Raw genomic sequence first — 144,179 nt, 5'->3', positions numbered from 1 at the left:
ATTTATTTTTGACATTCTTTTCTTTTTTAAATTGAACTCCCAATTCTTTCTCTCCCTTTCCCTTCCATTTGTTCCCCAGCTACTGAGAAAGCAAGCAAAATAATATCAATTATATATGTGAAATCATAGAAAACATTTGCCAGTATGGCTTTTAAAAAATCTTTTAGTATTTTTAAATGACTTAAAATCTTTGGAGTACTAAACTGCTTTAATTTGTGATAATAACTCATCTTATATCACAACTTCCAAACAACAAGGTACTGCAGTAGATAGAACATTTGGCTCAGTCAGGAGACTCTGAGTTCAAATTCAGCTCAGACACTTATTAACTGTGTGACTCTGGGTAAATCATTTAACTTTTGTTTTGCCTCAGTTTCTTCAACTCTAAAATGGAGATAACTAGTACCTACCTTATGGGATTGTTTTGAGGATCAAATGAGATATTTATACAATATCTTATAATATGTACTGTGCCTTGAAATTAGTAGACCCTTTATGGTTTCTTCCTTTCCCACTTCCCAATTTATGAAATTGGGTTGTAATTATGGGCAGTTTTTTGATTCCTTTGTTTAGAAATGCAAAATAGTATAGTCCTTAGAAACAAAGTAATCACTTCCTTTAAAACTGAACATAAATCTTTACTTAATGCATTAAGCAAATGTAATTCTAGGGCTTATTATGGATATTGGCCCTATTTCTCTTGTCCTTTCGTACTGGGAGAATTGAATTGGATATTGGAAATAACTGCTATTCCAGGAATGGACATTACATACTAAAGTACTCTTACTTCCATTTAACTGTTTAAGGACATTGCTTCTAATATTGGATGAGGCAAAGTTTTTGTGCACCAAGTCTGCAATTTGATGATAGAAAGTGATTTTTATGGAGTAGCTCTTTGAATATACTATGTCATTAGGCTAACTTAATGACTAACTCTTTAATAATAAAGGATGAAAGATAATGGATCATTGAACCAAGTGTGTGCTTAGTAGCTGACATTTTATGACAATGAATGTGAAATTTCATTTACATGGTTTATAGACATGAATTCAATTTAAGTATAGTACCTTTCAAGTACTGACTTTATTATGTGGCAATTTCTCAAATCCCAAAAAGTTGTTAAAACCTTTGAACAAATCCTGATGTTACAATGAAGTACCTAACTTTTAAACATAATATAAGCTTTAGGGTTAGTCTCTGAACTCATTCATACTGGCAGTGCACAAAGGGTAGTTTCTACCTCTCCTTTTCAGGGTTCTAGGTTCATTAGCTCTTACCATGCTTGATTATCATGATTATCAATTGAGATCAATTAGTCATTTAGACAATTCACTTTTAGAAAAGGGTATTTAATAAGCATAGTTCATACAAAATTCACTTTTAGAAAGGAGTATTCACTAAGGTCATATAGCAAGAATAGCTAGCACAAAATATTCTTTGAAAAAAGTCTCTGACATATTCTCCTGCCAGTAAATATAGAATACAACATAAAATGGACTGAAGCTTGAAGTACGTGTAGTGAAGGGGTAACTCATAGCTCTTTGTTGTTAGAAACCCTTTTCTCTCCTTCATGAAATATTCATAGGATACTTTAGGTGTAGCATACTATAGCTTTTTTATTGAGCTCTTTGTAGAGTCCTGAAGTGGCTTTTCTTTAGTGTACTTAATGTTTATTTTTGGCTTTCAATGTAGACACTGTATCAGCTTTTGCAATTCTTGAGACATTGCTAAGATGGTGATAAAAAAAAAAATAGATACATCCTCTAGTCCTTTGAAGTTTGCAAATTCCTCCTCTGGACAAGGGAGTGAGGGAAGGAGAGTAAGACTAAAGGTAAGGCCGAGACTGGGTCTCTTCTCACTCATAAGCAATTCCTTCTTGGTGGCAACTAGAGCAATTCCAACCTTAATTGCTAAACACTCAAATCCCACATTCCATATTAACTTGCTTTTATATACACACTGAGGTGTAAAGTCCCTCAACCAATAGGAACAGATTTCATATTGGACCTAGTTGAAATGCCTTTGATTGAATCAGAAATTTCTATAGCTTGTTCACACATATAGCTAATTTTCATCTCTGATTCATCCAAATAAATTGTGTTGTATTTTATAAATGTATCTGGGCTAACAAAGATAGGGGATTGACTCAATTGACTTCGTCTTCCCTTACCTTTACATAAATATTCATAGAATCGCATTGTTGGAAGTGATCACAAAGTCCAACAAATGGTCTTTGTTTTTGCTTGAAGTCCTTCAGAAGTGCATTACTTCCCAAGGCAGCCAATTTTTGTACTGTGCTAATTGGAAAGAAATTTTTTTCTTGATAGAGTAACTAGAAGTTTATGTCCTCTGGCTGGTAAGAAATCTCCCTGTATTCTTTTTTTTTTTTTTTTTAATTTTGCTTTTTTTTTTTTTTTTTTTTTTAAAGCTTTTTATTTACAAAGCATATATGCATGGGTAATTTTTCAACATCGACCTTGCAAAACCTTTTGTTCCAAATTTTCTCCTCCAATATATGTATATACATTTATACAATTATTTTGCTGCACAAGAAACATCAGATCTAGAAGGAAGAAAAAAAAAAACTGAGAAAGAAAATCCAAGCAAATAATAACAGAAAGAGTGAGAATGCTATGTTGTGTTCCACACTATGATGTCCAATCAGAAATAATGGTCTTAACTAGTCCTTCTCCAATTAAATGGAGACAGTATGACCTTATTGCCCAGCAAAGTCCTTGCCTGAGTATGTGAATACACTCCTAGGTATGATAGAAATTTTGAGGTACTGAATCAAATTCTTTACAAAAGACACTTCATGTTACTACTGGGCTTATATCCCAAAGAGATTATAAAGAAGGGAAAGGGACCTGTATGTGCACGAATGTTTGTGGCAGCCCTTTTTGTAGTGGCTAGAAATTGGAAACTGAATGGATGTCCATCAGTTGGAGAATGGCTGAATAAATTGTGGTATATGAAAATTATGGAATATTACTGTTCTGTAAGAAATGACCAACAGGATGATTTCAGAAAGGCCTGGAGAGACTTACACGAACTGATGCTGAGTGAAATGAGCAGGACCAGGAGATCATTATATACTTCAACAACAATACTAGATGATGACCAGTTCTGATGGATCAGGCCATCCTCAGCAACGAGATCAACCAAATCATTTCTAATGGAGCAGTAATGAACTGAACTAGCTATTACCCAGAAAAAGAACTCTGGGAGATGACTAAAAACCATTACATTGAATTCCCAATCCCTATATTTATGCACACATGCATTTTTGATTTCCTTCACAAGCTAATTGTACAATAATTCAGAGTCTGATTCTTTTTGTACAGCAAAATAATGTTTTGGTCATGTATACTTATTGTGTATCTAAGTTATATTTTAATATATTTAACATCTACTGGTCATCCTGCCATCTAGGGGAGGGGGTGGGGGGGGTAAGAGGTGAAAAATTGGAACAAGAGGTTTGGCAATTGTTAATCCTGTAAAGTTACCCATGTATATATCCTGTAAATAAAAGGCTATTAAATAAAAAAAAAACAAAAGACACTTCAGATATTTTCATGAGAGAAAAAAAACAAAAGTAAAAATATTCTGGCAAATAAAAAATTGCCCTCAGTCTGACCTAGCTTTTTACCACTTCCTTAACTTTAGTAGAGAGCAAGAAGAAGGTAGAAGTTACTAGAAATCACATAGTTCTTACACAATCTATAAAGTCATATGACTTTTGACAATTTTAACATTTCATCTTGTCTAGTCACCAGAAATGAACATATGATTAGATTAACAATACTGCATATAAATTGTCATTCTCACTATAAATGAAACCAAAAAAATGGAAGACTGACTCCCAGATTTTTTTTTCTTTTGGTGGATTTCATCTTTGATTGCTAATGGTGATATCATGATATTGGATAATGATGGATTTTAGAGGGAGGATCATAGAACAATAGATCTATAGCTGGAAGAAACTTCAAAGGTGATAGTTCAACTCCTTCATTTTATAGATCAAAAAACTAGGACCTAGCTGCCACTTACTGCCTGTGTAATTTTTGTCAATGAATTTAACTTCCTCATCTTTAAAATGAGGGTGGAACTAGATCATTTTAAAATCTTAAAGTCCTTTGCAGCTCTACATTTATGATCTTATCCAAATATTATTTTTTTTTGTGTCCAGGTCATGTTTTTCTTTTTCTTTTTTCCTCTTCTCTTATACCTATAATAGCAATTGACATATTTATCATGCTTAAAGTTTGCAAAATACCTTACATATGTTACTTTGTTTGATTTTTTAAAAAATGAAAGTAAGTTTTTCATTTAAATATTTTTCCCTTCCTCTCACTTCCTTTCCCCTTTTCCCTTCCATGAAAAAGGAAAAAGAAAAAAACTCCTTGTGACAAGTATGCATAATCAAGAAAAATAATTCCCCATATTGGCCATGTCCAAATTATACCTCTCCCTAATTCCCTCCCTCCCCTTATCCCCTTCCTTACAATCAGTTATAGGTTATTACATGTGTAATCATGAAAAAATTTCCATATTAGTCATTTTGCACAAGAAGACTCAAATAAAAAAAAGAATGAAAGAAAGTGAAAAATAGCAGGCTGTAGCTGTATTCAGACAATATCAGTTCTTTCTCTGGAGATGGATAGTATGCTTCATTAGTCTTTTAGGATTATCTTGGATCATTATATTGTTACAAAATTGCTCATTTTTATAATGCTGATTTTATTGTATAAATTATTCTCCTGGTTCTTCATTTCTCTCTATATTAGTTTATACAAAGATTTTCCAGATTTTTTTTATCTTATTTGATTTTTGCAACAACCCTCTGAAGTAACTCCTACAGATATTATTATTCCCATTTTACAAATAAGGAAATTGAGACTCACAATTAGTTAACTGACATATCTGTAATCATACAACTGGTGTGTGTTAGAAATGAAATCTTTCCTGAGTATTCCTCTACTCAACCATACTACCACTATCTTAGGCATATGAACTATATATTAACATCAATATTTCTCATCTCTGCATGGGATCCTTTGTAGATGTGAAAACAAGGAAACTCCCAAATATCACTTAACTTATGCAAAGACTAGGACTTCTGTTATATCTTTTCTTTTATTCTACTCTTTTTCTCAGTGTTTCTGGTGTTCTATCTTGAAGTATTGTGATACACTTATTTTGGCAATGTAAGGATTCTTTGTTCCTTTTTAGTATTAACTCAATAGATGAATTTTAAAAACTTATTTATTAAGCATTTATCTATTTCCCTACATACTTCAAAGCACTGGGAATACAATAATCTGGTTCTCAATGAACCATGCTTTTTAATATGGGGAGACACAATATATAAGTGAGGGAGAGCTAATATAATGGGGATTTTTAAAATTTTCTTTTATTCCTCCTGCAATTTTTGGTTAACTGAAAGTCTCTCTTCTATTAATATTAACTTTATGTGACTTAGTTTATGGGATGTAAAAATTTACCTAAAGCTTTAAATATTCCTTAGATAAAAAGCTAGAAGAAGAATCTCAATTGTCCCTGACTCCTTGATGATATGTAAACCTTCCTCTTCAATCAATTTTTATGTGAATCCTCTAAATGTAATTTTATCTGTAAGCCAATATAGTTTACCTATGGAGTTTATTTGGCAAAATTTGTTTCTTAAGGAGATGTATGAGATTATGATTGTTTAACTAATTTTTTCAATGTTTATGGCATTGAAGTATTTATGCTATTATGAATTTGCCTTTTCTTTAACTTTTACGGCTAAAGAGAAATGCACAAGAGTACAATAGGTAAAATAATTATTTCTCAGTTAGTCTGATATAATTTTACCTATAGAATTTGCTTTTTAGAATCCCAACCTAATAGTTATTCAGGTTTTTTTCTGAGACCTGAACCTATGCTTGAGCTATGTTTTTACCTTTATAATTTCTACACTGCAATAAATGTGTGTGTGTGTGTGTGTGTGTGTGTGTGTGTATATATATACATATATATATATATATATATATATAATAGCAGTTATCTACCACATGAATTCAGAGAAGATATATTTTCCCCATAACATTGTTGTTATGAGTCATTTCAATCATGCTTGACTCTTTATAATCCTATTTGGGGTTTTCTTGGCAAAGATACTGAAATGGTTTGCCATTTCCTTCTCCAGCTCATTTTACAGATGAAGAATTGAAGCAAACAGGATCACACATCTAGTGTCTTGAGGCCAGATTTTAACTTCCTAATTTCAGGCACAACATTTTATCCACTGCATGATTTTAGAGAAAAGAATTTTGGTTTAAAATGAGGACCACAGAAATGGAAAATGGAACTATAGGGCAGTTGATTATCACATCTTTTCTGGAACTTTTGATGATACTAATTTAACAATCCTACCTAGAATAAAAGCTAAAAAATATTGGAGGATGGAGGATGGGTAGAGCAGGAATAGAGTATAAAGAATACACATGATAGTATGATAGATGACTAGAAATCTTAGATAGGCATAGAAAGTGTATGTGTTTGCACTCACTCACTTACTTCACTCAACCAGCAGGACAGACAGAATCCCAAAGCTGAATGGACAAACTTTCCCAGACATTATCTTTGGACATCTGATAATGAAGTACTTTTTCAGGTTGTAGCAGTGGCATCATAACAGGATAGATAGCAAAGTATTCAAAGTCAAAAATTAATCTGAGCTTTGTATCTAGGAACTTTTTTTTAATATCCTTTGGGTGTGTATTTGGCTTTGATAATAAAAATTCCCACTTATATGTTTATTATCTTTGGTACACTCTTTCGGTCACAAGATTTGTGCTAACTCACTTGATACAAAGCTTCCTATATCTCTTTTGGTTCCTTTTATTTGGCCTTTTCAATTCCTCTACACACTGGCATTTTTTCTTTTGTTTATTATCACAGTCTTCCAAAGTTTAGGTTTAATCTTCTCTATTTTTAAGCCACTCAACTTCCTATTTTAAAGATAGTACTGCTAAACTCCATTTCCTGAAGTAGATATAGTCTTGAGCTTTGATATGATCTCTTCCAGTTAAGCAAATGGATTGAAGAAATATTGAAGTTTTGGGGGCAAAAAGAGTTACTTGGCTAGCCATCGTTCTTCCATTACTCAGTATCTTTTCAGTATTTTAACATTTACTTGAAGAACTTGTTTAGAGAAATTTGATTGTGTGTGATAAGTGGTAAAAATACAAGTGTTTTAAAATTCTCTTCTAAAGCATTCTCTTTGTTGAACTTTCTTTCTTTCCCTTTCTTTCTTTCTTTTCTTTCTCTTCATTTCTTTCCTCCCTCTCTCCTTCCCTGCCTTCTTTCCTCCTTCTCTCCTTTCCTGCCTTCCTCCTTCTCCCTCCCTCCCTCCTTCTTTCTTTCCTTATCTTTCTTCTCTTTCCCTCCTTCCTTCCTTCCTTCATTTACTGCTTCAACATTCTTAGAGGCTTTTTTTTTCTTACTGGCTTAGTAGTTCTGTTTTTCAGATATCTACAATGATCAATGCTATCATTTCTCTGCTTTTTTGTTTGCTTTGAATACCCTCAGCACTTTAGTATAGCTATAAGCTTATATGTATGATTGTAGGCTCTCTAAGAGACAAGAGAAGAACTCAAGTTCCCATATTTTGTCAGAGTTGCAACAAGGAACAAAGACATATCCTGGTAGATAATTACATAAAGAGGAGGCAGAGATGGAGCCAAAATCATCAGGTAACAAAGGCATAGAGAAGAAAGAGACTAAGTCACAGAGAAGGACTGTCTGAGCTGTCAAAATACTTGGGGATACCTTGTTTCCCAGAGCTAAGGCCCAGCCAGAAGACTTGAGCCCTGAACTTTGCATAACAAGTCTTCTGTGCTCTGGATGATCTCACCCTCTGACAAAGTGTATTGCTTTGACCAGCATTGAGGGATTTATGATTTTAGACAAACAGCCAACATACTATAGCCTAGAGCTATTCATCATATCTCTTGATATTCTCACAATCCCTGTTTCTTATAATTGCTAAATGAACTGAACTAGGTACTGCACTCCTATTTCTGCTATGTCAACTCTGGTTCTGTATCTGCTGATCTATCACAAAGCTCAACCATCCTTAGACCTGAGAGACTGCTCCCATAGGACCCAAAAACTCCTGTATTCTCCCAAGAAATGGCAACCATGAGGAACTGCAGCTCAAGATCCAAGAATAATTGTGTTGTGGTCCAGCCCATTTGTGGATTTTTTGTGTATATATATCCTGCCTTTGCATCAGCACGTTAAGTATTTCTTCTCAGAAGGGAATTGAGGGGACTTCCACTTGCAAGAATTTTGTTCATCTTGGTATCAATTAAACTCCTATTTGATCTTTGACTCTCCTATCTCTGGCCTGCTATGTTTAGTTTCAGACATTCAAAGATTAGAGGGTGGTTCAGATCTGTTTTGACAAAGCCTTCCTCCTAATCCCAGGCCAGGTCTGTGAAAGAAAGTAGAAAGAGAGAAGGCAGAAGAACTGTGTGGCAGTATAGTAGCAGACATATCCAGACTGAAAAGGAAAGGCATTAGGCAGGGCCTCATTACCTCATCCAAAAGCTCAGAATCAGGAGAGGGGCTGACCCTGGTACAAAAGTTCCAATTCAATTCTCAGACTTGAAATATGAGTAAAAAGGGGAAAAAAAGCCAAGAAATGAGAAAAGAGTTAAGTACAAGTAGAGCTTCCACAAGAGGACTAAGGAAACATTTTTTCTGGGGGGGAAAAATGCCTTGGAAACAATGATCCCAAGAATGCAGGGAAGAAATAATGCAAAAGATTAATAATAAAATTGGAATGCTTGAGGAAAAATGGAAAGAGAGGAAAGAGAATAACTTGCTTAGAATTGGAAAATATGCCCCAATTATTGGACATCCTGAAAAATATAATGGAAAACACAGAATTCCATGATTTAATGAGAAAAAAAGAAATATTAGAGCAAACTAAAAAAAAAAAAAAAAAACCCTGAAAAATTCAAAGAATATCTATTATTAAAAAAACCCTTAATTTGTAAATTAAGTCAAGGCAAGACAATTTAGGCTAAAACCTTAGACTTCCTCAAAACCAGACCTCACTAAAAAAAAACCCTTATTTAACCATAGCTCAAGAAATCATTAAACTGCCGTATCTATTAAAATTGGGGAGAGGGAAGGAAGAAAAGAAAAAAAAAACCAGAAAAGAATTAGAGGGCAAAGTAAAAATACTAGATACATGAAAAGTTTTTGTGCAAAGTGAATGTAGTTAAAACTAGCGGGGAAAAGATTAACTGGGAAAACAAAAACTTTCTAGGAAATTTTTCTGATAAAAGCCTTATATCCAAGATATATAGGGAATTAATAGAAATATGTAAGAACAAGAGACTTTCTCAAAAATATATGAGGATATCTCATATCAAAAGGATTTTGAATTAGTTTTCAAAGAAAAGCAAGCTATCAACAACTACATGGAAAAATGCTTTAAAACATGAGTAATAAAAAAATATAACTTAAAGTAACTCTAAATTTCTATCATATAGTCATCAGTCTAACAAAGAGAAAACAAATTTTTTAAATGGCAGTGTTGGAGAGTCTGTGGAGGAAAGACATTATTGGTATGTGAAAAAGACATATTGGTATATGAAGTGGTCCAAACAATCTGAATTCAAATCTGGCCTTAGATGTTTACTGATTGTGTGATTTTAGACAAGTCACCTAACCTTTATTTGCCTCAGTTTCCTCAACTGTAAAATGAGAATAATAGTAATAGCACTTACCTTGCAGGATTGTTGTGAGGATAAAATGAGATAATATTTGTTTTTTTAAATTTTAGTGGTATTTTATTTTTCCAAATACATGCAGAGATAGTTTTCAACATTCACCTTTGCAAAACTTTGCATCCCAAATTTTTCTACCTCTCCCTCTCCTCCCGTTTCCTCCCTAGAACAGTGAACAATTGGTATAGGTTAAACAAGTGCAATTTTTCTAAACATATTTCCACATTCATCTTGCTGTGCAAAAAAAAAAAAAAAAAAAAAAAAAAAAGATCAAAAGGAAAAAAAAAAAACATGAGAAAGGTAAATAAACCCACAAGCAAATAACAACAACAAAGTGCTTTGATCCATCTTCAGTCTTTATAATTAACTTTTTGGATGTGGATGACACTTGCCATTGAGATAATATTTGTAAAAAAAAGTATTTAGCAGAGTGCCTGGCATATAAAAGATTTATATAAATATTTAATTCTTTCCCTTCCCATTCACATTTTCTCCCAACTCACTTTTTGTTGCATCAAAAAGTAGAAAGAAAGTGACTTGATAGCTTTTAGTTTTGGAATAGCTAAACAAATTATGGTAGGTGAATACTATGGAATATTATTGCTCCTACAAATTAGGATTTTTTAAATAATTGATATTCTTTGAATTTTTCAGGATTTTTTTTAGTTTGCTCTAATATTTCTTTTTTCTCATTAATATTACTTTCTTTATGTGGAATATTATGGATTAATAGGATTTATATGAATTGACGTAGAGTGAAATAAGCAGAACTAGAACAACAACTTATACAATGCCAAATAGGAAAACAATTGTAGAAAGCTTAAAAACTCTCATCAAAGGAATGGTCAAACATAACTCAAGGAGATTTAGGATGAATTATGCCTTCTGCCTCTTGGCAGAGAGTTGGTAATTAGAGAAGGGTAGAATGAGATTTATGTTTTCTGACACCATCAGTTTATTTTGCTTGACGACATTTATTTGTTACAATGGAGAACTTTTATCTAATTCGGATGAGAGAGACTGGTAGAGTTACTAATAGTTAGACCAAAAGAAAAGAAAGGAAAATTAATGAAACATTAAAAAAAAATGTAAAAAAACAGAAGGGAATTCAGAAGGGAAAATAGGCAAGCTGAGAAGTTTTGGAACTACTAAATTAAATTTGAAAAATAAAAAACTAAATTGTATGTAGTGGAGAGTCACAGTTCCATAAATAGTCCTCCTTTTCTGATCTTCTTTGCATATGGAAATATTCATTTTTTATGCTTGTCAAGTACATAACAAACAAACAAACAAAAAAGAAAATCTAAGAGACAGAATCCATCTCCTGAAAGTAACCTCAGAATGAAAACACTCATGAATGTGATAGCTAAAATCCAGAGCTTCCAGTTTGAAGAAAAATTATTACAAGCATCAGAAAAAAAAAAGGGTTCAAATACCAAGAGACTATTCTAAGGATCATATAAAAAGAGAAGATAATGAAGAAAAGAGCAGTACTAGTGTTAGTACTTTGTATTACATTTAATATATACTTTAAAAAATTCTTCATGTTAGAAATTCGGTTAATTTAAAATCTTCTTTTTCCAGTCTTTCTATGTTTATATCTATTAATGATTGTCAAGTATGTAATACAAAATAAAAATTTTAACTTTTTATTTTAATTTGTTTTTTTAGGTTATACATGTACATATTTCCATCTAAGTTATGTTGGAAGAGAAAAGTCAGAACAAAATCAGAATTACAAGGGGTAAAAAAAAAGATGAAAATAATATTCATTGATCCACATTCACTCTCCAGTCTCGGGATGTGGATGGAGTTTTCCATTCAAAGTTTATTGGGATTGCCTTGGACCACTGAATTGCTGAGAAGAACCAAATTTATCACAGATGATCATTATATAAACTTGCTATTTCTATGTGCAATATTTTTCTGGTTTTGCTTGCTTCACTCAGTATCAGTTCATGTAAATCAAAAAGAAATGTTTAAAAAATCTATCCTAAGCTTTGGAATGTTTAGATGGTATAACTCAAATTTCTGAGCAACAATTAAAAATAGACCGATACTTGGAAATTTCTGTTAATCAAATATACCCTTTCTTGTATATATGCTGCTTCTGAACATAACCTAGTCCTTACTTTGCTGGTTTTTCTCATTTCCTTTGTTTCCTTACTTTTTCATCTAGTATGTTTCGCTTGATATATAGAATTGGCATTCACCTTCGATCTCCTCCCACTTTAGTTCGTTCCTACTTTGATTACTTGCTCTGATGAATACTCTCAGTTTTCGTCTTTATCTGTAACCTTGACTTGTCCTTGTCCTAACCTCAGTTCCAGTCTTTGGCTCTTGATCTTCTCTTTCCCGTCACTCCTAGCTTGTTTAAATATTTGTCCCTTTTAATTAGTCAGTCATAACGCTGGTGTTCCTGCTTATTATAAGTGCCACTGCTATGGAAGAACAATTCTATACTGTACATTTTAGTCAAATGAGGAACAATCATTAACATACAAGAAATTCTGTTTGGAGAAAGCTTCAGATGAATAGAATTTAATTTTGCTAATCAGAATTTCCTTACTTTCCAAGTTATGTCCAACTTGCTTTACGTACTAATCCTGGAACAAAAGATGAAATTTCACAGCAAAGTAAAACAAAGATATAAAGGTTAAGTTGTGGATTTTGAATTACCAAACTGAACACTATTTTTGGTGTTGTTTGTTCTTTGTTCTCAAAGAAAACCTTGTCATCAGGAAGGTGATGTTATGACTTACAAATGAAGTGGATTTAAGTAGCTTCACTCTTTCCTCTGGAGCCATCTGGGTCCAGTGGCAAGATACAGATTAGGATGCTAGAGGTGGCCCTCCAACAAATAGAACAATAGCATTGCTAGTGGGGAAAGAGAAATTCATTCTTTCTTTAACTCATCCCTCAGAGATTCTTAACATGGTAGGCTCCATGAACTTAAAAAAATTGATAACTGTATCTTAATATAAGTGATTTCCTTGATAATCCTTGGTATTTTATTTTAAATATTTAGACACATTATTCTGCCCAAAGGGGCAATGACATGAGATACCTCTATTATTAATTAAATTATATTAAGTATATTAAATCATGATAATAAAAAAGATATTTCTATCTTTAATTTGGTCCTCATTAAAAAGGGAGGAGGGAAGTTAGAGCTTTTTTGTAATATCCTTAGGTACAGAAAGAGAAATTAAGAAAATATAGAAATAATATTCTTGGATTTGCAATCTTGGGGACTTTTGGAGACCATCCACCCTGACAGACCTCATACATGATCTACCCACTCAGCCTTGGTTCTGGAAATCCAGTTGTTGGGATTCTGTGTCCTCTCTTCTCCTATTGTTAATTCTCCTGCTAATTTTATTGACTCTTTCCCACTTTCCACTTTAACATTTTCTTTTTTCTAGTGCTCATTCAACTTTCCAGTGGCTTCTGCTGTTCACAAACTCTTAGTATTGGGGAGGTTAGTTGATTTTTTCTCCCTTTTCAAAAATAACTTTTAATTTTTTCAAATATATGTAAAAATAGTTAGTTTTCAATATTCACCTTTGCAAAATCTTGTTTTCCAAATTTTTCTTCCTTTCTTTCCACACCCCTTCCATTCATACACCATAACTTAGTCAGCCATTCTCATCTGACTGACAATCCCTCAATTTCCAGTTCTTTGCCACTATAAAAAGGACTACTACAAATATTTTTACACATGTGGATTCTTTTCCCTATTTTATGATTTCTTTGGGATACAGACCCAATAGAGACACTGTTGGATCAAAAGGTACGCACAGTTTGATAGAGAGGGACAAGTTTCTTAATAAGCATCTGGCCTGCCAATCACAGAATATGGTTGGAACTGTTTCTGCCATGTCAGCTAGACTAATTATTTCCCTAAAAGACAAAGAAGATATCCCCGAGATTTGATTGATTCAGGGTGCAAAGGTACAAACCATTGAAAGCGCTTCCTAGTTGCTTATAGCCTTGCCACCTAGGATAGAATAATTTCTCTAAAAGACAGGGCATCTGTCCCTAAGATTTGATTGATCCAAAGGTCAAAGCTTAAACCACTGTTGTAATGTTCCAGTTACCTAGGGCATTACAGGCTAGCCCATGAAGACGGGTCAGAGTCAGTGACCCTTAGATTTGGCAGAGGCCCCATTGTCATGCAAATCACCATACCTAAGAAATCTTGATGATCAGATTTTTTTTCCATATGGAAATTAAAGAATTACCATCTTGCTGAACCATCTGTGAGGAAATTCCTTTCTACACTGTAACTAAGCCAATATATTTTTGGTGACTGTTAGAGGGTCTGTATGTTTCATTTTGTTCCAATTCTGAACCTGAAGACTCAGGCCAACCTACTTACAAGGAAAAAGAGACTATGTGTTTACACACACACACACACACACACACACACACACATACACACACACATTTATATATAGATATAGATATATAAATAATACTTACTATCTATTTATCCATCAGTACTATGCCAGGGTAAGCTATTGAGAAGTGGGAATAAAATAAATCTACTTAGTCTCTGAGTATTCCTTAAACAATCAGTTATTTTATTTAATTACAGTTTTCCAAGCCTAGTTTGTCTCTCTAATCCCAGTCTCACTCCACTATCTTTGATTGCTCCTAATCCTGGAAAAGAATGTTATCACTTAACCTAGGAGTCTCTTGTTATTTTCTCAACTCACTTCCTATGCCCTAAATTGAGATCGACTCACTTGACCACTTAAGCTTATGGGTTCACAAACCACTTCATGTTGTATAGTCTTTCAGTCTTGCCTGAGTCTAGGTTTTCTGGCAAAGATACTGGAGTGGTTTGCCATTTTCTTCTCCAGAGTGTCTCCATTTTACAGATGAGTAACTGAGGCAAATAGTAGTTAAGTAATTTGCCCAGGATAACATAGCTAATAAATGTCTGAGGCTGGATTTGAATTCTGATCTTCAGATTCCATGCCCAATGTTTTACCCACTGTGCTACCTCATTTCCTAAAAACTACTATTAAAGGTGAAATCAGTCTGTTTTTGTACATTATTAACCTTGAGCTAAGAATACATTTTACATTTTTAGGTGCAATAAAACTTTATTTAAATTTAAATTTAAATTAAATGAGCTATTCTACAAACTTTGGTTTATTTTCCTTCAATCAGTATTAATCAATCAATATGCATTGATCTCATGAACAGTTTTGGGGTAGGTGTTTTCATATTCTTTATAGCCACAATATATTTCCCCTTCATCTAAGCAAAGGAAAAACAGGAAAATACAAATAGATACAATTGTATTTGTAAGGTGTATGTGTTCCTTATACTGGTTTTGAGTGTCTATGTGGATTTATCTAACTTTGTCTCATAGGGAGGCATGAATCTTCTTTGGAGTCTTTTCAGCCCTTCTCTAAGTCAGAATTGGATTGCTGACTGGAGGAAAACAAGAATTTTGGACCATGAATCTGATCCTCTCTGTTCTTGTCAGAAGACTAGGACCTCCCTTTCCCAAGATCTCACCAACTCTGCCCTCCCACAAGCATGAAGGCTTCTTCACCAACAAGAAGAGTTTTATGCAAATATTTAAGCTTGAGCATTGACTTACATATTTGATTCAATTCCCCAAACATTTAATAATGTTTACAGTAAATAGGTATTATTTTGTAGGCACTGTGGGAAATATAAAACGTAGATAAAGCAGTCTCAAACAATAATACCTTGAAAAAACAAAGGAATGAGTTCATCTATCACAGGGGTAAAAAGTAAGCTTACCTGAGAAGAAAAAAGGTCAGATTGTAGATTAAAAAGAGAAGAGATGATCTCTCTAAATGGTCTTTAAGGTCTCTTCCAGCTCTACCACTATGATTCAAATGATGGTTTTGGCAGTGGTCAAAGGGATTTAGCATAGCATAGGAGACAATGTTTGCCTAGAAGTTAGAAACTTTGCCCCTCTGGGTCTCAGTTTCCTCATCTGTTACAGCCATGAGGCTATGCTAAATACCCAAGATTCCTTCTGCTTCCTTTTTTCCTCTTTTTAAAAAATTCTACCAATCACATATAAAAATAATTTTTGATATATTTTTTAAAAATTTGAAACTCTGTAGTTTCTCTCCCCTCTCCCTCCTGTTTTTGGGAAGGGAAGCAATTTGATATAAGTCATACATATGCAGTCATGCTAGATTTATTTCCATGTTAGTCATGTTAAAGAAAACACAGACAAAAGAAAAGCTCCAAGAAAAATGAAGAAAAAGTATCTGTATTCAGACTCTATCAATTCTTTCTTCAGAGATGGATAATATTTTTTATTGCTAGTTCTTCAGAATTATCTTAAATCTTTGCATTGCTGATAATAACCAAGTTATTCATAGTTGATCATCAGACATTATTGCTGTTAAATATACAATGTTCATTTCACTTTGTATAAGCAAATGCCAGTCTTTTAACTTTTCATTTCTAATATTCTACATTTCTAAGTGTAGACCTGAGTGAATCCGGTCTTAGTGTCAGGAATTCACTAGAAAAAACTTTTCAACAGGTGTGTGTGAGATGACCAGAACTTAGACCTCTCAGTAGCTAGAAAATTGGGCAATATTGTGAAGTAAGAAATCATAGGTTTTGCTCATAGACTAATTCATATGAAATGAAGGTTAGGGTTGAGTCAAAGAACCATTCTGGAGTTCATTGCTTAAAGAGATGTGATCTACAATGAGGGGATTGTAGGAGGGATATTAATCTGATTTTTTCTTTCCTTCTTTAGATTACAGCATCTCATCCCTTTTTGGCTTGTCTAAAATAAGTTCTTTCATCACAAATCCATCCTTGAGTGATTTTTTTTAAAAATGGTATTCTGCTTCTATTCTTGGAAATATAAATATTCTACAGATTAGTTTTAAAAGCAGAGATAACCTCTGCCATTTTGAGCAGAAATATGAGCATGGGAGAAAAGGATAGAGGAATCTTAGCTAAGAACAAAAATTAAACCTAAGAAATATTTTTCTGCAGATTACTGATATAAAATTGTAGCTAGAATTCATTCCAGTAGAAATATTTATCACCAAAAGCTGGAGCTATGTGAATAACCTCTTAAATATCCATCTTGTAGGTCAAGGAGTTTGATTCTTTTTTTCATTAAAGATGTTCCTCTAGATTGTGCTTTTTATTCAAGTTCCTTCCACATACCTGAGATGAAATCAGAGCTCAGAATAATCATAGTTATCATTTTGCAAGGTCCTGTACATAACATTATTTCATTGGATCCCATCTTACAGATTAGAAAATTGAGGCTCAGGGATATTGGCCAAACAGCATGCAAATGTCAACTTTATTTGATTGACTTTATTAGCACAGCATTCATAATTGAAGGAGGTGATTTATATTGTATTCTGTCCTTGTCTACCTCTGAAGTACTGTGATAAATTCTGGAAACCACATTTTGGGAACAAGAGTAATAAATCAGAATATAGATGAAAGCATTCAGGATGTTCAAATAACTGGAAGCTATGGTATACATTTAACTTGTCTGAGTCATAAGTCTGTTTCAGGGTTTTGAGAAAACAGTTGCTGAGTTGTCTGACTCCTTGTTTTGAGATACCAATTGCTTATTTGCAAATGGCAGGTAACACATAGAACTTTGGAGTAAATACTGAACAAAGTAAGCTTCAATGTTTTATGCTTCAAAGTTTTATTTGCATAAGAAAAAAAAGAATCTTGTCAAATGAGCAAAGTTGGAGAACTTTCATCTAATTTAGGATAAAGGCTTCTACTTGTTCCTAAAAGACCATACCATTACCTCAGCTGAAAGCATCATATAGGACATATAAAAGTTACCATGAAAGCAAGGCCAGATGACCAGAAAAATACCCTAGCAGAGAGAGGAGTATTTGTGGCCCAGCAGATCAATCAGTTCAGCTGAATATCCTTGCCTGGCAAAGGGATCAGCAGAGTGTAGGTTAGTTCCCCTTAGCAGTGGAAGCACTTATTCAACATAGAAATTACACTCCCAAGGAATTTTCTAGTAAAAATTCCTGAAGCAAACAAAAAACAAACAAAAAAACAGTACTGAAGTTTATTGTACTAGCCACATATATTCTCTACACATTTTTAACTATTCTGAGACTTTATGTGTGTGCCCATTCTCTGTGCATTGGTGCAAGAATGTGACCCAGAGACATCATTGTTGGTGGAGTTGTGAACTGATTCAGCCATTCTGAAAAGCAATTTGGAAGTATGCCCAAAGGACTGCCAAAATGTGCACACCCTTTGATCCAAACATGTTTCTATTGGGCTTATATCCCAAAGAGATCTTAAAGGAAAGAAAGGAACTCACGTGTGCAAAAATGTTTATGGCAGTCTTTTTTGTAGTGGCAAGAAATTGAAAACTGAGTGGATATCCAGCAGTTGGAGAATTGCTGAATAAATTATGGTGTATGAATGCTGTGGAATATTTTTGTACTATAAGAAATGATCAGGAGGATGATTTTAGAGTGGCCTTGGGAGACTTACATGAACTGATGCTAAGTGAATGAGCAGAATCAGGAGATCATTGTACATGACAACAAGATTATACAATGATCCATTCTGATGGATATCACTCTCTTCAACAATGAGATGATTCAGACCAGTTCCAATAAACTTGTGATGAAGAGAGCTATCCACACTCAGAGAGAGGACTGGGACACTCAGTTGAGTGTGGACCACAACATAGAATTTTTATTCTTTTTATTGTTGGGTTTGCTTGCATTTTTTTCATTTTTTCCTTTTTGATCTGATTTTTCTTGTGCAGCAAAATAATTGTGGAAATATGTATGCCTATATTGTATTTAACATATATTACTACCATGTTTAACATATATTGGATTACTTGTCATCTAGGGGAGGTGGGGAGGGAAGGGAGAAAAAATTGGAATATAAGATTTTGCAAGGGTCAGTGTTGAAAAATTATCTGTGCATATGTTTTGAAAATAAAAATTTTTAATTAATAAAAAGAGAATGTGACCCAGATTTATGAGTTGAATGTCATATAAATACTGTGTTTGGCTGCTAGGTAGCACAGTAGATAGAATTCTAAACTTGGAGAAGGAATGCTTGAGTTCAAATCTAGCCTCAGACATTTACTAGCTGAACAAGTAATTCATTTAACCTATGTCTGCCTCAGTTTCCTCACCTACAAAATGGGGATAATAACAGTACCTACCTCACAGAGTTTTTGGTAGGATTAAATGAGATAATATTTATAAAGCACATAGTACAGAGCCTGACACATATTAGGCTCTTAATAAATGTTTTTTTTCCCCTTTCTTATTCCTCCACCACATTGTTCCTATTTTCAGTACTTCTTTTGGTTTGACTAATTTATTTTTTAAAGTCTTTTTTTAATTAAAGCTTTTTATATGCATAGGTATTTTTCAACATTGACCCTTGCAAAACTTTCTATTCCAAATTTTTCCCGCCTTCCCCCCATCCCCTCCTCTAGATGGCAGGTATTCCAATACATGTTAAATATGTTAAAATATATGTTAAATCAATATATAACATATTTAAAGTTATTTTTCATAAGAAAAATTGGATCTAGAAAAAAAAAACCTGAGAAGGAAAACAAAATGCAACAAACATAAAGGCATGAAAATGCATATTTGTATTTCCACATTCAGTTTCCACAGGCCTCTCTGGGTGTATATGGTTTTCTTCATCATTGAACAATTAGAACTGGTTTGAGAACTCTGGGAGACGACTAAAAACCATTACATTGAATTCCCAATCCCTATATTTATGCACACCTGCATTTTTGATTTCCTTCACAAGCTAATTGTACAATAATTCAGAGACGTTCTTTTTGTACAGCAAAAATAATGTTTTGGTCATGATACTTATTGTGTATCTAAGTTATATTTTAATATTTTAAATCTAAATCATCCTGCCATTTAGGGAGGGTGGGTAAGAAGGTAAAAGGAACAAGAGGTTTGGAATGTTAATGCTGTAAAGTTACCCATGTATATATCCTGTAAATAAAAGGCTATTAAAAAAAAAAAAAAAAAAAAAAGAACTGGTTTGAATTATCTCATTGTTGAAAAGAGCCATGTCTATTAGAATTGATCATCATATAATCTTCTTGTTGAAGTGTATAATGATCTCCTGGTTCTGCTCATTTCACTTAGCATCAGTTCATGTAAGTTTCTTTAGGCCTTTCTGAAATCATCCTGCTGGACATTTCTTACAGAACAATAATATTCCATAACATCCATATATCCTAATTTATTCAGCCATTCTCCAAATGATGGGCATCCATTCAGTTTCTGTTTCTACCACAAAAGGGTGCAAAAATAATTTAACAGGGGTTCCCTTTACCTCCTTTAAGATCTCTTTGGATTATAAGCCCAGTAGAAACACTGCTGGGTCAAAGGGTATGCACAGTTTGATAACTTTTTTTTGACAGAACCCATGCCTGGGTAATTTTTTTACAACATTATCCCTTGCACTCACTTCTGTTCCAATTTTTCCCCTCCCTCCCTCCACCTCCTCCCCCAGATGGCAAGCAGTCCTATATATGTTAAATAGGTTACAGTAGATCTTAGATACAATATATGTGTGCAGAACTGAACAGTAGTAGTTTGATAACTTTTTGAGCATAGTTCCAGGGCTCTCCAGAATGATTGGATCCATTCATAGTTCCACCAACAATATATCAGTGTCCCAGTTTCCCTGTATCCCCTCCAACATTCGTCATTATCTTTTCCTGTCATCTTAGCCAATCTGACAGGTATGTAGTGGTACCTCAGAGTTGTCTTAATTTGCATTTCTCTGTTCAATAGTGATTTGGAGCATCTTTTCATATGACTAGAAATAATTTCAATTTCTTCATCTGAAAATTGTCTATTCATATCCTTTGACCATTTATCAATTGGAGAAGGTCTTGAATTCTTATAAATTTGAGGCAATTCTCTATATATTTTAGAAATGAGGCCTTTACCAGAACTTTTGAATATAAAAATGTTTCCCCAGTTTATTGCTTCCCTTCTAATCTTGTCTGCATTAGTTTTGTTTGTACAAAAACTTTTAAACTTAATATAATCAAAATTATCTATGTTGTGATCAATAATGAGCTCTAGTTCTTCTTTGGTCACAAATTCCTTCCTCCTCCACAGATATGAGAGGTAAACTATCCTGTGTTCTTATAATTTGTTTATAATATCTTTACATCTTGATCATGAACCCATTTCAGCTTTATCTTGGTATACAGTGTTAGGTATGGGGCAATGCCTAGTTTCTGCCATATTAGTTTCCAATTTTCTCAGCAGGTTTAGTCAAATAGTGAGTTCTTATCCCAAAAGCTGGGGTCTTTGGGTTTTTCAAACACAATATTACTATAGTCATTGACTATTTTGTCCTGTAAACCTAATCTCTTCTACTGATCAATAACTCTTGCTCTTAGCCAGTACCAAATGGTTTTGATGACTGCTGCTTTATAATATAGTTTTAAATATGGTACAGCTAGGCTACCTTCATTTTTTTTTCATTAATTCCCTTGAAATTCTTGACCTTTTATTCTTCCAGATGAATTTTGTTGTTATTTTTTCTAGGTCAGTAAAATAGTTTCTTGGGAGTTTGATTGGTATGGCACTAAATAAATAGATTAGTTTAGGTAATATTGTCATCTTTATTATATTTGCTCAATCTATCCAAGAGCACTTGATATTTTTCCATTTATATAGATTTGACTTTGTGTAGAAAGTGTTTTGTAGTTTTGCTCAAATAGTTCCTGACTTTCCCTTGGCAGATAGATTCTCAAATATTTTACACTATTGACAATTATTTTAAATGGAATTTCTCTTTGTATCTCTTGTTGCTGGGTTTTGTTAGTGATATATAAAAATGCTGATGATTTTTGTGGATTTATTTTGTATCCTGCAATTTTGTTAAAGTTGTGGATTATTTCTAATATTTTTTTTAGTTGATTCTCTAGGGTTCTCTAAATATACCATCATATCATCTGCAAAAAGTGATAATTTGGTTTCCTCATTACCTACTCTAATTCCTTTAATCTCTTTTTCTTCTCTTGTTGCCAAAGTTAGCTATTTCAAATACAATATTGAATAATAATGGTCATAGTGGGCAACTTTGTTTCACCCTGATCTTATTGAGAATGGTTTCAATTTATCTCCATTACATATGATGCTTGTTGATAGTTTTAAATAGATGCTACTGACTATTTTAAGGAAAAGTCCATTTATTCCTATATTCTCTAGGTTGTTTTTTTAATAGGAATGGATGTTAGATTTTGTCAAATGCTTTTTCTGCATCTATTGAGATAATGTTTTTTTGTTAATTTGGTTATTCATATCGTCAATTATGCTAATAGTTTTCCTAATATTAAATCAGCCCTGCATTCCTGGTATAAATCCTATTTGGTCATGGTGTATTATCCTGGGGATGATTTTATCTCTTTACTACTATTGTATTTAAGATTTTTGCATCAGAAGTGGATTTCTTTGACAAAGAGACCTAATTCAGTTTCAATTGATCAATGATGGACAGAAGCAGCTACACCCAAAGAAAGAACACTGGGAAATGAATGTAAACTGTTTGCATTTTTGTTTTTCTTCCCAGGTTATTTTTACCTTCTGAATCCAATTCTCCCTGTGCAACAAGAGAACTGTTTGGTTCTGCACACATATATTGTATCTAGGACATATTCAACATATATAGGACTGCTTTCCATCTAGGGGAGGGGGTGGAGGGAGAGAGGGGAAAAATCGGAACAGAAGTGAGTGCAAGGGATAATGTTGTAAAAAACTACCCTGGCATGGGTTCTATCAATAAAAAGTTATTATAATAAAAAAATAATAATTCACAAAAAAAAGATTTTTGCATCAATATTTACTAGTTTCTTTCTCTGTTTTCATCCTATTTGGTTTAGGTATCAGTAACATGTCTGTGTCATAAAAGGAATTTGGTTGGAGTCCTTCATTCCCTATTTTTTCCAAATAGTTTATATTGTATTGGAGTTAATTGTTTTTTAAATGTTTGATAAAATTCACATGTAAATCTATCTGGTCCTGGGGATTTTTTCTTAGGGATTTGATTAATAGTTTGTTCTATTTCTTTTTCTAAAATAGGACTATTTAAGTAATGTATTTCCTCTTCTGTTAATCTGGGGAATCTATATTTTCATAGGTATTCTTTCATTTCACTTAGGTTATCAAATTTATTGGCATAAATTTGGACAAAGTAATTCCTAAGTATTGCTCTAATTTCCTCTTCATTGGTGGAAAGTTCTCCCTTTTCATTTTTGAGACTAACAATTTGATTTTTCTCTTTCCTTTTTCTAATCAAATTAACTAAAGTTTTATCTATTTTTTTCATAAAACCAACTTTTAGTTTTATTTATTAATTCAATAGTTTTTTTTTACTTTTAATTTTATTAATCTCTTCTTTTATTTTTAGAATTTCAAGTTTGGTATTTGATTGGGGGTCTTAAATTTGTTCTTTTTTCTAGCTTTTTTATATGCAAGCCCAATTCATTGATTTTCTCTTCCTTTATTTTATGCAAGTAAGCATCTAGAGATATAAATTTTCCCTTTATTCCCGTTTTAGCTGCATCTCACAAATTTTGGTATGTTGTTTCATTCTCTTGGATAAAATTATTAATTGTGTTTATGATTTTCTGTTTCAATCATTCATTCTTTAGAATGAGATTATTTAGTTTCTAATTACTTTTTGGTCTATTTTCTCTTGGCTTTATATTGCATGTGATTTTCATTGCATCATGATCTGAAAAAAAAATGCTTTTACTATTTCTGCCTTTGATTTTGAGGTTTTTATGCCCTAACACATGATCAATTTTTGTATAAGTTCCATGAACTGCTGACAAAAAAGTAAACTGCTTTCTGTCTCCATTTAATTTTCTCTAAATATCTATTATACCTAACTTTTCTGAATTTTGTTTACCTCCTTAACTTCTTTCATATTTATTTTGTGGTTTGATTTATCTAGTTCTAAAAGAGTAAGGTTGAGATTCCTCACTATTATAGTTTTGCTATTTATTTCTTCTTGCATCTCTCTTAACTTCTCTTCTAGGAATTTCTATGCTATACCACTTGGTGCATATATGTTTAATATTGATATTGCTTCATTATCTATGGTACCCTTTACTAAGAAATAGTTTCCTTCCTTATCTATTTTAATTAGATCTATCTTTGCTTTTACTTGATCTGAGATCAGGATGGCTACCTCTGCTTTATTTTCTTCACCTGAAACATAATATATTCTGCTCCAGTCATTTACCTTCATTCTGTATGTATCACTCTTCTTTAAATGTGTTTCTTGTAAACAATATATTGTAGGATTCTGACTTTTAATCCAGTCTGCTATCCATTTCTGTTTTATGGGATAGTTAATCCCATTCACATTCAGTTATTTTAATGGTGAATTCTATATTTCCGCCATCTTATTTATCCTAGGTTATGCTTTTCTCTTTCCTATCCCCCTTCTCTCCTCCTCAGTATTTTGCTTTTGATGACCAACTCCCTCAAACAGTCCTCCCCCTTTAGAGCCCATCCCCCCCTTTTACACCTTTTCCCTAATTCTTTTGTTTTCCCTTCTATTAGTCTTTCCCTTTCTTTTCCCCCTTTCCCCTCCTACTTCCCTATAAGGTGAGACAAGTTTCTTTGTGATACCAAATATGTCTGATATTTTCTCTTAGAGCCAAATCTGATGAGAGTAAGATTCACACGATGCTCATCTCCCTCTTTTCTTTTCCTCAATTATAATAGGTTTTCTTTGCCTCTTTGGGAGATGTAATTTTCCTTATTTTACCTCTTTTTTCCTCTTCTTCCAGTATGATCCCTTTTTTACCTCTAGTTTCTTTTTCATATTATCATAAAAAAAATCAAATTATACCTGCATTCTTTATGTATACCCATAACAGAAAGATCTCAAGAGTTCTTTCCTTTTTACCTTTTTTCTGCTTCTCTTGAGTTCTGTGTTTGGACATCAAACTTTTAGTTCAGTTCTGGTCTTTTAATTAGGAATAGGTGAAATTCACCTATATCACTGAATATCTATCTTCTTCCCTGAAAAATAATGCTCATTTTAGCTGGATAGCTTATTCTTGGCTGTAATCCCAGTTCCTTTGCTTTTTGGAATATCAGATTCCAGGTTCTTTGATCCTTTAAGGTGGAAGTTTCTAGATCCTGGACAATCCTAATTGTGGCTCCTCAGTATTTAAATTGTTTCTTTTGGCTGCTTGCAATATCTTTTCCTTGGTATGATAGTTCTGAAATTTAGCCACTCTATTTCTTGGAGATTTAATTTTGGGGTCTCTTTCAGGAGGTGATTGGTGGATTCTTTTGATGGCTATTTTACTTCTGATTCTAAAATATCAGGGCATTTTTCTTTTATGACTTACTGTAAGATAATATCTAGGTTCTTTTTTTCATCATGGCTTTCATGAAGCCCAATAATCCTTAGATTGTCTCTCCTAAATTTATTTTCCAGGTTGTTTTTCCTAGGAGATAGTTCATATTTTCTTCTATTTTTTCATTTTTTTTTTTTGTTTTGTTTTGTTTGATTCTTTTTTTTTTTTTTTTTTTAATAGCCTTTTATTTACAGGTTATCTGTATGGGTAACTTTACAGCATTGACAATTGCCAAACCTCTTCTTCCAATTTTTCCCCTCTTTCCCCCCATCTTCTCCCCCAGATAGCAGGATGACCAGTAGATGTTAAATATATTAAAATATAAATTAGATACACGACCAAACCATTATTTTGCTGTACAAAAAGAATCAGACTGAAATATTGTACAATTAGCCTGTGAAGGAAATCAAAAATGCAGGTGGGCAAAAATATAGGGATTGGGAATTCAATGTAATGGTTTTTAGTCATCTTCCAGAGTTCTTTCGCTGGATGTAGCTGGTTCAGTTCATTACTGCTCCATTGGAAATGATTTGGTTGATCTCATTGCTGAGGATGGCCAGGTCCATCAGAATTGGTCATCATATAGTATTGTTGTTGAAAATGATCTCTTGGCCCTGCTCGTTGCACTCAGCATCAGTTCGTGTAAGTCTCTCCAGGCCTTTCTGAAATCATCCTGTTGGTCATTTCTTACAGAACAATAATATTCCATAATATTCATATACCACAATTTATTCAGCTATTCTCCAACTGATGGGCATCCACTCAGTTTCCAGTTTCTAGCCACTACAAAGAGGGCTGCCACAATTTTGTTTGATTCTTTTTTTTTTTTTTTTTAATTTATTATTTTTTTTTATTTAATAGCCTTTAATTTACAGGATATATACATGGGTAACTTTACAGCATTAACAATTGCCAAACCTCTTGTTCCAATCTTTCACCTCTTACCCCCCCACCCCTCCCCAAATGGCAGGATGACCAGTAGATGTTAAATATATTAAAATATAACTTAGATACACAATAAGTATACATGACCAAAACATTATTTTGCTGTGTTTTGTTTGATTCTTGAAGTCTTATTGAGTCCTTCACTTTCATTTGTTCAATTCTAATTTTTAGTGTATTGTTTTCTTTAGTTACCTTTTTTAGATCCTGTGGCAAATTGGCCAATTAATTTTTTTTTGTTCATTGCATTCTTTTTCCATTTTTTCCATTCCTTTTTTCAATGATCTCATTTTATTTCCCCATATTTCTTTTAATACTCTTTTAAGATCCTTTATACAACTTATTGTGTATCTAAGTTATATTTTAATATATTTAACATCTACTGGTCATCCTGCCATTTGGGGAGGGTGGGGGGGTAAGAGGTGAAAATTGGAACAAGAGGTTTGGCAATTGTTAATGCTGTAAAGTTACCCATGTATATATCCTGTAAATAAAAGGCTATTAAATTTAAAAAAAAAAAAAAAAAAAAGATCCTTTATACAATCTTTGAAAAAAGCCCTGTGAAATGGGGAGCAGCTCATGTCTCTCTTTGGGACTTCTTCTGCAGTTGCTTTGCCTTTAGGAACCTCAGGCTTTGAGGTCTGCTCTCTCTCTCTCCATAGAAGCTGTCTATGGTGAGAGTTCTTTTTTGTTTTTTATTCATTTTTTAAAGGCTTGAGGTCTGTTCAATATGAAGGAGCAACAGCTGCTTTAATTTGCCCTAGGGCAGTTCTGCTGATTGATTTCCAGTGCTGGGTAATGGTGGTTGGGTCCAGCGTTCTTCTGGGGCTCAGTGGTTTACAATTTGACAAATTTGGCAAGTCTGCCAAACCACCTGCTTGCAACCGGGTCAGAGTAGCCTAAGAGGCTCACAGAAGATTTCCAGGTGTGTGGAAGCTTCAACCCTCTGACTTCCTGCCCCAGCTCCTTGCCCTGTCTCCCTGTGCTGTGGCCTGGGGTGGGCAAACTGTCCCCCTGCCCAGACCTGTTCTGAAGTTCTTCTAAAGTATCTTACTCCAAATATTTATGGATTTTTTGATTTCAAGACCAGCTTGATTTGCTGTTGGTTTGATAGAATGTTAGAGGAGGTTACCGAGAGTAAAGTCTGTTCTCCACCATCTTGGCTCTGCCCCCAACTGATTTGTTCAAAAGAAAGACCTGGAGCACCAGCCCTGAAATCAAGAGGATCTGAGTTCAAATGTGATCTCAGACACTTAACACTTCCTACCTGTGTGATCTGGGCAAGTCATGTAACCCCAGTTGCTTCAGGAAAAAACAAAAACAAATCAAAACAGAAAGAGCTGTCAGATCTTTCATACTGCCATTACACTGGTACAGGTCCTTATCAACCTCAATCTAGATTTCTAAACTATTACAATAACCTGTAGTTACATCTGCCTGTCTGCCTCAAATTTCTTCCCACTCCAAACCCTAGTCCATTCAATTTCCAAAATGATTTTCCTAAAGTTTGTGTCCAATCATGTCACCTTAATATTCAATACTCTCCAGTGTCTCCCTATTACCTCTAGGATTAAATATAACATGCTCTAACATTCAAAGCCTTTCATGACCTCATTTCTCCTTCCTTCCCTCTAGTCTTCTTAAATCTTATATCCCATCAGGAGTATTTAATGTAGTGACACTAGGTCCTTGCTATTCATCTTGAGGATTTTCTCTTGCCATCCCCCTGTTCTCTTCTCATCTCTAATCATTGCCTTTCTTAGCTTCCTTCAACCCCCAACTAAAGTTTCATCTTTTACCAGAGCCTTTCCCAACTATTCCCTTAATTCTAGTGACTTTCTTCTCTTAAATTTTTTTCTATTTATTCTGCATATAGCTTGAAACAGTCTTTTGTCTTTTTTTTTTTTTTTTTTTTTTTTTTTTATCCCCTGCCCTTAACAGGACTGAAAATGGCCAAACAATAGAAATATAGTTAGTTTTAAATTATAATTTTTTTGGCAAACTATTCCTTCTTTTACAACATGACTAAATTGGAAATAGACTTTACATGATCACACATATATAACCATATATCCAATTGCTCTCTTTCTTAGGGTGGAGGAGAGAAAAAGGGGAAATTTTGTAAATTTTTTTTAAAAAAAATGAATCTTTAAAATTATCTTTATGTAAAATTGGAAAAAATAAAATACTATTAAAATAGGGGGGAAAATATTTTGCTTTATAAACTTAACTGATGATGAGTGAGGCCAAAAAGGAACAGTGGAATACATCCTTTGCAATGACCAATTTGGTTTGATTTCAGTTCCAGAATGTTGAAAGGGAGGGAGGAGTATATCTTAGGATACATGGCAACCAGTCAGGAAATTAGTCTAAGAGTGACATGAAGGGTGGTTGGAACCCAACCTAGACATAGTAGACAACTGAGGCCACTACCAATCAGGACAGAGACTCCAAATTAGGATAGAGAGACTCCAAATCAGATGCTAAAGAGGATGAAACTTGATCTGCTTGACCCCTAAGGTGGATATCAGTTCAATAAAGAGAAAGTTCCCTATCAATTAGAACTATCCAAATGTGTAATGAGTTCACTGAGTTCACTGAGAAGCTACTGGGTTTTCCCTTTTGGATACCTTCTAGTGAAGAATGGATGACCATTTGTCAAGAATGTTGTAAATGGGATTCTTGTTAAATTAGATGGACTCTGAGTTCCCTTCAGCCTTGTAGATTTTATGAATATGTAAAGCTATCCAGGATTAAGGAGAAAGCTGTTGGAGAAATGGAGGCACATGTATTAGCTGTTTTGGCTATAGAGATATAGAAGGAAATATAATGGTGATTAGATAACGTAAGAGAATCTGTAATAGATCATTGATATTTTTTCAGAGTATTAAAATATCAAATGAACTTCTTTTAATGCAATTTATTATTATTATTTACATTTCTACTTCTTCTACTTTTTTGCAAGACAATTGGTTAAGTTACTGGCCTTAACACTTGATGTGATTTGCCCAGGGTCACACAACCAGTAAGTGTTAAGTATATGAGGCTGAATTTGAACTCAGGTCCTCTTGACTTCAAGAGTGATTTTATATCCTCTGCTATCTAACTGCCCTGATGCAGTTTCTTCTAAAATATTTTGTTGGTATCTTTTCTTTTTTTCTTTTTATACCACTATCACTTTCTACTGAATCACTCTTCCCTTTCTTAATTTTTATAGCCCCACAATTTCTCCCTCACTCCTCCTTATACCAAAAGATCACACTTTTCAAGGCTTCAATAGTATAATCTTATTCCCAGGTAATTTTATGTTGAAGGAACAACTTGTTTTGGACAAATTTTTTTTTTCCATTATCCCTACAAGTCTTGACACTTGTAATTTAAATTATTCTCAGCAGTATTACAACTACTTTTACCTCTTAAAATGAAAAAAAGTATATGCATTCAGGAACCTTTTTCATTTGTTCATTCTACTCTTTGGAAAAATATTGTCCAAAGAAAGGGGAAGCTGAGGTTGATCAGATAGAAGCCCAGAGAAAAGCATTTAGATGAACAGAGTATTGCAGTTGTAAGTACTTTCAAGTCCTCTTAATTTACTGGGGAAGAAGCTATGGACTAGAAACAAGTGACATGTCCATGGTCAATCAGTTAGTGACAGGGCTATAATACTTGAATCCAGGTTTTCTGACCCTTAGTTCAACATTCTATTAGTCATTTATTGGATTCTCCAATGTAGAGAATAAAACTGAGAAATTTTCATTCTTACTATGGTCCCAAAGTGCCTAGATATTAATAACACCTTAGATTAGTGCAGAATGAGGCATGCATTTTTAGACACAGTAAATGTGAGAAGTTTTTGCTTGACTATGCATATTTGTTGCAAAGGTTTTGTTTTTTGTTTTTGTTTTTCCAGTGAGGAGGAAGTTGGATTGGGAGTAGTTAGTGACAGTTGCCAAAAAAAAAAAAAAAAAATAAAGGAAAGAAAGGAAAGAAAAAAGGATTATGGAAATATTTTTTCTCTTCTACTTCCAAACAATGAAACAGAAAGTAAGAAAAACAATTCTTCCACTTGTGTTGCAATATGTATATTTAAACAAGATAAATTCTAAATTCTATTAGCCATATGTCTCAATCTGCACCATATTCATCACCTCATTGAGAGATGGGTAGCCTGTTACATCAAAAGTCCTTTGGAATTGTGACTACTCATTGTGAGGACCATAGTACCTAAGACTTAACTGAAGTATTTTTTTTAAAAGAATGCATAATAGGGAAGCTAGAATAAAACATAAAGAGATAATATTTGAAAGTTACATGCTTAATTTATTATATATTTAAGAGGAAAAGCAATTTATGTAACAGAGGTTCACAGTTTCATACATACCCCTCCTTTTCTGTTCTACTTTGCATATAGAAATTATCATTTTATTTGATGTTAGTAAAGTTGAGTTGAAAAGAAATTAAGCAGCAATATTTCTAAGTTAAATTTCAGCTTTTAAATGAACATATATCTATATTTCTTCTTCCATCTTCTCCTCCTTCCTTTTGGAAAACCTGTAACAAATATGAATGGTTAAATGATACAAATTCCCCAAGATATATCTCATTCCACATCCTGAATCCATCATCTCTGTGGTGGGCAGCATTTTTCATTGTCAGTCCTTTGGAGTCATGGTTAATCATTGGTCAGAGTTCTTAAGTTTTTCAAAGTTCTTTGTCTTTACGGTGTTTATAAACTGTTCTCTTGGTTCTGTTCACTCCACTCTACATTCATATAAGTTCTGTACAAGTCTTCCTAGTATTCTTCAATGTTATCAGTTTCATGTTTTTTTTTTTTTACTGCACAATAGTACTTTTATATATCATAATTTATTCGGATGTAATTAATTCATACTATAATTTATTCAGTAGATGTCATCCTCCTAGTTTCCAGTTCTTTGCAATTATGAAAAGAGCTACTATATATGCATATATACATGTATACATATACACACACATACATATATAGGTGTATAGATAGATAGATAGATAGATATCTTTGCACATATGGCTTTTACTATAACACCATAGTAAGTACTTTCAAATACATATTTCATTTGAATTTCAGCACAATTTTGTGGGGACAGGAAAATAGTATTTTACCTTTGTATTTGAGAAAATTAAGACCCAGAGAAGTGAACTTGTCCAACAGTGTAGAGCACTTTCTCTCCTATGTCAGCTTCCTTCAAAGACACTAGTTTTCCAATCGCAAAATTCCTTACAGATTCCCTTTAAATCACGTGCCTTCCCTCTGAGTTAATCTCCAATCTATCCTGTAAATATCATGTTTGTACATAGTTGTTTACATATTATCTCCCCTATTAGAATGTGAGTTCCCTGAAGGCAAGAGTTGTTTGTGATCCTATTTGTATTCCCAGTGTACAATATCTGGCACACAGTAAGCCCTTCATAAATACCTTTTTTGATTTGACTTGCTATGTTTGAGAGCATTTTGATGTAGGGTTTGTAAACTTGCTATAAAAGCCTGTTAGGCATTTTGAGCAAAATCTTTTTTCTTTATGTGTGGTTCTTCTTCATTTTCAAAGTAGAATACTGACATGAGGGTGATGATTTGAATGTGAATTGGATTTAAGTGAGGTTGAGTTTCAAAAAGTCATCAGCTCTCATTGAAAACTTAAATGAAAAACATTTTTATAATTACTCCATAATAAAAGGAATTCAGTTTTCTGGTCACTTCTAGAAAAAAAACAAATCTAAATGATCTTTTCTTAAAGTTGTTTTAGTATCAAGGTTGATCAATAAGATGTTATAAAGTACTACATAAAAATGATATAATGTCTTAAAAAAGACTAGAATGTTTCTCTCCCATGGTTCTTTCTTTCTTCTAAGTCTTTCTAATAAAAACAATTATAATATGAATAAAGCATAAAATTACAGCACTTTTAAACCAGAAGGAAGCTTAGAAATGTTTTTGTCTAATTGATGTCTACTGCAGCTCAAATGACTTGTCAAAACTAGGGGCATATCTCAAAATTACTCTTCAGGATTTCAGTACTAGTCTTTTTTTTCATTATACCAGGATTTTATACTGAAATATTGTTTCCTTTAAAGTGGGTATAATACTTGTACCATCTACCTCACAATGTTAAAAAGATAATGCTTTGTAAACCATAAAAACTTTTATATAAATGTGAATGGCAATAAGTATTACAGTTACTAATTGGTTTTACAGTGACTCTGTTTTATAAGTAAATGTTTTCAAATGGTTAGGCAAATTCTATTGACCATTATTTAATGGTCAATATAATAACTTGGCCCAGTGGAAAGAGCACTGGCTTTTAGAGTCCACAGAACTGAATTAAAAATGTTTTTTGAATTAAAAAAATTTTTATTAAAGCTTCTTATTTAAAAAAACATATGCATGGGTAATTTTTCAGCATTGACCCTTGAAAAACTTTCTGTTCCAATTTTTCGCACCTTCCTCCCCTCCCCTATATGGCAGGTAGTCTAATACATGTTAAATATGTTAAAATATGTGTTAAATCCAATGTCTATATATACATATTTATACAGTTATCTTGCTGCACAAGAAATATTAGATAAAGAAGGAAAAAAAAAACCTGAGAAAGAAAACAAAATGCAAGCAAACATCAACAGAAAAAGTGAAGATGCTATGTTGTGCTCCATACTCAGTTCCCACAGTTCTCTCTCTGAGTGTATATGGCTCTCTTCATCACTGAACAATTGAAACTGGTTTGAATCATCTCATTGTTGAAGAGAGCCATGTCCATGAGAACTGATCATTGTATATATAGTCTTGCTGTTGCTGTGTATGTCTTCTGGTTCTGCTCATTTCACTCAGCCTCAGTTCATGTAAGTCTCTCCAGGCCTCTCTGAAATCATCCTATTGGTCTTTTCTTACAGAATGATAATATTTTTACAGAATGATAATATTCCATAACATTCATATACCATAACTTATTCAGCCATTCTCCAACTGATGAGCATCCATTAAGTTTCCAGTTTATAGCCACTACAAAAAGGGCTGCCAAAAACATTTTGCACATGTGGGTCTCTTTCCCTCCTTTAAGATCTCTTTGGGATATAAGCCCAGTAGAAACACTGCTGGGTCAAAGGGTATGAGAACTGGATTAAAAATTATCCTGATACTGTTCTAACTTTTCTTTGCTAGATTTGTTTCTGTTTCTAGATCTGGTCAAATTACAGATATATTGACTTGCTTCTGGGACCTAGATCAAGCTTTGATTGTCAGCACACCACACTACACCCATCCCCCTCCCTGGACTGAGCATTTTTGCCCATCTTCAGCAGGAAGTAGCTTTTGAGAAAACCATCGCCCCTTCTCCTGATGTAATTTGGACTGATATGGGGGAGTGGGAAAATGTTGAACTGTTAGAATTTTAACTGTATTACTGTGTTTTTAAGACTTGGGATGGAAATTGATAAACTTGTGTAACTATTGCTGTTATGTTTGAGGGATTTTTAGTCTGTTATGTATATGCATATGTATATGATTTATATGTGGGATGGATATTTGATAATTCCTTTCTGTGAGAAAAAAGGAGGGGAGGAGGAAGAAATAGGAAATTGGGAAATTGGTGTATTTTCTTAGGCACTTCTGCCCTACCCCTTATCTTACTAGTTCAGATTTAATTGGAAGTCCTTTAAACAGTCCTTTTTATTTTTTACTCTTTGCTTAAATTTACTGGACTATGATTTGCTGGTTATGCTTTAACTTTGAAATCCCCTTATTCTGTTGGAATTGCCCTGGCAGACTCAGTTTTTGGGATTATTTTAGAAGCAACCAGAAATGGGATACCTGTCTTGGGATTGGCAGTCTCTCTGATCTGTTTCTCCATTCCTGTTACCTCAGATCCTTAATTAATATTTCAGCTTACTTAAAAGGACCTTGTAGTTGATATCAGGCCTCTAAAAATTTGGGGTTTGCCTGCCTTGGTCTAACTGTGCATAATCTGCTCAGAAATCTGATCCTCTCTGCAGCCCTGTCTGTTCCTCTGGGCAGGGACAGGTAGAGCTACTCCAAGCCTCATCCTTCTCTCCTGGAGTGGGTTGTCCCTCTGAATGGGCAGCACAACTATCTTGAGCCCTGCTGCTCTGTAAGCAGAGGCTGAGTCAAGTACAAATGACCACAGACCTAACTCACAGTGATGCTCCCCAACTGCAGAGGATCTGACATGATTGAAATAAGGAACTTTGTATATTGCTTATTAACTCTCGGGTTATTGGGGAGAGACTTGACCTTGCCACAAGTTCTTGCATTGTTCTAGCTTTATTTTGACTTTTACTTGGTCTATTTACTTCACATAGGGTTGGTCAAAATTATGGTGCTAAGACCTTCTAGAGGAAGGTAATTCAAAGATTTGAATAGTTAGAAAAGAGTGTGGAATGTTGTGCCACAGTTCTCTTTTAATGCCCTGACCCAGTTTCCCAATTGTTACTCTGCCTCAGGTTATAACCTTTCCCTCTTAATGTCTATAAGATAAAGGTCTATCTCAGTTGCTCTGCCCCAAAACCCCAGGTTATAATCATTCCCTCTTAAATGTTTGAAGAAATAAAGGTTTTATATCTTTAGGCTATAATCATTCCTTCTTAATGTTTGACAGGATAAAGGTCTATCCATTTTAGACATTAGAATATCAGTAACCTCTCCAATACCTCCCTCCATTGTGTCATCCTAGGTGCCTCCCCCCCAATTAGGTTATCTGCATCCAGGGACCTCCCCCATTATGTCATTGTTCTTGTTATCCCATAAAAGAGTCTTGCTGTCTGATATTCAGGGCTGGATTCTTTGAGATGATAGTCTCATTCAGCCTTGGGACCAAGCATGGATCATTTGGTCCCAGAATAATAATTTATTTTTATTTAATAAACTATTAAATTGTTCTCTTAAAAAAAAATTCATTCTGATACTATGTGTTCTTAGGCAAGACAAATGTCACTTCAGTGGCCTACTGAATTATATGAATTGTGAGATTATTTCCAGTCTAAATCTATTATCCTATGAACGCAATTTAAAGTTTAAACATTTTTGTTGTTAAGTCATGTCTGGTTCTTTGTGATCCCTTTCGGGGTTTTCTTGGTAAAGATACTGATGTGATTTGCCATTTTTCTTCACATCAAGAGATAAGGAAACAGAGGTAAACAGGGTTAAGTGATTTCTCAAAGGGTCACACTGTTACTAAGTGTCTGAGACCAGATTTGAACTCAGGAAGATGAGTTTTCCTGACTCCAGGTATGGCATTTAATCCATTGTGTCATCTAGCTGCACCTCCATTTTCCAACTTTAAAAATACAAGCCAAATAAGTGAGTTTATGAATCTGAAGGATAGAATGAAAAAAAAATTAAGACTCAGAAGAAGGCCAAGATAAAATAGAAAAATAATGATTACTCTGTCATTCCACTGGGTACAATACACTTCTGGATTCTTAGATTCACTTTTATAACTCATATTTCTCCATAGTATAGAAGAAACAAAATTTTTTTTTTAAATAACTTTTTATTGACAGAACCCATGCCAGGGTAATTTTTTACATTATCCCTTGCACTCACTTCTGTTCCAATTTTTCCCCTCCCTCCCTCCCCTCCAGATGGCAAGCAGTCATACATGTTAAATAGGTTACAGTAGATCTTGGATACAATATATGTGTGCAGAACTGAACAGTTCTCTTGTTGCTCAGGGAGAATTGGATTTAGAAGGTATAAATAACCCGGGAAGAAGAACAAAAATGCAAGCAGTTTACATTCATTTCCTAGTATTCTTTGGGTGTAGCTGCTTCTGTCCATCCTTGATCAATTGAAATTAAGTTAGATCTTCTCTTTGTCGAAGAAATCCACTTCCATCAGAATACATCCTCATACAGTATCGTTATTGAGGTATATAATGATCTCCTGGTTCTGCTCATTTCACTCAGCATCAGTTCATGTAAGTCTGGCCAATCCTCTCTGTATTCATCCTGCTGGTCGTTGAAGAAACAAAATTTCAAAACAAACTGAGACTGAATTGCTAACTCAGTGAGGTCATTGTGTGTGTGTGTGTGTGTGTGTGTGTGTGTGTGTGTGTGTGAGAGAGAGAGAGAGAGAGAGAGAGAGAAGGAGAGAGAGAGAAAGAGAGAGAGAGAGAGGAAAGACTAAATTAATTGCCCATGGCCTTGGCTTTTTTAGCTTTGTCTTATTGTGTTGGAGGGTCTTGCACATTCTCAAATACTTCCACTTTCTCTACTTCTCTTTTCATCTGGGAATTTCAATTCCCCTTTGGACTTCACATAATGTAAGTACCCATCTTGCTAGTACATCTTCCTGGGATTGGCTGGTTTTACCCAGAACCTTCATGTTAGGAAGCCCAGGCTAGCCATGTCTTCATTCTTCTTCAGGCTGTACTCCTGACTCCTTTTTCTAGATCTGGTATCTTCATTTCCTCCCTCTTTTACTGCTTCTTTTCTTCCCTTTTTCATCTTTCTTGAATTTCTTCAATTGTCTGATCACTGAAAGCAAGTTCCTTGAGGACTGGGGCTTGCCTATTTTTTAGCTTATTTTTTAATTCCCAGTGCTTTGCAGAATGCCTGAACATAACCCCTCAATAAATGCCGGTTGACTTGATTTTATTTAAATTCTCGGGACTCCAATGTATTTGTGAACTCCCTCTAATCATGTGGATCACGATCCATCCCAGCTTGTCTTTCCAGTGCCACGGTCAGCTTGCCTTAGAGGTCCCATTTCTGTGTGCTGGGATAGTCTTCTTCTGACATCCCGAGGATACCTCAATTATCCCCGCTTTGAATACATTAGTAGTTTAATAACGAATGATATTAAATAATCCATGAATTAATCGCACAATGTCAATGAAATCACCAATCATCAGATAGTAAACATCTATAACTTATCAGGCACCCGGGATGCAAAAATGAAAGTGAAAGACTCGTTGCCCTCAAGCAGTTTACAATCTAGTCTATTTGGCTCTTTAGCGGTTTTTTTGCCTCTTCCTTTCCCCCCCTTATTCCTGTCATTTTGGAGTGACTAAAGAAGGAAGGTTACTCATCTTTAGAGAACGCAAACCCGCCGGGGGTTGGGTGGTTGGAAGGAGAATTCTGAGTCTGCAATTGGGGATCGGGATACGGTTGGGGAAATGAGATTGCGCGGGTCCTCGGTTCAGGGCTGAGCCCCGCTGGGAAGAGGACTGAAAAGCCCCAGGGGTGGACCCGGTTGAAAAAGGAAGGAAGGAGGGGATGAAGTTTGAGGGGGATCTGGGGACGACCCGTGGGTTGATTTTCCCCCTCCCCGACGTGGGCATCGGGTGGATTTGCTCCCCGCCCCGCGGGAAACCGGCTTCCTTCGTCCTCCCCTTACCCTCCTCCTCCTCCTCCTCCTCCTCCTCGAGATCCCAGAGGTAAAGTCCCCGCAGGGGAAACTCGGAACTTGTCACTCCTCAAAACTGCTCTTATCAGGAGAGACTTATTCCTTGTTGCCCCGGGGGACATCCCGGGGTTATGCCTAGCCGAGGGAAGGGAGTCCCCCAACAACTGAACGATCAGAAGCGGGATAAACCGGTCCTCATTCAACCTGTCTGTTGGGAGCGGACCCGGGGTGAGGGTAAAGGCTTCCCGTCTCCGTCCGGGCTTATTTTGGGAAATAGGAAACCAGCAAAAGATTGCTGTTAGGGGACATGAACGTCGGCAAGACGTCGCTGTTACACAGGTACATGGAAAGGCGCTTCCAAGAAACTGTCAGCACGGTCGGGGGAGCCTTCTACCTGAAGCAGTGGCGATCCTATAACATTTCCATCTGGGACACTGCAGGTAACTGCCTCGCTCGGATTTCTCCCTGAGAAGCCTTGCTCTTTCTTTTCCAAAACTTTAGAAGCTGGAAGAGACCTCAGAGGTCATCTGGTCCAAACTCCAAGGGTAGAAAGGTGAAGTTTACCCATCCCGGGTAGTCACTGCCTAGTTCGAATTTAGGGTTTATGTTATCTTCCTTCATAAGGTTAAGCTCTTTGAGGGCAAAGATTATTTTCGCTTTTTCTTTGAATTTTCAGCGCTTCAGCTCAGTGCCTGGCTCAATAAATGCTTGCTGATTTGATTCCACACCAATATTCTTCTCAATTCTGGGAGAAGGAACTTCTGTAGAAATTTGGGAAGGTTGAAAAGGATCTTAAAGATAAGGCTCTCTGTAGAGAAATCACAGGATTTAGAGATGGTTAAGAGATCTTGCAATATTAATTCAACCCAGTCGTTTTTTCTTGGAAACTGAGGTCGTAGTAGTTGAAGTCGGTTGCCCAACGTCAAATACGTAGCAGAATCTGGTTCGAATTAGGGTATTCTAACACCGAATTTAGTGCATTTCTCATTGCACTAGGCTGCTTCTTAGCAGACTCCTCACTATCTATCTCCTTGTTGATCTCGTTCTCCCTGTCCTCTCAACCATATTTTCTTACAATTTCCTTTCTTTCGGTTTCCCTGCATCTCTGGGAAGGTGAAAGAACACCCTATGCTAAAGTATTCCTTAGTCAAGTTACTCTTTTCAGGGAGTAATTTCATTTCATCTGCCTAGTAATTCTCTTCATTGACCCTAGATGGAAGCTGCCCAAGAAATATAGTCCTTGAACTTGAATTGTAATGCTATTCTCTATATGCTATATGACAGTGCTAAGTATATAACCTTATTGTTATTGTTATTATTTTATCACTGATAAAAAAAAAGACTATTTGAGATTTTTCCTTTTTCTTAGTTATGGGAATTTGGAGAAGAGACAAAGAGAGAAAAAAAAGGGGGAGGGAGGTTTTTCTTGTTTGGTGGGATTTATGACTTTTTTAGAAGTAACTATTAGAGTCTAAACCTAGGTCTCAATTTGCTAAGTCTACAGAGTGGAACTGATAATTGCCCATTCCCACTGAAAAGAATGAAACAAGTAAATGAAGAAATAATGTATCACTTTTTTTTTTTTGGTGGTTGAAGCTTCTAGATGTAGCATCTCTGATGCTAACACTTTAAAGAGTGACAAATGCACAAAGATCCTGCCCAAGGTTTTTAATTGCCAACTGTGTGCCCCTAGTTCTGCTGAGTAAACACGATTTTAATTGTCTCTGTTTTTTAAATTGGTTAAATCAAATGAATTTGAATTAATGAACTTCAGGATCACACTGTATTTGCATTTTTAAAAAAAATAAGGATCTGACTAAAATAGGGAGTTTTTGTTTCTTTCCTTTGAAACTAAACTCACGCCTATAAAAACTCCCTCCCCTTGAAGTTTCAAGGTATGACATTATTTTTATTTTACACACAAAGTCATTGAGCCTGTGGATGTTGTCTCCTTATTCTTTTCTTAAATTTTCAGTCTTAATTACAGAGGTGAAGTTATATGTAATCAATAAGTATTTTTTGGAAATCCCTAAATGACAGCTTTGGGATTGGTCTTCTGTTGTCTTATTGCTGAGAATAATGTAAAATTCTAATCCAAAATAAACTATGTTTATGAAAACACCTAAGTTCAACAGGCATCTAAGTGGCATGGGGGTTAGAGTGCCATGCCTGGAGTCAAGAATACTCATCTTCCTGAGTTCAAATCTGACCTTAGACACATATTAATTGTGTCTAATCACTTAACCCTGTTTGCCTCAGTTTCCTCATCTGTAAAATAATATGGAGAAGGCAATGGCAAATTACTCCAGGATCTTTGCCAAGAAAACTCCAAATGGGGTCATGAAGATTCAGATATGACTGAAATAACTGAACAGCACACTATGGGCAAGTATTGAGCTACAAATACAAAATGTGAAAATAGTTCCAGCCCTCAAGGAATTTACTTTTTACTTGGGATGGTGGTGGGAAAAGTTTTGTTTAGTAGAGTCCCTTTTGTGATCTGATGTTAAGGAAGGGTCCCCTCCTCAGAGGCCAATATCAAATTTCTGCAATTTGTATGTTTCTGGAGACATTATTCAAACTGTGATATATCTGAATCATGTAATACTGAGCTTGAGAGAGTATATGAAGTAACACTTGTAATTTATTTCAGTACCACTTTTTGCATTTTCTTTATCAGAAGCAAGGACATCTATAGCAAGCATATTAATCACCAGAGAATTTTGAAATACTGCTGATGTGATGCCCTAGATATTTTTGCAGTTTCCTGCTGCAGTACACTCAGATTTCCTGGATGCTTCGGGGTTTTTTTTTTTTTGTTTTGTTTTTGTTGTTGTTGTTGTTGTTGTTGTTGTTGTAGTTGTTGTTGTTGTTTGGGGAATGCCAAGTGTTTGTATCAGTATTGGGAGGAGCAATGAGGAAAGCTTAGGCAATATGTTAGTAAAGTCTTCCTCTCTTTCCACATCACTGATTTCCTGAATTTAGAATCACTTTTGTTTCTTGGAAGTGACCCTGATTTCTTGAAGGTCATATCAATGAAGCACAAACTCTGACAGGTTTTAACTTGAAAAGACTTTAAATACTGGCTCAGTGATCCTGTTGTCTGAGAACTGGCATAGTTAAGCTCATCAATACAGGGTCAATGAATTAATGAATGAAAAATCATTTAATAAGCACAAATTCTGTGTTAATCGTTGGGAATAGAAATACAAAAGGAAAACAATCTCTTCCCTCAAAGAGTTTACATTCTAAAGGTAGAAACTGTCGGTGTGGGGCAGTGGTAACCAAAGGGAGTACTTTTAGAAAGTTAGGAGGATGACAGGTGGAGTTCTAAGGGAATGGATTCTCACATCTTTTCCAGAAACACCTTAAGGTTATAGAATCATAGCTGTAGAGCTTGACGGGAACTCAGATCATGAAGTCCAATCTCTTCATTTTGTAAACCGAGGCACAGAGAAGTTAGGTGACTTATCCAGGGTCACATAGGCAGTGTTTGAACTCAGATCTTCTTGTCTCCTAAGTCCTCCATAACAGTGGTTTAAAAACTTTTAAACATCTCTTCCCACATAGCATTTTAATGTGAGTTATATCAATTAAAATTTACCATTCAAAATTTTTAGCATTATTTTAGTATTATTTTAAAAATAATTTTGATCTCACAGACCGTTGAGAAAAGAAAAAGAGAATTGTTCTTTTATTCTAATGCTTGGTGAAAACTCCAACAATGTCTCATTCCATTCATTATTCTCTTGTAGCCAGATGGATATCATAGGTTATCTTGTTAACAAAATCAGGAGTTTTTTTGAATTTCCTCTCTACTGGGTGCAGTTGGCCTATAATTACAATTTATTATTGGTCTTCGTGACCCTAAACAAAAATTTCAAGCAGAATTTTATCCAATATAAATCAATCACTCATAAAGGGGAGAGCTAGGCTTTATAAACCACTGCAGTTAGCCAACACTCAATCTCCTTAACAAATTGAGAGAATGACAAGCAAGGACAACATGGGATTAGACTATAAATTCATTTGTCTAATATTACAAAGAATAGCAATGGCCTCCTCATTCCATAAATGAAAAAGCCTTGGTTTTGAAGCTCAAAATTCCTGAGTCACTCTGATAGAGTAATTCTGAAAGTAAGAGTTCAAAGCCCCTTCTCTACCTGTAGGGGAGTTTTGAGTAGCATCTGGTCAACAATTCCTCAGGCATCTTCAAAACACAACCAAACCTTAACTGATGAATCTCATTCCCTTCAGTGCCCCACCAGGTTGCCTAACCCTATCCAGGATCTCATTGGATTGCCTTGTGTCCTTCATCTCTGACTTTTCTCAATTCTTATCTCCCCTCAATAAAAAGACTTACTCTATTTAAGTCTGTCTTCTTGTGAACTCCATATTTCCTTGTTCTGGACTTTGGTATTTTGAACCTTTCTAAGTCTGCATTAAGACAAAGATTATGAGCAGTATTACTCCATAAAGCATCAAGAAGCAATGGAGAGAAAAACAATTTTACAGAAAGCTTGTCAGGAGACTCAACTAAACAAATTTATTCCAAGAGCATTTAAGGATGGGCTTGAAAGGGAACAACAAATAGATGAAAAATTGAAAAAGAGTCTTTATATAACAGACTCTTTATCATCAAGGAAAATGGAGCCAACACATTTGGACTAGAATGTATTATAGTGCCTCTTGGACTCTATGAGGAAGTAGAAATAGCACAAAAGAAAACAGAATGAGAAAAACAGCTGGACTAAATCTACTCTATACTGGAGGTAATGGAGTTTTGAGGGCATTGAAATTTTGATTCCCTAGTGAAATAAAAGTATGAAGGATACCAGGCACTGAAAAATTCCCAGTTGTTACCAAATAGAGGTAACTGAGAGACTGTTAGTAACTACCAATGTTAAGGATTACTTTTTTTTTTCAAGATTTTTTCAAAATTTTTTTGAGAATAATCTACATGCACGTGGAGGGCATGCCTGATGAGGGTATCAAAATGGAATAGTTAAGCTTGCAAGTGATATTTTTAAAAAATGTAATTTCATTCTTTCCAATTAACAAAATTTTATTTTCTCCCTCTTCTACTTCCCCTGTTTTCAATTGTCTCAAAAAGGCAAGGAAACTTTTGTAGCAAATATACACAGTCAAGCTAAACTAATTTTCTCATTGGAAATATATTTCAGTTTGCACCCTGAATCCATCATCCATGATCCATCATCAGAGTATTAGCAGCATGGTTTATTATCAATTCCTCTGAAATTGTAGCTGGCTACTGCACTGATCAGAGTTCCTAAGTCTTTCAAAGTTGTTTGCCTTTACAATGATGTTGTATAAATTGTTCTACTGGTTCTTATAGGTGACATTCTACAATAGACCATATCTTTATCATTACACAATTGACTAAAAGATGTAGAAGACAAATCCCATTGTGCTTTTTTTTGGTTGACTTTTATAATTTTATTACATACATATATACCATCCATAAAATTACACACATCAATATGTGTACACATACACAATATTACATACATAAAATTATAATTTACATACATTTATAAACTATATATGTATGATATACATATAACTCATACAAGATACCTTGAAAGATGAAACTATATGTATGTTATGTATAGTGTATCTATATCTATCTAATTTTTTTCAACATTCTTCAGTTCATTAATACCAATCAAGGAAAAATACACGAGTCACATGCTTTTCCAAAGGAGTTAACCATAGTCATAGAAGAGATCTAGCACAGAGTTCAAATTCAAGTGGACTGATTTTTTAGATGGTGAGGTCCTTGTAGTGTTCCTGTTTAAGGATGACATTTTGGTGGTTACCTCAACACCAAGAACATTGTGGATTTTCCTAAAGGGGAGCTATAATTACTCAAAAGAGTTTTGTGTAATTACCACATAGGAAAAACAAAGAAAATAAAGGCTGCTTGTTAAGTTGATGATATGCAGTTGGTTAGAAAATCTTTAGAACTCTATCAGTACATAGTACAAATCAATAATGAATTGTTTCCAAAGTTAAACAAAAGTGAGCTGGATTGCCTTTAGAAAATTATCCTGTTGTTTTTTTTTAATGACTTTGAACAAAAGCCCACTTTAAAAAAGCATATTATTACTGTGATCTTTGTGTCTGTATATATGTATGCATGTATATATGTATCTATTCATATGCAGGGTAGAAGCATACAGTATTAGTGCCACACTTAGTGAGAATACCTGGTCAAATTAGTCGACTGCAGTTCAGAATTCCCCAGCTCAAACAATCTGCCAGCCTCAACTTCTCCAGAAATAGGGATTACAGACATGTATTATCTTGCCTTGGCTATTGATAGCTTTTTTATATCACCTGAATTTCTCAATAACTCCCATTCCCTTCCAGAGAACAATCTCTAATAACAAAGGAAAAAATAAGAGGGGAAAAACTTAGCAAAACTAGCAAACAAATACTGAGAAAAGTCTGACATTAGATTCAGTGTTCTACATCCATAGCCCCTTAACCCAACAAAGAAAACAGGAGGAGGTTCCTGCAATTTCTAATTTTGCTATATTTGGTTTCTGTTGTCTAGTTGTTGTTTTTTTTCCCTTTTACATTGTGGTCATCTTTGTGTATATTATTTTCTTGGTTCTGTTTTCTTGGTTCTCCCTTGCATCAATTCATATAAATCTTTTGGTATCTTTCTACATTCATAATAATAATCTTTTTATAGTACAGTAATAGAACATGTTTATTAATGTACCACAACTTGTTTGACCATTTCCTAGATGATAGGCATCTATTTATAAAAAAAATTATAAATTTGTGCATAATGAGTCTTCTTTATTACTACTCTCTATAGAGCATATAACTAAAAATGGAATTTCTGGATTAAAGGATAAAGACATTTTAGTCATTTTTATGACATAATTAAAAATGACCTATGGAATAATTGCACAGGGCCACCAACAGTTTATCAGTGTGCCCATCTTTCTATAACTCCTTCAACACTGACTCTTCTCTTTTATCCCCTTTGTCAATTTTTTTGAGTTTTATTTTGATTTGCATTTCTCTTATTATAAGTGATTTGGAGCATTATTTATATGGATGATAATAATTTGCAAGTCTTTTGAGAATAATAAATAACATTTATGTAGGTAGGCATTTTGTCATTATCTTATTTGACTCTCACAAAAACATTAGGAAGTAGGTGCTCTTGTTATTCCCATTTTACAAACAGGGAAACTGAGTCAAGCAGGGGTTAAATGACTTTCCCAGGGTCACATAATTAGTAAGTGTCTTGAATGGAGATTTGAAATTAGGTCTTCCTGACTTCAGGCTCATTGCACTATCTACTCTGCTACAAACTAACCAAGTACTTTGAGAAGTATTTGTTTATAGCCTTTGACCATTTGTCTATCAGGAAATGGCTATTTTTGGCCTTAGATATTTCTGTTACATGTTTCTTTATCTTGGGCAGCAAATCCTTGTTTGAGAGATCTGATACAATTTTTTCCCAATAATCTCCCTTCTTATGCATTAATTTTTTTGATGCAAAAGTTTTTAAATTTTATGTAATCAAAATGCTTTCTCTATCTCTTTATTTCTGCCCCTATCTCTCTTTCTCTTCTTTCTCTTTCACAGTGGCCTCTATACTTACTTTTCATTTCTTATACATAGCTGAGAAAGCTGTATGATCAAGGTTTTTTTTTTTTAATGGTATGATATTCAATATTTAGGTTCCATGTCCATTTTTTGTTTATCCTTCTATATGTTATAAGATGATAGTTTAAACTTAATTTCTTCCAGACTACCTTCTAGAATTCCTAGAAGTTTTTTTTCCAAATAATGAGTTCTTTTTTTAGGTAATTTATGTTCCCAAATTTATAAATAAAGTTTGATTTGAATTCAGTTATTTCTGAATCTTTTTTGTCTAATCTGTTCCATTGATCTATTTTAAAATTAACTATTACCAAATAGTTTTGATAAAAACTGCTTTATAATATAGTTTAAGGCCTAGATATGCTGTCCCAAAGGTCTATCTTTTTGACATCAGTGTTCTTATCATGCATTCTCATGTTCTTATGGTTCCTGTGGCTGTAAGTTTTCATAACTCATAGGTCCAAAGAGCTGAAGTTGAAGATCACTCAAAGGCAAAGGAAAGGGGCATGAATAGTTAGTGCGAATAGGCTGTATTACATTACAAAGGAGTAATTACATAAGAGAGAAATGGTAGAAATGATAGCAGAGAAAAATGTCTCTCTGAGGGGAAAAAGATGGTCCTTTCAATTAGTGTTAGGAACAAGACAATAGATACTTCAGGAGACTAATGCCATTAAGGCAATGTGAAGAGAAGCTTGGAAGACTCTTTGCATGTTGCATGTTTCCCTTGAGGAAGATTTATGGAAGATCAGGGATGTTAACTGTACTGCAATAGTTTGCTACTTGGTTGTCTTGCCTCTATTTTGTCTCCTTTTATTCTAAATCACAGATCTGGTCGTGACATTCTTTTGGTCAATACTCTGCAATAATTCACTATTGCCTGCAGATTTGTTTACTATATTAAGTGCTTTATTTTTTTGATTCCAGCCTATCATTCCAGATTGCTCATTCATTCTATGCTACAACTAAACTTTAGATCTATTTGTTGTTATCTGGATTATGAACATTCCATTATCCATTTCCTTACCTTTGTATAGGTTGTCTCCCATACCTGAAATACTCTTCTCTTTTTACCCCTGACTCTTGATCTTCCAAATTCTTAAAGGCTCAATTAAAGTGCCACTTTCTAAAAAGGCCTTTCCTCACCCCTCTTAGTTATTACCTCTTTTCCCTCTTCCCCATATTACTTTATATTGATATATATCATCTCCTTAGAGGCAGGCAGGTAGGAAGGAAGGAAAGAAGAAAAGAAAGAAAGAAGAAGGAAGGAAGAAAAGAGAGAGGGATGAAGGAAGAAAGGAATTCAGTATTTATTAGGTGTCTTCCCCGTGCCAGATATTATGCTAAGTGCTTTACAAATTTTATCTCTGTAGAATGTAAGAATCTTGAAATCAGGATCTGTGATTTTTTATTTCTTTGCTTGTTTTGTTTTTTGGATTCCCAAAAGTATCAAAGTGCCTGGCGCATAGTAAAAACTTAAATGAATTGAATTGAAATGACTGAGTAACCATCTTCCTTGTCTGGAATGCATCTCCTATTTAACTTAGGAGTCAGTTCTATGGTAAGGGTTTCCTGCTGCCCACCAAAGGTGATTTGTCTCTTAAATTTTCCTAGATCAGCTTTTTCTGCATCTCCTTTGCTCTCACTATATTGTAATTTTTCTTATATTCTCAGTCAGGGGTCCATGATCTTTTAAAAAAAAATACAATTTGATAGTTGTATTTTAGTTATTTTTCTTTGAATTACAATGTATATTAATTTATGAATTTTAAATCATTATTGTCAAGGGATCCATAATTCAAAAAAAAGGTTAAGAATCCCTTCCTTATTTAGTAGATAGTTAGCTTTTTCAGGCCAGGAATTTTGAGGATTTTTAATTTTGTTTTGTTTTGTTTTTTGGCTTTGAGGTTTTTTAACTTTACCCCCCAAACTCTATATATGCTTTGTATATGAGGAAGAAGGGGGAACACTTAAAAATGGTTGAATTGAATTCCCAATTCTAGAGGTGACACAGGGAAATAATAAGATTATATTCCTTTTTATTTGACTACGAAGTCTTTCCCAAACCTAAACCTGAGCCTAAAAAGTAGAGATAGAAATATTTGTACTAAACTTTGGTTCTTAAAACTTTACATCTGGATTGCCCCAATCTTGGATTTCATCCAAAATTTGAACTGCTTTAGTTTCTCTTTATAAGGGACTTTCTATTTGCATTCTATAAGAAGATACTATATTTAACAAGCTATAGCTTTAGGCTAAGAAATCCTTCATTGCCTCCAGTGACCTAAGGTGAATTATCAAAACTGATCTAGGAAAGAAAAAAAAATGTGATTGCTGGTGGCCTGTTAAGAACAGCTCATAAACCTTAGCTACTATTTCTGCCTGTAGATATATAGATATTCTTGGGCCCATAATTGAGTGCTGTCCTAGAAGAGAGCTTATTTTGTGGCTTATTTTATAAAGGGGAGATCTAGGAGAGAGACATTAAAAAGATGAACTACCTAAACAATATGTACTTGGAAAAAAATCATTAGGTGAGCTTTATTGTATCTACACATCCATCTGTCCTTCAAAGGGGCCAAAAATGGTGATAGAAGTATTCAGACAGATTGAGGGAGATGCTTCTGCCCTAAATGCTATTTGAATTTGTTTTTGAAAATTTTGTAATATTCATGATGAGGTCCTGAGTAACTAGACAGGGTTGATAGAGAAAGATTGAAGTATTGATGGAATTACTCCCTGAAGCAAACAGGGAAAGGCACTGATGGGGTTCAGTTTAACTTTTAACCACCCTCTGTGGAGGTCATCCAGTCAGAAATCCAAGTTATGTCAAACTCCTGAGATTAAGTTTTACCTATAAATTTGTCCATGGCTCACATCATTTTTGCTGAACCTCTTTTGGGTTTAGCTCAACATGGCACTCTGTCTCATTCCCCACCATGCCTCTATTCTTTCTCCTTATTATAACTAACACCACTTTTAAGGTACTAAATTTCTTTTATGAGTTAGGTTGTCAGTTAAGGGCATACTCCAATCTCATGGGGTGTTTCCTTTTTCCTGGTTAATTGTAAGTTCTACTAGGGAACTTGTCTTTTCTATCATTAATTGTTAAAATTCGTTTCCTTGCTAACTATATGCTTTCCCAACTGTTTCATATTTACCACTCCTGATATCGATTATATTTCTTTATTTTGTCTGTAACTTCTTCTCCTAAATAAATACATCTTTTACTAAAGAGAATGATCATTCAGTTCCAATGGACTTGTAATAGAGAGAGTCATCTGTACCCAGAGAGAGGACTGTGGGGCCTAAGTGTGGATCACAGCATAGTATTTTCACTTTTGCTGTTGTTTGCTTGCTTTTTGTCTTCTTTCTCGTGTTTCTCCTTTTTGGTTTAATTTTTCTTGTGCAGCGTAATTATGGAAATATATAAGAGAAGAATTGCACATGTTTAAAAAAAGAATCATACTAAAAATGAGAATGGCCATTGTGAATTATTCACATGACTGACCCCCCACATTTGGTGCAACCTTGAACATATCATTTGGAACTCCTGAACACATCATTTAGTGCCTACATCAAACACATCATTGGGATGGTTCTTGAGGGAATGGATGAATTGGATAGATTCTTTTCATTATTTTATTAGCTCCACAAATATTTTTAGGTACTCCTGGAGATTCAGATTATTGCCACTTTGGGGAGGGAGCTGGACCTGTGATTTCATTTGTGTAAGCAGTTCCTGATGGGGCAATCCCCTCTTCCAAAGCAGATCCACCCTCTAAGTAAATCCACAACTACTCTTTGACCTACAGGGTCACTCAGCTAGGTTGTGTTTGAGGAAGGACTTGAACCTGGATATTCCTGATTCCAAGGCCAACTTTTAATTCACTTCATCTCAGCAATTACTTCTCAGCAGTCTAGAAAAATAAGTAAGATTCGATCTCTTCCCCATTAAGAATGTAGACTCTAGTAGAGGAAGCTAAGACACATTCAAAAATTACTATAACAACAATAATAGTTATCATTAATATAAAACTTAAGGTTTGCAAAATGCCTTATAAATCTTACTTCATTTCATCCTTGCAGTAACCCTTGGAGTTAGATACTATGTTCATCCCCATTTTACAGAAGAGGAAACTGAGGTAGATAGAAGTTAAATGATTTGCTTAAGGTCATGATCTAATCATGTAGGTAACACAGTGGATAGAATGCTAGGCCTAGAATCAGAAAGACCTGATTTCAAATCTAGCTGAAGATACTTGCTAGCTGTGAGATCCTCTGCAAGTCACTTAATCTCTGTCTACTTCAGTTCCCTTATCTGTAAAATGGAAATAAAAATAGCACCTACCTTAAAGGTGTAAAGATCATATGAGATAATAATTATAAAGTACTTAGCACAGTGCCTGGCACACAATAAGTGCCATGATGTGTCTGGAATCCAATTTGTTTGAACTTATTCTTATTCCAGGTACCATGTTCTATCTATCCCATCTACTTTTTGACCTAGGCATTTATGATATGAAATACTGAATTATTAAGTTCTGTAAACTTATTCAAATTTAGTTATTCTAAAATTGATATGAAGGTGTGTGAATGGAGAAAATGACAGAATCATTGGACTGGAAGAGTCTGTAGAGATCATTTATTTTTCTTCACAGTCAGTCATGTTCAACTCTTCATGACTCTATGGACCATATCATATCACTATTGTCCATGGGGTTTTCTTAGTCAAGATACTAGAATGGTTTGCCATTTCCTTCCCTAGTGAATTAAATCGGTGTTTAAGTGACTTGCCTAGAGTCATTGTCTACCCCGCCTCATTTTTCCTTGATTAGGAAATCAGGCCTGTAGGGGCCTAATGACTTGCTTACAATACATTCAGTAAGAGACAGACACTTAAATCCAGTTTTGCAGAATTTAAGCCATTACCATTGCTCTCTTTCCTAAATGAGAAATTTAGACATCTCCCAAGTATTAGTGAAAATTAACACTTTTAACTTTGGAAAACCTGACTGGGATTTTTCAGAAGTCATTGGAAGCCAAGGCAGAGACAGTGTAGAATGTGGAGCTGAGATGTAACATGCTAGAGCTTAGCAAGGAGGCCCTTTACTGGGTGAAATTGCTGTGGTGACGTCTAAGGGTTTGATATTTGGGAAATACAGGACCATGAATCTAGAGCTGAAAGACCATTTTAGTCCAACCCCTTCATTTTATACTTGGAGAAACTGATGCCCAGGGAATTTATGAACCTTGCCCAAAGTCTTGCAGGTGATAAGCATCAGCGACTGGCTATATACCTACCCATTGATTTCCTTGGCTCTAGAGCATGTCTTCTTTCCATCATATCACAACATTTGAAAGGGTGTTAAATGACATGGCAACATATATAGTAACTTCTAGACAGCCATAGAATCAGGACAACCTGGGTTCAAGTTCCACTTTTGACACATACCTAACTTCTTAGTGCCCCCAACATATTTCTAAAATTCTAAAATGGTATAATAGATATTATTTATAAAGGGAGTTTCATCCCTGGGAATTCCCAATACCAATTTAATCACTATCAATTAAAAAAAATTAGAGTGATAGGCTACCTCTAATTATGATTTGGGTCAAATTTTTTAATCTTTTTAGTCTTCAGTTTGCTCAACAAAAATGATGGGGTTGACTTGGATCACTTCTATTTATTTTTATATGCCACAACTGATACATAAGAGTAACTCACATTTTATTATTACTTTACAGAAAATTTGCTTCAAAACAAGGTAGTGAAAGCAATGACTATTATTCTTTGTTTTTAGTCTGTACTTCTGATTTTATTCATATGGGAAAATGTCAATCTTTATGCAGATTGATGGGTCTTCTTCAATTTAGAGCCAAAGAAAATTTCCTGGTACACTGAAAGTTAAATAACTTGTCCAGGATCACACAGAATGTGTGTTAGAGAAGCAAGATTTTAGCCCAGGTTGTCTTCTCTGTAGTGCAATCCTACTCTCTTTTACAGGTGAGAAAGACAAAGATCAGAAAGTCTAAGTGATTTGCCCATGATTTGCCCGTGATTTGCACCTAGTCATTGCAATACTTGGAACTCAGGTCTTCCAATTTCAAGTCCACTGTTTTGATTTGTCTTTCTAACCCCAGCACTCCACATAGTGAAGATGATTGTGTAATAATGAGGATTGAATTGAAGTATCATCTATTTCCCATTTTGCTTTGTTGGGTTCTGAACAAACTTGCCTTTGATCATTTGTATTGAGTGGGAAAATTTTTCCATACTGATTCTCTCCTTCTATTTCTCCCTCTTCCCATTACCATTCTCACTCTCCCCCCCCCCCATAATTATAAGAATTAACTTTGTTTGATTTAGGGAGTCCAGGATGAAGATCTTGGGGAGTTTCAGTGCTAGAAGCTAAACATTGCTTTTGAAGACTCCAGGTAAAAGTACCTTATTGATGCTGATTCCTTTCAGTGTTGGACTTGAATTCTGAAAGACCTAGATTCAAATTTTGCCTTTAATATTTATTATTTGGGTGACAAGTCACTTAAAAAAGTGATTCCTTGAAAAAAGATATATGGGACTCTGATTAGGCACCCCAGTACTCTATGACTTTTTTCAGTCATTCTTAATTTTTCTAATGTTTCTTACTTCAATATTGCTGGAGCATAAATCTATAGCCTAATATTACTTGTGTTAGATAAAACAGTCTGAAGTCTACAGCAGTAGCCAGGTCTGGCTAATTTCAGAGTATAATGGTCATAACCAGAACAGCCCCTTATATAAGGAAATCTCATATCTTGTTTGGCCTATCTCTCCTAGTCACCTTAGGCATTTTATAGCTAGGAGGAATTATTAAAACTCAGCATATTGTTGATTCAGGTGAAACAACTAATTAAGGTCAAGTAGTTGATTATTACATTATACCTGGATTACATTTAATGCACTTGAGAAGACAATTTCATACTTCATTAGACTTTTGTAAAAGTTTACCCTAGAAATACAGGGATTATGATTCATGTTGATTGACTTTCTATTTTAAATTTGTTTCTACTGTTTCATCAAATGAGTAGTGGAAGTGTAATGGGCAAAGTCATTGGGTACAAAAAGAGATGATTCTGTGCTTTTTCATTCCTACTTACTACTTTGAGTAAAATTTCAGTGTCACAGTGAAAATTATGTCTTTCATTCATATTTTATTCCTAGTTCTCTCTCTCTCTCTCTCTCTCTCTCTTTCTCTCTCTCTCTTTCTCTCTCTCTCTCTCTCTCTTTCTCTCTCTCTACCATACTGTTGAAATAGTTTTCTTATATAATTTTCCTATCTTCATGTTCTTCTACCCTACCTAATACACCTTCTCTTTATTTTGATTTGCTATTTCATTGGAATGGGTATTTTTCTCTCACTAAAATATTTTAGATTTTTTAAGTCAAAAAATGAAAAATCATCACTTGGTGATAAATCAATAAGGTGAACTCTTTAATAAATTAAGGTAGCCCTTGGGTGGTACTTAAAAATTTTTGCATTTTGTTCTGTACTGACATAGATAGCTTTTGCAAATCCAGGCTCACCTATTTATATGAAGCAATGTGTCACAAGAGTACTTTAATGAAGGGAGTCATTTTATATATCATAAAAATAATTTCTTAAATGCATTGATTGGTTGTTCCATAACTAAAAACTTGCTGTGGTGCCTTCTTGCTTATTGAATAAGCTCTAGATTTCTCAGATTAAAATTCAAAGTTTAAGTTCTTTCCAACCTTTCCTATCCACTATTCTTCAATGGACTTTATATTCAAGCCCAATGAACATGTGTCTTTTCCCAGAATTATCTCATTTTTGCTTAATGTATTCCCTACACTTGAAATGCCCTTCCTCCCATCTCTGCTTGTCTCAATCTTGTACTGGCCTTCAGAGATGAGCTTCAATGTAGTGGCATTCATTCCAGCAAGAAGAATCACTTTGTATCTCTCTTGTGACACTTACCATATACTGCCTTCTATTGTTATAATGAGAGTAACAAAATATCTCCTACTAGAGTTAAGATTCAGATTCAACAAGCAGTTAATAAGGTCCAATCAAAATGTCTATCGACATTTTATAATGTTTTTAAAAAGGTTTGCAGAGGACTTCACCTTCATTATATCACCTGAGCCATAATAATCTTATAGGCAGTATGGATTTTATGGATGTAGAAGCTATAGTTGAAAGAGATTAAGTAACTTGTCACCCAAATAATAAATATTAAAGACAAAATTTGAATCTAGGTCTTTCAGAATTCAAGTCCAGCACTTTAACTATGACATTATACACTTTCAGGTTTATAAAACCTCATGAGCCAAGAGTGCAAATATTATTACTTCCATTTTACAGATGAGGAAACTAAGATTTTTAAAGACTTTAACTGGCTATTTGTTTATGATTACCCAAAGATAAACGCATGAATAAGTTTTCAAACTCAAGTCTACAAATCCAAATCTTTTGTTCTCTACTTTAGTTACTTACTGTAGCAGTTATTGGAAAAGAGAGGAAAAAAAATGAAACGGTCCGTGCTCTTCCATGGAATTTGTGGAGATAGAGATGGGTCTCATTTCCCCATAATTCTTAGTATATGGTCATGTATTGTCCTTTTTTTGGCTCTCAGATGTTTGTTAATGAAATTGGCTATAGCTTTAGGAAAAATGGAACATAAGAGTGAGGAGAATTAGTTGTCTTATTGTCTCTGATAATGTGTCAAATTCCATATTTATGGTGCACATGAAATTAATGTTGAAAATAGTATTGCAGTGAATCTTGCAAAACAGCTCATATATTAGCACATACTGATGTATTTATGGTAAACAAACCTGGGCCTGTAGTCTACATTACATGGTTGCTTTATAAAACTGGCACTTTAGTGACTCTGATTTGTTTTAGTATCAATGTCATTAAAATGTGTATGAACAATGTGAGTACATCGCTATTTATCACATAGAGGAAGCTATTTTTTATAATGTGAGTCACAAAGGACTCTTTCATACTTAGAGAAAATTGACTTATCTTTTTTTACTTATTCTACAGATTTACTTCAAAAAATTTTATTGATGTATTTTGTTGCTGCAGCATCTACATTTCCCCTCGTATTTCTTCCTTGTTCTTTCCTAGGACTGTCCCTTAGTGAACCATCTCATACAAAAAAGAATAAAAAAGAGAAAGAAAAAAGTTTCTGCAAATCTAATTAACATCTCAAACTACTCTGGCATTTTTTGCATTACTCCACATTCATGGACTTCTGCTTCTCCATTCTTGAGAAGGAACCATGTCTTTTTTAGGGCCCAGCTGGCCATTATAATTTTTGCAACATTTCATTTCTTTTATATAATAGATTTTTATTGAATTCTATTGTTTGTCCATTGACTATATTTTTCTCTATATATTTCCTCCTCCCTGTTCCAGAGAATAATCCCCTATAACAAAGAATTTTTTTCAGAAAGAAGAAATAGAGAAAAAAAATTCAGCAAAACTAATAAACACTGAAAAAGCCAGACATTATGACAGTAAACAGTGTTCATACCTGTGAATTTCCATTTCTACAAAGGTGGCCAACTGAAGTATCTTCTCATATCTAGATCAAACTTTTTCAGGAGGATCAAACTGGTCATTATAATTTTGCAACACTGAGTTTCTATTGCTTTGTTGTTATAGTTGTTGTTTTTCACTTGCTTCAATGTAATCATTGTGTATAATATTTTCATGTTTCTGCTTACTTCACACTTCCCCAGTTCATATAAGTCTTTCTATGCTTCTCTATATTCATCATATTCATTATTACTTTAAAATATAGTATTATAATTCTCATACCACAATTTATTTAGTCATTCCCAACCAATATTCATCTACTTTATTTCTAGTTCTTTGTTACTATGAAAAATACTGTTATTAATATTTTGAAGCATATGGAGTCCTTGTTTTTGTCACTGACATGCAGTATGCCTAGCAGTGTCTAGCTCCTAGTTCAGAGGATATGTATCTTTTAGTCATTTCCTCTGCATAATTCCAAATAGCTTTTTAGAGGATCTTATCAGTTCACAGGTTTGCCTAAACAAAGCATTAGTGTGCCTGTTTTTGCACAACCTAAGAGTGACTTCTCTCTTTTTTCCTATTTTAGCCAATTTGCCAAATTTATTTAAGGCAAAATCTTAGATTTGTTTTGATTTGCCCTTTTTTTTTTATTACTAATTATATAGAACATTCTCTCATATGGTTACTAATAGCTTATAATTTTTTGAGAACTGGTTATTTTTCTATATTTCTATTAGTTGCCTATATGTCTTAAATATTAGATCTTTATCAAAAGTATTTCATAAAAAAATTCCTACTCCCATTGATTGATTCCCTTTTTATCTTGAGTGAATTATTTGAGCAACTGCTTTCATTTCATATAGATTGTATGCTTGACATTATTTTAATAATACACAACTTTTAAAATTATCAATTAAAAATGAATTTTTATTTTCATTTTAAAAAGTAATTAGCTTTGTTTTGTTAATATAAGAAACATTTCTCAACCTAAACAATATTTTCTGAAAAGTTTTTCTTTTTTGTCTGGTCTCATCAGAGTATTTTATGTGCCTGTATTTTAATAGTCCCAATTTGAAGAGTATAATATTTAGACAGCTGGTTCAAGAATAACCTTGAAAATGGTTCCTTGCTTATTCACCCAGGATAAATAGAAAGTGATGTTCATTCAACTAATTCAGTTTTAAGAGATTTCAATAGACTAGAATAATGGGGAAACTGAAGTAGGGTGAAATTTAATAGGGATAAATTTTAAATGCTACCATCAGATTCAGAATATCAGCTATCCAAGCACAGAAATGAGAGGTGCGTGGCCAGACCACATGTAAGAGTATCTATTTTTTTAAAAAGTGGATTAAAAGCTCAATGTGAGTCAGCAGTATGGCATAATGCTAATAATCATCATAATAATAGACATATGTCTTTACTGTTTGTAAATCATTTAAATTTTTTTTCCATTTAAGTCTCATAACTCTGTGAGGTAGATCTTATAAGTAAGATTCCTATTTTACAGATAGATAATATAATAGATAAAGTGTTGGGCCTGGAGTTAGGAAGATCTGAGTTCAAATCTCACTTCAGACACTAGCTATGTGATAGTGGATAAATCATCTAATCCATGGGTCCTCAAACTACAGCCCGCAGGCCAGATACGGGAGCTGAGGACAATTATCCCCCTCATCCAGGGCTATGAAGTTTCTTTATTTAAAGGCCCACAAAACAAAGTTTTTGTTTTTACTATAGTCCGCCCTCCAACAGTCTGAGGGACAGTGAACTGGCCCCCTGTTTATAAAGTTTGAGGACCCCTGATTCTCTAATCTCTGTTTGCCTCAGTTTCTCATCTATAAAATGGGGATAACGATAATACCTACTCATAGTAGTTGTTGTGAGGATTAAATGAGAAAATTAATGTAAAGCACTTAGCTAGCTATAGAAAAGGTTAAGTGTTTTTCTTATGTTTATATATCTAATAATTTGTCAGATATATCTTTCCATTGGTGTGTGTGTGTGTTTGTGTGTATATGTGTGTTTTGGCAAGGGAATCATGATCACACTAGCTAGGAAGTATTGAATGACTCAGCTTCTCCTGACTCTCAGGCTAGTGATCTATCCACTGCCTCATTTAGCTGTCCCTCCCTTTGCTATTGAGTTTTGTGTACCAGATTCTTTTCAACAAAGATACTGGAGTTTGCCATTTCCTTCTCCAAAGAAACTCAGGCAAAGAGGGTAAAGTGACTTATCCATTGACACACATTAAGATAAGTCTTCCTGATGTCAAGCCCAGTGCTCCATCTACTGCATTTACTAGCTGCTCTCACCTTCTCTGCTTTAAATCTAATATTCTATCTAAAGCTAGAAAAACAAACACCAAAAAACCAGTAGTAATATCCTAAGCTTCATTAAGGGAGACAAGATGCCCCTTGATCTAGATAGTATATTTTAGAGAAAACAAACATTCTAAGTCATGAACAGAAGAGAAGATAAGGATGATGATAAAATTAGAGCACCCTAGAGTGTAATGCCAGAGAAACTGAGGCAGGAGAGAGATTAGAGAGCTTTTTAATATTTTATTAATTGGAGAGTATAATTGACTAGACAGGACTCTCATCTCAAATTATCCAGTCAGGCAGAGATAAAGATATACTGGGACCAAGGAATCCATGTTGGTCCCAGGGCTGGAGGAGACTGTCATCTCAAGGAATCCAGCGTTCAGCATCTAGCATACAGCCTCCAGCAATGAATAGGAGAAACCCAACTTCTTAAATACCTTTTAGAAACAAAGAAGGGGTAAGAAGCTTGGGAAAACTTCTGTCAGGATGGGGGGAGACCATAAATCCTAAAAACCCAGAGACAGGATGTCTGAATACACAGAGATAAAGATGTCAGTGAGGTATCTTGGAAGATTTTAGAGGGATATTGTAAATTCTTGAGGACAGGAAAGAGTCAGGAGTTACACTCTCTTGTTTATCCTGCTTGTGCTAACAATTTATAACCTTAGAGCAAATGGTTCCCAATCTTAATAGACCAGAAGGGGGAGGGGGGTTAACAGCTTAGGGAAATAGTTAGGGAGACTGAGATAAGGGAAACTCGTACAGGGAAACTGAGCCAGGACAGTTAAAGAGAACTGTGGCATAACAAGAGAAGAAAAGATTTAAACACGATTAGTCTTCTCTTAGGACATGAAGGAAGGACTATTATGGAAGAGTGGCTCTAGAGGGAAGGACTAGGTCTTATTCACCAACTAATCCATTTTTAAAAATCTCAGCAGGTTAGAATAATGGGAAAACTGAAGTAGGGTGAAATTTAATAAGGATACATTTTAAATGTTACCATCATCAGGAGCATGATATTTACAGTGGATAATATTTACAGGAACATGGTTTGGATTAGGATTTCAAGAGACTTCAGATTTCATCGAGTAACAACCTTCTCTTTTTAGCAATAATGAAACTAAACCAGAGAGGTTAATTGAATTTTCCAACTGGCAGCATTGGCCTTCAAACCCAAATTCATCTCTCTTACCATCATAATGTGCTGCTTAATGTATATACAAATGTTTTTGACGATTAGAGCTATATAAAAGTGTAATAGGTTACCTTGAGAGGCAATGGTTTTTCCCTTGTTGCAATTCTTTATGGGTAGTTTGATCCAGCAGTATTTCTATTGGACTTGTGTCCTAAAGAGATCATAAAGGAAGAAAAAGAACTCACATGTGTAAAAATGTTTGTGGTAGCCCTTTTTGTAATGGCAAAAAACTGAAAACTGAGTGGATGCCCATCAGTTGGCAAATGGTTGAATAAGTTATGGTATATGAATGTTGTGGAAAATTATTTTTCTGTAAGAAATGACCAGCAGGATGATTTTAGAGAGGCCTGGAGAGACTTACGTGAACTGAAGCTGAGTGAAATGAACAGAACCAGGAGACCATTATACACAGCAAAAGCAAGATTATATGATGATCAATTCTGATGGATGTGGCTCTTGTCAACAATGAGGAGATTCAGACCAGTTCCAATGGTCTTGTGATAAAGAAAGCCATCTGTACCCAGAGAGAGAATAGTGGGACCTAAATGTGGACCACAGCATAGTATTTTCACTCTTTTTGTTGTTGTTAGTTTGCATTTTGTTGTTTTCCTTTTGAATCTGATTTTTCTTGTGTAACATGATATTTGTGGAAATATATATAGAGGAATCATACATATTTAACATATTTTGGATCACTTGCCGCCTGGGTGAAGAGGGGAAGGGAGGGAAAAAATTAGAAAACAGTGTTTTATAGGGATGAATGTCAAAAGTTCTCCATGTATATATTTTGAAAATAATAAGCTATAATTTAAAAAATTCTTTATGGGTGAGCACTTTGGGATATATTGTAAGAGGGATTCTTCATCAAGTGCAGATTAGGTTAGACTACATAGTCTGTGAGTTCTTTTCTAAATTGGATTGTCCCAAATATTTCTTTTTTTTTTTTTTTTTTAACAGTTATTATTTTTATTATTATAATTGTCTCACATTTGATTGAGGGTACACAAATAAACATTTCAGAGGGATAGATTTTGGCTTGATATGAGGGAAAACTTACCTCATCAATCATCCCCAAGTGGGTAGCTACCTAAATATGTCTTTTTTTTTTTTTTTTTTTTTTTATTTTTATTTTTATTTTTTTTATTTAATAGCCTTTAATTTACAGGATATATACATGGGTAACTTTACAGCATTAACAATTGCCAAACCTCTTGTTCCAATTTTTCACCTCTTACCCCCCCCACCCCCTCCCCTAAATGGCAGGATGACCAGTAGATGTTAAATATATTAAAATATAACTTAGATACACAATAAGTATACATGACCAAAACATTATTTTGCTGTACAAAAAGAATCAGACTCTGAATTATTGTACAATTAGCTTGTGAAGGAAATCAAAGATGCAGGTGTGCATAAATATAGGGACTGGGAATTCAATGTAATGGTTTTTAGTCATCTCCCAGAGTTCTTTTTCTGGGTATAGTTAGTTCAGTTCATTACTGCTCCATTAGAAATGATTTGGTTGATCTCGTTGCTGAGGATGGCCTGATCCATCAGAACTGGTCATCATCTAGTATTGTTGTTGAAGTATATAATGATCTCCTGGTCCTGCTCATTTCACTCAGCATCAGTTCGTGTAAGTCTCTCCAGGCCTTTCTGAAATCATCCTGTTGGTCATTTCTTACAGAACAGTAATATTCCATAATTTTCATATACCACAATTTATTCAGCCATTCTCCAACTGATGGACATCCATTCAGTTTCCAGTTTCTAGCCACTACAAAAAGGGCTGCCACAAACATTCGTGCACATACAGGTCCCTTTCCCTTCTTTATAATCTCTTTGGGATATAATCCCAGTAGTAACACTGCTGGATCAAAGGGTATGCACAGTTTGATAACTTTTTGAGCATAGTTCCAAACTACTCTCCAAAATGGTTGGATTCGTTCACAACTCCACCAACAATGCATCAATGTCCCAGTTTTCCCGCATCCCCTCCAACAATCATCATTATTTTTTCCTGTCATCTTAGCCAATCTGACAGGTGTGTAGTGGTATCTTAGAGTTGTCTTAATTTGCATTTCTCTGATTAATAATGACTTGGAGCATCTTTTCATATGACTAGAAATAGTTTCAATTTCTTCATCTGAGAATTGTCTGTTCATATCCTTTGACCATTTTTCAATTGGAGAATGGCTTGATTTTTTATAAATTAGAGTTAATTCTCTATATATTTTGGAAATGAGGCCTTTATCAGAACCTTTGACTGTAAAAATATTTTCCCAGTTTATTGCTTCCCTTCTAATCTTGTCTGCATTAGTTTTGTTTGTACAAAAACTTTTCAGTTTGGTATAATCGAAATTTTCTATTTTGTGATCAGTAATGATCTCTAGTTCTGCTTTGGTCATAAAGACCTTCCCCTTCCACAGGTCTGAGAGGTAAACTATCCTATGTTCCTCTAATTTATTAATAATTTCATTCTTTATGCCTAGGTCATGAACCCATTTTGACCTTATCTTGGTGTACGGCGTTAAGTATGGATCAATGCCTAGTTTCTGCCATATTAGTTTCCAATTTTCCCAGCAATTTTTATCAAACAGTAAGTTCTTATCCCAAAAGCTGGGATCTTTGGGTTTGTCAAAGACTAGGTTGCTATATTTGTTGACTGTTTTATCCCTTGAACCTAATCTATTCCACTGATCAACTAATCTATTCCTTAGCCAATACCAAATAGTTTTGGTAACTGCTGCTCTATAATATAATTTTAGATCTGGTACAGCTAAGCCACCTTCATTTGATTTTTTTTTCATTAATTCCCTTGAAATTCTTGACCTTTTGTTTTTCCATATGAACTTTGTTGTTATTTTTTCTAGGTCATTAAAATAGTTTTTTGGGAGTCTGATTGGTATAGCGCTAAATAAATAGATTAGTTTAGGTAATATTGTCATCTTTATTATATTTGCTCGCCCTATCCAAGAGCATTTAATATTTTTCCAATTGGTTAGATCAGACTTAATTTGTGTGAAAAGTGGTCTGTAATTTTGCTCATAAAGTTTCTGATTTTCCCTTGGCAGATAGATTCCTAAATATTTTATATTATCAGTAGTTACTTTAAATGGAATTTCTCTTTGTAACTCTGACTGTTGGATTTTGTTAGTGATATATAAGAATGCTGATGACTTATGTGGGTTTATTTTATAACCAGCAACTTTGCTAAAGTTGTGGATTATTTCTAATAACTTTTTAGCAGAATCTCTGGGGTTCTCTAAGTATACCATCATGTCATCGGCAAAGAGTGATAATTTGGCTTCCTCATTGCCTATTCTTATTCCTTTAATCTCTTTCTCAGCTCTTATTGCTATAGCTAGCGTTTCTAATACAATATTAAATAGTAACGGTGATAGTGGGCAACCTTGTTTCACTCCAGATCTTATTGGGAATGGTTGCAGTTTGTCTCCATTACATATGATGCTTACTGATGGTTTTAAATAGATGCTGCTGATTATTTTAAGGAAAAGTCCATTTATTCCTATACTCTCAAGTGTTTTTAATAGGAATGGATGTTGGATTTTATCAAATGCTTTTTCTGCATCTATTGAGATGATCATATGGTTTTTGTTAATTTGGTTATTAACATGGCCAATTATATTGATAGTTTTCCTAATATTGAACCAGCCCTGCATTCCTGGTATAAATCCTACTTGATCATAGTGTATTATCTTGGAGATGATTTTCTGTAGTCTTTTTGCTAATATCTTATTTAAGATTTTAGCATCAATATTCATTAGGGAGATTGGTCTATAATTTTCTTTCTCTGTTTTCAGCCTACCTGGTTTAGGTATCAGTACCATGTCTGTGTCATAGAAGGAATTTGGTAGGACTCCTTCATTCCCTATTTTATCAAATAATTTATATAGCATTGGGGCCAATTGTTCTTTAAATGTTTGGTAAAATTCACATGTAAATCCATCTGGTCCTGGGGATTTTTTCTTAGGGAGTTGTTTAATTGCCTGTTCTATTTCTTTTTCTGAAATGGGACTATTCAAGCAATTTACTTCTTCCTCTGTTAGTCTGGGAAGTCTGTATTTTTGGAGGTAGTCATCCATTTCACTTAGGTTATCAAATTTATTGGCATAAAGTTGAGCAAAATAACTCCTTATTATTTCTCTAATGTCCCAAATATTTCTTAAGAATATTATTCACTGTACTATTCTAGAGAAAGGTAAAGTTTCCTCTTGTAGCTTGTAGTGTATGGCATTTCTATAACTACATATAACTATAATAAAAGATAGAATGTATTAATTACATCTCAAGAAGTCTAAAAAAAAGTAGTATTTGAAACCCCAGGAGGGAAGATTATTTCTGAGTAAAATATTTAATTCACTTGACAGGTATAATAATCCTAGGTTTGATAGGGAGTTGGTGGAGGAGGCAATACATATTGCAGACTTAAAACTGATCTCAAGGTATCAGGTTCTCCTTGACAGTTTGATAAATCCCCAATGGGCCATCATTTCAGAACTGAATTGTCTCTTCATGAGATATGTAAAAATTGATGGAGGGTCAAATAAACAGAATCTGTGTGCTCTGTAGCACAATATACACAAATATAACCATATTCACAACAATGTAAATGAAAATATCTTTAAAAGGACATTAATTCTGAGAAATATGGAGAGGGGAACATTGAAGATTCTGAGGAAAAGATAATAGCAGAGAGAATAATAACAGCTAACATTTGTATAGTACTTACTGCATTCCAGGCACTGGGCTAAGTGCTTTATAATTGTTAACTATTTTGATCTTTGCAATAATGCTGGAAAGTAGGAGTTCTTATCCTTAATTTACAGATTTACAACCAAAGGTTAACTAATTTGCCCAGGGTCACATAGATGGTAAGTGTCTGGGAATGGATTTAAAATTGCCTGGCACACTAAACACTATACCATCTAGCCCAGTAGAAGCAATTAGTTTAGGACAGAATATTCTACATATACTTTAGGCCAGGAAAGTTCCTGTATCAAGGTTTGTTTTTGTTTGCTTTTTGCTTAATGCTTAATAATTTTTCTTTCTGGGGGCAGCTAATTGGTGTTGTGGATAGAGTACTAGCCTGAAGTCAGGAGGACCTGAGTTCAAATTTGGCCTCAGACACTTAATACTTCCTAGCTGTAAGACCCTGGGCAAGTTACTTAATCCCATTTGCCTTAGCAAAAAAAAAATATATATATATTTTTTTTCTTTCTTACAAGAAAAGATTTGTTCTGGAAATCCAGGAAAATGACTGAAAGAATATTGAAAAGGACAAAAAATTATTAAAACTTTAAAGAAAAAAACAACACCTAGAACTCTATAATCTCAATAAATTCTCATCATGTCATTAATTCAAGAAACTTATGTTTTTGTATATATTGACCCTTTCTCCCTCCCTTCTTTTTTCATCCTTCCTTCTTTCCCTCCCTCTCTTCCTCTATCCCTTCCTCTTTTTTTCCTTCCTTAAAAAAATAATATTCAGCATCCAGTGCAACATCTTGCATATAGTCACTATGCAGTGAATATTTGCTCATTTTCTTGGTTGATTTATGCATGTTAACCTCATTTATGAATAGATTACTCTATTCTGTGGCCTGTTTCTGCCCTTTTGGGCATTGGGCAGGGTCTTGCTTAACTTCTGGCAAGATTATGGCACCCTGAGGATTCTGTGGCTTGGCATCTGAGTAGTAGAGAGCACTTGACATTTATCTCATAGAAATGCTTGTCAAAACAACAAGCATTTATTAAACACATCTTAGAGGGATTAAAAAAAAAGGACAAAAATGTAATCTCCCTATTCTCAAATAGCTCATAGTAGAAGAAACAAATTTCTCGTAGCTATATACCACCTACAATGCCCTCCCCCCCAATAAATTGTATTTTAGAACTACAGAATCTATCATATAAGGAAAATCCTTGTAAGGAAATCCAGAGATTCAAAGAGATGACATCCAAGAGCAAATACAAAATTCTCTTTTTTGGCATTCAAAACTCTCCTTAAACTAGCCCTTTCCTACTTTTCCAGTCTTCTTACACCTTATTCCCCAACATATATTCTTCAACCCAGTGACTTCCTGGCTGTACCACAAATAAGATACCTTATTCTTCAGTTCCTAGAATTTTCTCTGTCTGTCCTCTTCTTGGACTACTGAACTCTTTGGTCAGTCACAATTAAATACCACATTTTATAAGAAGGGTCCCCTAACCACTCTTAATTCTTCATTACTTCAAGTTTGTACGGTTGCAGTAGTCTTCTCGTTAATTTGCTGACCTTTCTCCTCAATCTACTCCATCTTCATCTCACCTGCTTAATGTGATCTTAAATTAAGGATCTGACTGTGTCATACTCCCTAGCCCCTTTCAATGAAGTCCTTTAGTTCACTATCTTCAGGATCAAATGTAAAATCTTTTATGTGGCAATTAAATACCTTCACAACCCTTTCTATCTTTCCAGTTGTCTGTATTCCAAGTCTGGCTGAATTGCTGTCCCTTACACTTGCCAATCCATCTTTGGACTCTATACATTTTCACTTACTGAATATCATGCCTCGAATGCTCTTTCCTCAACTTCCTCTGCCTGCTTTACCTGATTTCTTTCAAGTCGTAGATAGTATGTTTCACAGAAGCCTTTGACTTTCTTTTTATTTCCGGTCCTTAGAACAGTGCCTGACAACAGGCACTTTCATAACATGCTTGTTGACTGACTGACTTCATTGAAGGTATTTATAATACCTTTGCTTTAAAGAACACATTAGAAGTAATCCAGTTTAATAGTCATTAAGCACCTACTTTGTTGGTTACACTGAGGATTTGTCTGGCAAGAAGGCAGAGATAAATAGAACTGATCACATTCTTAATAAACAAGTTTAGTTCTCATACACCTTTTGGGAGAAAATCTGAATCAGAAGCCCACTTTTATTTAATGTTTGCGAACCTCAACCATGGCCCATGCTTTGAAATCTTCATTTTTATTTCACTACAAAACACTATCCAAGTGGTTTCTACAGTAGTTAGGCAGAGAGAGAGAGATTCATTGATCATAGTGGTCAGAATGAATTCCAATCTTATTAAGTGGAGAAGTTTGCTTGAATTACCACAGTATATCTTTAAAAATGCCAGTATCGGTTGAACACTTTCAACCAAAATCCATTTCATGTTGATAGAACATTGATTCTGTGTTGAAGGAAAAAATATATACACTGGTTTCCTTAGCTGAGAAACAGAAGATCTTTCCTCCCTAGACAGGCTTATTTATCTTTTACTGGATATAGTGATTGAGATGGTGATAGAGTTTGGGAGTTTGGAGGAGGATGGAAGTAATCTCCCTTATATACAGACAGACCTTTTAAACTCTCTCCATCCCCTCCCTCACAATCATCATTCACTCTCTCTTTTCCAAAACACAATAATTTTGCTTGTCCTTCGGCAATTGTGACTCTGGGCATTTTTCTTTTAAAAAGAGGTTGTCATACCAGATACTTCGGAATGTAAGACACAGTAATTGTCTTTCACCAGACTGTTAGGAACCTGAAATAGGTACTTTGAAGTTTTCCCCATGTTTCCCGGCCATTGGAAGTACAGAATTTATTACAGCCTCTTTATGATTACAGCACCTCAGCTATGCTTGACTTTTATAACTTAGAGTCAAAGCTGCTAAGTCATTTTTTGGGAGCAAGTAAGTAACTTAGCAATGAGAGTAAGATTCACTTCTCCCTTCAATAGCCTCATGGAAGCTTTATATAGGATAACAGTATAAAAAGACATCTAAGAAAATTATTTTTTCCCATATGAAAATAATATTAGTTTTTTCATCACTAACATGAAATCTGGATACTTCACTTCCTAAAGTATTATTTGATATATATAAAAAAGTTCACTGGTGACCTGAAAGACTAAGTGTAAATCACTAAGTACAGTTCTTAAAAAAAGGAACTAATTTATGCCTTTGAAGGTTCTGACTCATGGAATAATATAATTAATTAATTATAATTAATTAATTAATTAATATAATTAATCATATACAACATAATGCCTATTTATGGAGCATCGTTTATCTTAAAAAAAAAAAAGGAATTTTATGTGCCTTTATCTTTGTTATCTTTGAAATGTAACATGAAAGTGATCACAAGGCAATATTAAAAAATAGATTTATATTGACATCTTTTTTCATATAAACTAGATTTTTTCATCATATCTATTTCCCTTAGCCTTTACTCAGTCAATACTTGTAACAAAGAATTTATTTTTTTAAAAAATCAGCAAGATCAATCAATACATAAAAAAAATCTGACTTTACATTTAATGTTCTGCATTTGTAGACTCCCCTTCCCCTTCCTTTTCTTGCCAAAGAATGGATGAAGTTGTCTTAATATCTCTAATATCTATTTATTTGAGTCAAACTAATTTCCCAACATTTTTATTTTGAGGTAGTTTTTCTTTCCATTTATATTATGTGTATTCCTTACTTGTTCTATTTACTATATTTTGTATAAATTCATGATTTTCTATATTCATCATGTTTGTTATTTCCTATAGCATAATGATGTTTTTTGTAAACTTTCATGGTAATTTAACCACATTTATCCAAAGTGGGGGACAGCCATGTGGCACAGTAGATAGAGTACTGGACTTAGAATCAGAAAGAACTCTCTTCCTGAGTTCTAATCTGGCTTTAATAAATTTACTGGTTATGTGACCTTAGGCAGGTCACTTCACTTTTTTTGTCTCAGTTTATTCATCTATAAAATAAACTGGAGAAAGAAATGGCAAAACAATCCAGAATCTTTGCCAAGAAAACCCCAAATAAGGTCACCAAAAATCAAAAATGACTGAACAGAATGGGTTATGGGTTAATGGGTATGAGTGCTAGGGCAGCCGAGGTGAATTAAGAGGTGGCGGGTGGTGATATTGGCTGTTAGTCGCACTGCTAAGGCCTAGTGATTGAATAAGCAGGCTAATTCTTTCGATGATAATTAATATGGGGATTAGAGGTGTTGGAATACTTTGTGGTAGGAAGTGGGCAAGTGAAGCTTTTGGTTTATTGCGAAAGCCTAGTACCACTGTTCCTATTCAAAGGGGGATAGCTATGCTGATATTTATTGAGAGTTGTGTGGTAGGGGTGAATGGCACAATAGAAATATGTTTAATAAATTTGGCACAGTTTCAAAGTGGTCCTGTTCATCAGTCTCCTTATGAATCTTTGTGTTTCTCTTCTGTACATTTAAAAAAAAAAGTGCTCCAATGATCCTCTTTTCTTTCTTTTGGCATCTCTATCATTATTTCCCTACTTCTCATCCAATGTTCCCTATGATGGGGGGGGGGGGGGGAACACTCTCTTGTAATAAATAATTACAGACAAGCAAAACAAATCCACACTTTGGTCATGTCTGAAAATATAAATCTCAGTCTTTCTCTAGCCCAACTTTTCCTTTTTCAGTTGAATATGTTTCATTATTGATCAAAATTCTTAAATCTGTCAGGTTTTTTTTTTAATTAATAACATTAACATAGTCATTATTGTATAAATTGTTCTTTTGGTTCTGCTTTCTTAACTCAGCATCAGTTCTTATAAATCTTCCCTGACTCTGACTCTATCACAACATTTTTTCAATGGCATGATTGTATGTTCATATATCACATTATTTTATCTTTTTTTCCTGTTAGTTCTTTACCAGAATAAAAAGTGTTGCTATAAATATTTTTGTGCATATGGATTCTTTCCTCCTTTGTTTTTTTTTGGGGGGGGATATGTGTAGTGCAGGTGTTATTTGGACCAAAGAAAATGCACAGTTGGGTGTTTTTGGAGCATAGTTCTGAATTGCTTGCTAGAATAGCTAGACCAATTTTTAGCTCCACCCTGAGTTTGTAATCTAATGAAATAGTCCACCTGGACTGTTGTTGAGCCATATCTTTCTTATCCTGTATTTATGTCCTGGATATTTTGCATTTAAGTAAGAGTTACTTTTTGTTCTTTTTAAATTTCATCTTATATTCAATTCATTGTTTTAAGAGTTGGTTATCTTGTTTGCCAAAAAATTGGAAATTGAAAAAAAGATAATCAAAGAGTATGAAAACTGAAAGGTATTTATCTTAAAATTATATATTTCACTTTTTCTTCTCCTTCTCCCATTTTTTGCAGAGGAAACTTTACTCAAAAACCCAACTTAGCTTTCTTCCTTAACCTAGCTGTCTTTTCTTGCTAGAGATTCCTGGGATAGGTTGAATATGGGGGACAGTCTCCTGTTCAGAGCCTTCAATTGAAGAAATATTCAGATTAGCCATTCTTATCTCCAATGGGATTCCTATTTCTCCTCCCCTGTGTTCTTCTCTTCCCATAGTTCCTCCTGCTCCTCTCTCTCTTTTTGGTTTTCTTTTATGTTGTTGTATTTCTTCATCCAAATATAGGGTTTTTGAGGACAGGGCTTGTTTCTTTTTTGTTTGTATTTGTATTCCTAGCACTTAGAATAACTATAGTAAATGCTTTCTCCAGTCTAATAAAGGAAAAGGAGGACCTTTTTTTTTTTTTTTTTTAAATGGGTAAGTGTCTTTCCAAAGATTTTATAGGTAGTAAACAGCAAAGCCAAAGCTTTTTCAAATCCAAGTTAGGTGATTTCTATCGTACCTCTTCAACAAAATCCTATATATATATATATATATATATATATATATATATATATATAGACACACACACACATATATATGCATTTTATTATTGTTCACTAGCTCATAGGTCACTTTGAAATTCTTCATATGTTATTGAATGTTTATTTGTGGAACTTTTGATATCTCTTCAGAAATTTAAATTCCTCAAAGAGAGAGATTTGTCACCAACTTCTTTTGTACCCTGTCTAGAGCTTAGCTCGGGGGGGGGGGTCTCATTTTCTTTGATAATAAAATAGGGAGATGATTTCTGTCAGGTACAAGTATTATTATATCCACTTTAGGTGGGGAAACCTAACATTAAGATATAGGAGTGGTTGAAGCTAAGATTTCAACTCATCTACTTTATTTTAGTTCTAGCATCCTCTAAGGTTTCTCTTGTTCTAAAATTGAGTAATTGTGTTATGCACACAACATAAATGTAATGTTTAAACCAATACAGACTCAATTAATAAATGAATGAATTTCATCATTGTGTGAAAGGTTTTCTGAATCTTTTGACAAGCAGATGCACAAAAATTGTTGCCCTTTACTAGCAGGCTTTCAGGATTGAAAGTGATTAATGTGTTAAGCAAGTCAAAATTGTGATATTCTTCATAGAATTTTCAGGCATGAAACTTCCTTGCCTTTCCCTCTTGTTAGGCACTATCTTAGAATAGTTCAGATTTTGTTTGTCCTTTGATTCTGTTCTTTACATTAATTTGTCTGTCACATGAGTTTATTAAGTCCCAGAAAGACAACACTCATTGAAATGGAACTGTGATAAAAGCAGACCATTAACTCACTTGGGACCATTAGTGAAGACCTTTTATCATCTGGGCAGCATCCATGTCAAAGAGCTAACAGCAGAGATGAAAATGTTTCAAAAAGAATTCATATGAAAGCATCTTGAGTTTAAATTTCTACTCTGCCATTTTTGCCTCATTGTTTCAATCTCTGCTTGTTTTCCTGTTTACAATGCCTAGTATTCCTTGTGTGTTTCATCAATTCTTACTAGGCTCAATGAACATTGCTTTTAATGAGTTAATGGTGGTAGAGAGGCGCTTCAACCAATCCTGGTTAAAAGACTAAATTAGAAAGCCAAACCAGTCAAGAGAGATGGATTTTGGAGGTAGATAACTTGTAGTTATATCCTTCCTCTACCATTTATTACTTTTGTGACCATGGACAAATTACATAATGTGTCTGGATCTCATTTTCTTAATGTGTAAAATGGGGGGAAGAGGTTTTAGACTCAATGACCTCTAATGGTGTCTTGGTTCTTGATGTTCTCACTCTGAAATAAGAGATCTGCTTTTTTTGTTATCTGATTGGCATTAAAAAAAAAAGAAATATATATATTATATACTAATTCAGACTAATTAGGATGTGGGTAAAAAAATCTGCTGGGTGGTGCACTGTGTATTGTGCTAGGGCTGGAGTCAAGAAGACTCATCTTCCTGAGTCCAAATCTGATCTCAAACATTTATTACTTGTGTAATAATCATGGGCAAATCACTTAACCCTGTTTGCCTCAATTTTCTCATCTGTAAAATGAGCTGGATAAGGAAATGGCAAACCAGGTCAGTATCTTTGCCTAGCAAACATCAAATGATGTCACAAAGAGATTGAAATGACTAAAGAACAGCAACAAAAAAGGTTCTAGAACATTACAATAGTATTGTTACTTTCTCCATTACATATAGTCACTAGAATTCTTTCTAATTGGATAAATAAGAATAATTTGTAATTGATGTTTCAAAACTCTCCCTTAACTAGGATGCCATTGTAGTCACAGTGTTTTTATGTCAATGGCTAACTTTGAAATATTCGAAAAACATTCATTCTTAGCTAATCTTTCACTCTGAATTCTGTCAGTGTTCTTTCTCATTTAATCACAGATCAAAATTCAAGGTAGATTAATTCTAGATTTGAATTACTAAATGTTACTGTAATTGGCTACTGTTCAGTCATGAATTTTTTTTTTTGGTCTACTCCAATTCCTACTTTCACATATAATGACTTCAATATTGATGTTTCTTTTTTTTTTTTCAGGGTTTCTTAATTTAGGGGACAAATTTTGTATTTTATTTTATGCCTTTAAAAATCTGATTTGTCCATAGGCTTCTGTGCCATTTTAGTATAGACTGCCAAAGGGATTTATGGATGCAAAAAAAAAGTTTAAGAACTTTAAATTCTCTGGACTCCTAGTTCACTGCCCTTTCTTTTCATAACTTTCATGTCCATTTTGCCTTAAATGTAAATCTGATGGTGGCATCTTATATTAGATGTGATCAGCAACACTTCCAAGTAGAGCCAACCTGATTAAAATGTAATTGGGAAATATTTAACAAAATAAATAAAAACATAATTAAAACATATGTAACATCACATTTACAAAGTCAGTATGTGGCCTGCCAAGATTCTTATGGATTAGTTCCTCTTTCTCTCCCCCTTTTTTCTATTTGACTTTGATACCACTGCCTTAGACTCTATCACTCATGACTATCACCACCATGATATTGCTCTTTGGTGGTAATTTTCTGCTCTTTGGTCTTTCCCTCTTTACCTAACTACTCCCGAAGTTATTTTTCCTCAAAGTGACTACCAATCAGTCCTTCTATCCCTCTCTGAGCCAACTGGGACCTTTGAAGGCTTCTAATTCAAACCTATCATTTTATTTTATATTTATATATTTGGAAATGAAACCCAGAGAATTTAAATCATTTTGCCAAAGGTAATGTTAGGGTTTTTATTCATTCCATCATTATCATCACTCCTCTTCTCAACTCCTTTTTAGGAACTTGGACCAATTACAAAGGATCACAATGGTGAGTTCTTTAAGAACTTTACTTACTAGGCATGACAACAGCTAGTTCATGAAGAACTTTGTCTGCTTGATGGCTTCTTCTGCTTTGTCAGTGGTTAATTCTGCTAAAGAACTTATCCTCTCTCTTCTCTTGTTAATACTAGCTTCCTTTTGGAACTAAGCCAGCTGTTAATAGAATAATAAAATCTTTGCCTCTTGATTTCGAGGTGTCTAAGCCTACAAATTCTTTTGAAACACTTCATGATACTATCCCAAATCCCCATATATTTTGGGGTTCAACTTCCACACCCCAATAGTAACATAGAAGCAGGTCATTTGACTCTTTTTCAACTTTTATCACTCTTTCAAAAGCACCAAAGTACTTCACACTTCATTGGTTTGCTGATATGTAATATTTAAAAAATTTCAATATAATATTTTAGATTTTTTATTAAAAACCTTTTGTTTTACATCCCTAAATTTTCTACACATAATTCCCCCTCCCCCCCCAATAGTCACATCCTTTATTAAGTAAGGTTTTGTTGGGTTTTTTTTAAGAGAGAAAAGAAACAAAAAGATTCATTAAAATGAAGCAATAAATTGAAAAAAAAAACACTTTGATATTATATGTAATGTAACTTGCCTATGGACCCTTCACTTTTGAAAAGAAGGAGAAGAGAGATATCTTATATTTCATCTCAGTGGCCAAAAATAATTTTTTATAATTTTCCAATATTCAGTTTTGCTTTTTTGGTAGTTGTTATTCTTTCTGTATATTATAATCACTGTGTATGGTATTATAATGACTAATTTTATTATGACATTTTAATTTTGTAACTAGGTTGAAGTATATTATCATATTATAGTGATTTAAATAATGTTATTTGTCTATTAAAAGTTTCTTCCATATTATATCCAGGGGCTTAAATTTCTTCTAGCAGGGTGAATCTGATTCCATAATGACTAGCAATGAGAAAAATATGATTTATTTCTCAGAACTTAAAAATTTTTTTGAGCGAAATTGATTAGAACATAAGCAACTGATAGTCATGTATTCCAATTTCTAAAACATTAACTTTGGTTGAATTCATGTTTTTCTTATATGCAAGTACAGTAGAATGTGCTATAAATGTTTTCCTTTTTTTAAGGTTGAGGTGGCTCTGGGAGGAAATCATTGAATGGAAGAAACATACTCCTTCCTGAATATTTCTCAGAAAAATTTTAAAGGAAAAACAAATACACCTTTAGCAAATGGGCTATTCTGTACAACTGAATGTTTCAATTTTAAAAAATGCCTATGTGGCTCAAACCTTGTGTTGAAAATCTCTAGCTTTAATACCTTGGATATATTGTACAAAAATGAATCTTTATAGGTTCTTTCAATGCCTCAGAAGTTTTATACAAAGGAATTCTATGCTATTGATGTAGATGAAAGTCATAAGAAATTTATCATTAAATTTTAACATACTCCATTAAAATCATATTCTGCCATGGAGATGATTCAGATTTCCTTAAGGACCTTTAAACAAGTCCAACAGAGGTAAAAAAGGCTTAGAATCTGGGCTCAATGATGGACTGGATCCCTGTCCTCTAAAAGTTAGCAGAGTTTGGAGAAGGTCATCATCAGATTGCACACAGAATAATAAAGAGACAATAGAAACTCTCAAAGACCTTCTATAAAGGCATAAAATAATTTAGATCTGTGTTCCTAGAGGATGTAACCACCCCAGTGGAATCAGAAGTTATTGCAGAATTGAGCATCCCAGAAATAAGTTTACTTTTGTGTGACTTTATGCTTTTTTCTAAAAGTGGAGGATTGAAAAAATTTAATTGATTTAGGAATTTATTTAATTCTATATAATGTTTTTAATTTTAACATTTGAAAATTAATTTTTCAAATGAGAATGGACAGTTCCCAAGGATTCAGTTATATATACTGGCTAATAACTCTGGGAAAGGTCACTTAGCTATTTTGTGACCATAATGACTTTTTAAGACTAATCTGCAGAGAAATTGATAACGTAATATTGGTAAAGAGAGAATTCCTTCCATCAATGAAAAAACAGGTACACACCAAAATCAAAATGACTCAGGTATTGTGGTAGGTGCTACAGATATAAAAACAAAAGTCTCTGACCTCAATAAGTTTATGTTCTATGACATATATAGTGTATATATCTATAAATAGGGGGCAATGTGGTACATTGGGAAAAGTAGTTACTTTGAAGTTATAGAGGAAGTAATTTTAATTCCTCCCTATGATTCTTACTACTTATATCACCTCAAGTAAGTCATTTAGCGCCTTGGGCTTCAGCTATCACATCAAAATTAGGGGGTAAGGTTTGACTGGAGCAGTCCCTTATAGCTTTAGACCCATTATGAGCCTCTGAATTATTCTTGTAGCATATGACACTTCTTGAATCTTCAAGGATTCAAAATTGCAAATGTGATTGACATTTTAATTTTTTTTGTAATAATAACTTGGCAAATTTCTAAAATGCTTATTAATCCTTGTATCTAATTCCTGATTTGACTTTGTACTACCAACCAATGCAAAGAAAATAGGTAGGTGAATGTTTGCATTTTGGATTTTAGTTGCTTCCCATAAGCATAAGCTTCCTATTTTGTAGCCTGAGGTTTACAGCTATAATTTTTCATCTTGTCAACTAAGCTAGTTAAATAACTTGTATTCACATAGTGCTTCAAGGTTTGTTTGTTTTTTAAACATTTTGTTCAAAAGTGTGTGGTACAAATCTTGCCACCATCATTTTGCAGATAAAGAAATAGTTTCAGAGGATCAACTCTGATGGACTTGGCTCTTTTCAAAAATTCAATGATTCAAGGCAATTGCAGTAGATTTGGGATGGAAAGTGCCATCCGCATCTAAAAAGAGAACTGTGAACACTGAATGTGGATCAAAGCATAGTATTTTTACCTTTTTGTTGTTGTTTGTTTTCCCTTTTGATTTGATTTTTCTTGCACAACATAACATATGATTAAAAGAATTGTACATAAGTAATCTATATCAGATTGCTTGCTGTGTTGGGAAAGGGAGAAGTAAGGGAGGAAGGAAGAAAAATTTGGAACACAAAAGTTTTACAAAAATGAAAACTATATGTGTGTTTGGAAAAATAAAATACTACTTTAAAAATAGCCTCAAAGAAATAAAATGACTCGCTTAAGATTATATGGCTAGGAAACAGCTAGGATTTGAACCCAGCTCTGCCTGATTCCAAGCCTAGCTATCTTTCCAGTCCAACATCTTTCTTTAAATAAAATTTGCCATATAATAAATGTTTATTAATTGATTGACTTTCATCTTGTTATGAATGCAAAAGAACTTCAAATATCAAATTTAATGCTGTCCCTTTTATAAGGAATGTCTCTATTATAGATTGTATTCTTTTTTTTTTTAAATAATAGCCTTTTATTTTCAAAATACATGCAAAAATAGTTTTTTTGCATTCACCCTTGCAAAACCCTTGTGCTCCAAATTTTTTCTTCTCCCTTCTCCCCACTTACCTTCCCTTCTCCCCACTTACCTTCCCTAGACAACAAGTAATCCAATATAGGTTAAACATGTGCAATTTTTCTAAACATATTTTCACATTTATCATTCCGCACAAGTAAAATCAGATCAAAAAGGAAAAAAAATGAGAAAAAAAATAAAGCAAGCAAACAACAAAAAGGCAAAAATACTTTGTTGTAATCCATATTCAGTCCCCACATTCCTCTTTCTGGATGCAGATGGCTCTCTCCATCACAAGTTATAGACTGTTTTCAATTGGGCATTTGTTCTATCATTCAACTATGTCTGACTTTTCATGACTTTGTGAACCATAGCATACCAGGCCCTTCTATTGTCTGTAATATTTTAGCAAAGATATTAGAGTGATTTGCCATTCTTTCTCTAGTGGGTCATATTTTTCAGAACTCTTCACTATCACCTGTCTGTTTTGGGTAACCCTGCACAGAATAGTTTATAGTTTCATTGAGTTTTGCAAACTGATCTGCAAGACAGAGCAGTAATCCAGATACTGGACATAGACTTATTTAAATAAATGGTTGCAAATAAGGACAAAGAACTTTAAACATATTAGCACAGCCTTGTGAGGAACTTAAAGATTTAATTGCTTTAAGTTTATATTTTTCCTTCATTTCTATGAATGAGCTTATGACCAGTCATGATTTATAAAATAAATCATCTGATCATCTAAATGGTATCTTACAACTACCTTGAGAAGTAGGTATTATTATTGCTCCCATTTTGCAATTGAGGACATAGAGACAGAGTAAATGACTTGTCTAATATTTATACTTGTGTCTTCCTGATTCTGGATTAATCTCTCTCTCTCTCTCTGTCCCTCTTTCTCCTTTCTCCTTCTCTGTCTGTCTGTCTGTCTGCTGTCTGTCTGTCTGTCTGTCTCTCTCTCTTTCTCTCTTAGCTACCTCAATAAAGACATGATACAAATGAATAATCTGTCAGAAAAAAAGCAATATGGCTTTATTCTAATCAGTTGATTTAAGAAAAGCAGCTATATCTTTGTGCAGGCACCTTTAAGAAAATCCACTGCCTACTAATGAAGACCTTGAACTAGATAACCTCAAAAGATGCTTCCCAGCTGTAAATGTGTTATCTTAATTTCTGAATATATATAATGTCAGCTTATAGATTTTCCTCATTATAATCATTTCCATTGTCATCTTCCAATTAAAATGGAATGTACTTACTGTATTATTCTTTGAGGTCAAGGAACTTATTAAGGAAGTTTTACTTCTGGTCTACTAAGTTGCAGCACTAAGGGAGTAGAGAGGACACACTTTTATTGCTGCAAGGGAAAGGTCAAGATTTTGCTGGCTGTATTTCCATGGGAAGCCTGGGCTTTTCTTTATATTTTAGAAATTTTGTTTAACAATGGTTTTTGTAAAATATGTATCATAATGTAACTGCAATACAATTTTGGTTGTGGACATCTAAGGCCTGGATCATTCAAAACAATGGATAATCCCAAACAGTAGATAATTAGAAAATCATTTCTATTTAGTTTGGCCAGTATATTGGAGCTTTTATAGGACTTACTTTGCATATCTGTGCTCTTGATTAGTGACCAAGGCTATTGAGATTGTAAACAGACATTAAAAACCACCTACTTGTACAACTACCACTACACTACAACAAACCATCCACTTGTATGTCATAAAGCGTTTATGTAGAGTTGGTCTCCTGAGTTTCAGGGGCCAAGTTACAGTCATTCTGAAGCTTATTTATCAATCTAAGTACCCCTTGTGCTTTTTCCTCCTACATTAATCTAATAATGGTTTAATTTCTCAAGCTTTGGCTGATTTATTTCGTGGATAGAAATTTGATTTAATTGTTATTTGTAGTACTTCTGTTAACTATCCTTTGTATGTCCACAAGCGTTCATTGAAAAAAAAACAACATTAAATTCTGTCTCCCTACTCTCATCCCCAGCTCTTCCTGGCACTCTATCAATTGCCCCTCCCCCAAGGCTTTTGGAGGTACTAATTTTCATATATATATATATGTCCCTGAGTGAGGGAATTAAATTAGTCAACCAAAGACATAGTAATTATCTACATAAAAAGAGTTCTGGGTACTGTGGAGGGATACAAAGAAGGGTAAGAAATCTACTTAATCCTCAAGACATTTGTTGTTGTTTGTCCATCAGTCTCTCTTTTTTTTTTATTATAGCTTTTTATTTACAAGATATATGCATGGGTAATTTTTCAGCATTGACAGTTGCAAATCCTTTTGTTCCAATTTTTCCCCTCCTTGCCCCATCCTCTCCCCCCATGGCAGATTGACCAATACATGTTAAATATGTTAATATATGCATACATGTCCAAATAGTTAATTTGTTGTACAAAAAGAGTCTTGCCCATCATTCTCAAAGGGAACAATAATATGGGGTGGGGCGAGGGACAGCGAAGTGATGCCTTGATATGCAAGTGAATTGGATTTGAGTGAGGAAGGATTGTGGAAGATCTCCTTCTTCACTTTGTCTTCCAGAGCCATCTGGGTTGCGTGGCAAGATATACACTGGGATGACTGGAGGTGGCTCTGGATACAATAGGAGACCTTAACCTTTTTAAACTAAGGCCTTTAGCAGGTTTTATGAAGCAAACTGTTTATCCAGTGATTTAGGCTAAGTAGGAAATGAGGCAAAGAATGGCCTTTATTTTAGCTTAGCTAAAAAAAATCTACACTTACTCTGGGCCATCAGAGCTGAAAGAAGGACCAAGTGGGCTTGGTTTAGGACCTTTTTCTGGCCAATCATTAAGAGCCAGAGGGATTTGGGTTTAAGGCATGGTCCTTAAGAAAAAAAAAATCTAGCCCATGAATCCCAAGTTATCAAGAAAGGAAGAAAGAGAAAGAAAGAAGGGAAGGAAGGAAGGAAAGGAAAGAAGAAAGGAATGGAAGGAAGGAAGGAAGGAAGGAAGGAAGGAAGGAAGGAAGAAAGAAAGAAAGAAAGAAAGAAAGAAAGAAAGAAAGAAAGAAAGAAAGGAAGAATGGAGGAAAGGAGGGAGGAAGGGAGAAAAGAAAGGAGGAAGAAAGAAAGAAAGGAAGAAAGGAAAGGAAAGAGAAAAAGGAAGGAAGGCAGAAAGAAAGAGAAAGAAAAAAGAAGGAAACTATGTCAAGACATTTGTCTTGACATTTATAATAGAGTTGGAGAAATAATCTGTACATTATGAAAAGCTAGTAACAGATAGTGACATATTAAATGTTAACTTAATGGGACTAACAGTAACTGGTAGCAGCCTACAGAAGAAGGAATGATTGATAGTGACTGCGGTTCTCAGTGAAGATTTCAAGAATTCTTGAAGAGGGAGAAAAATTTTAAATTCAAAATCATATAAAAAAAATAATTGAAGAAATAAAAACAATAAAAAAAATAAAATGGGGAAATTATATTAAATGCTTCCTGAGATTCTTTTCATTTAGGGTTTCTATTTCTGAAAGCTACCAATATGACATTGAGTAAGTCATTGAACTTTCTTAGGCTCAATTTTCTCAATTGCAAAATGAGGGGGTTGGACTATGATGTCTTTTCTAGTTTTATGTCTAGACTCCTAGGTATAATTTTTCAATCAATTTGAAACAAAAAAAGCTTCTACCTCATACATTTCTTCATATAATCACTCATTTTCATTAGGTGAGCTTGTTGATATAGAACTTCATGACAGTTGGTTTGCTTCTTTGGGAGAAATTGTAGATTCTACATGGGAAAAAAGAAAAAAAATCATGAAATATCAGTAAAAAGAATTCTGTTCATATTTAGTTCTAAGATTGAGCCATGGAGTACCATACTATACCATTTCATATATATCCCATAGTGAATCAACTCTCAGTTATTCAGAGATTTATTATCCTGTTTGTGGATTATGAAGGTCCATGGGTTCTCTTCCTTTCCTTTTATACTGGACTTTTTGGCCATTTCCCTGCTCTTGAGTATATCCATCATAATTTAAACTTAAGTCAGTTTTTCTATTTGTCAGTAGCCTCAGTGAAGCTGTGGTGGAAAGGCTGGAAACATTCTAGCCTTTTCCATCCATCCTCAGGAACCTTGAATAATTTATAATTCCTTATTTATAGTTTTGGCTTGCTTGCTGTGCTTGCTGAATTTTGGGCTTTTTTTTTCCCTCCAGGGCCTTGATAAGCACAGAACACAGACCATCTGGGTAAAGAGGGTTCTGTATCTTATAGTAGTAGTAACCATATAGGAAACAATTTAAATTTCACTTGTGTACCCAGACTTGCCACTGGCCTCTCAAAAGCAAAGGAGGAAAATTCTTCCTCCATTTTTCCTCTTGAAAGGAAGATTAAAACCTATCAGTTGGGGAATAGCTGAATAAATTATAGTATATGAAGATAATGGAATATTAGTGTTCTATAAGAAATGATGATCAGACTGATTTCAGAAAAGTCTATAGAAACCTACATGAATTGATACTGAGTGAAGTAAGCAGAACCAGGAGAATATTGTGCATAGTAACAACAAGACTAGTTGGATTTGACTTTTCTGAATAATGTAGTGATTCAAGGCAATTCCAATTGACCTGGGATGGAAAATGCCAATCACATCCAGAGATAGAACAATGGAGACTGAATGTGGATCAAAGCATAGTATTTTTACTTTTTTGTTTGTTTTTTTTCTTTCTTGTAGTTTTTTTTCTCTTACTCTGATTTTTTCTTGTATAACATGACATATAAGGAAATATGCTTAAAAGGATTACACATATTTAGTCTCTATTAGATTGCTTGCTGTCTTAGGGAGGGGGAAGGTAAGGGGAAAAGGGAGAAAAATTTATAACACAAAGTTTTACGAAAATAAATGTTGAAACCTATCTTTGTATTTGGAAAAATAAAATACTATTGGAAAAAAAATAAAAGATTACCATCTCAAAAAATAGAAAAAGAAGTAGAAGATAGTTTTCTGAGGTTTTTAAAAAGTGGTAGGAGGAATTACAATGGCTGTGGCATGAAACCAAAGCTCAGTTGAAATGTTATCATAGTTGGACTATGGCCAGAGGGCAACCAGTCTTGCTATCTGACTCTTAGACTAACCTGTTGCTATCTTCTTTTTCAAGGACAAAAAAAGAACAACAATCGTCTATCAACTTGGGAAACTTTTTATTGTGATCTGGAATTTGAGTCCAAAAACTACCCAATCCTAGATGAATCCCCATACAATGCAAATAACAGAGTTTTCTGTATCTCATCAACATACATATATGTGTATATAAATATATGGATGTATGTACTTATTATTATTATTATTATTATTAAAATAAGCAAAAGAGTCAGCTCTGGCCCAGTTTTTTAACCTTTGTTTACCCCAGTTTCCTAATTTGTAAAATGGGAGGGAATAGCAACACCTACCTCTCAAGATTACTGTGAGGATCAAATGAGATAATAATTGAAAAACACTTGGTGCAGTACTAGGTATCCAATACTTTATAAATACCTATTTCTATTATTGTTCAAAATATATTGGAAAATGTACATGATGATAGAATTTTAGAGTTGGAAGAGGTTTTGATCAACTATCCTCCAATTCCCATTTTATGGATGAGGAAATAGAAATCCAGTGGTTTAGGCCCATTCTGTCTCCCAGTTTAGTGTTTTCCCCATTTTATCACAATACTGTTCCCATATGGTTAGGCTCTGGAGATCTCAGTGGTGAGTTTTGTCAGATTGTGAAGAGGTTCAGGGCCCAGCTTTGTTCCCTCATTATAGCTTTGTTCTCTTTTTTTGACAGTTGACAACTTAAGGCTCCTAAATACAAAGAAATGTAAGTTCAGTGATGCTTTAGAATATCCAGAGCACTGTAATTTTATTACTTTGGAGTATTTAGATGGCACAGTGGATAGAGTCCCAGACCTGGAGTCAAGAAGATTCTGTGATCCTGTGTAAGTTATTTAGCTTCGGGTTGTCTGTTCCCTCATCTGTAAAATGGGGGTTAATAATAGCACCCACCTCCCAGAATTGTAGTGAGGATCAAATGAAATAATAATTGTAAATCATTTAGTACAGTGCCTGGAACATAGTGAGCCCTGTTTAAATGTTTGCTCTTATTATTAAATAATGTGTTTTGATGGTTATGATATGATTTGTAGAACTGAGTCACTATTTCTAGTGCATTTCAAATGCTATTTAAACATTTCAAAGCTTACAGAATCATGGAACTTATAAAGGATCTTACAGGGCATCTAGGACTTCTCCTCAACATTTCTGACAAGTGCTCAACAGGTCTTTTTTAAAAATTTTAAGTCGTTGGGAACCCAATAGAATCTCACTTGAAGAGTATTGAAAACCCAAGTAAGCTTCTTAAAATCAGGGACTCTTTTTTTTTTTTTTTGTCACTGTATGTAAAGACACGAGAGGCAGCAGGGTTTCAGCATAGCCTGTGTAAGCCATGGGCAAGGTATTTAATATCTCAGTGCTCACAACTCTCTTAAGACTAAACTGCACAAGATAACTGTATAAATATGTATACATATATTGTATTTAACATATACTTTAACATATTTAACATGTATTGGACTACCTGCCATCTAGAGGAGGAGGTAGGGGTATAGAGGGGAAAATTTGGAACAGAAGGTTTTGCAAGGGTCAGTGTTGAATAATTACCCATGCATATGTTTTTTTAAATAAAAAGCTATTAAATAAAAAAGACTAAACTGCAGATAGTTGTATTTCTGTCTTGGGTAATCTTACTGGGGAGGTTCTTCTAGAGATGAAATCACAAATCTGGACAAAATGAAAATTTTAAGACATGGTACAATGTGTTGTATACACATCTGTGGAATTCACTACTTAGTAAGACAGTCTATTCCTCTTTTGAGTGGTGTAATTTAAAAAATTTTCCCCCTTTTTAGTTAAATTCATTCCTCTTATTTCTACTTATTATTGCTCCTAATATTTTCCTCAGTCAAAAAGTTTAACCTCTTTCCAACACAAAAGCCTTTCAAACTTATGTTCTTTCTGCATTTTCTCTTTCTAAGCTAAACTTTCTTAGTTCCTTTAGCTGAACCTTGTATCACATAATTAAAACCTTGCTATCACTCTAATCATGGTCTATGGATACATTCAGTCTCATCTCAGTGTTCTTCCTAAAATATGCTCTACTCCAGATATGGGAAGATCAGGGTATAAGAGAATAGCTCTATCATAACCCTTGATACTATGCTGCTCTTGGTCTAACCTAAAAGCCTGCAGGGATGCCCTGGAGATATTGTGGATTCAGTTCCGGACCACTTAATAAAGTGAATATTGCAATAAAGTGAGGCATACATTTTTTTTGTTTGTTTGTTTCCCAGAACATATAAAAGTTAGGTTTATACTATATTTTAGCCAATGATATGTGCAATAAATAATATTATATCTAAAAACAAAGTAATGTCCATACTTTAATTAAAAATTGCTTTTTAAAAAATTATTTATTTTTTAATAGCCTTTTATTTACAGGTTATATGTATGGGTAACTTTACAGCATTGACAATTGCCAAACCTCTTGTTCCAATTTTTCCCCTTCTTCTCCCCACCCCCTCCCCCAGATGTCAGGATGACCAGTAGATGTTAAATATAAATATAAATTAGATACACAATAAGTATACATGACCAAACCATAAAAACTGCTTTATTGCTGTGAACTCATCCAACCATTTTGGAGAATAATCTGGAATTATGCCTATAGGGTTATAAAACTGTATACCCCTTGACCCAGCAATACTACTATTAGGTCTGTTTCCCAAGGTGTTCAGGAAAAAAGGAAATGAACCTTTATGTTCTAAAATATTTATAGCAGTTGTCTTCATGATGGCAAATAAGTGGAAATTGTGGGGATGCCCATCAACTGGGGAATGGCGAAACAAGTTATGGTATATGATTGTGACGGAATACTACTGTGCTATAAGAAATGATGAGCTCAGTGATCTTAGAAAACATGGATAGACTTGCCTGAAATAATGAAGCAGAACCAAGAGAACATTGTATACAGTAACAGCAATATTGTTTGCACCTAAAAACAATTATAATAGTAACAACAGAGATCACTGATCACAGATCACCATAATAGACACAATAAGAATGAAGAAGTTTGAAATATTGCAAGAATTAGCAAAATGTGACACAGAAACACATTTTGAGACATGCTGTTGGAAAAAAACGGCAGTCACAGACTTGCTCAACTCGGGGTTGTCACAAGCCTTCTATTTGTAAAAAAAAAACAACAACAACAACAACAACAAATTCCAAAGAAAAAAACAATAAAATAAAAAATCCTGCCCATAATATCTGTGAAGTGCAGTAAAGAGAAGTACAATAAAATGAGATATATCTGTATTTACTTTTTGGGGTTGCTCTGATTTCATTGTTTTGGAAATAATCTCCTCCAAACTCACTGATGAGAGTTACCATAAGCATTCTTTTAATATTGAGTCTCTCTCACTTTAGACAAGGTGATCCTGGGACAATAAGCATATGGTCTGACACTGTTTCCATGTTCAAAATCTTTCCACCTTGATAGGACTAGGAAGAGATGGATGGCTTTTGGATTTCCAGGCTGTATTATAGCTGTACCACAATGAGGCATCAGAATAAGACTTTAATGGAGGATCAGAAATTACTTTAAGAGGGTTTTGAAAATTGTATCAGTACCTTGCTGTGTACTTAGTAGGCATTTAATGAATGCTTCTTGAAATTTGTTTACATATAATATGTTATATTGGCACAGAGTTTAGTGCTTTTACATGCTATTCCATTTGATCCTTACCATATTTTTTCATTTTATTAATGAGGAAATGGGTTCAGAGATTTTAGTCTCTCATTGAAAGCCAGCCAGGTGGAATAGTGATTAGAATGTTGGATCTGGAGTTAGGAAAACTCATTTTCTCAAGTTCAAATCTGACCTCAGACTCTGTGCAAGTTACTTAATGAGAATTGCCTCAGTTTCCTCATCTGTAAAATGAGCTAGAAAAGAAAATGACAAATAATCTTTGCCAAGAAAACATCAAATGGGGTCACAGAGTTGGAAATGACTGAACAACAATAAGAAAGTCATACAACTAACATCACAATTCTAATCCAGGTCTTCTCACTACTTTAGCTACATCCAAATGCAGGGGATGATGTCTTTATAGGGCAGCTTTTATATAACATATGAGCATTAAGTGAGATGTGAAATCATTATATCAAAGATATTGGAATTAGAAGGAAATTTAGTGGCCATCTATGAGAAAGATCGCTTTTATAGTGTACCCAATATGCACTCATCTGATCTTTGTTTGATCTCCAAAAAGGGGGATTTCCTACCCCACTGTCTTTCGAGGCAACCCATTTTATTTGGGAATAAATATCTCTTACTTCTGAGAGAAAGAATCAATCAACTAGAAATGGTAGTACCATTTTTGTTTTTAATTTTAATGAACACGGGTTTATATAATGCTAGGATTTCAAAATATAGAAATGATGGATATGAGTGATGTATAAATATAAAAGACTTCACAGTATTGCTAGGAGTAGAATTTTTTTTTTTAGTTATAAAAATTGTGTTTTTAGAATCACTGAATTGGTCCAACAATTCTGGATAGCAACTTGAAATTATGCTAAAAATGAAAAAAGGAATTTTAGAGAAACTAAGATGAAAATGAGGGATTAAAAAACTGTTTTGGAAAGCAATTCAGGGCCAGTATGTATTGGAAGTGCTGTTATATCAATTTTATTATGAAGTACAATCTAAGCAATTGATTGAACTCAAAAAAATCTTGTTATTGTTGCTGTTTAGTCATTTCGGTCATGTTTGACTCTGTGATCCTAGTTCAAGTTTTCTTGCTAAAGATACTGGAGTGGTTTTATTATGCCATAGTTCTCTTTAACTTTCCTGACTCAGTTTCCCTGAACTAGTTTCCCTTGTTTCAGTTTCCTTAACTGTTCTGCCTCAATCCCCTAAACTGTAAAACTCCCCTTCTGGCCCATTAAGACTGAGGACTATTTGCTCTAAGGTTGTAAATTGTTATTGCAAGCAAGATAAACAAGAGAGTAGACCTCCTGACTCTTTTCTGTCTCAAGAATTTACATTATCCCTCTAAAATATTCCAAGATACCTCATTGATAGCTTTATTCCTGGGTATTTAGACATCCTGTTTCTGGGTTTTTAGGATTTATGGCTTCCCTCCACCCTGACAGAAGTTTTCCCATGCTTCTTACCCCTTCCTTTGTTTAGAGATAAGGTATTTAAGAAGTTGGGGTTCTCCCATTCATTGCTGGAGGCTGAAGGCTGGCTGCTGGATGCAGCATGCTGGATTCTTTGAGATAACAGTCTCCTCCAGCCCGGGGACCAAGATGGATTCCTTGGTCCCAGTATATCTTTATCTCTGTCTGACTGGATAATTTGAGATGAGAGTCCTGTCCAGTCAATTATACTCTCCAATTAATAAAATATTAAAAACTCTCTAATCTCTCTCCTGCCTCAGTTTCTCTGGCATTACATTTTGCTATTTTCTCCAAAAATTCTTATTTTAGTGTAAATCTCTAAACCTATAAGAACCTTAAAATATGAAAACTACTTACTGAATTATCAATTTTTTTCTACTAGAAAATTGCAGGAATTCTGAAGGATAATTTATTCCATTATTTTTTGATTATTTCTGGTGTTTAGATTAGTATAAGGTAGCTAAAGATTTCTAGAATCAAATACTAAGTCTTATTGTGCCAACTTCCCTTCTGTCTACTAAGAATTTGAGGTTCCTGATTTCTGTAATTGCCATAACCTTTCTCCATACCACTGCCTTTTCTTCTTCTTCTTTCTTTTTTTAAATAGAAAGTAGACATTTTATTTGTGATAGAAAACTGGACAAAAAGTTCCTCTTTTGCCTTATGAAAAATGAATAACAGTAAAACATTGCAAAATATTCTTTGTGTGGGATTAGCATATTGATCAATCTTCTCAGCTACTTCCTTGTGACATTTAGCATTTAGGATTTGTTAATATTTTTAATTGTTGGAAAACTTCATGTTTTTTTTTTTTTACTTTAATATGTAAAGGATTTAAAAAGTCATTATTTTTGTTAGAAGGATTAAATTTGCCAAGACTTCTGATTGATTAAACTTTTATTATTGCTGGAAAGAACACTAGTGTTATAGTCAGGAGACCTGGATACAAATTCCAGTCCTGCCAATTTAATGAGCTTTGTGGCCTTACACCAAGTCATTTCTACTTTTTGATCTATCTATAAAATGGAGGAGTTGGACTTTGTGATCTCTAAAACCCCACCCAGAAATTCTGTGATTTTTATCAGCTCTTCTCTTAGTAGATAATGATAGATAGTAAATGATAGAACTGAAGAATACCGTGTAGTATTCTGAATGCTTACTTATAGTACACAGTAACTTGTAACGTACTGTAATTAGATCAGAAACTTTGCCTTTTAATATTTAAGAAACGTAAGGTGGTAATATTAAAATGGAAAAAAATTAGTTTCTGGATCTTCAAGATATATGACCAGTCAACAGAATAGGAATTTTTAGTCCAGAACTTTGGCTAGTCTGCTTGCAAAAGAGAAAGTGATCCTTGTAATCTTTGACTCTCTTCCAAGAAAATTTCAAACTTCAGAATTACTACCCTGTGCTGGCTCTCTCTCTTTCTCATTTCCCCTCCTTCCTCTCTCTCCTAGACTACTCAAATATCATAAGAAACTTTCATATTTTCTCTATGGAAAACCAAGAGGAACAGAAATGTTAGAAATTTTTTCTGGCAGTTGTGGTGATAGGAATAGGTAGAGGAGAGAGAATGCTTAGATTGTGTAACTTACTCATCACTTGAAGGCTATCTGTTTTCAAGATCAATTAGACAGATTGACTTTGTAGAAACAGACAGATTGACTTTAAATACAACTGGCTTTCTGGATGTTTTTATTTGTTTCTGGTTTGGTTGGCTGAAATCGATATTGGTCTTTATATGCAGAGTCCATGTATACAATGGATATTGGATAATATAGATGCTATTTCCCAGTGCTGCTGTCAAGTAGTTGCAATACTTCAAGTAACTTTTTATTTTAAGTATGTTTAAAGAAATAATATCACCCTTAATCCCCATTCCCAGTTCCCCACTCTTCAATAGTCATATCCCTCAGTCTATTAGTGATAAAATCAAATGGTCATAAAAGCACAAAAAAGCAGGAAGGGAATCACGGGTGAAGAAGTAAGAAAGTATAAGAATAATGCAATACCTTCTTCAGTACAGTGGTTTTTGGCTTAAATGAAGAGTAGACAATTTAAAGAGAGATTTGCTTTTAGAAAATATTCATAGTTTTTAGTACAGTAAAGAACTCAGTTTCAATTCCTCTCATTTCATAGAAGAGAAAAACTGAAACTTAGATAGCACTGTGATGGATTGATAGCCTGGGGTAATGATTCCCTCTTTCAACCCAGGTAATTTTAAACATCATCATCTTCATTTATATAGTACTTTTCATTTTTCAGAACACTTTTAAGACATTAGATCAGAGTAGTAAAAAACAGAGATGGGATTAAAATCTGGCCTAACCTATTCTGGTGGCTCAGTGTGTAATGCCGGAGAAACTGAGGCAGGAGAGAGATTAGAGAGTTTTTAATATTTTATTTATTGGAGAGCATAATTGACTGGACTCTTGTCTCAAATTATACAGTCAGACAGAGATAAAAATATACTGGGACCAAGGAATCCATGTTGGTCCCAGGGCTGAAAGAGACTGTCATCTCAAAGAATCCAGCATGCTGCATCCAGCAGCCAGCCTCCAGTCTCCAGCCTCCAGCCTCCAGCCTCCAGCAATGAATGGGAGAAACCCAACTTCTTAAATACCTTTTCTCTAAACAAAGAAAGGGGTAAGAAGCGTGGGAAAACTTCTGTCAGGATGGGGGAGGCCATAAATCCTAAAAACCCAGAGACAGGATGTCTGAATACACAGAAATAAAGATATCAGTGAGATATCTTGGAATATTTTAGAGGGATATTGTAAATTCTTGAGGACAGAAAAGAGTCAGGAGGTCTCCTCTCTTGTTTATCTTGCTAACAATTTATAACCCCAGAGCAAATGGTCCCCAGTCTTAATGGACCAGAGTGGGGTTTTACAGTTTAGGGGATTGAGACAGAGCAGTTAAGGAAACTGAGACAAGGGAAACTAGTGCAGGGAAATTGAGTCAGGACAGTTAAAGAGAACTGTGGCATAACAAGTGGATAGAGCACAGGTCTGAGTCAGGAAGATCTTAATTCAAATTCAGCCTCCAACACTTACTAGCTAGGTTGTTTATTGTCTGTTTGTCCTTTGCCTGGAAGAGGACCATGACATCAGGGAGGTGATGCTATGACATGCAAGTGAATTGATTTTAAGTGAGGGAGGGCTTAAGAGAGTTGCATTAGTGCAGAGAGTTCTCTGAGACTTAAATCTCTTCATACAAATTGAGCCTTCCTTTGTAACTTGGATGGTGAACTCCCGCCTGGAAGAGGGGACTTAGAAGTTCTGGATTCTCTTGTTGGACATGGACCGGCTGTGTGACCCTGATAGGTTACTTGATTCTTGATTTTTCTATGTCCCAGACAATTCTCTTAAGAATTGCAGAACCGTGAAATGAGCAGGACCAGGAGATCATTATATACTTCAACAACAATACTATATGATGACCAGTTCTGATGGATCAGGCCATCCTCAGCAACGAGATCAACCAAATCATTTCTAATGGAGCAGTAATGAACTGAACTAGCTATGCCCAGAAAAAGAACTCTGGGAGATGACTAAAAACCATTACATTGAATTCCCAATCCCTATATTTATGCACACCTGCATTTCTGATTTCCTTCACAAGCTAATTGTACAATATTTCAGAGTCTGATTCTTTTTCTACAGCAAAATAACGTTTTGGTCTCTAATTTATATTTTAATATATTTAACATCTACTGGTCATCCTGCCATCTAGGGGAGGGGGGGGGTAAGAGGTGAAAAATTGGAACAAGAGGTTTGGCAGTTGTTAATGTTGTAAAGTTACCCATGTATATATCCTGTAAATAAAAGGCTATTAAATAAAAAAAAATAAAATAAAATTAAAAAAAAAAAAAAAGAATTGCAGAACCAAAGTACAACTTCCTGTATTTACTCCAAATCAGCTGCTGACCTTGAAAAATTTGGTGTTTTTAATTTTCTGGCTCTTGTAAGAAGTGGTCTTGGTGGGCCCTAATTTAAAAAATATGAACCCTAAGTAATTAGTTCACTGCTACATTATTCAGCAGACCAGAAGTTAAAAAACTGACACTAAAGTTTCCTACTCTTAGCAACTTGGGAGTTATTGTCATGCTTGCAAGGGATTTCCAGTCTCAATGATGCATCTGACTGAAAATGTCATTGCCCTGCATTATATAATAGACTCTATACTATGATTTGGAATGTTCATGTTTTTAGTAATACTTCTAACAGCCCTAATTTGGGATCTCTATAAAGAGTATGGCATCTACTTAAGAATTCTGAGCAACACAATGACTAATGATGTCGAATCTATGATGATCCTCCTGACAAATGGGTTCAGGATACAGAATGGGATGTATTTCTTTTAGATGTAGCCAGTGAAAGAATTTGTTTTGCTTGGTTATGCATACTTACTACAAAGGTTTTATTTTTCTGTCCCAATATGGGATGAAGTATAGAAGGAGAAAAAGAAAAGAAAATGATTTTTTAAAATTCAATTTTATTTTTGGCTCCAAATTTTCTCCCTCCTACCTTGAGAAAGCAAGAACAACAAAAATCATTGCAAGCATGTTTAGTTGAAAAAAACAAATTTATCATTAGCCATATACCAAAAGAAATACACCTGAATCTGCATTCTTGAGGCCATTCTTTTATGGTCATTTGGTCATTACACTGATTTGAATTTCTAATTAAAATTGTTTGTTTTCACAGTATTATTATTATTGTATAAATTGTTCTGGTTCTCCTCACTTTACTCATTAGTCTCAGATTTCTTTGAAACTATCCCTTTCATTATTATTTTCAACATAATAGTACCATCACATTCATATTCTATAATTTGTTCAGTCATTCTCCATTTGATGGATACCCTCTCAGTTAAAAAATGAATTTTTAAGCGAAAAAAAATCATTAAAAATGACCTCTGAATAGGGGGACATATACTTTATGCAGCAGGCTAAAAATTACAGAACTAGATCAGAAATCATTCTCATCTAAACCTCATCGTTAAATTTACATGTTTGCAGTGAGCTGGTAGCCTTGATATGGTAGCACTTGGTGGATAGGGTTCTGCATCCCTATCTGCATAAAAGTTGGTTTGTTAGTCAGGCATGAGCGTGCATATAATATGGATAAATACCAGCATTATCTCTTTGTAAGGTTTCAACCTTTGAGTACCTATTGATATGCATAGAATTCTCTGAATTTATTTCTTGGAAGTTTCATTCCTTTAGAGAACATGTCTTTATTTTCTCTTTTAAAATCAAAATTAAATTTAATTTTTTAAGATAAAAATCTACCTACTCCCGCTCCCTTCTTATCCCTTAGAGAAAGCAAGACCCATATGATCGAGGAAAACAAATTCATATATTGGCCTTGCCTCCCAAAATATATCTCTATTTAGTTCATCACTTCTCTCTGGACATGGGAAGCAAATTTCAACTTGAGTCCTTTGTAATAGCGGTTAAAATGGAATATTTAAATAATTACTGTGGTTTATGAACCCTTGCTCCACTTTTCTATTTTTAAGTGACTTTGGACAGATTTCTTGTTCACTTTTGTAATGGCTATCACTTCCCCATTGTCAGTCCCCTCAGGAAAAATAGAAACAGTTGTGCTCTTTTCTGTTTATGTGGAAATTCTGACATAATAGAAAGTGCAAATATCTCCCCCCCCCAAAAAAAAAAAACTCCACCACTCACTTTGAACCCATTTTCTAGACATTAGGCAAAGTTTTATTGTAATTGTAATGCCATTATAAGCGAGCTAAGGTCCAAAAGAAATTGGCAAAGTGATAAGAGAGAGGAAATCCTTTATCCAGCTTTCTATCATTGATATGCAAATTCTATGATCCAGAGGAATCGTCTCTGGAATTTGGTTATCCCTGACTAATAGATTATCTGATAAGTCAGCAATGAACTGAGGAGTGGTCTATTCACTTTTGTCTCAGGAGTTTGATTTGTGAGACTATCCTGAGTCCAGAAGCTGTCTAACTGAGGAATGGTCTATTCAGAATCAGATTGGGTGTGGAAGTTTCCTGAGGCAGACTATAAAGCCAGAAGATTTAGGATTACTGATTTATCATTAGAACAGAAGTCTCCCTCCCACCCCCCCAAAAGAAAAAAATCAGGGGACTTCAAAATCATGGCTATATTACATCACTAACTTGCTAAGATTTATTGACTTTAGTCTCTGTGCTGTGAAATTAATGATCTAATGGAAAAGTATTTCTGAAACAGTCTTCTGTAGCTTGTCAAGAGATGTAGATCTTTTAGTTTGATTTGGATGAATAAATCTGCTCAGTGAGAAATTAGGCAAAAAGTTGTGAATGGGAGTTCACTTTTTAGCCAATCACCAAGTATTTATTGAGCTCAGGTTTAACCATATCACTCCCCAAACCCAATTAATAAATTCCAGTGGCTCGCTGTTACCTCCTCTTTCTCTTTTAAAGCTTTTCATAACCTGACCCCTTCCTACCTTGCTAGCTTTCCCTCTCCTCCTACAATTAAGAAGCAAAAAAAAAAAATTGACATAGGTTATTCATGTGCGGTATATTTTCATTAGTCATGTTGTGAAAGAAAATGAGGACCTCCCTCCATACACCAAAAAAAAAAAAAAAAATAAAGTAAAAAAATAATGTTTAAATCTGCTTGCAGATTTCTTCTGTTTTTTCTCTGGAACTGAATAGTATTTTTTTTTTTTTTTTATCATGAATCCCTTTGGAATTGTCTTTGATCACTGTATTACTAGATCATTCACAGTTGAACATCATATATTTTTGTTACTATGTACTATGCTCACTTTACTTTGCATTAGTTCATATGAGTCACAGTTTTTCTGCAAGCATTCTGCTCATCATTTCTTATAACACAATTGTATTCCATCACAATCACATACCACAATTTGTTCAGCCATTCCTCAATTTCCAATTCTTTGCCACAACAAGAAGAAACCCTATAAATATTTTTGTATATATAGGTCCTTTTCCTTTAATAGTATTTCTGGGTTAAAGGATATGCACAGTTGACAAACTACTCTTTTTTTTTTTTTCTTTCCTTTTTTTATATTTTGCAATTCTTTTTATTTTTTATTATAGCTTTTTATTTATAAGATATATACATGGATAATTTTTTAGCATTGACTCTTGCAAAACCTTCTGTTTCAACGACAAAACTACTCTTTAGAAGCTCATGATTTAGTTGAAGAAACTAAAATATACAAAGAAAATTAATACATTTAACAATGCTATAGTTGACATGACTTGACTTACAAGTCATTGTCCTAGACACTCTTGTAATACAAAGTAGGTAGCTGGAGATATGAGATTGGAGACTGAGGGAAAGTTTAGTACTGGACAAATAGATCTGAGAGTCATATGCACAGAGATTAGGGTTGAAACTAAGATCAGGAAGTGAAATATGGTATAGGGGGAAAAGAGAAAAGGGTCCAGGACAGAGCCTTGGGGGACAGTCAGCAATGTGCTGCCAAATATTTAGCAGCCAGCTCTCAGAAAGAAAAAAAAAATTATACAGGGCACACATTTAAGTTTTTTTTGCATTATTCGCTTTTTAAAGTGTAGGCAAGCCATAAAATAAAAAAGCAAGCCCTGATTTAAGTATTTGCTGATTTCTGAAGTGTAAATACAGTGAAAAAATATAGCAATTTTCTCATGAACCAGTTTGGGCTGCCTTCAGCACACCCCTGGAGATACTCACAGTTAGTGAGCATAACCTGAAGATGTAGCAACAGAAGGAGGTGGGAGAGGTGGGAGAGAAAGAGAGCAATATTATGGAAATCTAGAAAAATTGTGTATTAAGAAAAGGGTGATTGACTGGATCTTGAGAGGTCAAAAAGAATGAGGTATGAGAAAAGGTCATTGGATTTTGCAATTAAGAGATCTTTAGTGAATTTGGAGAGAATATTTTCTGTTGAATAAGGAGATCTGAAGTCAGATTGCAGAGAATTAAAAACAGAATGAGAGAAAAGGAAGTGGAGGCACCTGTTTAGCATTTGAAAAATCTTATGAGATAGTGACGGGAACCTTAAGATCTTTGATGATGTTAGTCATTTCATTTAAAGTCTTTTTTTTTTTTTAATTAAAAAACCTATTGCAGCTTATTCAATCTTCTTGATTTAAGAGGAAAATATAGAAAAGTGCTCTTGAATATGAGTAAGGATTGCCTTATTCTGATGGTTTTATAACCACTCCTAAGAGAAATGTTTCCATTCATCTTCCCCTCCCCAGCAGGATTTCTGCTTAACAATGGGAACCCCTCCCAGATGTTCTCGGGGATAACTGACTGTTTCTTTTCTTCTCCCTACCTTCTTTTTCTTTCTACCAGGAAGGGAGCAATTCCATGGTCTTGGGTCTATGTACTGCCGAGGAGCTGCCGCTATTATTCTCACCTATGATGTGAACCACCTGCAGAGCCTCATTGAACTGGAAGACCGGTTCTTATCTCTGACAGACACAGCCAGCACGGACTGCCTCTTTGCCATTGTGGGGAACAAGATCGATCTCACTGATGATGCCGGCGGGGAGGATGATGCAGAAGATGAGCCTGGAAAGGCCACTGGCACCTGTAACTCGGCCAGAGCCCCGAAGCGAGTTTGTCTGGAGGATGCCATGGCTCTTTATAAGAAGATTCTGAAATACAGAATGTTAGATGAAAAGGAGGTGCCAGCTGCTGAAAAGATGTGCTTTGAGACTAGTGCAAAGACAGGCTACAATGTGGACTATGTGTTTGAAACCCTGTTTGATATGGTGGTACCAGTGATTTTGCGCCAGAGAGCTGAGGGACCTTCACAGACTGTGGATATTACTCATTACAAACCAGCAAAACAGACCCAATCTAGATGTTGTGTCTGAAACATCAAATGTTCTTTTTAGACTTTTAAACTGTTAAAAAAAAAAGAAAGAAAGAAAGAAAGAAAGAAAGCTTTCAGTGAAATTAATTGACCTTTGGATAGGAAAAAAAATAAACATGGGAGAATTTAAGGAACTGATATTTAGAATCATGTTTGGGGAAAGAGTTCCATGGAGAGACAGCTATTCATGAAGAAAGTTCTGTGAACTCTTATCTTATTATGTGGGTTACCAAGTGGGAAATCTATTAGGAATTATTTGTGATAATAGATTTGCAGTATTAGGCAATTGACTATTCCATGGTTTTCACTTCATAGTGGATCTAACCTTTCTTCCCTAAACCAAGGTTCTGATATTTCTCCCTTTGATTGTACAAAGACAAATTGCCAAAGCATGTGAATTGTCCTTGAACCTTCTGTTTCTGTCAAGTTGCACTTTTTTATAAATATTATTTTTAAACATTTATTCTCCCTGTAATTTAATTTAGACCTTTCTTGCTTTTTGGTATGAGTACTTTTTATGAATTATGAAAATGATTCTATTGGTCTTTGACCCATTGAGACAGTTGTTAGATTAGTGATTCTCATCTTGGCCTGTTCTTTTGAGAGGTAGACTGACCATTTGGTTCCTGAAAGATACCTTGAGGATGTCTGAGGAAAAGGGGATGAAATAAAAATTTCTGTTTTCGTAGAAACTCCTTTGAACACTCCAAGTATGAGCCTTGGTAGGAAGAGGGTAGCAGTGAGAATAACACATTTAAGACAGTTCTGATGAGTTGAACATGTTTTATTTGAATTTGGGGAAGCACGTAAGTGTTGAAATAAACACCTAAAAATCCCCTTGTCAAATTGAAACACACATGGATACAAGTTTCTGAGCAACTGGATCAGTTGTTATTAAATAAATTTTTCTTTAAGGGTAGATGTGATTTTAAGAGACAACTTAAGGTCAGTTTATCATTGACACTCCTTAATAAAGATGTGCTATTGCTAATGTTTGATCTTAATTTCTTTTTTAAAAAATAGCTTTTTTACTTTTTTCAAATACATGCAGAGATAGTTTTTAGCATTCACCTTTGCAAAACCTTGTGTTCCAAATTTTTCTCTCTCCTTCCCCCCCCTCTAGACAATAAGCAATCCAGTATGGGTTAAATATGTGTAATTATTCTAAACATTTTTCCATATTCATCATGCTGTGCAAGAAAAATCAAATCAAAATTTAAAAATCACGAGGAAAAAATAGCAAGCAAACAACAACAAAATGAAAATACTATGCTTTGATCCACATTCAGTTTCCATAATTCTTTCTCTGGAATGATCTTAATTTCTAAAGTTGTTGCTGTATATCCTAATAGCAGCTAGCTAAAAAATAAGAATTCTCATACAGCCATAGTTTTCCTTCGTGAAAACTGCCAATGGCTTTGGTTATTGTATTTTCATGTATTTAGTTCCATTTGTAAGAGGCTAAAAACTTGTTTTCCTCAAAATGCCTTTTTATTAATGATTCATATCCTTTTGTAATAGAGTCTTGGGAAAGGCTTTTCTGAAAGGATTTTAAAAAGAGAATAATATGCAGTTATAGCTTCATTAAATTAATGAATTTATGTCAGTAAACATTTATTAAGTACTAGACACTGCTATGTGCTGGGTATGCAAAATAAAAAAAAAAGGACAGCCTTTAGACAAGTCTTCTTGAGTAAGTCTCTCAAGTAGCTTACAGTTTAATAGGAGAAGACAATACACAAAAGGAAGTGGTGAGGGGGGGATCACCACAAGGGTGGACATCATGTTCTGTGGAGTCCAAACCTAGCAGAAATGCAGTTGGAAAGTGGAGTATTATTAGTTGGGAAAGTCTAGATACAAAGGAAAGCTTTGGGAAGAGCTCCCCCTTTCAGTTCATCAATCTGAGGGAAAAGTTAACTTGTCAGCATGACAATGAGCTTTCTTTAGATCATGTTCTGCTTAGGGGATCCTGTTCCTTGGAGTCCCAAGCAAGCAAATGGGAAGGGTAAAGGTTTAAAGGGAGAGAATTGCATGGAATAACTTCTAAAGACGTCTAATAAAAAACGAAGGGGCTAGACTTTAACAGCCTTTCCAGATCTAAATCATTGAACCTTTCTTTCCACGATTCTGAATAATTTATAGTCTGTTTCTTATTGTCACATCTTGGGTTTGTGGTGCCCACAAAGCGTCATATTTTCCATCAACTTCATTTCCTCAGGTGTGTTCCCAGGGGTTGACCTCTGTAATAAACTGTGAAATGTTTAATCTATTTTGAGTAAACTCCAGTTTTTTAGTTCTTGATTACATTGAGGCAGCACAGTAAAGTGCATATTGCACTGTTCTTGGGAGTTAGGATAAACCTGAGTTCATATCCAGCTCTAAATCTGTGATGACAGACACTTTCTACATGAGTAATATCTTTATCTTAACACATTCTTTATATGTCAAACCAGGAGGGTTGAGGGACACATACCCACTTTTTTAAAAATAGTGTTTTATTTTTTCAAATACATGTAGAGATAATTTTCAATGTTCAGCCATTCTCTAACTGATGAGCAGCCACTCAGTTTCCAGTTCAAGGACAAGATTTAACAACAGTTTAGATATGGGAGGTGAGAAAGATTTAGGATTAATACACACCTACTTTTAACTTTAATTTGCACCATTAATTTTTCCATTGCTTTCTTAAATTAAAAAAAAAAATTAAAAGCCAATAAATCAAGCCCAATTCATAGTTTTTACCCACTTCTCAGGCACAAATGCTCTCAATGAAAATTTAATAATCACTCTCCTAATCAAGTGAGTTTCAGTAACTTCTGCTGGCAGCCTCATTTCTTTTAAGGCACAGCTCAATCATATATATATCTGTTACACCTTAGACTTCACTGAAGCAGTTACTCTCACTGTCATGTTTGAGGGACTTGTGTTTCTTGCATGGTTATGCTGTCAGGCTCAACTTTCTGGCTGGGACTGAAGGCTCAGATCTTAATAATGATCCCAGTAAATAACTCTTTAGGCCACATACCCCAGTTATAAGTATTCCTGTAATGTTCCTATATTCTGCTTAAACCCTACTAGTGGACATTTCTAATTTCTATTTTCTAACATGGGTTCTATATGAATTCTGTGCATACATGCATACTGTTAATTATTCCTTTCTGGATTTGCATGCTTTGGGAGAGCTAATCTCAGAACAGCTACTTCCCAGTGGAATCCACAAAACACTGAAAGGATATTCTAGAGAAGGAGAAAAGAAATATTCAGCAGAAGTTGGGGTTAATTAACACTCTGCTTTCTAAACCTTCCCTTGGTTTAGGCAAAAGTTTAGCAATGGCATTCAATATTTCACAAGTTCTTACGATGTCTTCCTGTCCATACAACTAAGCAATCAGGCTGTGGTGCTTAAGAGAGCCAGCCTCCAAACCAAGAAGACCTGGATCTGACGGATTATTTGTTCTTTGTCCCCAAAGAGGACCATGACATTAGGGAGGTGATTCCATGATATGCAAGTGAATTGGATTTGAGTGCCTCACGTTCCCCTCCAGAGCCATCGGGGTCCAAAGGCAAGATATAGATCAAGATGACTGGAGATAACCCTGAATGAAATGGGAGACCTTGGCCATTGTAAACTAAGATCTTCAACAGGTCTTAGTTTGACTGAGGCCATACTCATTCAATGATTAAGACTAGGATAGCAATTGAGGCAAAGAATCTCCTCTTTAGCTTAGCCCCAAAAATCTAAATAAATAAATGAATGTGACCAAGAAGAGCAAGAAGACCTTTCCTTGCCCTACTCCAGAGGCGTCAAATTCAAATAGAAACGGATCTCTGTGGGCCACATATTAATTTAGAAAATTACAAATTATCATTATCTGTGTTATATTTTTAAAATTTATTTTGTTAAATATCTCTCAGTTACTTTTTTTCCTCAGTTACATTTTAATCTGGTTCAGGCTCATTTGTAAGAGCATGGGAAAGGAGTTTGACACCTCTGTTACAGACAGACCTAAGACTGTTATTTAAGTGGCTAAGATGGTTCTGAACTGCACAGGTAAAAAGATTTGCCTAAATCATTGAAAATACAAATCTAATCCACACCCTTATCCCTATTGTTGTAGTCTAGAAATTATCTAGAAATAACAGAATCAAATGTTCTGTGTTATCCCTTCTTCCCCTCCCTACCTATTAGTATTCTGTTTGATTTGGCTGCTGGTGAGAACTGAGCTTTTAGTTTGTATTTTCTGGATGGAAGCTTTCCTTACTGGCTCCTCTCTACTACTTTAATAATCAGGTTTTTTTCCATTTCACCTTTGTAGGAATTTTAAGACCAGAGGACTTCATTTAGTGAACCGATTTAGAAAAGTTCTAGGCTACCCCACCCCATCAACTTCCCCAACCTAGCTTACCCTCTCAATGGCCTTGAAATCAGTAAAAATGCCCTTCTTTCTCCTCTGGCTCAGCTGGTCGCCTCTACCATTTTGGCTTGCTTCCAGTGTTCAGCTGTTTTATCAGATGTATCTGGATCAAATATTGGGAAGGTAGAAAGACTGGGGGAAATAAGGACTCACATAAGGCACAACTTGAGTTTAACTAAGTGATTAGTGGTGGTATTTGGAGGACTGAGTAATTATGCTTCCCTTTCCTGCCCCTTTGTTGTTGTGCTTCCCTTATCTTTTACCCCAAATGTTTTACCACCAAAAGAATCATTTTCTTAGGTAAAATCACAAAGGCTCACTAGATGTGCTTGTGGAGGTGGGGTGATGGTTAGAAGGTTAGGGGAGTTTTCACCATCATTCTTCCATTATCAGGAATTCACTGGTCCTATTAGCTAATTTGGTCACGTGTGGAAGGAGGGAAAGACAATGAGGTGCTTTGGAAAGTAATTTTTCTTGATAACTGATCTGTGTGATAGGAGCGGGATTGAGGAGGAAGACTATTTTCTGTGACTGACCAGTGGATTTCCTAGGGACACTCCAAAGAAACCTCTAAAACAAGTGGGCCTGGGGGATGCAGGAGATATAGTTGGCTGGCCAAGGAAGAAAAAAAAGGAGCTTTTCCTGGAGAAGTTTTGTTAGGAGAGGTGGCCCTGAAAAGAGAGATACTTAAAAAAACCCCAACCCCAACCAAAAAACTGCAAAGTTGTGAGATCCTGAGAAGATAAATCTCCACAATGGATTTTTTCCTTCTCAGATAGAATACATTTCTCTTTCCAACCTTGAGTCAAGGTGAATATCTATACAGCTGAGAAGATCACCATAAAGAACTTATCCTGTCTGTGTATCAATTAACTCCAATTTTTGTTTATGTCTCACTATAGATTATAGACTGAAGGTGATTTCATTGGCATGACGTAGAGGGAGAAGTTTGCTTTTCTGACTTGGAAAGAAACTGGGAATACTTCTAAGAAGAAGGCTGATCTGGATCTTGATAGATTTTTCAGCTTAACTGTGAAAATATTATCTCGGGGAGAAGTTGCTAATACAATGCTTTTTTCCCATGGAAAGAGACTGGAGAAGCTATTATACCCAACTGCCCCTATTCAATAGATGAGGAAACTGAGACACAGTGACATTAAAGCATTTGCCCAGCATCGCTGAGTTGGCAAATACTGGAGGTGGGATTTTAACCCACATCTTCCTTCTTGGGTTCTATCCTATCTAGTATTATCCAGCACACTATTCTGTGATCACAGATTCACCTATTTTAGCCTTGGCTTTTTTATCTGTCAAGTGAAGAGGTTGGGCTAGATCAAAAATTTTTATTTTTTGTAAAACAAACAAACCAATTTTGCATTTATTTAAATATGACTTCCTTAGTAGTCCTATGTATTTCATGCATTTTAAAAAATGTTATTTTGAGAAGGGGACAGATGAGGCCATGACTTGTTGGACCTCATCAGGACCATAAGTTTCACTAGACTGCTAAAGGCATGAAAAAGATTAAGAACCTCTGGATGAGATGACTTCTGGAGTCTCTTCTGACTCTCAATTTTGTATAGTTTCTCTGTTTCTGTTATCTATTAAGCAAGCATTTATTAAGTGCCCATTGAGGACCAGTGAAGAAACCCCATCCCATTTAGAAACCTGATCCTGCTTCCCTGGGGCTCAGCTTGGCTGTTAGGAGAAGTGGTTATTTCCAACTTCTGCTGGGACATTCAGTTTCAAAGGACATATGAAACTGTGACAACAGAAGCCTGTCTTGTGTGTACATCTTCTTAGCAAGGAAGTCCTTCAGTCTTCTGGGACATGGGAGTTGTTAAGTGGGGTTGGAGAGAAGATTAATTACTTTCAGACAGGATTCCTTATAACAGAGAAGAGTGTGCAGATAAATTACTGAATGAGACTTCTTTTGGGTTTTGTATTTTGATTTCGATTTTGTGTTATCTGTGAATCCATCTGGGTAGAGAGCTCTTAGTGGGAGAGCTCCATAATGGAATTGGGAGAATTGGGTGCCTAGGGTATTGAATGATTAGGATGCTTCAGAAGGGCTCTCTCCTCTCTCCAAGGTCACTTCTTATCTTAGTGCCTCTCATAGAATGCAATATGTGCCAAAAAACCTATAAGAATAAGTGTGTTGGATTTGGAGTAAGGATAGACCTGGGTATAATTCTTGGCTCAGATCCCTATTTGCCATATGACTGTAAGCAAGTCACTTGGTGTCTCAGAGTCACAGTTTCATTTTGTGTAAAATTAAAAGGCTAGCTAGCATTGATGATACTTTAAGTTCCCTTCCAACTCTTTATGATCCTTTGATTTTTTATCCTTTGATCTTTTCAAATATATCCTCACATTCTTCTTTCTAAGCCTAAGGCGTCTTGTTCTTCAACCCTCTAGTAAGATGGCATTCACAGATTAGAGATTTCACAGGCACTCACACCTAACATCTGTAGGATTTTGCTCAATATTGAAACTTGGTGGTTAAGTTAGATTTGAGTTTAATTTTTTTTTTCTCTTCCTCTTTAATTTACTTAAGACATTTTTTAAAAAGTCATTTTTCAAGTCAAATGAGTTGCCTCTGGTGAAAAATTCTTTGTCTAGAGACTCATTTGCCAGGAAGGTGACAAATTAATGAGTGCAAGACAGAGCTAGGGGTTGGGCAATACATATTGACAACCTTTTGAATTTATATATGTATACTCCTCTTTTCTGTTTGGATGTTTCTTTTTTTTTCCCTAAAAAGCATTTTATTTTTCCAAATACATGTAAAGATAGTTTTCAACATTCATTTTTGTAAGACCTTGTTTTCCAAAATTTTCTCCTTCCTTTTTACCTTCCCCTTCCCTAAGACAGCAAGCAATCTGATACAGGTTAAATATGTACAATCCTTTTAAACATATTTCCATATTTGTTATGTTGTGCAAGAAAAACCAGACCAAAGGGGGAAAAAAAATCACAAGAAAGAAAAACAATTGTTGAAAAGAGCCGAGTCCATCACAGCTGATTATCACATAATCTCGGTGTTACTGTGTACAATATTCTCCTGGTTTTGCTCGCTTCACTCAACATCAGTTCATGTAAAGCTTTCCAGGCTTTTCTGAAATCATCTGCTCATCATTTCTTATAGAACAACAATATTCCATTACCTATGTATATATAATTTATTCATCCATTCCCCAACTGATGGGCAACAAAAACAATCCCCAAAGAGCCCAGGTGACTTTCATGTTCCAATTAGGAGTGCATGGATATACATACACATCTGTATTGTAATATATTCAGTAAAAGAAATAGAATGCTGCCTTTCTACCTGCATGGGTATACTCCAGTGGACAGAGGGCTGGCTTAGGAGTTAGAAACAGATTAATCAACACTCCCATCTCCCAACTACAGGTATTTTCACTGGCTCTGCCTCATGTATGGAATGTTCTCCCTCTTTATCTCTGCTTCCTGGCTTCCCTGCCTGCCTTCTAGTGCCAGTTAAAATCCTGCCTTTCAGAGGAAGCCTTTTTTTAGATCTCTCCTAATTCTGGATCTCTCTTAATAGTCTATTATTGTTAAATGGGCCCTTCCTTCTGTTGATTATTTCCAATTCATTCTGTATATAATTAGTCTGCACATAGTTCTTTATGTATTATTTCCCTCATTAAACTGTGAGTGCCTCGAGAATAGGGGTTATCTTGCTTTTCCTTGTATTTTCAGGGTTTAACACAGTGCCTGACACTAGTAAGCACTTAATAAATGGTGGTGGGTTTTGGTTGGTTTTATTTTATTTTATTTTTGATATATCAAGTGCCTCCTAAGTGTTTAGTGCTTTCTTAGGCTCTGAGAATTACTCTTAAATGAAATATCTTCTGGACAGTCACATAAAAACTTATTTATATTTGAATATATTCAAGTCAAATAGGTGCTACATCTAGGAGTGTATAAGGCTATATAAATATCTATAATAACTAACATTTATTCACTTAAGGGTTACAAAGTACTTTATAAATATCTCATTTTACCCTCACAACCACTCTAGAAGGTAAGTGCTATTATTATACACATTTTATAGGTTAGGAAAACGAATCAGAAAGTGGTTAAATGACATGCTCAGGATCACACAGCAGGTAAGGATCTAAGATCAGATTAAAATCCATGGATTCCTTATTCCAGATTCAGCAATCTATCCATAGCAAATCTAGCTGCTAAATATATATATACATCTATTCCAAGAAGACTTGGGATCAGGGTGTAACTCTGACACTTTAATTCTGTGATCCTCTGCTAGTCACTTAATCTCTAAGTGTCCCAGGTAAGTCTCAGAGATTTATTCATATTCAGATCTGTGGAAGGATTTCTTTACACCCAAGTCTATAACAAATCACCCCTACAATCCATATATGCACATATATCCAAATAGATGTGTATGATGAATACACTGTGTTTATATAAAATATCCCCAAAGTAGCAAAAATGCTACTAATTAGCTGTCATTTAATATTTGCCTCAGTTTCCTCATCTATAAAATGATCTGGAGAAGAAAATGGCAAACCACTCCAGTACCTTTGCCAAGACACAACTGAGTCGACAACAACAACATGTGGAAAAAAACAGGACCTGGCCTCCAGGAGGTCCCAGTCTAAAATTTTTGTATGGCCAGTGCCTAGTACAAAGCTTCTAAAAACTTAAATGCTTACTGATTGGCTAATTTGTATATTCTCTTATTTTTTTTCTCCCCCACTTTCCAACTATTTACAAGGCATTTTAATTTTGTCCCATAAATTTCAGTGTAGTCTCTTCATTCCCTGTGGAAAGACATATTTTGTACAGACCCGAGATTTTATCAGTGCCAGTAAATTCTTGATGTGGAGATTAGCCGTTTATTTGCAATTTATGTAATCTGGAGAGCAGCCTAGGCACAGACAAATTAAAAGACTTGCCCAGGGTCACACACAAAAGAGACAGAATTTGAATTCTGTTTTATCTTGCTTCGGCCACAATGACTTTCATTATGTATATAGCAGATACTTAACATACGTCTTTGGATTGAGTCACACTGGCATAGAGCGCTAATACATTCTCCCCTTCCCCCTTCTCTTCCTTCTAAGAAGCTTCCCTCTTTCTGAAAAAGGACCAGAAGGGAAGCCCCATCATTAGTTGTGTTCCTCTGACCATAGATTATTACTCTGTAAATGAGTGCTCAGATGAGCTCTTTTCCCTTCAACATCTCACTCTCTATAACCTATGTTCCTAATTGATTGTTTGTACTGGATATTTTTAGCTTGGCAGTTTTCCTGAATTTTTCCCACTGGAACAAGCCGAAAATTTCTCTCTACTGCAGTATAGATATTTTCAGAGAGAGAGAGAGAAATGACTTTCCCTAAGTATTCCTAGAGCCCATTTGCCTAGGATGAAGGCTCTGCATCCCTCAAATTCAGGGAACATAGTACAGTGGAAAATACTGAAGCTGGAATCAGAGGTGTAGGGTTCACTTGTCAACTCTATTATTGGCAACTTTAGGCCTCAGTTTCCTCACCTGCAAAATGAGGATATTTAACTGCATGACATTTGTAATCCTGAGGTATTTACCTTCTCTTTCCTTTTACTATCTCTGTGTCCTCCCTCCCTCCCTGGGCTAAAATAAATTCACTTCATCACTCCCAAGAAATCAATGGCTCAAGTCTTTCCCTCCTCTCTCCCCCCTTTTCTCCCAACCTGTTTTAGGTCTTCAGAGGTTGGCTAGATCAAGCCAAAAAGCATTTATTAAGTGCCTACTCTGTGCTGGATAAGGGCTAAGTGGGTGCAGGAAATAAAATACTGGGTCTAAAGTCAGAAAGACTGATCTTAAGTATCTGAGGTCAAATTTGAATTCAGGAAGATGACTCCAGATCTGACACTCTGTCCCCTTGCACCACCTGGATGCTATGTTATTTACAATATGCTTTTCAAGTATAATAAATTTAAGATGTAACTTTCAAAATTTTGGGGCTTGTCTTATACATACATTTCAATAGTACCTTCTTTTGTATACCTGCTCTACCTTTCATCATTCCAACAGGGGTCCTCAAACTTTTTAAATAGGGGGCCAGTTCACTGTCCCTCAGACTGTTGGAGGGCCGGACTATAGTAAAAACAAAAACTTTGTTTAGTTGGGCCTTTAAATAAAGAAACTTCATAGCCCTGGGTGAGGGGGATAATCGTCCTCAGCTGTTGCATCTGGCTGGTGGGCTGTAGTTTGAGGACTCCTGTTAGCATATCTGTTGCTGCAGCATCTTGGGTTAGCATCATTCAGTAGACTTCATTGATGGTTTTGTAAAATGGATTTGGGAGACAGAGGTGATTCCAATTTTAGAATTCACCCAGCTTTTTTAGTCAGGGCTAACTAACACTCCCAGGTCTTTTCTTGAGTGTTGAGATGCTATTCTAGCAAAATTTCATATACTCAAAAACATAGGAGGACCAGAAAGACCTGTCTTTTGGATGCCAGATTCAGAGTTTAGAAAATTTTTAATGGGAAATCTCTAATCTAAGGATTCTTCATCTGGGGTTTATAAACTTGTTTCCCCCTGCACCAGTATTTTTAAAATAGTATTTTATTTTCCCAACTACATGGAAAGATAGTTTTCAACATTCCACCTTTGTGAAATTTTGTGTTCCAATTTTTTCTCCCTCTCCCCCCCCAAGACAGTAGGCAATCCAATATAGTTTAAAAGTACAATTCTTATGAACTTGTTTTTTTTTTTTTTTTTTTTATTTTTTATTTATTTATTTTTTTAACAATTGCCAAACCTCTTGTTCCAATTTTTCACCTCTTATCCCCCAAACTCCCCCAGATGGCAGAATGACAGTGATGTTAAATATAATTAAATATAAATTAGATAACAAATTACATGACAAACGTTTTTGTTGTACAAAAAGAATCAGACTTGAAATATTGTACAATTAGTTGGAAGGAAATCAAAATGCAGGTGGGGAAAATATGGGGACTAGGAATTCAATGTAAGGTTTTTATCATCCCAGAGTTCTTTCTCTGGGCGGGGCTGGTTCGTTATTACTGCCCATTGGAAAGATTTGGTTGATTTGTGAGGATGGCCTGGTCCATCAGAACTGGTCATCAATAGTATTGTTGTTAAGTTATAATGATCTCCTGGCCTGTATTCTTCCGATCAGTTTGTGTAAGTCTTCCAGGCCTTTTCTGAAATCATCCGTTGGTCTTTTTTTTTTTTTTTATTTAATGTTTTTATTTACAGGATTTATACATGGGTAACTTTAAGATTAAAATTTTCAAATTTTGTTCCAAATTTTTCACCTCTTACCCTTTATCCCACCCTCCCTAGATGGAGGATGAAGTAGATAAAATATATTAAAAATAACTTGATAAAATAAGTATACATGACTAAAGATTTTTGTACAAAAAGAATAGACTTGAAATATTGTAAATTAGCTTGTAAGGAATTAAAAATGCAGGGATAAATATAGGGATTAATTCAAGTAATGGTTTTTAGTCATTTCCCCAGAATTTTTTTCTGGGCATAGCTAGTTCAGTTCATTACTGCCCATTAGAAATGATTTGGTTGATCTTTGTTGAGGATGGCCTGGTCCATCAGAACTGGTCATATCTAGTATTTTGTTGAAGTTATAAATCTCCTTCCGCTATTTACCCAGCATCAGTTCGGGTAAATCTCCAGGCCTTTCTGAAATCATCCTAAGGCTTTCTAAGAACAATAATATTCCATTTTATATGCCACTTTATTCAGCTTTCTCCAACTGATGGGCATCCACTAGTTTCCAGTTTCTGTTACTACAAAGAGGGTCCACAAAATTGTTGCAATACAGGTCCCTTTCCATTCTTTAGTATTCTTTGGGGTATAAGCCCAAGTAAATCTGGATGAAGGGTATGCAGTTTGATAACTTTTTGAGCATAGTTCCAAACTACTTCTCCAGAATGGTTGGGATTCGCCACAACCCACCAAAATGATCAAGTCCCAGTTTTCCACATCCCCTCCAAAATCATATTTTTTTTCCTGTCATCTTAGCCAATCTGACAGGTGTGTAGTGGTATCTTAGAGTTGTCTTAATTTGCATTTCTCTGATTAATAATGACTTGTAGCATCTTTTCATATGACTAGAAATATGAACTTGTTTTTAAAAAAATGTTTCGTTCAGTTATGACCTGCTCCTTCAGGACCCCATTTAGGGTTTTCTGGGGAGAGGTATTGGAGTGGTTTGCTATTTTCCAGCTCATTTCACAGATGAAGAAACTGAGGCAAACAGGATTATGTCCAGGGTCACACAGTTACTAAGTGAGGGCAGATTTGAATTCAGGAAGATGAGTCTTCCGGACTTCAGGTTCAGGACTCTTATTCATTATAACATTTATCTACAATACTTTCTCTCGGTATTTTATATATTTAAAAGCTTTAATCTGAGAAGGGGTCCATAGGCTTCAGCAAACAGAAACAAAAAAGTAAGGACTTCTGATCTAACAGTTACTTTTAAAGTGGCATAAATTTGCAACTTTGGGTCAGTAGGATTTTATTGTTTTAAGTTTACATTTTGTGGTCCAACCTTTTTTTTTTTCTCATTAGAAGTTGAAACAATTTTGATCTTGTGCTTCTGACTTTATCTACACCAGCTTTAAGATTGAAGACTACATTCTGAATAGAACACTATTCCCATTAACTGTGAACCAAGTCAAATTAACAAGCATTTTATAAGCACCATTTTTGTACTGGGATATGTACTAAGAGCTGGACCACAAACAGACATCAAAAATCTAGGAACTAGACAGGCAAAAATTTCAAATGTTCAACCAATTGAGGGGGTATGGAGGGGTGCTTATCTTAGCTAAAGAGGAAATTTAGGAACAAATATTGTTTTTGATGGTGTCCCTGAAAGAGTTGCTTAATTTATTCAGAATATAATGGCAAGGAAGCTCACTCAATTTCCTTATTTATTTCACCAAATAGATTTTTTTTTCTTTGAAGAGATTTAACATAAAGTTTTCTTCTGGAGATTGAAGATAATGTTCTTTGAAATTATTTCAAAGCAAAAAAAAAAAAAAAAAAAAGAAATTATTTCAAAGCATCAAGGCCAAGAGGATATCATTAGATTTATGTGCCTGGGTGAGTATTTTGATAAAAACTTATTACAATGGAAGGCTCTTTTTTCTCCCTTGGGTTTGATAGGAGATATGATGAAGGAAGCAATATTTAAAAACAGTAGTAATGCATCACTAAAAAATAAAAAGAGGAAAAAAACCCACGTCATGGTGTTCTCTGCAGAAACAATTACTCTGTTTATACTTTTCCAGATTCTTTTATTTCCCCCCCATAAATACACTGATATTGTCTGATTTTAACTTTATATTAATTCCATATGTAATGCTAAGGGGACTAATTAATGACTTTCCATTGCTATGTGTGGGAAAGAATTCTACTCTAATCTAACAGGTTTGGAAGTAAATTTCTGCTTTCTTCCCAAAAAATTCACATTGGTGGTAGCTAGAGCATTTCTTACAAAACCTAATAAGCAATAAATTTTTTTTTTTATTTAAGCAATAAATTTTAACAAACTCGTCCCCCCTTAGATTTTCTGTTTCACGAGATCAACCAAATCATTTGCAATGGAGCAGTAATGAACTGAACCAGCTATGCCCAGAGAAAGAACTTTGGGAGATAACTAAAAACCATTACATTGAATTCCCAATTCCTATATTTATGCCCACCTGCATTTTTGATTTCCTTCACAAGCTAATTGTACAATATTTCAGAGTCTGATTCTTTTTATACAGCAAAATAATGTTTTGGTCGGGTATACTTATTGTGTATGTAATTTATATTTTAATGTATTTAACATCTACTGGTCATCCTGCCATCTAGGGAGGGGGGGGGGTAAGAGGTGAAAAATTGGAACAAGAGGTTTGGCGATTGTTAATGCTGTAGTTACCCATGTATATATCCTGTAAATAAAAGGCTATTAAATGAAAAAAAATAACAATAATTTATATTTTAATATATTTAACATCTACTGGTCATCCTGCCATCTAGGGAGGGGTGGGGGTAAGAGGTGAAAATTGGAACAAGAGGTTTGGCAATTGTTAATGCTGTAAAGTTACCCATGCATATATCCTGTAAATAAAAGGCTATTAAATGAAAAATAATAATAATAATTTATATTTTAATATATTTAACATCTACTGGTCATCCTGCCATCTAGGGGAGGGGGTGGGGGGTAAGAGGTGAAAAATTGGAACAAGAGGTTTGGCGATTGTTAACGCTGTAAAGTTACCCATGCATATAACCTGTAAATAAAAGGCTATTAAATTAAAAAAAAAATTTCTGTTTCAGTCTTCATTTTTTCCTCCTCTTCTTCATCCTCCTTTTTCTTCTTCCTCTCCTTCTCTTTCTCTCTCTTTTTGTCTCTGTCTCTCTTTCCCTCCCTTTCTTTCTGTTTTTCTCACATACTCATACACACGCTTTTTTTTTTTTTTAAACTTTTTTTATTTTAATTTTTTTTGTGAATGGCACTATAGTGAAATTGATTAAGTACTTTCAAAAGGTGAAAAACATCTGTGGCTCAGAGGTATAAAATAAAATCTAGGCTTGGGTGCATATTGGGCAGATAAAGAAGAGTTTTAGCATCATAGAGAGAGAGAGAGAAAAAAAAAGCTTTCTTAGTAACTCATCAAATATAAGAGCTTACTTATAAACTCATCAATCTTTTAAGAAATCAAACCTACTATGCCGCGTGTATCTATACAAATTCTTTGCTCTACAAAATATCAGAAAATCAAACACAGCCAACAATTTAGAATTCAGAAAATAAACTCAAGAACACGTTTATTTTGTTATAGTTACGGCCAAGGTAGAACAATCATAAAAAACACAAATTACTAAAAGGAACGAAACATAACTTTTCCAGGATAACTTGCGCTAATAGAAAGACACAAATTAAAATTTCAGAAGCTCATCCTTCCGAAAGAATATTTGACGCGTCTCAAAGTGGACACCGCCGGGAGGGGAAGACTAGACGTCAGAACCTTGTATTCCAATCCCAGTCCAGTTGGGTGGCTTTGGGAAAAGTCATTTTCCCTCAAGCCTCCGTTTTCAGGCAGGTGACTAAATGATAGCAAAGACGTCTTTTCTAGTTTTACAGCCGTCTGATTTTCTAATGCCTCATTTGTAAGCCCTGTTAACGGATTCTAAGAAGAGGCAGAAACTTCTAAAAAAGCACCGTTCACCCTGGTGGAGGTGCACACAAGTACTCGGATATTCTCCTACGTGAGAATGTATTTAGAATTTGACTACAAAGAGAAATATTTTGATAAAGCTATCGGGCTAGCTAAAAAAATACCACGTTATCTAATTTATATTTTAATATATTTTAACATCTACTGGTCATCCTGCCATTTAGGGGAGGGGGTGGGGGGTAAGAGGTGAAAAATTGGAACAAGAGGTTTGGCAATTGTTAATGCTGTAAAGTTACCTATGTATATATCCTGTAAATAAAAGGCTATTAAAAAAAAAATAAAAAAATAAAAAAATACCACGTGGTGTGATTTTTTTTTTTTTTTTTAGTCCAAATGGTCAGTCAGTCACAGACTGGACGCCGATATTCCTACTCTGCAATGACGAAGTTAGAATGGACTTTATCTTCCTGGGAGTTTCTACCAATGCAGACCATATATGTTCATTTTCTCGCCCCACCTGGCATCATCCCATAAATTAGCAAGCGATATTTGCCGGCAGTGGAAAGTACGAGAGGCTAGATATGTGTCTAGAAAACGCATTACTGAATTAGCTCAATTATAGCGCTACGTGCTTACGCAGTGTGACGCATTGGGGAGGACTTCCTGTGTTAGTGGTTATTGTTTAAGGAAGGGTCAGTCAGAGGGTTAGAAAAAAAAAAAAAAAAAAAAAGATGAGGAAGTTCCTTTGGAGACGGGAAAAAAGTTACGACAGGCAAGAGTTGTTTGATACTAGAGAAAAGACTGGTATAAGTGCTGGTGCCATATTCCTTTAGTTTAAAAAAAAAACACAACCTGTTCAGCATTTGAGGTAATAAGTTAAGCACCAAAATTGACTCTCTTTGGCCACAAGGTCACGTGTTGTGGTTGCTTCCGCCGACTTCCGGGGGGAAAGGTTAAAGGTTCTTCATGCAGACCTGGCAGCGGCTGATGTGAGTTCGGATGAGCCCGGCCTTCAGGGTGTCTGCCGATGGGGAGGCCTGGAAGTTCTGCTCGGGAATGGTGGTAAGCCAAAAGCTGTACTTGTTGGCGAAGTAGTGGCAGGTGCCTCGGCCGCCGTTGCATTCGATAAAAGGCGTGGCCCGGAAGTCCTCCAGACAGCTTCCGGGAGACACCAGCGACTGTCCGCCGCCCTCGTCCCCCGCGGCTGTGTGCTGTAAGAAGGGGACACGAAAACCAAAGGTAGAAATAAAAATGAGGTTTTTAGAATGGGACGTGGGGGGCTTGTTAAAGTTGGAAAGAAACTCGGGGCCAGTTAGCGTTATTTTAGAATTTAAATTGGCTCCTTAGAATTGATAATTTTCTTTCTTTCTTTTCTTTTTTTTTTTTTTTTTACAATTTTTTTATTTTTTTTATTTAATAGCCTTTTATTTACCGGATATATGCATGGGTAACTTTACAGCATTAACAATTGTCAAACCTCTTGTTCCAATTTTTCACCTCTTACCCCCTCCCCACCCCCTCCCCCAGATGGCAGGATGACCAGTAGATGTTAAATATATTAAAATATAAATTAGATACACAATAAGTATACGTGACCAAACCGTTGTTTTGCTGTACAAAAAAAAATCAGACTCTGAAATATTGTACAATTAGCTTGTGAAGGAAATCAAAAATGCAGGTGGGCATAAATATAGGGATTGGGAATTCAATGTAATGGTTTTTAGTCATCTCCCAGAGTTCTTAGAATTGATAATTTTCAATGAGCATTTCGTACCCCAGAAATCGATAAATACAAATATTTTTGTTTTGTTTATTACTTAGATTTTGGAAAACAATGAATGAAAGTGTTGATACAGATGAGATTTAAAAGTTGGTAGAGTTGTGAGCTGATCCAACCATTTTGAAGAGCAATTTGGAATTATGTCTAAAAGGCCATAAAGCTATTCATATGTTTTGACCTAGAAATTACAAAAGAAATTAAAAAAAAAAAAAAAAAAAAAAAGGAAAAAACGACAAACTCACACATATACATATTTATAGCAGTTTTTTTTTGGAGGGGGGAAGGGGTGGAAATTGAGAGGATGCCTATCAAGGGGATGTCTGAACAAACTATGGTATATGGATGTGATGGGATACTATTGTGCTCTAAGGAGTAAGGGGAGGGAATGGGGGGATGTGGGAATCCTAGTGTCAACTCAACTTGAAACAAGGTGATAACTCAAGGGTGATGTCAGAATCCTGGTGTTAATTCAATAGAATTGATACAGCGCTTAGTGGTTCACACCTTAGAGCCAATCCTTACAAGGTGATAAGTTGCTAATACTGATAGAACAATGCTTGTGTTCACACCTTTAGAGAGCTCATAAGTATCTAAGTACTCAATGGAGTTCACACGTTTGGGAGAATTCAGGGTTTAGAAACACCAAATTCACACCTCCCTTAGGGCCAGAGAGCACTCTGGGAGATAACCCAGAAATCCCTCTCCCTCCAGAAGGCGGAGTTAACCTTTGGGAGATCATATATAACAGGAAGCTCTTAGAGCTTGAGGTAGTTACTTGAAAGAGTTTTTCTTTGGGAGCTCAAGAGAGTTACTTGAGGGAGTTTCTTGGAGAGTTTTCTTGTGAACATCGACTGGGGTGGGAGACGGAGCACTCTGGAAGAAAGCCTACAAGCCCTATCTTCGAGACAAGAGATTCATTGCATCTTCTACCTTGGTGCTGGCTGGAGGCTAAAGAAAGCAGAGGCAGAAGCCAAGGACAAAGCTGTAAGAGCTCAAGCAGAGAGATAGGTCTCTGGGCTAACCGGGTTATATTGAAGGACACAATAAAAGATCTGAACTTTTATCACCTGGCTGCGATTTTGGAGTAATTATTTATTTCAACTGAGACTAAGGCTGCCTCCAGAAAACCTTCACAGGGGAAGGGAGGGAAAAATTTGGAACACAAGATTTTATAAGGGTCAATATCCATGCGTATATTTTGAAAATAAAAAGCTGTAATAAAAATGTATAAAATTTTTAAAAAAAGATAATTACCCCCCCCCCCCAATGATGAGCAGGATAATTTCAGAAAAACATGAAAAATTTACATGAAATGATGCAAAGTGAATTGAACAAAACCAGTAATAGCAATATTATATTATGATCAGCTCTGAATCACAATTATTCCCACAATACAATGATCCAAGACAATTCTGAAGGACTTATGATAAAACATGTTATCTGCCCTCAGAAATAGAACCAATAGAGTCTCAATGCAGATCAAAGCATACTAATTTTCCTGTTATTTTTTAACTTTTCTTTCGCAATATAGCTAATATAGAATTATATTTTGCATGACTGAACATGTATGGTCTATATCAAATTTCTTGCTTTTTGAAAGAGGGGGAAAGCTGAGAGGAAGAGAATTTGGAACTCAAAAAAAATAAACATCAAAAATTGGTTTTTATAAATGTAAACATCTAATTGGGAAAAAATGTGTGTGTGTGTGTGTGTATATATATATATATATATATATATATACACACACACACATATACATATATATATATACACACACACATATACATATATATATATAATACATATACATATATATATATATATATATATATATATATATATATATATATAATATATATATATAAACTTTGAAAAAGTGTATTTTGTAAATGCTTTTCCCTCAAAGAGCTGGTCATTAAACATTTACTAGCATATTTCTGTCTAAAAGGAACAGTGGAAATTATGTTATCCTGGTCACTTAATTTCTTTTCCCAAGCAAATACCTTGGACAGGGTCAAATTTTGAATCTCAAAACTCATCACAATAGCTATCATTAGTGTTGGTAAAGCAAGCTGGGAATTATAAAAAAAATTTTCAGAATATGGAATGTGAAAATTTTGGTCACATGGTTTAGATATTAACTCCTATGCTGTGATATTCTCTGAGACTCTTAATGCTTAGTGCCTTTCCTCTCTAAATTATTACAATTTATGTTGGATATAGCTTGTACATAATAATTTGACTGTTGTCCCCCTTCATTAGATTGTGAGCTCCCTAGGGGCAGGGACTATATTTTGCCTTTTTTTGTATCCTCCAGCACTTAGCATGTTGCCTGGCACAAAGGAGGTACTAACAAATACTCCTTGACTATCTAGAAAAATCCTAACTAAATTTGAAAAAGGCAGACATTTGTAGGCAAAAGCATGATGCTAGATATAAATAATAAAATGAAATAAATACTCAACATCCAAATACTGTTTAGTATTCCTTAATTTCATCATCAAAGGATCACAGAGACACTGGAAATCATTTAGTGTTGTGATTCTTAGCCTACCAGGAAGCCAATGGATAGATTTGATGAGATTCTTGAATTTTGATGGGAAAAACTGATATCTTTATTTCCAGATAATTGGTTTTCTTTGTAATGCTGTGTGTTTTTTTATGCATTTAAAAACAAAATTTTACTGTTGTGCTATAAGAAATGAAGGGGATATTTCAGAAAAATATAGGAAGACTTATATATAGGTGAAGTGAGCAGAACCAGAAGATTGTATACATAACAGCAATACTGTAATGATGATCAACTGTGAAAGATTTAGCAATTCCATTACTGTTCTGTAAGAAATGACCAACAGGATGATTTCAGAAAGGCCTGGAGAGACTTACATGAACTGATGCTGAGTGAAATGAGCAGGACCAGGAGATCATTATATACTTCAACAACAATACTATATGATGACCAGTTCTGATGGACCAGGCCATCCTCAGCAACGAGATCAACCAAATCATTTCTAATGGAGCAGTAATGAACTGAACTAGCTATGCCCAGAAAAAGAACTCTGGGAGATGACTAAAAACCATTACATTGAATTCCCAATCCCTATATTTATGCCCACCTGCATTTTTGAATTCCTTCACAAGCTAATTGTACAATATTTCAGAGTCTGATTCTTTTTGTACAGCAAAATAACGTTTTGGTCATGTATACTTTGTGTATCTAATTTATATTTTAATATATTTAACATCTACTGGTCATCCTGCCATCTAGGGGAGGGGGTGGGGGGGTAAGAGGTGAAAAATTGGAACAAGAGGTTTGGCAATTGTTAATGCTGTAAAGTTACCCATGTATATATCCTGTAAATAAAAGGCTATTAAATAAAAAAAAAAAAGAAAGATTTAGCAATTCCAATTGATATGATGATCCAAGAGAACCATAATCAAAAATGCTATCCACCTCTACAAAGAAAATTGATAAATTGAGTACAGATTGAAACATGCTTTCACTTTATTTTCTTGGCAATGTGGTTAATATGGAAATGTTTTGTATCACTTCATATGTATAATTGATATATTGCTTGCCTTCTCATTGGATAGAGTGAGAATTAAGAAAAAATTTAAAAATAATTGCTAAACTGAAAAATAAATTGAAATAAAAAATAAAAACATTATTCTGTGAAGGGGTCATAAGTTTTGTCATAAACCCAAGAAGTTCATGACACAGAAAGATTAAACAGTCCTTTAATTTAACATTTTACAATGAAAAGCTGATGGCCAGAGAAGTTAGGTGATATTAACCTCAAGCATTCTGAATCTATTATAAGCTCCTTGAAAAGCAGAAACTATCTTTTGTCTCTTTTTGTATCCCCAGTGCTTAAAAGAGTTTCTGGCACATACATTGTAAGTGCTTATATTATTGATTGATTAAGTGCTTTATTGATTAAACATTTTATTGGTTAATACAAGTTTAGGAAAATGATACCCCTTGTTTAATAACACAATTTAAAAAAAGTGGAAGTTGTTGATAATAGCTATTATTAATAATTCAAAATGTATTTACATTTTAATATTCAGATTAATGAAATATAAAACAATTTTAGGTGTTTCATTGGGGAAAAAAGCTTAAAATGATAAAATTCAGTGTTAGCAAGACAGTTGGAAAACAGGTTTTCTATTATGTTTTTGGTAGAATCAAATCAATGCTATATTTTCTAGAAACTTCTGGCAATACAGCAAGAATTATAAAAGCACACCATACTAAAGGAGCCTTACTTACCTTTTTACAGAGGAGATGGATTCTAGGATCAGAATGCTGTGTAAATGTCAGATTTTTTAGCTAGTTTTGCTGAGTTGTTTTGTCATGTGCATAATAATAATAGACTAATAGCCTTCTAAAATTTATTTCTAAGAGTTTATGTATAAAACCTTCATTCCTTTGGAACAAGGACAGTAGATGCAAATCTGCTCATTCCAGAATAACAATCCATGTCAAAAGGATGTAATAAAGATTATAGAAATTTTGTAAAGTACCATGAATCTCAGAGGAAAGAAGGGTCTAGAGTCTAGAGTAAGTTTCGATATTATAACTTCACAAACTGACTTCTTCCAGTTGAATTCAAGTATATTATGGGTAGAGTAGCCTAATCGTAATAATAGCTAACATTTAAATGGGGTTTATAAAATATCTGATAGATAATACATTTATTGCCTCACTTGATTTTCTGTAAAAGCTTGAAATGACTTGATTAGCTTGGAAGTCTTGGGGCTATTTCTGTTTCCCAAATGTAACTTTATAAAAAGCTTTGCTTTGCTATATTACTTTTTTTCAATCAACAAGCATTAAAAAGTTTCCTCCCTGAATTTAATGAATTAATTTTCCCTGTGAATTTAATTAATACCAAAAAACAAAAAAAAAAAAGAGAGCGAGAGAGAACATTTCCATACATAAAGTAGAACAGGAAAAGAGAATTATATTTCACAAAACTCACTTTTAAAAAAGTAGATAAAAAGTTCAGTGTTACTTTCAAAGCTATCCTCCTTTCAGCAAGCATTTATTAAATTCCTAGTATATGCCAGTCACTGTACTAAATGGTGGAGATAAAAAAAAAATGCCTGTCCTCAAAATTTATTGTCTCTTGATTTCATTTACATGACAAGACACATTTTATAGCCACCAACTTTGGAGGCTATAGATACTAGGTTCTAGTCACCTGGAAGCAAAGTAAAATGTTCTTTTGTTTGCTGAACAGCATGAAATTGGGAAGCCCCCCACTGCAGGATTGTTAGCTTTCTTGGAAAAGCTGAATGGGCCTAATGCCCACTAAAGTGAGAGCTCTTAACCCTTCTTGTGTCATGGAACTCTTTTCAATGTAGTGTTTTAAAGTGCACACAATATATAGAATTACAAAATGAATCAATTATTTTGAAATAAAGACTTTTTTTCTCATCTAAATTTATGGACCGCCTGAAATTTATTCATGATTCTCTTGGGAGTTCATAGATCCAAGGGTACTAAGCCCTAGAATAAGGCAAAGTAGAACACTTGTATCTTAGTTACCGCATGATGGGCAATGTATATAAGTGGAGTTTCTTCACATCCCCTCTGGAATATGGATGAGCTAATACTTGGGAGAGTGGTGGTCCTCCTTAAATTCCTGCTACTGGATTCCCCTAGAGGTGCAGACCCCATTAAGGCACCTAAGTGGTACCTGAGTAATGGATTTAAATATAGCTAAAAGTCATCAAGGATTTTGTTCCTATTTCCTTGTATAATGAAGGGGATTTGGAGTCAGAGAGACTGGATTCAAATTCTGCTTCTACTCCCACAAGACAGTTAAGTGAGTAAGTCTCTGAACTTGAATTCCATTCCACTGGTTAGTCGGTAACTGTCTAGCTAAGCAGTGTTTTCAGGGCCATTTGCCTCTGCTGTATCTTCCCTTTGTGGGTTCATCTCTGGTTGTTATCAGTTTATTATGCCAACAGTCATTAGTATGCAACAATAAACTGTATTTTGGTCAAGGACAGAAAAGATCACGGGGTAGTTACTGTACAGACAAAACCACTGAGAGTTTTAGTTTTTAAGACCCTACCACAAAGACACACACACAAAGACAGCAAACAGAAAGCTCAATTTATCTACTTGGAAAGTTGACAGAGAATTTATCTGGAGTTCTGGGAAGTTTAGGAATTCCAGACCTCATATACCATGTAGCTGTCCCCTACCTCAGCATGTTATCAGAGGACTTTGCTATCTCTGTCATATCTTATCACTCATGCAAGTTTGTGGAAAAGAACACTCAGACCAGCTTGCAATTTTGGGATGTGTAAGCAGAAGATTAAATGTGCAAATCCTATTAATCTGTTCTAATGACATTAATTTGAAATGTAATTGCTAATGAGAAAAGGGGCTGCTCTGACCTTTCTTAGGATAATATGTAATTAGTTTTTCAGAAGGGAGAAAGCTCATTTGATTTTAAAAGTTTAAAATGGGAATTTAAAAAAAAAAAACTTAACAAAACTTGTTCTTTACCTATTTCAGAGAGGGACTTTGGAGGCTGTCCAAATGAAAGACAAATTGTTTTTGGAATTCCTTGAAGTTAAAATCAAATGATAAGCAACTTCAGAGGCAGAAATTGTGCCTTCTGTTATACAGAGTTTTACATAGTAATTACCCTGAACTGGATTGTATCTATGACATAAGAATATCAAGACTTGGACACTCGTTTTATTTGCTTCCTGAACATATCTGCATTTGGTTGAGAGTCACTTCAAATTTTATGCTCTTTGTTAATATAAAAGATTTGGCATTCTCAAGCAATACTGTTATCAACACTAAGAAATAAAAATGATATTTCTTTTCTTTAATCTGTTTCTCTCCTTAATAATATAATTTTAGGAACAAAAGAAAATTCCATCAGCCTATTCTGTCCCCTTTAAGTAGGATCCAAATGGAACCAGCCAAAGCTGAGGGTTGCCTTTTTGCATCTTACAGTTAAATGTTGGTAAGAATCAAAGGTATGATCTCCTCCTTAGGTAACCTCTTCCAATACTGGGTTTTGCAGGGAAAATAGTGCTAGATTTGGAGTAAAAAAAGGTTGCTTCAAGCCTTCTCTCTCCTTTCCTGTGACAATTAAGTGGGCAAGTCATTAAACTTGTCTGGATCTCATTTTCTACATTTGTTTAACATAAGGGACTTGGATTATGCCTAAGGTCCTGCCAGCTTGAAGTCTTTGAGCTTATATTTACTCCTCACTATTTAAAGCCTAGTAGAGCATATGGATATTTAATTTCTGGTAATTCCTGGTCAGTTCATTCTCCTAGTTCCAAATTTGCTAAGACAGACTAACAGAATCACAGAATATTAGAGCAAGAAGAAACCTTTTGAATTATCTAGTCTAAGTCACGTTTAGAGATGAGAAAACTGAGAAAGGTTTTACCAAAGATTACATTAAATAGGGGAACTCAAAGTCAGATCTGACTCTAAATCCAGTATTTCTACGTGCATACATTTGCATAATCACCAAACATTCAGGCAGTTCTTTTGGGGCTTACCTAAGTCTAAACTTTAAAAGTTGTCTTAAGTAGGTCCTGGTTGTTTTTCTCCTAAACAAGAAAAAAACCTGGAAAAGTACCACATACCATGAGAAAGGAGTAGCCAATCCATAAGCTGCGCCACCCTGCAGGACAGTGGGGGATGGAGACATCTTGGCTGTGGACGGCAATGGCCACGGCAGGGGCTTCGCATACAGAGCAACGGCTGATATAAGGTTTAATTTCGTCTTCTGCCACCGGCATCATAGGCAGTGGTGCAGTTGTTGAGAGCCAGTAGGATTTGTCGTTCCGGCTGGCATAATGGCAGATGTCTCCAGGGTTGCAGTACAGGAAAGGCATGGTGCTGAAACGGGCCAAGCACGAGCCAGCCAGTCCTGCCAAAACAAAGCCAGGCTGAGAGTTCAAACAACCTGCTCTGGGTTGGAAGAAATTCTTCCCAGGCATGACAATACATGGAATCTAGGACTTATTACTTTCCCTTGCTCCAAATTTCAAACATGACTTAGGGGGACATTGCAGTTCTCTCCAAAAAGTATTCACTCTCCTGTCTGCCAATATTCTTTAAATGATAAATTTGTGTATGTTCCACCCCCATCCTTGCTAAAATCTATTCTTCCCTCCCACATCATTCCATTCTCTGGTTTCCTATATCAGTGGGTCTATAAAAATAGTTCTTTGGCAAGTATATGTGAAAACTCTAAACTAGAGAGCAGAGATAGATTATTTTATAAAATGATCCATAATATACCTACTGCAATATTCATTGGATCTGTTGCTTACTTTATAAATGGTCTCAGGGGAAGTGCTTATTTATATGGTTGTTTATCCCCATCCTATTGTTTAGAAAGAATGGACATTATCTGATAAAGAATTAAGGGTGGAGTAAGAAGGAAGATAATTGAGGTCCTTTAGTGAATCAATAAGCACACCCACTATGTATCAGGCACTGGGCTGTGTTAAGGTACCCCTTTGAAAGAAGCTTTTACTGGCACAATGTATGAGACTCATGCTGAGCACATTATACCACTAGGATGATTAACAGCAATCATTGCAATGAAAAATTATTGATCAGCTATTTATTGTTTTACTTTTAACTTTATGTTATTATTTTGAACTACAAATGTTTGTAATTACTCATGATAAGTGACAAGTGATGAAAAGACCTGTTCTCTGCCTTGTCGCCCTTTTAGTGCCAAATAACTGAAGGTCTTTAGAGTACACATTATGGAAACTCTGGAGACTGGATAGGTCCAGACTACTTACCAAGATCTTGGTTGTGTGCTTTTTCCTGGCCTTCAAAGTATAGTAGACTATATCCACTCCAGAGTTTATTCATGCCAACTGGACACATTGGCTCTTGATCAGTCTGACTGTGTTTCACCAGGAGATAACCAATGCTAACACTACGGCCTGGCATTCCAGGTAGCCCAGGACTTCCTGGTCGGCCTGGTTCACCTGGAAACCAAGGAAAAAAAAAATCAATTCATTTGTGTGGCTCTTTGAAGGCAAAGCTATTAAGTTTTGACAAGGGAGCAACAATTATGTCATCTTCTGGAATTCCTGGAGTGTATCACATTCTTTTCTTATGATTTGGATTCACCGCTTACCTTCTTGGCCTACTGGTCCTTGATGACCCATGGGACCTTCATCACCTCTGAATCCTGGAAGGGCTGACATACCACCTCTTCCTTGGGGACCTGGTTTTCCAGGCAGTCCTCGCAAACCTGGATAGTCACCAAGTTTAGTATCAGTAAGAATCAATGGAAAGCAAATAACTATGCTAGGTATGTAATAAGTATGTGAAATCCTCATAGAAATGAATTTTTAAAAGATAAACAGGCAGTCCTCACAAGCCTGGATAGAGTCACCAAGTTTAGTATCAGTAAGAATCAGTGGGAAAACAAATAACTATACTAGGTATGTAATAAATATGTGAAATCCTCATAGAAATGAATTTTTAAAAGATAAACATTTCATCCCTGACTTTTTTCCTGATTCTCCCATAATTAAATTCCAGTTCAGGTTCCTACCTGGATCACCTGGAGGACCTTGGGGACCCATCTCTCCTTGCATTCCAGGGGGCCCTCTCTTTCCATGGGGACCTGCCACCCCAGGTTCTGTAGCAATCCTCAGGGGGACTCCTGGAATCCCAGGAGATCCCATAGCACCAGGAATGCCTGGGAAGGAGGAAAAAGGAAGCAACATATATAAGAAAAATTAGTTATTGATTCAAACCTTAGCCTATGACCATTGGAAGCTGCTAAAAGTAGATCTCAAAGCTGTATCTGGAAAAACATGACCTTTTGAGAGTCAGACAGAAAAGAACTCTCTTTATCTGAGCAAAACTTGGCAAACAGAAAATGTGAACCTTTATCAAATACCATCAGGGCTTTCCTTCACAGGGTGAGAATACAGTATTACTTCACATCAAAGTACCAAATGTGTTATGTTTAAGAATTCACAGTTAAAAGGAAATGGCTTCTTAAGCAATGGATAAGCAAATCTCACTTGGGTTGTTAATCAGATTCCCAGAGGTAATAATAGCATGCTTTTATCTACAACAATTAATTTCAACACTTTCACCTCTGTTTCCTTTTATTTTAAATCAAATCTTCATTAAGTGCCTATGAACTACATATGACTCTAGAGGGAGTACAAACGTGATCTCCTCTCCAGTATTAATATTTGGTCATTTCAAAATTAGGGAGTAGCAAGGCCAACAGCAGATTCTTGGCTAAGACTTCCATATTAGAAGGCCTTCTATAGTCTCCCTCTGTACCACTCACCTTACCATCTAATTCACATTGTATTTGTTCTGTAAATATTTTGCATATGCTTATAAGAGTTTTTGTTGTTTTTCCTCAAAAGAATATTACTTCTTTGAGGTAAGGGATTTTTTTTTTCTTTTGGTTTTTGTATCCCCATTATCTAGCATATTCCCTGGCACACTATAAACATTTAATAAATCTTGTTGAATTGAAATGAGGAACAATTTTCTCCTATGGTTCTGAGAGTAAAATCACATAGAGAATTAGGCCTCAGCTTCCACTTTCAGTGATCCTAGAAAGGTTATTGGTTGTAGCCCTGAAGACACATACTTACCAGGGAATCCTCTATCTCCTTTAGGTCCCTTGGGGCCTCTGTCACCAATACTTCCTGGTATCCCATGGTATCCCATAAGTCCTTGTTGTCCTTTGGGTCCTTCAATAAAAATGGCATATTTATGTTATGTATGTTTGATCTCTTAGTATATCAATCTCAACTCCCATAGCTTATGTTTTCCCATACCAGTGACATATGGTATGGCTATGCTTTTGATCTATCAACCATACCGATTATCTCTCCATGATCCAGAATTCTGAGATTCTTCAGAGGAGCAGAGCCAACATGGTGGAGAAAAACTAGGAAGTTGCCTTGCACTCTCCCCAGTTTCCCTCAGAAACAACATTAAAACAATTAAGTCTCTAAATGGATTCTGGAGCAACAGAACCCACAAAAAAGATGGAAACAATTTTCCAGCTTAAGACAACTTTCACTTGGGTAAAAAGGGAGCAGTGGTGTCTGGGCAAGTCAGGAGGAGGTTTTTAACCAATTTCGCTCTTCTGGACAGTGGTACAGGTGAGCCCTGTGGCCTCCAGCCCCAGTGACTAAGCATGGCCAACCCAGCTTAAGAGGAGGTGGTCAACGTCTGAGGTCCCAGTGCATAAAGCCAGTGACCAGGTCCCTGGTCCGCAATACAAGAAGCTTGGCACAGTAGCCCCTGTGTCTAATAAGCCAAACTCAATGCTAAAAGACATGAAATAGGCTAAAAACGAGCAAGAAACAAAAAAGAGTCCTGACCTATGGAGGCAGGAAAGTACAAAATACAAACTCAGAACAACTGTCAAAATATCTACATATGAAACCTCAAGGGGGAATATGAATTGGTCTCAAGCTCCAAAAGTCTTCTTGGAAGAGCTCAAAAAGGATTTCAAAAATCAAGTAAGAGAGGAGGTAGAAAAAAACTGGAAAAAGATATGAGAGGTATGGAAGAGAGAATACAATTTGGAAAAAGGACAAAAATTGACTGAAGAAAATAATTCCTTAGAAAATATAATTTACCAAGTATGCTTAGAGGAATCACACATGTTTAACTTATATCTGATTGTTTGCAATCTAGGGGAGGGGGAAGGAAGAGAGAGAGAGAGAGAGAGAGGGAGAAAAATTTGGAACACAAGATTTTACAAGGGTGAATGTTGAAAACTATCTTTGCCTGTATTTGGAAAAATAAAATACTATTTAGAAAAAAATATAAAATTGGTTAAATGAAAAAAATCTATTGAACAAACAACTTGAAAAGTAAAATTGGCCAAATGGAAAAGGAGGTACAAAAGTTAATCAAAATTCTATTTGGTTATAACCTCTTGTCCTTCCAGTCCCTCCTTGCCCCATATCTTGTTATTGTTATTGTTGTTATTATTGGTTTTAGTCATAGCTGATGCTTTATGAACCCATTTGGGATTTTCTTGGCAAATATACTGGAGTGGTTCATCATTTCCTTCTACAGTTCTTTATAGATGAGGAAACTGAGGCAAGAAGCATTAAGTGACTTGCCCAGAATCACAAAGCTAGTTAGTGATTAGTTCAGATTTGAACTCATGAAGATGAGACTTCATGATTCCAGTCATGAAGCATTTCAAGCCCAGTGCTCGAACCACTTTGCCAACTAGCTGCTTCATGCCCAAATTTATTTTTTTAATCTCAATGTGACTTCCAGTTACTCTTTTCATCTCTATTTATCTGGCCCATCACCCCTGCTCAGTTCATGTTCTCTATTTTTAATATTAATTGTTCTTTTGACTGATTGCTGCCCATGCTCAGTCTCAAAGTTGGATTACTCCCACCATTTGCCATCTCTGTTCCTGTTCAAAATTTTTCAAAAGCTGCCAGAGGAGGTGATAGAAACATGCCAAATGCCTCTATTACAATTTTTTCTTATGTAGTGTCTCAACTCCACCTTTACTTCTGAATAGCAATCCTTTTACTTGTCACTGAATGACCCTCTATAATATTATCCTCAGTATCTATTCCAGAACTATTTTCTCCTCAAACCTCCCACACCATTTCCTTTCAACAGAGGACTTGGATTTTTACTAAGAATTCTTCTTCAGTTCTACATTACACCTCAAGAATCTTCTCTATTCTATTCCCCAATCCCTTCTCTCCAGGTCTTTGTCTCTTCAACCATTTCTTCTCTCACTCTTTACCTTCAATTTCTCCTTATCTAAGTATATTCTTCCCTGTTCCCTCCAAATATGCCTATTTATTCTTTAAAAAAAAAAAATCCTTCATTTGACATTGCCATCTCTTCAAGATCACTCTTCCTCCTATATCACTCCTTTTCACAACTAATCTCTGAAAAAAGATCTCCTTTATTTCTTGTCTCCACATCCTTCAATTTCCAATCACTTTTCAAACATAGGTAATTTTGTTTTCAAAATCACCATCTGACTGAAACTGCTTTTGTCAAAGTTCACAACGATCTCTTATTCATTTTAAATTCAATTTAGCAACAGAATTAGCTTTTTGTCAGTCTTCATTTTTCTTGACCACTTTTCAGCTTTTAATAACATTGACTATTCTTCCCTGAGCTTCCTTATTTCCTTTGTTTCATGATTTTTCTATCCTCTGCTTCTCTTTATCTATCTGGTTGCTCCTTCTTAGTCTCCTTTGCCCCAATCACAAGTGTCTCCCAATACTGCCATGCTACCTGTCTCCTTCTTCCCTCTCTCAATGCGATCATTAGCTCCTTTGCATTCAAGTCACATCTGTGGGGATAATTCTCAAATGTGTTTAGACCTAATCACTCTCATCAGTTCTGCATCATTATTAACTTGATAGAAAATTTCACATGGATTTCTGATAGGCACCTCAAACTTCTGTCCAAGATAGATTTCATCATTTTCCTCTTTAAACCTGCCATTTCAAAATTCCTTATTTCTTTTTTTTTTTTTTTTTTATTTAATAGCCTTTTATTTACAGGATTTATACATGGGTAACTTTACAGCATTAACAATTGCCAAACCTCTTGTTCCAATTTTTCACCTCTTACCCCCCCCCACCCCCTCCCCTAGATGGCAGGATGACCAGTAGATGTTAAATATATTAAAATATAACTTAGATACCAAAATTCCTTATTTCTTATTGAGAGTACCAATATTCTTTCAGTGTCCCATTTTGGCAATCTCAGAGAAATCCTTGACTTTTCTCTTCCTTACCTCCCATATCCAATCAGTTACCAAACCTTGTCAATCCTATTTCCACAACACTTCATACATCTTTTCCCTTCTCTCCAGCCAGTCCCTAGAACAGGACCTTATGATCTCTCCAGTGGACTATTGTCATAGCCTTCAGGCTGATCTCTTTACTTCTAGTATCTCTCTTCTCTTCAATCCATTCTTGACATTATTACCAAAATAACTGTCATAAAGTATAGGTCTGACTGTTACTTCTTAACCCAAGAATTTCGTGGTTTTCTGTTGCCTTTAAGATTAAATGATAAGTTGAGAGACTTGTATTTTGAGTTCTGCACAATCTGTCTTCCTCCTACCTTTTGAGACATATTTTATATGACTCCTCTATATGTACCTTCCACTCAAGTCAAACAATGTCTCCCATTCCTGTACCATTGTAGACAATCTCTTCTTTCATATTTGGATTGCCTTCTCACCTCACTTCTTCTTAGAGCTCTCATCGTCCTTCAAGGCTTACTTCAGGTATCTCCTCCGATGGGGGCCCTTTCCTAATTCCCTTAGTTGTCAGGGTTTTGTCCCTTTTTATTTACCTGGCATTTGCTTATTTGTGCACATAAATTAGTATACATGAAATGCTCTCCAGAGAGAATGTAAGCTCTTGGAGAGCAAGAACTATTTCCTTTTTGTCACTGTATAGTGTTCAGAGAGGCAGGGTGGCAGGATAGCTAGTCCTACAGTGCGGAGAGTACTGAGTCTAGAGTCAGAAAGACTCATCTTCCTGAGTTCAAATCTAGCGTCATATACTTACACACTTACGTGTGAGCTTGACCAAATTATTTAACCCTGTTTACCTCAGTTTCTTCATTTGTAAAATGAGCTAAAGAAGAAAATGGCAAACCACTCTATTATCTTTGCCAAGAAAACCCTAAATGGGGTCACAAAGAATTGAACGTGACTAAAATGATTGAACAACAATAACAATACTTCTACCTGAGGCTTCATTTAAAAAAAAAGTGTACACATTACAGAGAAGATGCTCACTTATATTGAGAGAGGAAGTTCCTTAACAGTGGTTCACAGTGCCAATAAAATGGTAAAAGTCCAGTTCCTATCTGCTACCCTCAATAGCCAGAATACTGCCTTGACCTTAATCAAAGTATAATAATTATTTGCTAAGTTGAATTAGTGTCTTAATACTCATAATGTTAAATAATTATTACTCCAGTTTAATCTGTCCTCAGTATCTGCTCTTCCCCTCCTTTCCCATTTATGACCAAATCTTATATGTCATCTAGATAAAACATTTACCAATTTTGTGGAAAATTACCTTTTTCTCCTGGGAGTCCATATACTCCAGGTCTGCCCTGGGGTCCGGGATCTCCTGGCCATCCTTTGGGTCCCCTTTCTCCTGTAAATCCTGGACTTCCTACTTCTCCTTTGATTCCAGGGAAAGATGTTGGTCCAGGTGCTCCAGGGGGGCCTCGGTAACCTGCAGACATCAGCATTTAGGCATGAGGAAATATACAAATGATATTCTTTGTTGATTTGGGATATCCAAAAGGTACTCACGATTATAGGAGGACAAAAGACAACTTTGTCAATGATAAATCTTTCATAGGTTGACTACTTTTTGTTACCTAATACATCCCACATCTTGCTGGATAACTGATGTGTGCTCAGGAAATACAGACTAATTTTTAACATGTGTCTAGATAAATCATGATTAGGAAGCCAGATTTATTGTCTACAGTCAATTTCAAAGTTCATGATTTTGGAAGCTTGGTGCAAGGTCTGAAGGAAAGAAATGTCAAGTTTTTTTGTCTTTTTGAGCCACACTTTTTTGACAATGGTTAGAAGACAATGTGAAAATGAAAGATATATGAAACTTTTATATCTTTATCAGGTTGATTAACAATTGCCTAAGAATCTTAAAGCACAAAAACATAATACATAGCTTACCCTGTGGTCCAAATAAACCTGGGGATCCTTTGTCACCTGGTAACCCAGAGATATTGGAAGGTGAAGTGAATCCTGGAAGTCCTTGAGGTCCTGGGCTACCAGATGGGCCTTGTTCCCCTGAGAAGGAAAAAAGTAGAATGTTTTTCTAACATAATAGGGGGGAAAATGACATTATCTGTATTAAGTTCTATGAGTTCTATCTTCATAATATTTCTCTATATCTTCCTTCACTCCATTAATACTCTCATTGCCTTAATTTAGGCATTTATCACTTCTCATTGAGACCATCATATAATTTCATAAATTATTTATTGGCCCTGACAATGCCATTCCTCTCTTCAAAAACCTTCAGTGGCTTCCTATCACTTATAGGATAAAGTACAAACTCTTCATTGAAGGCCATTTCCTAATGTGGCTCTAGTTTATCCTTCCTATTTTGGGCAAATAGATGCCACAATAGGTAGAGCCCTGGGCTTGGAATCAGGAAAACTTATCTTCATGAGGTCAAATCTAGACCCCAGACATACTAGCTGTATAATCCTGCATCACCTAATCCTGTTTGCCTCTGTTTCCTCATCTGTAAAATGAGATGGGGAAGGAAATGGCAAATTACTCCAATATCTTTGCCAAGAAAGCCTTAAATGGAATTATGAACAGACACGGCTGAAAAATGAATGAATGATAATTTTTCTATTGTGAAGGGATGAAAAGAGAAAACACTGGCATAGCACATTAGAATCTATAATTGAAACTATGAATTCTGAATCCTTGAAAAACAATTTGCTATATTTTTCCCTTTTGTCTTTATAACATCTATCAGAAGAATTAAGAGACAGAATTCTTCTCTATCTAGCAAAATTAAGAGATATTCAGAATTAGAAGACTTTTGAAATAAAGTACCAAGGACATGTTTCTGTTCATTCATGTTTAAAGTAGGAAAAAGGAAATACATAATAGGAGAAACATTACAAATATCTATACTTCTTCAATAGTATTAATTACGAACAGTAAGTGGTTAGATTTATTGAACCTAAATATGTTAAATAGCCATCAGGGGCAACTGGATGAAAAATGACATCTATTGAACTTATATAAGTTCTTGGGACAAAGTCAGTCAATTAAAAAATATTTAAACAGCCCTTATTATGGCGTAGGCACTGTGTTAAGCAATTGGAATACAAATACAAAAAAAAAAAAAAAAAAAAAAAAAAAAAAAAGAAAAGAAAGAAAGAACAGTCTTTCCTCAGAGAGCTGATAAAGAAACTAAAACAGATTTTAAACTTCAGAAAATAATGGAAAACTTTTAAACAAGAGGATCTTATGACATCTCTAGACTGGTTGGTACATAATAAATGTTACTTGCTTGTCTTGCTGGCTGACTTTTTTTTTTTAAACAGAATTAACTAACTACAGTTATTAAGGCTCTCTTAATGAGAGTATTTAGCAATTATGAGTCATTTAGTTGGAATTAACAGGAAAACAGGGCCATTTTCTCAAGAATCCTCCCACTCATCTTCATAACTATGGAAATAAGAAAAGTCGGACAATGGATAGTTAGACTACATTAAAAATCCTATGCAATAATTATCAAAAAGGGCCTAGGCATTAATGAAATATCTGACATATTTGTAGTAAGAAGAAACTGAATGTTAAATAGGAATGTAGCATGATAATATGAAATCAAAGAATCTGGGCTGAAATTGAAGCCAACATCTAAGAATTAGCCCTGTGTGATGTTGGGCAAGTTACTAAATGTTCTTGGGCTTCAGTTTCCTCATCTGTAAAATGGGGATTTGAAGTTGGACTAAGAGGCCTCAGAAGTCCCTTTCATCTCTAAATTGGCAATGCTATGAATTGGAGCCAACAAATAAGTCTTTTGTCAAAGATCAAAAACATGGGATGACATTGAAGTTAGTGATAAAATGCCAGAAATGAAGTATGCCAGTGTAAAAGTATGCCAGTTAGTAGAAATCAGATTCACAATACTTTAATAATCTTTTATTGTTGTTTAGTTGTTTTTCAGTCATGTACAACCCTTTGTGGACCCCTTTGGGATTTTCTTGACAAAGACACCAGTTCATTTTATAGAATTAAGGCAAACAAAGTTAAGTTAATTGTTAGGGGTCACACAGCTAGTAAGCATCTGAGGCTATATTTGAATTTAGGAATGTGAATCTTCCTGATTCCAGGCCCAGTACTCAAATCTACTGGTAGAAAACTGGGAAACAGCTAAAAATCATAGAATCTTAGAGTTGAAAAAACCATTAGGGGTCCTCTCATTAAATCCATATCTGAAGCATGTATTTACAACATCTCCAAAAAAGCATCAGCTTGCTGCATTTTAAAAATAGTCAGTGATGGGAAAACCTTAAAACCTAAAGTAGCCCATTTCATTTGGGGACTGCTCTTTTTTATTTAAAAGATTCAGTCAGATTCTGCCTTCTTGCAGCTTCTAAACATAAATTCCAGTTCTACCGTCTGGGTCCTGGTAAAACAATTCTAATCTTTCATTTGTACTGCAATCCTTCAAATACTTGAAGATAGTAATCTGGCCTCTTGTCTTTTCGTAAACATACTTAGCTCCCACAAAGCATCTAGTTAGTGGTCAAGAAAAGTTTATAGATAAGTATTGGTACTTATGTGAACTTTTCTCACTCAGTTTCCAGGACTCTTATTAAGTTTCCGCAATCAGACATTTATCCATATATTAAATTTATCCTAAATCAGGCTTTACTCAGAAGATGTGTTAGGACCATTGTTTGCTGCAGTTGAATAATTAGTACTTTCCCACAGTTCTCCTAAATATTTATTCAGCCTTCTGTTTATACAGAAAAGCACATGGACTTCTTTTCTTGAATTCAGTTTATCATCAGGGACAACACATCTTTGGAAAAATTCAATATCTCACCTATGGTTCCCCTTTCTCCCTTCTGTCCTGGTGCTCCCAGGGGGCCAGGAATTGTGTTGGGCTCTCCTCTTTCTCCTTTGTCACCAAAAAGACCAGGAAAGCCAGGATTCCCATAGCCATCTGTACCTGTTGTGGAGTTAAAACAGAAACCAGATGTTGATGCATTACAGACATAAAATATTAATTTTCTTAAGCCAAATAAAACCAAGGTACAATGCAATTAAAAGCAGAGGAACATAGTGATATGTAAGGTTAGTAAATTCTGAATCATTCAGTCCTTTAATTTTGCATGTTAAGAAATTGAAATCCAAAAGGTTGAAATGGTCCAAGATCACACAATAACTTATAGCAGAGGTCAGGATTAGGTTTAGGTCACCCTAAACCTAGAATTCATGTTCTAGTGTTCTTTTGACCATACTTGGTTGCCAACTTTGCCTCAGTACATTTGTAGCATGACATAATAGAAGAAATTCAGGAACTGGAGTCAAGGAAAATGAGGTAGAATCCCACCTCCCTTCACTTAGTATTTAAATGACCACATTCAAGTCATTAGCTTCTTTGAGTTTCAGTTTCTTATCTTTAAAGCAGGAATAATAACATTTGTGCTTATTTCAAAGGATTGTTGTAAAGATCAAATGCGATTTTATATATGTATGGCACTTTGCTACATAAATGCCAATTATTATTGTTAAAAATATTATATTATTTGAAACCTTATCAGCCTAGATCATCATTAATAAATTATTAATATTATTTATTATTAGTAATAATGGGTAGAGAAAAGGAAATATTATTTGAAACCTTATCAATACAAATTTGAATCACACTATGACTGTCTAATATCACTTGTCACAGACTTTATGACCTGTAAGTGAAATGCTATTTAGAAATATGCTCTTGTACCCAGCCTCACATATTTTGTTTCAGTAACATTAACCAACAAATTGAAAGAAAAGAAATGACAATTAGAAAAGAAATTAAATTTCCAAATGAGGAAAGTTCCCCCCCCCCCCCAAGAATCTCCTCATTCTTCTAATACTGTATCATGTAGAAATTTCAGCAAGAACATTTTCTCAAGGAGAGTGATAGTGGATGGCAGCATTCCATGGTATAAGAAATGACTCCCTTTTTAGGAATAAATCCAACACAAGGAACAGCATTGTGGTGTCCCAGAAGGAACTAACATGATGCAAATTTTATTCTAGTATATCTGCTTTTAGAAACAATGGGGCTTTACAATCAGTTTCAGAAATAAATATGCATTGATATTTTAAAAAATATAGCTAAAGTATGCTGTGAAAAGCAGTTGTGTTTTTGAATCCTGGCTCTTAAAAATCCTTTAATGTCACAATTATTGTTTCAGAATGCCTAAATATGCTTGAGGATAGATTAGACACCAACTGTTTACTACTACATGCTACTTTAAAAATATAATCAGACAATTTGGAAGAAGCCTATTTTTTTTTTCCTGACAGCTGCACTGTATAAAAACATCAAAATGAACATAAAGTACTGTTAAAATAACATTTCTTTTTCTTTCTTCCAACACTCTTCAAAACATAGGGAAAATCTGGTTTTTGCTACTCAAGTCATTCAATGTCTTTGAATTTTGAGGCTGATTCCAAGGTTTATTTAAAATAATCTCTAGATGGGAGGATTAGTTCTAAGATCTCTAAAGGCCCTGGTTTCTGTAGGTTAAGAAAAGGCATCACAACTTGCACCCATAAACATTAACCCACTCAAGCAATGACAACAACTTTTCCTACGTATTTCAATCCAGTCAAACACCCACATACAAAAATTTTGTAATTCCAATCTTCAGTGTAATTCACAGACTAACTCTATATACTAGCTGGGTATATGTACAATGAAATGGCCAAATGCAGTAGAAAAGTACCTGGAGATCCAGGGAAGCCTTTGGTGCCTGGTAAGCCATGTAATCCACTGATTCCTCTGATGCCGGGGAAACCTGTTGGAATTCACCCACAATTATTCCATTATCATAAATTATATTTCCAAAGAACAGAACTCATTTAAGAATATTTGATCTGAAATAGCTCACATAAAACAATACACATTTATCATACAATGCATTAACTTTACTTGAAAATACACAGCAACCATGCTATTTGTCATGCTGTATAAAATTACTGTTTTTCCTAAATCTCCATTATGACCCTTTTATAATGTATTTGAAAATGTATTTGACTCACTAAAGTTATGCTATGCAAAAATAAATAGCCTGATAGGATGTCCCATCCTTTTGTATTCTTGGACTCAATATTTCCAAACTAGGGAAATGGAAAAGTGTAATTCTTTCAGTGATTGTGGTGGTTGAGAATTGAATTCATCTGAAACTTTCAATTTCTTTTCTCAATGAGGAATGAAAGATGATTTGTCATGTGTTCTTTTCATGGTATAGGAAGTCAGTAGAGATGAACAAGCAGGAACATTCAGCTTCTATCTCCTGTTGTATTGCTGTTCAGGAACTGGTTATTTCAATGTTTGTATTTCCTTTTGTTTTTATTTGGGAAGAAAATTCTACATTGTAAATTATTGATGGAGTTATTTTAATTGGTTCAGAAAACTGGAAACGATTCACATGATGTCACTGTTTATTGGGCAGGTCTACATTTCACTTATCAGAAGTTCAAGAGAATAGTAGCTAGCTTTTTAAGAGAGACTAGAAAGCACCTACCTCTTTACCTTGTAGAGGTAGGTGACTATGGATACTATGGATCTGCATTACTGCCAGATTCAGCTGATATGTTAGTTAGGTATGATGAATTACTTCTTCCCTGCTCCCTCCTCCATCCCCTTTCTTTTTTATTATTTATTACAAGGGATGGCTTGGAGGAGGAGTGAGGAAAGGGAGGGAAGGGAGAGGGTATATTCAAAAAGGAAGATGATATAAACATAAAAGATATCAAATAACATTTTTTTTTAAATTAAGGAAAGAGCAAAATGGAAAACCTCCCTCCCCCCCAACTAATGATGATTATTGATTTCCCTTGATCATTCCTCTCTGACAATGGTTTTAAATAATGTGCTCTGTATGTGTGTGTGTGTTACCTGATAAGCCTGGACTCCCTGGCCATCCTTGATCTCCCTTTTCACCAGGAGGTCCAGCACGACCTGGGTCTCCTTGGGGTCCTGGGAGTCCTGTCAGTCCTGGAAAACCTGTGGGACAAATAAATCATTAATTCTAAGTATAAACAGAGAAAAGTGATAGGACAGTAACCCTTACATTAGACCAGAGACTCTTAAATTTTTTTTTTTTGTGCTTTTGACAGTCTAGTAAAGCTTAAGGATTCTTTCTCAGATTAATGGTTTTAGATAATTGAAATAAATGCTAAATTTAAATGAAAAGGGATTGAAAATAAAGATGTAAAAAACTTTTCTCATTTAATTTTAGGGATCTTCTGAAATCTTCCCCAAATTAAGAAGCCTTGTATTAGCCTATGCTCAGAAGCTGATATTTATTGTTCTGTTTTTTGTGGGAGGGGGCGGGGGTTGATGGAAGTGGTAATGTTATGGACAAAATAAAGACGGAGTCCTTTATACAACAAAAGAAATATTGGGTGGTGATGGTAGTAGTGGCAGCAGAGTTATTAACTTTAATTTAAATTCTGATTTTAGCAAGATTAACTTATTTTTTCTACCTTCTGTAAGAGAAAACACCTTGAACTTTTTCCCTGCTCAATATGCAAGAAAGTCTTGATGTGGATACCATAAAGCTCCCAAAGGATTCTGTCTATTATATTCTTTTTTGTTCAAAAGTTCTTAAACATGAATAAGAAAAAGGAAACCAATCTAATTCATCCTCTTATTTACCTTAGATAACAAAACAAATTAATTTCGGCAAAAGCAATCAATTCAAATCACATTATTAATTTAGATATAGGAGATGGTTATTTGGCCACAAAGAAGTCTTTGATATTTTTAAAAGCTCTTTCTTGTCACCTTGTTTTTTGTTTTTTCTTTTTAAGTTCTATTTCCTTTAGACTCCCTGTTGACAACATTAATAGCATATAGGAAGAAGGGATTTGATCACTTTGGGGAGGGGGGTACCTTTGGAAGAACCGAAAACACTACTTTGGATGTGAATCAGTATATTTTGTAGGTCCAAGTTTTCATATATTGTTATGGAACCATAGTCACTTTAGATATGTAATGACCACTTGTTCAGAGACAGGTGAATATTTCCCACTAAGCAACAGGGGGGTTACCTGTCTGTCCTTTCAGTCCAGGGAGGCCTTGGGATCCTTTTATGCCCATCAGTCCTGTGAAACCATGATCTCCTAGTGTGCCTTTTTCTCCAGTGAATCCCTTTTCACCTGCAACAAGAGATTCTCTTTAAATAAATCTTTGTATTTCTTGTGACCTGAGGTCAGGAGAGGGGAGCTTTATAGAAGACAGGCAGACTTTGATTTTTTGACACATTTTTTAAACTTTTTTTTTTTTTTGTGAGTGACTAGTTTAAAGTAGAACAATGGCTTTCTACATCTTTTGAGGACTTAAAAATCTCTTATTTGATTTATTTTTAAATGAACAATTCTTTACTTTCTTTCCTTCCTACCTTACCTAGTAATTTAAAAGAAAAAAAAGTAAAACAAAGATGTCTTGACAAATAGCATAGTCAAGCAAAGCAAATTCTCACATTGTTCTTATTCAAAAATATATGAAGGATGCATTTGTTTGAGAGATGCAATATGCTGCAATGATCCTGGGCCAAGGAATCCTAGGTTCAGATTTTGCCTCTGACAAATATGAATTGAGAGAAGGTGGGCTAGTGTCTCTCAGTGTCCTAAGCCATTCCTTAAAACTAAAAGTTAAAAATTAAAGTTAAAAAATTAGTTAAAGTTAAAAAAAAAGTTAAAGATTAGTGCACCTTAGCTGAAATGTCTTGCCTCTTTACTTACCTGGCTTCTTTTAAGACTCAGTTCAAATCTCATTTTCTGCAAGAGGCCTTTCTCTCCTTTCATGACCCGTTTTCTCCATCCCTATTGTAGCTTTCTTAGGAAATTACCTTCCATTTACAGTGTAGATATTTTGAATGTACATAATTATTTGTATGTTGTTTCCTCTGTTAGAAAGTAAGATCCTTGAGGGCAGAGATTATTTTTATCTTTCTTTTTTAATCTGCAGCACTTAGCTGAACAAATGCTTGTTGACTCTTAGTCTGCATCCTTGAAGCAAGTTTCTTTCCTTGGAAGTATCTAGGTAGCTTGGTAGTGAAATGGATGGAGTACTGGGTTTTATGAAAGGTAGATTCATATTCCTGAGTTCAAATTTGGCCTCAAACACTTATACTGTGTGACTCTGGGCAAGTCATTTAACCCTATTTGCCTTAATTTCTTCATCTATAAAATTATCTGGAGAAGGAAATGGCAAACCACGCCAGCATCTTTGTCAAGAAGACCCCAAAGGGGTCACAAAGAATTGGACAGAACTTAACAGCAACAACGCATAAATGGAATCCCTCCAGTTTCAGATTATTTCTATAACTCAACCCTCCCCTCCTAAAATTACAGGTAAAAAAGCAAATATCAATGTTCAACTACATACTCCTTCCTTTAACTTATTTTTAGAGTTTGTGTTTTCTCCCTCTCCCCACATTTGTGAAAATGACTGAATTGTTGAGTATTCTGGTTCATTTGTACCTTGGTAAGATCCTCTTCTACATGCCTTATAATGTATTTGTTTTCCTGGTGAATATTCATTCATTATTTTAAAGCTTTTTATTTTCAAAAAGAACTTCCTTAAGCTCAAGAGGGACACCTTCAGTATTCCTAAAAGATACTATTAATGTTAGCGCTTTGGAAAAATCACTTGAGAAAGCTTGTTCGTTTCCTATGCTACAAACAATATTTTTCATTTTTAATCCATTATTGAAAATTGTTTTATTTTTCTCCTTGAAAATATCATGACTAGCCCAAGTTATTGCTAAGGATACTCCCTCATTCTCCATGTTCAATTCTTCACTGTCACTCTTATTTCTAGTGAATCATTGGATTAAAAAAAATTTACTTCAGTCTCTACTCAGGATAAGAATTTAATTACTAGGCTTTGCCACATTTATACAACTTATTTCTCAGGGAAGATAAGGTCATCTCAAGAGAGCAAGTTAGAGAATAGTTACAGAAGAAATTTCCCCACTCAGAGTTCTCCACACCAATGAAATCATAAGGACCAAAAAGAAACAAGGCACCATCTGGATCTCAGGTTTTTCCTCTAATGTACTCTGTGCTCCAGATACCATAATCCATGCTTTCTTCTCTCCATGACTTTGCTCATACTCCCTATACTTAGAATAGCTTCTTCCATTATCCTGTTCCAATCAATCAATCAATCAACCAATAAACAAGAATTTATTTAGTATCTGCAACCTGTTATATATATCTACCATGTGATAGGAACTGTACTTGGTAGTGGTGATATAAAAGCAAAACATTTAAGTCTCTTCATGGAGTCACCTACACACACACACACACACACACACACACACACACACTCCCTCTCTCTCTCTCTCACTCGCTCTCTCTCTCGCTCTCTCTCAGAGTTTCCTATAGGAAGCAGATTTTTGAGCCAACCTTTGAAAAAAAAAAAAAAACTAGAAATCTTCATTTTGTTGACATTCTATCCATTTTACAATGTCCAGATCAAGTGCTACTTCCTTCCTAAAGCCATCCCTGATTCCTGTAGCTGGAAATAATGCCCTTTTTCTGTTCTCACCATATATATTTCTTCAGTTCTTATTAAACAGTATAATATTTATCTATGTACATCTTATTTGCTGGTAGTAAATGATAAGCTTGTAGACTATTGAGAGCTGACCTTTCTATCTTAAATTTCTCAACTCTTTCCCAGAACCTAGTACACTGCACTGCATACAGCAGATCTTTCACAAATGTTTATTGTGTAAAAGGAGTGAATGAACATACATTTTTGAAGATGTTCAGATTTAATTTCAATAGATTTGGGATGGGAAGTACCATCTGCATCCAGAGAGACAACTATGGAGATCGAATGTGGATTAAACCATAGTATTTTCACTTTTGTTGTTATTGTTTGCTTGTTTTTTTCTCGTGTCTTTTTCTCTTCTGATATGATTTTTCTTTCACAGCATGATGAATATGGAAATATATTTAGAAGCATTACACATGTTTAATCTTTATTGAATTTCTTGCTGTCTTGGGGAGGGGAGAGATGGAGGAAGGAGGGAGAAAAAATTGGAGCATAAAATTTTGCAAAGGTGAACGTTGAAAATTGTCTTTGCATGTATTTGGAAAAATAAAATATTATTGAAAAACGAACATAAGTTTTTGATGATGTTCAGATTTAAAATAAAATACATACCTGCAAGTCCAGATGTGCCCACTTCTCCCTTTAACCCTGGCCTTCCTGGTAAATTTATAGTGTCTCCCTCATCACCTGTAATAGACACAAATGTTGACTGGTTTAGTTTAAGTTTACATAAACTTTTCCAATATTTTTCCAATATTTATTCAGAAGAATACTCACCAGAATCTCCTATACTTCCAGTCTCACCATAAAGACCTTCTTGTCCAGGCATACCCTTGTCACCCTAAGCAAATATTACACAAAGAACTTTCTTAAAATACAGTTAATTGAATGACAATATCACTTTGATTCATGTATAAATTCAAGATGCTCAGTGTATCATCAAAATCTAATTCCTTGTAATCACAAAAACGATCATTTGGCAGAAAGCTTATGAAAAGTTTCAACTCAACTTGGAGAAGTCATGATGATCTCTTAATCTTTGAGAAGATAAACACGAACTAGATTAAAATTTTTTTTATCACCATGAAAGTAATTCTATACAATTTTATGTCAAAATACTTTAACCTTTGAAGATAGATTTTACCAGCAAAATGTCTAATGCCAGTAATGAGGCAAATATGAATAGTTAAGCCAACTAAGATGTGAACTTTTTGTTTCTACATGAACTAAATATGGACAGTGAGTTTCATTTCTCTACATCTAATTTGGTTTCTTTCAAGTATAGAAAATGGCAGTACTATTTGTCTTGTTTCAGGTGGTAAATGCTTTTCCAATGACACTTACTTCCTTGATGTCTAGCTTAGACAAGATATCTAGCTTAGACAATCTCTTAGTCCTTATTAGGAAGGCTTACCTTGTGTTCTCAAATCACTAATATTTTCTACTTTTATAAAAGGTATAAAAAGAAGAAAAGAAAACCACTTTTACAATGGCATGAAGAAACTCATGATTTATTTTTTTCTTTTTCTTTCCCATGTAGCCTAGAGGCATATAGGTGGCTCAATGGAGAGAATTCTGGGTCTGGAGTCAGGAAGATCCAAATTCCAATCTAACCTCAGATACTTCCTAGCTGTGGAAAAGGACCCTAGGAAAGTCACTCTCCTGCCTCAGTCTATCAACTGAAAAATTGGGATACTAAAAGGCACCTCTCTCCCAACGTTGTGATAATCAAAAGAGATATTTGTTCTTAGATAGTGCCTGACTGTGTTTGACTCTTTGTGATCACAATTGGGGCTTTCCTGGCAAAGAAACCACTGCCATTTCCATTCTCATGAGAAAACGGAAGCAAAGAAGGTTAACTGACTTGCCCAGAGTCATATAAACAGTAAGTGTCTGAGACCACATTTGAACTCATGAAGATGATGAGTCTTCCTGACTCCAGGTCCTGTGCCGATGAGGCACAGGCAACTAATAAAGGCTTATTCTTTTCCCTTCCTTTCTGCCTTGATATTTGTCTTTATTTTCTCTCTTCTTCCATTACAACTCATTTTCCCTCATTGCCTGAACCAGACTGGTGGTGGTAAGATTGTTGTGGAAGCATTTCTCTCCCCACCTTCCTATCCCCTCCTTTCACTCAGGGACTGATGGTTATATTTGAGGCCTTAGAAAAATGAGAGAAAAGGAAAAAACTCAGGGGATCCTGAGGACTGGATATACAACAAAGAGAGTTGAATGGATGGGAAAGATAGGGCCCCACTCCTGAGGGTTGGCTGACACGAGTCATTCCTTCTCAAATGTGCTAGGTTTTGTTATGTTTAGTAGAAACAGGCAAGCCCACTGCTCAAGACTGTGAGGTGAAAGGACCTTTAAACAAAAGTGGGTCATCCAGTTCCAGATGATTTTTAAGTAATGAGGTAGTATGGGGCCCATTGCAGTTTTGATTTCAAGAAATCCTTAGGGTCCTTAATGATTATAAAACCTTTATTTTCTTCCATGGCCTAATAAAGTCATCAGATCCCTGTTCACACACCAGCCAATCTTTTCCTGAAGTGCTTTGGCCAATAAAACTACATGAATGGGACCTGGCTGTGATGCAGACATGCTGACATTTAAATCACTTTCAGATGCTGGCATAAGTAAACCATTTTCTGATTCTTCTTAATGAATTTATTGAAGACAAGTGCTTTTGATCTTACACTTCTCATTTTTGCTGTTTCTATCTTAATGAACTCAGATGAGGTCAGGGCTTGACCAAAAGACTTTATCAACAAGAAATGGGATCTTGTTATTGAGAACAAGTTCAAACCTAAGCCTGGATCAGCTGAGGAAATTTGTCTCCCCCTTCTTTGTAGAAGTGGAAGATCGTGGGTGTGAAATAGTGCAGATACTGTTAGATTCACTGAAGTTGCTTGGTTTGACTGAACTGGTTTCCCCCACTTCCTTTAACATCCTCACCAAAAAAGAACTTTGTTATAGTTTACTAGAGGTCAAAGGGATGCTGAAGTGAAAGAGATGCAAAATTTAAGAATATCAATAAAAGTAAAAATAAATAGGGTTAATAAGGAAATAAAAATATTAAAGAATATTACTATAATTTTTTTAAGTACAGGATCAAGTATGATGATGTAAAAAATATTAAAGAATATTACTATAATTTTTTTTTAAGTACAGGATCAAGTATGATGATGTAAGCCTATAAAATCCCTGCTCCTGGAGAGGACAAAGCTGATAGATCATTGATATAGGGAGTTTTAAGCTGTAGCATGGCTAAGGTGATCAAATGTCTGTATAAAATCTATTAGATTTAAAGTCTATTAGATTTTCTATGGAAGGGGTCAACTAGTCCAAGATAAAAATAGAGTGACTCAATGCTTTGATGATATTCAACAGTACTGTAGGCTCATGAGTTATCTCTGTTTCTGTCTTGTTGAATGAGGAGAGGAGACCCAGTTTTGAAAAATTAAAAATTCCACATACATTAAGCAAGCAAAATCCCCAAACCATAAAGCAACAGGAAATACAAAGGATACCGACTTACCCTAACACCTACAAATCCAGGAAAACCTCTGATACCAGGAGAACCTATTACACCAGGGAACCCTTGCAAACCAGGCACTCCAGGAACACCGATTTCACCTTTGGCCCCTTTGATGTGACCAGGTCTTCCAGGTAACCCAGGAATTCCTGCCTGTCCAGGAATGCCTGGCATTCCTTGTCCACCTGCAAAAAGATCTCTATATAAAATTCTGGTGACAAATGAAGGTAGTGGTCTCATAAAGCTTTCAACTTGATAGCACAGTTCTATTGTTGGAGAATGACAATCATGAAATGGAAAATAGCCTGCCTAATAGTAATATCATGCTGCAGGTAACCAGTTCCTAAGATCTGAGAATTTAAGGATATCAGGGAAAAAAACAACAACAGATAATTGAAAAATAGTAAAGAAACAAGAGTATTTTTCTCATGGAGATTGAGCATTGCCTTTTCTATGGCAAAAACAAAATAAAACAAAATTCTTTGCATTTTGATACTTCATGTTCAAGGGACAAAGAAAAGGTAGAAGAGGAAATAAATTTCTTCCTTAGTCTTAAAAGCACAGAAGATACTGACAACACCTTACCTTTTATGCCCCAATATCCCTTCCCTCCAACAGGTCCTTCATCTCCTTTTTCTCCTTTGAAGTCTTTCATTCCTGGCAGAAATTTTGGAGGTGCTCCTGGAGGTCCTGGTTCTCCACGGCTACCTTAATATGAAAGAACACAGTAATTTTTTTGGATGCCTCTGAACCATGAGAAAGGAACAAAAGTGAATATACAATCCAAAACCTTTTTCTCCTTATCTTCAACAGCACTAAGTCTTAGGAGGCAATGAACAGCTAGAGTAGTATGTTACCTACCCTCTCAATAAAGCTTAATAGCAATAAGATAAACTACAATATATCTTCTAGCTCTAAAATTCTGTTACTCCTATAAGCTAAACTGACTTTTCATGTAAAAGTTGACTACTGTAGGCAGAAATGTTTTGTACATGTACAATGAGTTTTAGCTACTCATAGTTGAACTGAGAATGCTTGTCATGTACTATGTACCTTATAGCATGTAAGAAGAGGGCAATGATAACCTTCATCTAAGAGTATACAGATAAATTTTTAACAATCAGGTCTCTGAAAAAAATACATTCATGATACAGTATACTTTTGAGTTAAATTTGCATATTCATATTTTCTACATTACTTTCTGAAGTCTAGATAATGAACAAAACAATAAATCAAGCCCTGATTTATATAATTTGCCTATTTCTAAGGTGTAAATCTTTATACCCAAAATTTAACAATTGATTCTCGATAGCCAGTAGGAACTAGATCTAATATGCTCCTACATTCAATTATAATGCACCTACTTTCTGCAAGACACTGTACTAAGTGTTATAGATGCAAAAATAAGAGAATCAACAAAAAAGTATTTGCTCTTGAATGTAATATTCTTTATTCCATTCTAGGAAAGTTTCAAAGTGATATCTGGGACTGAATTCCACTATGTTGACCTGGCCTAGACGCTATATGGTGCCTCTATAATCTATATCTATATCTATATATCTGGCAAGATAAATGGACCTTTTTATAGATTAAATTTTTTTTTTCAAATGAACAAACGGATTTTTCTTTCTTCCCTTCCTGCATTGGTAATAGGGGGAAAAAACCAGAATTCTTGTAACAAATATGCATAATCAAACAAAGCAAATCCCCACATTCAGAAAATATCTTTCATTTTGTCACCTAAACAATATCTTTGTGTAACAGGTGGAGAGTATACCTCATCATCAGTCTACTGGAATCATGTTTGATCATTATATTGATAAGAATCTTTAGTTTCTTAACACTGTTTTTAACAGCACTATTTGTTTTTGTGTAAATTGTTCTTCTTGTTACACTCTCCATCAGTTTAGACATGTGTAAAATGTCTAAAAATTTTTTTATACATATCTTTCTAGGTTTTTCTGAAATCATGCTTTTCATCGTTTCTTATTTCATTCCATTCGTTCCTATCATGGAAGGATGCTTTGCCAAGCATAGAAAGTCTCACAGGAAGCCTCATTATTGGAAAATGCAGGAATTGAGAAAACCTGCTGAGAATTAATTTAATCAGCTCAATTAAAGGAACTGAGTGGTAGATGTACCAAGGACCAAGATGATCTAAGTTAGCATAGACTTAAGGGGAACTAAGAAATCAAAAGTGGGCAGCTTAGTTTTCATGTTTAGGGGTACTGTGCTTGCCACTGGAAGGCCTTAACTTGGAAAATGACATAGCTAAAGTAAAAGGACTGATCCATATGGCAGAGAACTATATAGTGTTTGACTTTAATGATTAGGACTGAAAAAAGGGGCAGGTAAGAGTAGAAGGCAGATAGGTATAGGGAACAAAAAGCATAATCACAGAGGCTGGTTCTAAATTAATTTACAAAAATAGAAGGAGGCCTAGAGGGAGAAGACATGGCTAAATTGTGAGACAAGGAAATGTTCCGAATTCCCCCCACCCCTGGCCAGCCTCTTATGACCACCATTAAATATTTATAAATATTCTTAGTGAACAGCTACATACTACTGAAAAAATTTAAAAGGTTAACAAGGTCCAAGCTTGCTAGGAGAAGACTTTGTAATTCAACAGTGTATCTGTGTAACAACCATTAAGGAAGCCTTCTTCAGAGATTAGTCATGTTATCATACATGTTCTACTGTGCCCCTTGATTGTATATGTGTGTCTGTGTGTTTATTTATGCTATTTTCTTCCTCCAACAATTAGGTTTGGTAGGGAAATGTCTTTATATCCATTTAATGTATATGAGCCACTGAGATTTCAACTATTGTTGGATGAATGACTTGAATCGGTAGAAAAGAAAAAGCAAGTGATTTTTCTTTTGTTTTGTTTTTTTAAAGTATGGGAAGAACGTCTAAGAATTGAATCAATTGAGAGATATTTTGAAAGAAGGACACTGTGGGTAAAGTCATCAATGAATTATTAATAAGGTCCCAATAGTTTGTGCTTTCAAATTTGCTTGGTTGATACTTTAATATGACAAGAAGCCCAAACTCTGCAAACTGGTAAATTTAGTTGAAACTATTTTATGTAATTCAGTTTTAAAACTATATTCAAGACAGTTGCTTGAAACATAGCAGGTTAACACAACAATTGTTTGGAAATAACATTTTGCATGGAAAGTGAGCAGAATTAGAAGAATGATTTGTAGAATGAATATAATAATGTAAAGGAAAACAATTTGGAAAGAATTAAGAACTTTCATCAATGAAATGACCAATCATGAACCCAGAAAACTAATGAAGCACAATTCTCATTCCTTATTAGAGAAGTCAGGGAACTAGAGATAAAGAATGAAATGTACATTTTCAAACATAGCAAATGTGTGAATCTATTTTGTGTGACTACATTTATTATAAAGGAGGGTTTCTATTTGTAGAAAAAGAATTGTGGAAGGAGAGTGCAATTAAACATACACAAAAAATAAACTACATAATTGGAG

General features: G+C 34.8%; 2 protein-coding genes across 3 annotated transcripts in view; one reads left to right on the top strand and one right to left on the bottom strand.

Annotated features, from left to right (window-relative positions):
- The first annotated feature begins 37,843 nt into the window (after positions 1-37,843).
- Positions 37,844-95,349, top strand: RAB20 (RAB20, member RAS oncogene family). The gene is made up of 2 exons (XM_003765737.4): positions 37,844-37,989; positions 93,832-95,349. The coding sequence occupies exons 1-2, from the start codon at positions 37,857-37,859 to the stop codon at positions 94,356-94,358; spliced, it is 660 nt and encodes a 219-aa protein (XP_003765785.2). The 5' UTR covers positions 37,844-37,856; the 3' UTR covers positions 94,359-95,349.
- A 14,989-nt stretch (positions 95,350-110,338) lies between these two features.
- COL4A2 (collagen type IV alpha 2 chain) overlaps positions 110,339-144,179 on the bottom strand; it is a 271,485-nt gene continuing 237,644 nt past the window's right edge. For both annotated transcript variants that reach the window (XM_023500485.2, XM_003765734.4), the window contains exons 33-48: positions 141,265-141,387; positions 140,683-140,864; positions 137,922-137,985; positions 137,757-137,831; positions 134,627-134,734; positions 133,470-133,577; positions 132,295-132,366; positions 130,398-130,523; positions 127,490-127,606; positions 126,858-127,019; positions 122,400-122,498; positions 121,328-121,474; positions 120,905-121,021; positions 120,561-120,752; positions 119,385-119,671; positions 110,339-111,180 (exon numbers count right to left, since the gene is read on the bottom strand). In XM_023500485.2, coding sequence (XP_023356253.1) covers positions 110,923-111,180; positions 119,385-119,671; positions 120,561-120,752; positions 120,905-121,021; positions 121,328-121,474; positions 122,400-122,498; positions 126,858-127,019; positions 127,490-127,606; positions 130,398-130,523; positions 132,295-132,366; positions 133,470-133,577; positions 134,627-134,734; positions 137,757-137,831; positions 137,922-137,985; positions 140,683-140,864; positions 141,265-141,387 — 2,237 coding nt within the window. In that variant the 3' untranslated portion in view covers positions 110,339-110,922. The remainder of the gene's footprint in view (positions 111,181-119,384; positions 119,672-120,560; positions 120,753-120,904; positions 121,022-121,327; positions 121,475-122,399; positions 122,499-126,857; positions 127,020-127,489; positions 127,607-130,397; positions 130,524-132,294; positions 132,367-133,469; positions 133,578-134,626; positions 134,735-137,756; positions 137,832-137,921; positions 137,986-140,682; positions 140,865-141,264; positions 141,388-144,179) is intronic.

The sequence above is a fragment of the Sarcophilus harrisii genome, chromosome 3 (assembly GCF_902635505.1).
Source record: "Sarcophilus harrisii chromosome 3, mSarHar1.11, whole genome shotgun sequence".
NCBI classification, from domain to species: domain Eukaryota; kingdom Metazoa; phylum Chordata; class Mammalia; order Dasyuromorphia; family Dasyuridae; genus Sarcophilus; species Sarcophilus harrisii.
This window is presented reverse-complemented; position numbering and strand designations above follow the sequence as displayed.

Coding starts and splice junctions, on each gene's coding strand:
- RAB20 (XM_003765737.4), top strand. CDS start 37,857: ATGAACGTCGGCAAGACGTCGCTGTTACACAGGTACATGGAAAGGCGC. Junction 37,990..93,831: donor TTCCATCTGGGACACTGCAG/GTAACTGCCTCG, acceptor TCTTTCTACCAG/GAAGGGAGCAATTCCATGGT.